The 131,492-nt window shown below is 53.3% G+C and overlaps 37 protein-coding genes across 37 annotated transcripts; 23 read left to right on the top strand and 14 right to left on the bottom strand.

Annotated features, from left to right (window-relative positions):
• The first annotated feature begins 3,720 nt into the window (after window positions 1-3,720).
• BDP55DRAFT_258895 (uncharacterized protein) lies at window positions 3,721-4,565 on the top strand. The gene has a single exon (XM_060566321.1). The coding sequence runs from the start codon at window positions 3,798-3,800 to the stop codon at window positions 4,422-4,424; it is 627 nt and encodes a 208-aa protein (XP_060434941.1). The 5' UTR covers window positions 3,721-3,797; the 3' UTR covers window positions 4,425-4,565.
• A 525-nt stretch (window positions 4,566-5,090) lies between these two features.
• BDP55DRAFT_723866 (leucine rich repeat domain-containing protein) lies at window positions 5,091-7,757 on the top strand (the record flags this gene model as incomplete). The annotated part of the gene is made up of 2 exons (XM_060578808.1): window positions 5,091-5,123; window positions 5,223-7,757. 2 exons carry the CDS (start codon window positions 5,091-5,093, stop codon window positions 7,755-7,757), a joined length of 2,568 nt encoding a protein of 855 aa, XP_060434940.1.
• A 7,083-nt stretch (window positions 7,758-14,840) lies between these two features.
• Window positions 14,841-15,436, top strand: BDP55DRAFT_646412 (uncharacterized protein). Its single transcript, XM_060573705.1, has one exon. It carries the CDS (start codon window positions 15,048-15,050, stop codon window positions 15,354-15,356), a length of 309 nt encoding a protein of 102 aa, XP_060434939.1. The 5' UTR covers window positions 14,841-15,047; the 3' UTR covers window positions 15,357-15,436.
• Window positions 15,437-18,364: 2,928 nt separating this feature from the next.
• BDP55DRAFT_541690 (fungal-specific transcription factor) lies at window positions 18,365-20,768 on the top strand (the record flags this gene model as incomplete). Its single annotated transcript, XM_060568244.1, has 5 exons — window positions 18,365-18,485; window positions 18,545-18,753; window positions 18,819-19,170; window positions 19,234-19,915; window positions 19,970-20,768. 5 exons carry the CDS (start codon window positions 18,365-18,367, stop codon window positions 20,766-20,768), a joined length of 2,163 nt encoding a protein of 720 aa, XP_060434938.1.
• A 4,631-nt stretch (window positions 20,769-25,399) lies between these two features.
• Window positions 25,400-28,623, bottom strand: BDP55DRAFT_646398 (OPT family small oligopeptide transporter). The gene is made up of 6 exons (XM_060573704.1): window positions 27,631-28,623; window positions 26,823-27,577; window positions 26,567-26,772; window positions 26,265-26,506; window positions 25,723-26,206; window positions 25,400-25,642 (listed from the first exon to the last, which is right to left on the bottom strand). The coding sequence occupies exons 1-6, from the start codon at window positions 28,457-28,459 to the stop codon at window positions 25,633-25,635; spliced, it is 2,526 nt and encodes an 841-aa protein (XP_060434937.1). The 5' UTR covers window positions 28,460-28,623; the 3' UTR covers window positions 25,400-25,632.
• Window positions 28,624-32,345: 3,722 nt separating this feature from the next.
• BDP55DRAFT_690217 (3-oxoacyl-synthase 2) lies at window positions 32,346-34,241 on the top strand (the record flags this gene model as incomplete). The annotated part of the gene is made up of 4 exons (XM_060576837.1): window positions 32,346-32,425; window positions 32,745-33,195; window positions 33,253-33,975; window positions 34,080-34,241. 4 exons carry the CDS (start codon window positions 32,346-32,348, stop codon window positions 34,239-34,241), a joined length of 1,416 nt encoding a protein of 471 aa, XP_060434936.1.
• A 586-nt stretch (window positions 34,242-34,827) lies between these two features.
• On the top strand, window positions 34,828-36,407 carry BDP55DRAFT_646392 (ubiquinol-cytochrome C chaperone). The gene is made up of 2 exons (XM_060573703.1): window positions 34,828-35,503; window positions 35,606-36,407. Exons 1-2 carry the CDS (start codon window positions 35,059-35,061, stop codon window positions 36,154-36,156), a joined length of 996 nt encoding a protein of 331 aa, XP_060434935.1. The 5' UTR covers window positions 34,828-35,058; the 3' UTR covers window positions 36,157-36,407.
• BDP55DRAFT_646390 (dihydrofolate reductase) lies at window positions 36,408-37,709 on the bottom strand. The gene is made up of 2 exons (XM_060573702.1): window positions 37,230-37,709; window positions 36,408-37,028 (listed from the first exon to the last, which is right to left on the bottom strand). Exons 1-2 carry the CDS (start codon window positions 37,362-37,364, stop codon window positions 36,507-36,509), a joined length of 657 nt encoding a protein of 218 aa, XP_060434934.1. The 5' UTR covers window positions 37,365-37,709; the 3' UTR covers window positions 36,408-36,506.
• A 378-nt stretch (window positions 37,710-38,087) lies between these two features.
• Window positions 38,088-39,849, bottom strand: BDP55DRAFT_690206 (uncharacterized protein; the record flags this gene model as incomplete). Its single annotated transcript, XM_060576836.1, has 2 exons — window positions 38,088-38,832; window positions 38,891-39,849. The coding sequence occupies 2 exons, from the start codon at window positions 39,847-39,849 to the stop codon at window positions 38,088-38,090; spliced, it is 1,704 nt and encodes a 567-aa protein (XP_060434933.1).
• A 1,061-nt stretch (window positions 39,850-40,910) lies between these two features.
• On the top strand, window positions 40,911-43,154 carry BDP55DRAFT_646387 (ThiF family protein). The gene is made up of 2 exons (XM_060573701.1): window positions 40,911-41,700; window positions 41,760-43,154. Exons 1-2 carry the CDS (start codon window positions 41,325-41,327, stop codon window positions 42,938-42,940), a joined length of 1,557 nt encoding a protein of 518 aa, XP_060434932.1. The 5' UTR covers window positions 40,911-41,324; the 3' UTR covers window positions 42,941-43,154.
• Window positions 43,155-44,078: 924 nt separating this feature from the next.
• Window positions 44,079-47,720, bottom strand: BDP55DRAFT_258653 (uncharacterized protein). The gene is made up of 3 exons (XM_060566320.1): window positions 47,088-47,720; window positions 46,916-47,011; window positions 44,079-46,850 (listed from the first exon to the last, which is right to left on the bottom strand). Exons 1-3 carry the CDS (start codon window positions 47,556-47,558, stop codon window positions 44,148-44,150), a joined length of 3,270 nt encoding a protein of 1,089 aa, XP_060434931.1. The 5' UTR covers window positions 47,559-47,720; the 3' UTR covers window positions 44,079-44,147.
• Window positions 47,721-48,815: 1,095 nt separating this feature from the next.
• BDP55DRAFT_646380 (uncharacterized protein) lies at window positions 48,816-49,387 on the top strand. Its single transcript, XM_060573700.1, has one exon. It carries the CDS (start codon window positions 48,890-48,892, stop codon window positions 49,250-49,252), a length of 363 nt encoding a protein of 120 aa, XP_060434930.1. The 5' UTR covers window positions 48,816-48,889; the 3' UTR covers window positions 49,253-49,387.
• Window positions 49,388-50,389: 1,002 nt separating this feature from the next.
• Window positions 50,390-51,574, top strand: BDP55DRAFT_626916 (uncharacterized protein; the record flags this gene model as incomplete). The annotated part of the gene is made up of 1 exon (XM_060571688.1): window positions 50,390-51,574. One exon carries the CDS (start codon window positions 50,390-50,392, stop codon window positions 51,572-51,574), a length of 1,185 nt encoding a protein of 394 aa, XP_060434929.1.
• Window positions 51,575-51,692: 118 nt separating this feature from the next.
• BDP55DRAFT_258639 (uncharacterized protein) lies at window positions 51,693-52,701 on the top strand. The gene has a single exon (XM_060566319.1). The coding sequence runs from the start codon at window positions 51,947-51,949 to the stop codon at window positions 52,559-52,561; it is 615 nt and encodes a 204-aa protein (XP_060434928.1). The 5' UTR covers window positions 51,693-51,946; the 3' UTR covers window positions 52,562-52,701.
• A 25-nt stretch (window positions 52,702-52,726) lies between these two features.
• BDP55DRAFT_541915 (SET domain-containing protein) lies at window positions 52,727-55,609 on the bottom strand (the record flags this gene model as incomplete). Its single annotated transcript, XM_060568262.1, has 3 exons — window positions 52,727-53,482; window positions 53,532-55,138; window positions 55,216-55,609. 3 exons carry the CDS (start codon window positions 55,607-55,609, stop codon window positions 52,727-52,729), a joined length of 2,757 nt encoding a protein of 918 aa, XP_060434927.1.
• A 5,366-nt stretch (window positions 55,610-60,975) lies between these two features.
• On the top strand, window positions 60,976-61,730 carry BDP55DRAFT_690201 (uncharacterized protein; the record flags this gene model as incomplete). The annotated part of the gene is made up of 4 exons (XM_060576835.1): window positions 60,976-61,005; window positions 61,067-61,181; window positions 61,238-61,454; window positions 61,694-61,730. The coding sequence occupies 4 exons, from the start codon at window positions 60,976-60,978 to the stop codon at window positions 61,728-61,730; spliced, it is 399 nt and encodes a 132-aa protein (XP_060434926.1).
• A 983-nt stretch (window positions 61,731-62,713) lies between these two features.
• BDP55DRAFT_541992 (4-aminobutyrate aminotransferase) lies at window positions 62,714-64,191 on the bottom strand (the record flags this gene model as incomplete). The annotated part of the gene is made up of 2 exons (XM_060568270.1): window positions 62,714-63,923; window positions 63,992-64,191. 2 exons carry the CDS (start codon window positions 64,189-64,191, stop codon window positions 62,714-62,716), a joined length of 1,410 nt encoding a protein of 469 aa, XP_060434925.1.
• A 2,213-nt stretch (window positions 64,192-66,404) lies between these two features.
• Window positions 66,405-69,807, bottom strand: BDP55DRAFT_258488 (voltage gated chloride channel). The gene is made up of 7 exons (XM_060566318.1): window positions 69,354-69,807; window positions 68,887-69,266; window positions 67,698-68,834; window positions 67,316-67,648; window positions 66,887-67,267; window positions 66,723-66,833; window positions 66,405-66,670 (listed from the first exon to the last, which is right to left on the bottom strand). The coding sequence occupies exons 1-7, from the start codon at window positions 69,574-69,576 to the stop codon at window positions 66,611-66,613; spliced, it is 2,625 nt and encodes an 874-aa protein (XP_060434924.1). The 5' UTR covers window positions 69,577-69,807; the 3' UTR covers window positions 66,405-66,610.
• Window positions 69,808-71,832: 2,025 nt separating this feature from the next.
• Window positions 71,833-75,199, top strand: BDP55DRAFT_542463 (NRDE-2, necessary for RNA interference-domain-containing protein; the record flags this gene model as incomplete). Its single annotated transcript, XM_060568314.1, has 3 exons — window positions 71,833-74,118; window positions 74,181-74,620; window positions 74,671-75,199. 3 exons carry the CDS (start codon window positions 71,833-71,835, stop codon window positions 75,197-75,199), a joined length of 3,255 nt encoding a protein of 1,084 aa, XP_060434923.1.
• An 842-nt stretch (window positions 75,200-76,041) lies between these two features.
• On the top strand, window positions 76,042-77,015 carry BDP55DRAFT_626910 (eIF-6 family protein; the record flags this gene model as incomplete). The annotated part of the gene is made up of 3 exons (XM_060571687.1): window positions 76,042-76,076; window positions 76,208-76,366; window positions 76,469-77,015. 3 exons carry the CDS (start codon window positions 76,042-76,044, stop codon window positions 77,013-77,015), a joined length of 741 nt encoding a protein of 246 aa, XP_060434922.1.
• Window positions 77,016-78,198: 1,183 nt separating this feature from the next.
• Window positions 78,199-79,784, top strand: BDP55DRAFT_626909 (uncharacterized protein; the record flags this gene model as incomplete). The annotated part of the gene is made up of 5 exons (XM_060571686.1): window positions 78,199-78,581; window positions 78,629-78,823; window positions 78,997-79,191; window positions 79,487-79,631; window positions 79,761-79,784. 5 exons carry the CDS (start codon window positions 78,199-78,201, stop codon window positions 79,782-79,784), a joined length of 942 nt encoding a protein of 313 aa, XP_060434921.1.
• A 777-nt stretch (window positions 79,785-80,561) lies between these two features.
• On the top strand, window positions 80,562-81,989 carry BDP55DRAFT_690196 (uncharacterized protein; the record flags this gene model as incomplete). Its single annotated transcript, XM_060576834.1, has 1 exon — window positions 80,562-81,989. The coding sequence occupies one exon, from the start codon at window positions 80,562-80,564 to the stop codon at window positions 81,987-81,989; it is 1,428 nt and encodes a 475-aa protein (XP_060434920.1).
• A 1,270-nt stretch (window positions 81,990-83,259) lies between these two features.
• Window positions 83,260-83,946, bottom strand: BDP55DRAFT_258399 (uncharacterized protein). The gene is made up of 3 exons (XM_060566316.1): window positions 83,892-83,946; window positions 83,711-83,818; window positions 83,260-83,645 (listed from the first exon to the last, which is right to left on the bottom strand). Exons 1-3 carry the CDS (start codon window positions 83,903-83,905, stop codon window positions 83,477-83,479), a joined length of 291 nt encoding a protein of 96 aa, XP_060434919.1. The 5' UTR covers window positions 83,906-83,946; the 3' UTR covers window positions 83,260-83,476.
• Window positions 83,947-84,458: 512 nt separating this feature from the next.
• Window positions 84,459-86,026, top strand: BDP55DRAFT_626906 (CAF1 family ribonuclease; the record flags this gene model as incomplete). Its single annotated transcript, XM_060571685.1, has 2 exons — window positions 84,459-84,914; window positions 84,974-86,026. The coding sequence occupies 2 exons, from the start codon at window positions 84,459-84,461 to the stop codon at window positions 86,024-86,026; spliced, it is 1,509 nt and encodes a 502-aa protein (XP_060434918.1).
• Window positions 86,027-88,115: 2,089 nt separating this feature from the next.
• BDP55DRAFT_542011 (LMBR1 domain-containing protein) lies at window positions 88,116-90,273 on the top strand (the record flags this gene model as incomplete). The annotated part of the gene is made up of 2 exons (XM_060568275.1): window positions 88,116-88,426; window positions 88,485-90,273. The coding sequence occupies 2 exons, from the start codon at window positions 88,116-88,118 to the stop codon at window positions 90,271-90,273; spliced, it is 2,100 nt and encodes a 699-aa protein (XP_060434917.1).
• A 555-nt stretch (window positions 90,274-90,828) lies between these two features.
• BDP55DRAFT_723846 (coiled-coil domain-containing protein 55) lies at window positions 90,829-92,064 on the top strand (the record flags this gene model as incomplete). Its single annotated transcript, XM_060578807.1, has 1 exon — window positions 90,829-92,064. One exon carries the CDS (start codon window positions 90,829-90,831, stop codon window positions 92,062-92,064), a length of 1,236 nt encoding a protein of 411 aa, XP_060434916.1.
• On the bottom strand, window positions 92,053-92,999 carry BDP55DRAFT_646344 (mitochondrial import inner membrane translocase subunit TIM13). Its single transcript, XM_060573699.1, has 2 exons — window positions 92,667-92,999; window positions 92,053-92,597 (listed from the first exon to the last, which is right to left on the bottom strand). The coding sequence occupies exons 1-2, from the start codon at window positions 92,748-92,750 to the stop codon at window positions 92,424-92,426; spliced, it is 258 nt and encodes an 85-aa protein (XP_060434915.1). The 5' UTR covers window positions 92,751-92,999; the 3' UTR covers window positions 92,053-92,423.
• A 486-nt stretch (window positions 93,000-93,485) lies between these two features.
• On the top strand, window positions 93,486-94,746 carry BDP55DRAFT_541656 (legume-like lectin family protein; the record flags this gene model as incomplete). Its single annotated transcript, XM_060568237.1, has 4 exons — window positions 93,486-93,578; window positions 93,685-93,708; window positions 93,781-93,851; window positions 93,963-94,746. The coding sequence occupies 4 exons, from the start codon at window positions 93,486-93,488 to the stop codon at window positions 94,744-94,746; spliced, it is 972 nt and encodes a 323-aa protein (XP_060434914.1).
• A 4,641-nt stretch (window positions 94,747-99,387) lies between these two features.
• On the top strand, window positions 99,388-101,127 carry BDP55DRAFT_723843 (camp-dependent protein kinase catalytic subunit; the record flags this gene model as incomplete). The annotated part of the gene is made up of 4 exons (XM_060578806.1): window positions 99,388-100,290; window positions 100,358-100,611; window positions 100,672-101,046; window positions 101,100-101,127. The coding sequence occupies 4 exons, from the start codon at window positions 99,388-99,390 to the stop codon at window positions 101,125-101,127; spliced, it is 1,560 nt and encodes a 519-aa protein (XP_060434913.1).
• Window positions 101,128-102,501: 1,374 nt separating this feature from the next.
• BDP55DRAFT_542266 (uncharacterized protein) lies at window positions 102,502-104,425 on the top strand (the record flags this gene model as incomplete). Its single annotated transcript, XM_060568298.1, has 7 exons — window positions 102,502-102,588; window positions 102,693-102,764; window positions 102,849-102,910; window positions 102,968-103,149; window positions 103,215-103,819; window positions 103,889-104,078; window positions 104,181-104,425. The coding sequence occupies 7 exons, from the start codon at window positions 102,502-102,504 to the stop codon at window positions 104,423-104,425; spliced, it is 1,443 nt and encodes a 480-aa protein (XP_060434912.1).
• Window positions 104,426-105,907: 1,482 nt separating this feature from the next.
• On the top strand, window positions 105,908-108,263 carry BDP55DRAFT_542218 (phosphatidylinositol-specific phospholipase C; the record flags this gene model as incomplete). The annotated part of the gene is made up of 3 exons (XM_060568291.1): window positions 105,908-106,771; window positions 106,859-107,636; window positions 107,746-108,263. 3 exons carry the CDS (start codon window positions 105,908-105,910, stop codon window positions 108,261-108,263), a joined length of 2,160 nt encoding a protein of 719 aa, XP_060434911.1.
• Window positions 108,264-108,586: 323 nt separating this feature from the next.
• On the bottom strand, window positions 108,587-109,835 carry BDP55DRAFT_646323 (uncharacterized protein). The gene is made up of 2 exons (XM_060573698.1): window positions 109,743-109,835; window positions 108,587-109,685 (listed from the first exon to the last, which is right to left on the bottom strand). Exons 1-2 carry the CDS (start codon window positions 109,764-109,766, stop codon window positions 108,753-108,755), a joined length of 957 nt encoding a protein of 318 aa, XP_060434910.1. The 5' UTR covers window positions 109,767-109,835; the 3' UTR covers window positions 108,587-108,752.
• A 2,905-nt stretch (window positions 109,836-112,740) lies between these two features.
• BDP55DRAFT_723839 (histidine acid phosphatase) lies at window positions 112,741-114,322 on the bottom strand (the record flags this gene model as incomplete). The annotated part of the gene is made up of 2 exons (XM_060578805.1): window positions 112,741-112,854; window positions 112,910-114,322. 2 exons carry the CDS (start codon window positions 114,320-114,322, stop codon window positions 112,741-112,743), a joined length of 1,527 nt encoding a protein of 508 aa, XP_060434909.1.
• A 2,402-nt stretch (window positions 114,323-116,724) lies between these two features.
• On the top strand, window positions 116,725-119,709 carry BDP55DRAFT_257900 (uncharacterized protein). The gene is made up of 2 exons (XM_060566314.1): window positions 116,725-116,830; window positions 116,903-119,709. The coding sequence occupies exon 2, from the start codon at window positions 117,067-117,069 to the stop codon at window positions 119,569-119,571; it is 2,505 nt and encodes an 834-aa protein (XP_060434908.1). The 5' UTR covers window positions 116,725-116,830; window positions 116,903-117,066; the 3' UTR covers window positions 119,572-119,709.
• A 434-nt stretch (window positions 119,710-120,143) lies between these two features.
• BDP55DRAFT_646311 (DNA ligase I) lies at window positions 120,144-123,624 on the bottom strand. The gene is made up of 5 exons (XM_060573697.1): window positions 123,332-123,624; window positions 123,060-123,196; window positions 121,830-122,982; window positions 121,009-121,777; window positions 120,144-120,938 (listed from the first exon to the last, which is right to left on the bottom strand). Exons 1-5 carry the CDS (start codon window positions 123,598-123,600, stop codon window positions 120,402-120,404), a joined length of 2,865 nt encoding a protein of 954 aa, XP_060434907.1. The 5' UTR covers window positions 123,601-123,624; the 3' UTR covers window positions 120,144-120,401.
• Window positions 123,625-123,764: 140 nt separating this feature from the next.
• Window positions 123,765-125,480, bottom strand: BDP55DRAFT_646308 (pyruvate dehydrogenase E1 component). The gene is made up of 4 exons (XM_060573696.1): window positions 125,269-125,480; window positions 125,019-125,152; window positions 124,500-124,954; window positions 123,765-124,441 (listed from the first exon to the last, which is right to left on the bottom strand). The coding sequence occupies exons 1-4, from the start codon at window positions 125,398-125,400 to the stop codon at window positions 123,933-123,935; spliced, it is 1,230 nt and encodes a 409-aa protein (XP_060434906.1). The 5' UTR covers window positions 125,401-125,480; the 3' UTR covers window positions 123,765-123,932.
• Window positions 125,481-126,542: 1,062 nt separating this feature from the next.
• Window positions 126,543-128,782, bottom strand: BDP55DRAFT_723835 (WD domain-containing protein; the record flags this gene model as incomplete). The annotated part of the gene is made up of 5 exons (XM_060578804.1): window positions 126,543-126,788; window positions 126,846-127,194; window positions 127,254-127,616; window positions 127,667-128,262; window positions 128,315-128,782. 5 exons carry the CDS (start codon window positions 128,780-128,782, stop codon window positions 126,543-126,545), a joined length of 2,022 nt encoding a protein of 673 aa, XP_060434905.1.
• Between the last annotated feature and the right edge of the window lie 2,710 nt (window positions 128,783-131,492).

Genomic DNA, 131,492 nt, shown 5'->3' with positions numbered 1-131,492 from the left:
GGCCCGATATTCCATGGCTTCCCTGTCGGCCTTTCTACCACGAGCAAGTACGTACCTCCGCACAGCATCTCGTGAGGTGGAGTTACCTAAAGGTAGTGAGGTGGAGGTACCGGTACCAAGGCAGGCAAGTCCATAGTCCAAGACGCTAAGTCTGACGAGCGCAGTGCACGGACATGGTGACAATCCTGGCCAGTGAGATTTGTTTGCGCATGAAAATGAGATGCAGCTTTTGTCCATGGCCAGGCGCCACCTTGTCGTGCTTGTATCCGTACCCTTCAAAGTACCCTCGACCACCAAAAACCTTCAGTCTCTCAAAAAGACGATGGAGGGTCCTCGAGTGGGGTGGCTTGCAGGGTGCCATATTGCCCGGGATCCCTTAGCGCACGACATGGGATGACCGTGCTGGGGGCTTCCAGTGGACCGCCAGGCGAAACAGGCGATGAAAAGACGAGATTGACCTCTCCGCCACGATCCAGTGTCGCCGTGACCATCCATGCGCTTCATTGGATCTCTTGAGCCGCTGCAATCTTACTATGCTTTTCTTTTGCAGTCGCCGACCCGAGCTATTGAATTGCCCTTTATGTCAATATCAACCACCATATGCCTTAACGTTGCTGGTGCCGATGTCGTCTCCAGGACTCCAGACTAAAACTACCGAGTACGAAGTATTCCATGTTGGCATTGGTATAGACACCCCGCGACGTTACCTTATGCATTCGCCAAAAGTAATGCCGCACCGCAACTTCGCAACCCTTGCGCCGCGTCTTGTCGCGTCAAACAAAGACAACGACAACACCTCAAAGGCAGATATATTGGAACGGCATCACCATGCAGCATATCGCATTGTCAGCGTGGAGCTTATCCGTCCGACAGCAATGGCGTAATCAGACCATTTGCAACGGGCAGCGGCATTGTAGTTAATGTCCTTCGCATGACGAGGCGCCCATGTGCGCTGGAATGCGTTATCGACGGCCCGTGGTCTTGCTGGGCTTGGCTTCTCCTGCCAGATGGCAACTGCCTTCAGACGACCCGCGGAGACAAGAGCCTGATAAGAAGCGCAGACGATGGCGACTACGGCACAATTGACAAGTTGGACGGGGAACCCGTCAACAAAAACAACCACCTTCCATGGTGTAAACAAAAGAATACCATGGCAATTGGCGGTTGGACCGATTTTGGAGATCCTTGATGCTAGCTCGCATGAACAAAATGAGGTGGAAATGCGCACCAGCCGGACCCGAGGCCGGCAAGTTGGGGAAGCGAATTGGCTCCTGCTCTAGAGGTTGGAGGCGCAATGCTCACACTCGCCCGGCCATCCCAATGCGCTGGATCCGGATGGGGTCGCGATGATGTGATTGTCTCGTGTGCTAGGAATGCGACTGCTAGAAAGTCCGGATACTCCAGGTGCTTGTTGATCGTAATGGACTCTTTGACGAATTCCAGAGGTGCAGACATATGGAGTGAGACTTGCCGGTTGGTGGTGGAGACATGGTCGACGATTTGATATTGGGTAGGTATTCGGAGCAGAGACATCCAATGCCTTTTCCTTTTCTTCGTGCTACCTCCAATTATTAGCCAGCGTACGGGTACCGTACTGGCTACTTCACAAAGTGCTGCTCATCGCTTGTCACACGTTTGGGGCCAAGCGCAAGCCCCAGCCGCAAGCCAGGATCACTCGTCGGTGGACCCCTCCTTACACACCCCCCAGACGAGCTCCGAATTCTCGGCGACAAACGGGCGAGAGGTCTGGAGTGGGCTTGTACAGAGTACGGAGTATCATTGGACGGTTTCTTTGCCTCGCGCCCGTCAGCCGTCAGTCTCACTGTGGCCGGTGACCGACAGACTGCAGCGAACAATCGTGTGTATTCGCAGGTGTTCCATTCCGGCTGAGGGCGACGGGTGTCATCTGACCGTCGCTGCCACACGCCCGCCCGCTCGTCGCTCGGTAACCGATGGCGAGACAGGCAACGGACAAGATGGTGCCGGAGGCGCAAGACGATGGATGTTTTGACTGCTTTGATGTGCTGCCACGGAGAATTAAAAGAAGGGAAAAGCGAACGAAGGCTGACAGAAAAAAAAAACCAAGGGTACCTACTACTGTGTACTCCGTACACTACTCAGGGCCAGGCAGAGGTGGGAGATGATGGAGCGACCGTGCGCCGGAGAGCTCGACGGATTGGATGCTTAATGTAGCTATCTGTCTGGAGCCGGGCAGTATCTGTGATACTAGATACGGGACACACGTGCATGTCATCTTAGGTTGTCGTAAGTCGTGGGACACGATCGCGTACGGATAGTATGTGAGAAATAGGGGACAAGGAGGAGAACGGGGCTCGTCGGGGGTCGGGCGGCGTGGAGACGGCGGTATTTGGTGACCGAGTCGCAACAGAAGAGATGGCCGGTTCGAGTCGTAGCCGTGGTCGAGGAGTGTGTATACGATGAAGGTCCGGGATGGGGGGGGGGGGGGGGGGATGGGTTGAACTGGGAGAAGCACCGGCAAGGTGCCAAAGGCACGGAGGCCGGAGGACTCGAGGACGAAAGAAGAGAGAAAGGACAAGGGCCAGAGTTCCAAACGAAATCAGCCTGTCGAGTGTCGACTGCGACTGCACCCTGTCGCCGCATGCTGCGCTTGCGATGCACGTCTTAAAACTGAAGGTGCAAGTCAAACAGACGTGCAGCGCAGCAGGCAGTCGCGGCGGCAGGGAAAGAATGTGATGAGCAGAGTTTAGAGACAAACAGAAACACACGGAGGCATCGACTTGCAGGCCGGGCTGCACGTCTCTGCAAATCTGCTCTGCAAGATGCAATGACCGGGAGAGAGAGAGAGAGAGAATGAAAGAAGAGAGCCAGTACAGAATATCGAGTAAATTGTATTAGCTAAGCCAAGTCCCAAGCATTACTGTGTAGGTAGGCAGCTGTGAGGCAGGCGTGATGTGATGGACAGACAGGAGGAGGCAGGTGCAGGCATCGTGAGTTCCTCTTGTTTCCTGCCTCACCTGCCACGCCAACGGTTGAGACGAGGAAGGAGAAGGGATTGAAAAAAAAAAAAAAAAAAAAAAAAAAAAAAGGCAGTTGCAGTTGCAGTCAAAACGGAAAGGGCGCTCCAGCTTGTACCGGGTACTTTGGTCTGCTTCTGCTTTGAGTGAATGACCCCGCCGCCACAAAACAGGGATGACCCCAGCTTCCAACTCCTCCCACCTTGTCTTCCTTCTCACCCAGTCTCTGCCTCTGGCGAGCGTTTCTCTCCCATCGTCCACCACCATCCACAACCAACCGTCGTCCTCTTGGCCCGGCTCTCTCACTTCAGGTTGCTCGTTGGTGCCGCTGGCGAACCCTCCTTGGCGCCTCCTGTGGCAGGGTGCGGACTGCAGGGTCGACTAAGAGCGAGTGAGAGGTGCTAGGGTAAACATGGGCGTTCTCGGGTGCTGGGGGGATGGGATGCTAAGGTAAAAGGTCACAGTAGTCTTCGATGATCAGGGTGTCCTTGGAGTCTGTGGGTTTTTCTTTCTCTTGCATGTTCAGATACTTCCATTGCTATGGCATGTTGCTGTATCCATATGCTCCAGTCTCCAGTCTCCAGTATCTCTGTATCCACCCTCGAAAAGTGGGTGACTGAGATGGGGCCTCACGTCCCTTGTCGATATTCAAACCAGCATGTCCTGGTCAAGGGTCACCCGTCAGGGAAGGCTGGCCGCTGGTGCTCTCTGTTCGCTGCATCTGGTGGATTGGGGGTGTGGGTGCGGGTGGGTTGATTCGAGGGTGGGCTGTCTGAGTACGTACCGACTCTCTGGACATCCATGTACCTATCCTGGATCCAAGGCCAGAGGGAAGGAGACAGAGAGAGAGAAAAGCGTAGGTGCGTGCCTCCCCTCGTACCGCCTACCGCTCTAACCCGCGCACCACACCTTTCGCTTCTCTCTCTCTCTCTCCCTCTCCCACCGATACCTAGCACCGCTACCACCACCACCATCAGCAGCCTGGTTGGCGACCATTTGTTATTATTAAACCCGGACCCCGTCCGACCACCCCCCTTCCATCTAAGAAAGACCCTTCTCGGTTTCTCTCACACTCCTTTCTTTGTGTCGTGCAGAGTTGTCGTGAGGAGTTTGGAAATAGCTTCCTCGACCTCGAATCACCATTGCGAATACCCTCAACCTCCTCCTTATCCTCCCGGACCGACCCCGATATCCCCTCTGTCTTTGTACGAGGACTCCCTCCGAAATCTACAACTCGAGAAAAGAGAGCCACTGTCCGCGGTGAGCTATCTCTATCTCGCTTCCCGCCAGAAACACCAAGGAAAAAAAAACTGTGAGTATTCTCTGTTTGGCCACCCTTCAGGAGAACAACAACACCAGGAAACCAGTGCCATGGTTTTTGACCGCTGCCTTTTGCCTCTTGCCCAGCTTGTTGCCTCGTTTTTGTGACTCCTCACTACCCTGCCTGCTTATCTTGTCGCCTCGTTGGAGGAGAGGAAACGAGAAGGGAAATCTCTGCCTCGCACACTGCACTTCGCATCTTGCACCGCTCACTTGCTGTTGGTTGTCATATTTACTGTCTGCCTGTGTTTGCCTTTGCCTGTATCATCTGTCACTCACCACCGTCGGCCGCCCCGTGTTTTCAAGAGTTGGCAACACCACTTCACATTCCCCTCGTTGTCCTCGGCGTCTTGTACTTCCCCCCTCGAAATTCCAGCGTTGTGAGACAAGATGGCTCCTGCAGCATCTGCAACGGGGGTACATCACTCGTGGTCCCTCTCACGAGCTCTTCACTCCTTCCGACTGTGCTGTCTGGGCAGAGTCTCGCAACGGCGCTTCTGGCTCTCCTCGACTTATCACTCCGACTTTCCCACTCTCGCCTGCTTTAAAACCACTTAGCAACGCATCGACGACATACTAACCCTCCTCGTACAGCTTGCGGTGTTACCGGTCACGACTGGCCTCCGTCGTCCGACTTACCAGCAACATCTGGTGCTATAGACGAACGACACCTCCTACGACCATATTAGGCGCCGATACTCGCCGTTTCTCTCCTTTCCAACCCCCCAGATACCCATACCCTGTACTCCGTCTGCCCCTGATGCGTCCTTGATCATGGATTCGGAAGACGGGGAGTTGTTCATAAAGGTACGCTACTATGGAAAAGCCATATTGCCATGTCTTTGCTGCTGCTGGGCTGCGCTGCCTGGTTTGGTGCGCTGGTTGTGCTAACATCTTCGTCTACAGCAACTGGCCAGCTTTGTGCGCACGCACGAAAAGGCTCTCGCCAACGCCTTGCAATTCAGAAGACAGGCTGCCTCTCGCCATGGCTCCTCTCAGAGTGTCAGCTCTATTCCCACGCCTCAATCACCAGTCGTTCCGGAGAGACCCTCGACTTCGGCCTCAACTTCCAGTGGACTCGCATCCGCTCTTTCTCTAGGTTCTCTGAACTTCACCTCGCATACTGTCAAGTCGGCGAAGCTGGCCTTGACGCCGCACCATCTGTTTTACCTACTATCTCGATTCGAAGAACTCGCCATTCCCGTTGGCCCCATGAAGATTCGTCTCGAGAACCTACACGATAGCTCAACATCCGCCAACTATGTATCCTTTTTGAGCAATACCCAACGATCCCGCAGCCGCGGCTCCGATGTTGGTTCTATCCACTCCGTATCTAGCGTTCGAAGCGTCATGTCAGGCATGTCGGCTCTCTGGACAAGTTTCGGTATCGGCGCGAGCATTTCGGCTGCACGAACCGAGCGGCAGAAGGCTGCCACACAGGCCGACCTGAAATACCTCTACTCCGCCTTCACTAAGATTCCTTGCCTTCGCCTCGCACCCGACTGGCGCGCCCGACTGATCCGCGGCTACGAAGAGTTCCCATTCGACTCAGCAGTGCCGCTCTATGTCTTCAAGAATGTTCAAGCTCTCGAAGTGAACAGCATCGACTTTCGCCAGTTCTTCGGGTGGGACCGCATGGCCGAGCAGTTGAGATCGCTGACGCTTAAGCGCGCCGGCGTCGAGGATCCTGCGGATATCCTGATCGACATCGTGCTTGATGACATGGACAAGCGGCGGAGAAGGACATCGAAGCAACAATCATCCCCGACTACCCCTTGGCCCGCAAGTTCCAGCCCTCGCAGGAGTCCCACCATTCCTCACGCTGAACTTCACAAGTCACCCTCGATGCCGGGTTCACCAGACCCGCGCAACTCGATCGGTGACCTGGGCATTGGCTCCCTGAGCACACAAGATCATGCTGTGGACGATGTACATGGTGAAGGCAGACGGCCATCTCTGGCTCGAGCGGAAACGTTCGAGGCCATGTCGCCCCCTAAAGGATCCCGACCACGCAGCAACTCACCCACTCGTCCCGTCAGCTCCCGCAACCCCTCTCATATGAGAGGAGGTCACAAGGTTCGTCGCTCCGGCTCTGGCAGCTCGCACTCGAGTCTTTCGGACTCGTGGCACCACAGCCGCGCTGGTAGCTCTTCGAATCTCTTGAGCATGGGTGTTCTGCCAGCATCAAAGTGGCGGTTCTTGAAGCACCTCAGTCTAGCCGACAACTCCATGACCTCCATCCCTGCCACCAGCTTGGTTCCCCTCGCAAACACCCTTCACTCTCTTGACTTGTCATCCAATCTGTTCACTCAGATCCCCGACAGTCTGGCTACCCTTACCGCACTTCGCGCACTTAACCTCTCACACTGCATGATCGATGGGCTCCACTCCTTGACGCGCAATCCCCTCCCGGCCATCTCGGCTCTCAACCTCCGCGCCAACCGCTTGCAATCAATCGCCGGCATTGAGAAGCTCTACCCTCTCGAGCGATTGGACCTTCGAGACAACCGCCTATCAGACCCCATGGAGCTGGCCAGACTCACTGGAATCCCTGACATCCGGGAGATCTGGGTTGAGGGCAATCCCTTCACCCGCACCCACAAGGATTACCGCATCACAATTTTCAACCTCTTCCGCAAGACCCCGGGCTACACCGAGGACGTTGTCATTGACAATTGCGGTCCCACGTATTCGGAGAGGAGATACCTGGTGGAGCGTACACCGGTGCCCGCCGCCGTGCCGGTCGTGAAGCCTGCTCCCGCTGAAATCCCGGCCGTTGACGTCAGCAAGCCAGCCATCATCTACGATATTCCCAAGGAGCCTTCCGTTCTCCGCAAGGAGCGGCCAGTCCCCAAGGCCGTTACTAGCGAGGTGAACACCAGCTCTACCCGCCGCCGCAAGACACCAAAGCGACGGATAGTAGACCTTTCTACCACGGACGCATCTGTGACAGTGACCCCTGGTATTGCACCGGCACCCCCTACGGACATCAAGATGCTCGCTTCCGATGCCACGGCGACCGCAGTCGGTTCGGACACCAACAACTATCGCATCTCGCAGGCTCCTGAGATTCCTCCACTTCCCTCCGCCGTTCTGGCCGACAATCGAAAGGCCAACTCCCAACCTGAGGTACCCCGCATAGACACTAGCGTGGTTCCCGAACTTCCCCCCATTTACACAACCCGCGATACTCCCCCAGACTCCCAGGACTGGGATGTTAGCGGGGAAATGTACCGCCGGAAGATTGAAGCGTTGCGGGACAAGGTCGGAAATGGTTACCTCAGTGTGCTCAGTGAGGAGGGCTGGGATCCCTCTCGCCCGCCAACATACTCGGTGCCAGACTTCAGCCCAGCCTCGACTGTTCGGCCCAGTCCTACTACCCCCCGGACTAATTCCCATCACCACCCCGCGGCCATTCACAGTGGTCGCACCCTTGGCTAAAGAAAAAGATTCGCCCTTTCTACATGATACCCTTCATGATACCCCCACCCCCCTCTTGAGGTTCGATTCTACCGTTGGGCTGCTTTTTTGAACTCTTCTTCTGCAGCATTGCACATGGCATTGCCACGAGCATGGACATTGGGTTCACCTCCAACCATTGTGTTATTCGTCAAATATTTTTCAGCATGGTAGAGCATAACGTACAAGGCGTTTTGGCTTGGCGGTTAACTGGTTTCAGTCTCCGCATTTTTCTTTTGATACTGATTGCACCGCCTGAGGTGGTAGAAGGCCACAGTAGATCTTGTCGCTTTCCCGTCTGTTTGGTTTCTTGGCGCGACCTCGACACAGAGGTCTCTCTCGGGCATCATAGGGATGGGAGGGATGAAAAGCGAGTGACATTGGGCGCGAAGGTATCTTCTTTCTCTTCTCAAGACTTGTTTTCTTTTCATATTGCAGGCTTCAACCTTGTGGCGTTGGCGGGGAACACATCTCGAGTGGCTTTAGTCATTTCTGGTATCACGGGGCACGAAAAAAAATCCCGCATGAGTTGCATTGTGTGTTTGGTTATGGTAGATGAATACTTGTCCATAAGACAAGCTGGTGGATGGCTTCTAATACATGATGAAACGCATACTTCATTGACGATGCTCTACCCGTTGTGCCTTGCAATGTGATGTATCCATGCCACGTCTTCCAGTTGTGGTGGATGACGTAATTTATTAAGTATAATAAGAGAGAGATTCTCCTTTCACAACTGAAGCACCGCACTCTGCTACCTCGGATGTTGTCTTGGTCCATGATTTGACTGAAGAGACTAGCCAGGGTTCCCATAAAGTCGGCCAAATGACATTCGAAGAGTTGGCCGCTCAAAAATAGGTCACCAGATAAACGTGGGTTGTTCCTGCGCATGGAGTACCGTTCAGCCGCAACCCCCCACAGGGGTGAAGATAGTGAAATATAGTGAGTTTGGTAGGCCACCTCTAACGAGAATAGATCCTCGAGTAGATTGGATGTTGTTACGCACCCCGAGGTAGGTGCTTGATAGTCAGGCTGGCTCGCGCATATCCGACTCTGATGTTCCATCTAGTTTTCGACGCCGGAGCCGCTCAGGCGAGTGGTTAGTGGCTTCGAACTTTCCAGGTCATCTCTCCGGGGAGAGGTTCTGGTTTTCAGATGCAGAGACTCCTGTGTTTGAATATTCAGACATTGGAAGTTTCTTGAGATAGTCTGTGAAAAGAACCTGATAGGTATGCAAGGTGGTTTTCAGCGGTCAAGGTTTTTTTTTTTTTTCTTTCGCTTTATTTCTGGAGAATGGTGGAAATCTCGACTGAGATCTAAAGATCGAATGTTCAGCGATCATGTAGGTGAGGGCCCGGCTTTGGGACTACATGTTCTTCAAGAGATGGGTATACTGCGTTGGTGTCGCAACGTGGCCGAGCCACGGAGGACGATGTGCTGATATGGAAATGACTTAAAGTTAGAAATGGATGCTTGGTCAACTGAATCTTGAGCTTTGCGGGAATTCTCAACAAACTAACTATGAAGTTACCAGAGCCCTCTTGTAGTATTCTCGTGGATTTCTTATCTTTAAGTCGGTCCCTTCTTAGATGCGTTCCATCTTGTGTACGTAGCCTTACGACATATTGTAGGACTGCCTAAGGCTAAGTTTTCTTTCATTCTTCTCAAGGTGTCTAATAAAGCATTGCTATATAACGACAACCATCACACCAGGACACTCTTATGCCAGACACGCAACTTGATCACGGGGCTGGGACTCGTCTCAGATAAACTTTGGTTGAGGTAGGTGTTTAGCATGCCTACACTTGTTTACTCGCGCAGTCATGATCCCAAACTTGATTCTGAAGGCAAGACCGATTTTACTCTCGCTTTCTCCAAGTACCTGCCTGACTAGTTGACGAGTGTGAACATGATGGCAGGAAGGATTGATGGGCTAAAATAAGGCGCGATCTGACCTGTATATATGCTAGAGTATAAAGTAGCTAATGATGAGACGGCGTGTGGCCTTGCAAATTCATTTGCGAGATCGCTCTGCCGACGCTATGATGATGTGTTTTGCATTACGACGATCAAGTATCCTCCGGTGGTTGTCGCATCTGAATGCCATAACCGGCAAGACTTCGTTTCTAAGACGCCCGTTGAAATGACTTACTTCAACAATAACCACCGCTTCCAATAGTAATTCAGACAGACTGGAAGAAAAGACCAATATTTGTGACGAGCCCTCTTGCATCAGCCCGGTGCGCCCGCCAACTTCACAGAGAGCTTATATTACTAACTAGACCAAGAGCGAGAAGCCTTGCTATATACATGTACTGAGAGGTGCTGCTTATAGGAGCGTGGATCTATGGCTGTTACCCAGTCTATGTGGCAATCTCTCCCCCGTGGAAAGAAAACGTAATGACGCCTTCGTCGTTCACGTTGCTCTAAGTTTTGAAATCGGTTTGCGAAGTAAAACATCTCCCATATAGACTACGGGAACCCACGACTAAGTCCTGCACCTAAAGGTTCGCTTTCGCTAAAAGGTGTCTTCCGCGTCCTACTCGAGTGGAATATTGTAAGAATGGTTGGCATGGAAGCGTGACGTCCGCGTGAGATAGAGCGATCTGTAAAACGTGCTGGTTAATGCTGTGAACTCGCACCCCTCGCTATCGAGTGGCAAGCCCGGTAGCACTCGTCTCGTGCGGCGTTCGATTGTACCAGTTTGCTCACAAAGACAGGAACCCACGAATAGATGAAAGCTGAGGGAACCAAAGCGTTGAGTGTTGGTTCAGAGTTTGTATGGGAGCTTTGAGATATCTACCGGTTCTGCCAAATTATGTCAACAAGGCAATGGGGCCGACTTAGATGTACCTAGCAGTCAGAACCACCAGCTTCAGCCTTGCTGTTCAGAACACGATCAATTCTCTCCTCTGGAGGAGCTCTGTACTTTTATTCTTCCATCAGAACCGACGATCAAGATAACACCAAGGTCTTTGGGGAGATGCTCATTGATGAGAGCTGTCAGGTCAATGATAATATTTCTGCGGTAGTTGGGTGAAATAACCGTCTGGCAAGCCTACATAGCAGAGTTATGGCTTAAGCTTTGATGTCAAGTACTGGAGTGAACAGCTTGCAAGGACATGCTGAGATTGTTGCAGTGTGAGTAAGGTAATCTGCGCTTCTTCGTATGTTCTTCTCGAGCGCAATTGCTTCAGGTGTGTACGTTGCCGTGGCTGGGATCACCAAGATGAAGGAGAGACTCTTGGAATTTTGTTTGGACCTTTTTGTAAGTCACTAAATGGTTGGTACTGTTTACTGCATGTAATTGATTTGCCGGTACTAGACAACTCCGGCTTTCTGCCACATTGTAAGGCGCGCAGTCTTTGCACTATCTCGCGGGTCTGATTACATGAACTGCAAGACACGCATACCTTTATCTCTGGGGTGTTTGCATATCTGAACTGCCTATAATCCAAACAACATGCTCCGAGTGTGGGAACTTCTGGCACCTCATCATGAGCGAGCGATTCGACGATGTCATGTTTCACTACAGGACAGCGTCTTATGACCTGCTGTAAGTCTGCGGTAGTCTAAATATCTAAATTAAGCGAGTGCTTGACTACTTCTATCCTCAGTCCTCATATCTCTCAAGATTGCGTTTCCCTTGCAGTGAGTTTGCATTACCACACGATGGTAACCCTGCTTACCTGAGTACCTCCCTGATGGCATGTCCAAGAAGCCTAACATCCCAGAGACAGTTTGGAATTAAAGATGGAGATCTGATTCAAAAACCTCGAGGTTTCTACCAGCGCATCGAAATTAAGATGATTATCAGATAGATATCGCCGAGAAAAAAAACACGATTGAAAGAAGCATTATTTGAATCATCCGACCGCCAAACGTACCGTCAGATCCATTTACACTAATGTGATGCCCACAAGCTGCGGTCGCTGATCAACGCACCAGCGACACCTGAAGGGAGTGAAATTGGTTGATGCTTCTAGTATCATACAATACAAGTAAGAACTTAGGTAGAATATGATCTGCGTCTGCAAATTGCAAGCCAAGGCCACTGTGTGGTGAACTACGGGACATGGAGAGCGCTGTGTTATCATCGATCATGGAAATTATGCCGTTGGGGGCCACAGTGACTTCTATACCTCCCTCCTTTCAGGCCTCATTTCTTAAGGACGCAAAGAGGTTGGCAAGCAGAAGGCATTTGATATACTCAAGAAAGCCATCTTTTCCCTGCGAAGTCAAAGGCAGTTAAAGTGTTGTTACAACATCCGTTCATGGCCAATTTCGCGTCAATCTAAACATCATTCTCAACCAAGACCAGCATCTGGAGACTAAGTTTGCAATACGTGATAGATTCGGGAGTCAATACGGGAAGCAGTTAATGGCAGCTACAATCTACATACCTGAAAAGCGCGGGTGTAGGAAGACTTACACATCGGGACTAGGTAAAGGAAGTGAATACAACCCGGTCAGTTCGCTTCACTTTGAACAAATGCGAAACGGCATGGACACAATCTGGAGCGAGTCTTGTTCAGATTTGCCATACTGAGAATCAGGAGCGAATGCAGAAAGAACTTGACGCCAGAGAGTCGTCTACTTGTTCCGTAATAGCGGCTTTCGTAATTTGACGCGATTCGTCTCCAGGTCGCACACGTAGCGAGTATATATGACACTATCTTGTAGATGGTATCCAATTTGAGAGAGAGGAGACCACTGCGAGAGCACTAAACGTAGGGAGGTGAATTCCTGGTGGGTCAGATTTTGGCCCATGACCCCTTCATGAAAAGATTTAGCTACCCATTCGCTGCTTGTGACTTCTATCGCTGTAGTAATACTTTCCCTAATGAAGACTATGCCGATCTGATAAGAAAGGGACCAGTTGCGAGGGAGGGAAGGAAGGGCTCTGCGGCAGTGAAGATGTTAGTAAGCACTGAAGGAGAAGGTAAAGCGCAGATTGCATGCACTACTGTAGTCGACTGGATCCCACCCTAACTGCCATTGACGAAATGGGAGATATCAATTTATATCAAGCGGGTCTTAGAGGTTGAACATAGAGGGGGGCGCGATGGACTACAAGCAAGGAACTTGAGGATCAGAGTGGGAGAGCAGTGTGGACGAAGTTCACTCCATCGAGTCGAGTGGAAATATTTGCATATGTTTTGCCGAGTTGAAATGACCGAAAGTCACCAATTTCGTGAACCACGCATGAATTTTCGTGCAGCTTCCATGACCAGCATTGATAGGAAGGATTTGAAGGGTTGAGAACCGAAGACGTCACGCTACACAGTGGGTAGAGGGGATGCTCCCAGACGGTGGAATGTGAGTTGGGCAAAGTATACCGAAAACGGCAATTTCATGACGATGAGTGTCTGCGAGTGCACCATCCGACCATGGCTGTTTGCGGTAAAGAGCTCGCGTACAGCTACAACTAGGTATGTCCAGGGTGCGAAAACTGCAGCATCTGCAAGACCATGTGCTGTGCTGTGATAGGCAAATCTGTGTTGTGGCAACTTGCCCAGAGTGAATATGGATCGGCCTTCTGCCTCCTTACGAATGCTCACGAGATAGAAATCCATAGGTATGCCAAGCTGGGAGTAGGGGCAGCTGCAGGAGATTAAGATACGTCGAGTAAGCCACCTGGGTGTGTATAAGGTAGACAGTAAGAATTTGTGATTATAGAGTTCAAAGTGCTCAAGCGCGTGAAGAAATGGTTCTGCGATTCATTTTTGATTTTGGGCAGTGCATCATCCGATGATGCGACGATCTGGGTGTGGATTCTCAACGAGATAAGCAAATAAGGTAAGGTGAAAATACAATGAAGTGCGCGGGGAAAACGAGAAACCGTTCTGTCCGCCCAGACGGGCATTTTGCGGGGGCCAATTGCGACTGCATCGGAACGGGGTTTTGTACATTGCAGCAGTGCCAGGCCGGGCGCCGACGCAGTTCTTTCCGACCCGGATTTGCTTCCAGAAGGCAGGAAGGGCGGCGCCGGTGGGGGAAGGTTGCAACCACGCTCCGGTTGTAGAAGGGGCATCGTTGAACAAAAGAAGACTTTGGAAGGAAGGAAGGATGGCATCGCACATGTACCTCTGCTCATGGCAGTTGCTCCTCCCTTGGGAGCCTGCATACCTTACCTAGAATCAACCCTCTTCTTCTCTGCACCTCCCAAGGCAATCGCGATACTTCGTTGTGGCACTTTCCACCCGTTGCATCGTCCAAGTCACCTATGCCGTATGGTTGGCAGTATATCCATCATTCGTGCGTCAATACATGATGCACCTCCACACCTTCGATCTCAATGTCATTCATGCAGACTAACTACCGTCTCCGATACCTCAATCAATATCAGCGCCTCAGTGAGCCCTTACCCATGGAAATCGCAAAGTGTATCCGGAGCTAACGTTGGTATAGACCAAAATATTCGAGAACGCCGCGGAGAATGACACCAAGGTGCTTAGCCGATTCAGCCCCAAAGAACGATCCTTTGGGAAGCACGCACGGCACGTTAGTCGATGCGAGGGAGATGGTTCCTTACCACGCTGTCGGAACCATTCCAATCGAAGCACGTTGTCTTAATTGAGAAATCGCCTACGCCGATGAGAGATGGAAATCTCCGGAGATATCGCCCCAGAGCCCAGGAAAGAGGGAGAAGAATGATGGTTTCACATCTTGGACACGCTTCTGCAAGCCTCGCCCGTCTCGTGTGCTCACACTGCAAGGTAGCCATGGGCCCAGCAGATTCCAGCCCAGCCCAGCCCAGCCCAAAGACGTTCGGCCGAGCCGTGGCCTCTCAAGGTCCAGCCACACCTCCGGCACTCGCCCTACGGTGAGCTTGTGCATCTTATGCGTGGCAGACAGCCACCAACCCAGGGTCATAGTGACAGTGACAGGGCAGGCAGCAAACGCCGCCGCTAAATCGCAAAAGCATGTCTCGGGGCCTCTTGCTTTTCTGATCCAACGGACCCACGCTAGCGAGCGGTGGCGCCACTGGCTTTGGAGGCTTGCAAAACATTGATCCAGCTCCAGGATGAATGCCATGCTTCTTCTCTGCATGAAGCTCTGCAAGAAAGATCTGCGAGACGACTGCTTGACTGCGAGGTGTCTGTGCCACGCACATGGGGCCATCTATTCGTACGTCTGAACTCTGAACCTCATCAAACGAGCGTTGAATAGCGTTGCACACCAGCGCTTCGTCACATCGCACACACACAGAGTCTTGAGCGCTTTCCCCTCTGACCATGACACTGACATTCTCTGGCTGCGTCCAGTCGAATGCTGTGCTCGCCTGCCTCAAACACTCACTGGCTTCTCCTAAGATTACGAGCCGCAGCTCTGACAGCTCCCTACCGTCAGTGCGCTGCTGTCACCCCAAACTCCTCAACTAATAGACCAGATAAATCCTTTCTATCGGACATTTGTAGCAGGAAAAGGTCAAGCGCAACGGACAGCGATATGTCCCGCGAGAGAGGGTTCATCATTATCGAAGCACCATTTGCCATGCACGTCAATTCATGGCGCAGGACAGACGAGTCCCTACAATGCAATAGGGAAACAGGCTACTCTGCTGTTGTCTTCTTTTGACCCGCCCACGTACTTCCCTCGGAATTTTGGGTTGAGCTTGCAATAGATTCGGCCGGCATGAACTATTATTTCCGTCTCTCTCTCGCGTGCTGCACCAGGGTGTTATATAAGCCGGCGGCGCCGTTCTGGTTGCCTTTAGACGCATGCCTCGCACATGGTCATATTGACCCCCGTGCTGTCCCATCAAAGACGTTTTGGGCCTGGGCCTGGTCCTGTCTGATCTGCTGGAACGGGACATTAGGGTCTCGCCTTCTTCAGAGGATCAGGAACAAAGGTGAGTCAATCTTGGTTCGCCCACCCCCTTGAACACGACTTTGGGCCCCTCTCGAATTCTCCCAATCCGACCTGATCCAGATGACATGACGGGGGCCCGGATTTCCCATGGCTCCCGTCTTGAAGGAAACCCCCCCTTGCCCTACAATGCGGTCCTGGCTTTAAGCTGAATCCTACGTGGCCCACTCCCCCCCCCCCTCCTCTCAGAGTCCCCCTGGTCTGCATCCTCGACCCTCTCTTAGTCCCCGCTTCGCATCGCATCTTCGTTGCGCGACTCGACTCGCCTCGAGCTTGTTGACCACCTTGACCTTGCCTTTGCCTCCAGCTCCAGCTCGACTTTGACTCCACGACCCTGTTTCCCTGAAGGGCTCCAGTCCAAGTCGCTCGCTCACCCCAGTCCCCCGACTCTCCCCCGTCCCCTTCACCTGGCCTGACTTACGTTGGGCGTAACAAGCGCGCGTCCTTCGTACTTTGCCCATTTTTTGATGAGTCTCTTGGACTGGTCGCCTGTCCCATATCCGATCAAAGTCTCGCCCTTCCCTCCCTCGCCCGCCCAGGCTTCTCTCTATCCTTTTCCTCATCTTCGTCCGGCCTTGCTCTACTTGTCTCTCGCCTCCACGTCCAAGTTCGTCCGTCCACCCGTCCCCCCGCCATCGCCGATATCCGTCTACCGCAACGGCGGTCCCCTCCATCTCCTTCCCATACTATCCCACCGGTCTTGTCCTGCCCAGCCGTCCAGTCTTGTCCAGCCCTATCCTTTCCTGCTCACCCGCAGCGAGCCCACCCGGCACGACATAACACAAGTTGAGATCTACTGCTTCCCAGGTCACATCTCATTATCACGTACCTCGAGGTGTTGCCCTTTAAAGTAACCACCCCCCATACCCGACAGCCCAAGCTTCCCCACTTGCGGTTATCCTCGCCGCCCACCACCGCCCAGCGAGCTTGCTTGTCTGTCGTCGGAACATGTCAGAAAAGCTTGCTTGAAGAACCGACCCTTACTAGCTTCCCGCCCCCCGGGGCAGAGCACGGAACCGTCTCTGCGGCAGTGGCTTCCGCACCCTCATCTCCTACCCGCTGCCCTCGTCCGTCACTCCCGTCAACTTACTGCAGCGAGAAGGGAAGCATGAGCATGCCTATGCCTATGCCTATGCCTATTCGTACTTGCTGTCTGCTGCTATCCGCCTCCCTACAGTTCACCTTCCGGAACAGCTTGTACACTTAAGGCTACCTGTAGAGTGTAGACCCTCGAAAACAGCTCCCGCCCAATTCCGCCCTCCTCCGCCATCCCCGCCGCTGCGACATTTTTGGTCTTGGTGCGGCCGCTGCTGCTCCGATCTCCAACTCCACATCCTTTTCTCGTCGGGTAACGGGCATCATCCAGGGTCCATGGACTGTCGGCTGATGCATCACCATCCTCGACAATGACCCGACCCAAGGTCCCAGAGGACAAGCGCCAACGGACTGCACAGGCCTGTGACACGTGTAAGCGTCGGAAGCAGAAGGTAAGCATCCTGTTCTCCCCATCCCCCACGTACCTTGTGTGCCCTACTCTTGTTTCTTTCTCGTGGCAGAGCCCAACTCCAAGCCTAGCCGTTCAGTGCTATCGTCAATGTTCGTTGTCGGTTCTTCCCATCTTGTCCTGCTCGTCCGTCACATTTTACCCCAGCTGGCATCCTATCAGTGCTGTCTGTACCGGCATACAGCCCCCCCTCTGTGGCGTTGCCAAAACGTCTTGCCAGGCTCCCCACCATTTCCTTGCGCCGGTCTTGGCTAGTTGCCAGAAAGGCCAAGTAAATTCCCATCCCAATTACCATGAATGGGAGTTCAGTCTGCCCATCATTCAATACCTAACTCATGTATCGGGAACTATCTCTTGTTGGGTAATTCCCCGATCCGATATGGCGACGAGTCTTCTAGCCGCGTTGATCGTGGCCTCACAATTCGACCAAAAATACACTTTAATCGTGCTTACCCATGGAAGCTCCTCTGTCTGCCTTGATTGTCAATGTTACGTTGCCAACCAAGTCCGGTCCATCCAAGTGGGTGGTGGGCATGCATGCGGATACATCATTCTCCAGCTGTTTTCCGAGGTGCTTCTCGCAGCACATTTCGCATTTATTGCTGAATTTGTTGGACCCTTAAACGGGGCATCTCCTCGAGCACCCAGGGTGCCCCTCGTCAGAGCATGTCTTTGTGGGCAACCCGACGATCTGGTCACAGACTTCCCAGGATCATTGGTTCATCCCATGAAGCGCCCCAGTATCGATCTACAACGGGTTACCGCCTTGCCGGTCTCGTGTACACCGCATCCCGGCCTATCTGAATGACCTCAAGCTCGGCAAGTGCTAGCTCTTTTGCAATTTTCCGAGACCTTGTCCCGTCCCCGTCCCGCATCACGTTAGTCGCCAAGTCACCTCCAGTCGCTGACCGATACTTGACAGTGCAACGGTGCTCGCCCTTGCGGCACTTGTACCAAGAGGAGCCTTCAGTGTACATACACGACAAGCAATGGCTCCGAGCAGACCACCCCGGACCAATTAGCTTCTCCTTCTAAGCGTCGCAATATTGAAGAACTACCGACGGTGAAGCCAAACGCCCCAGATGGCTCACTCACATCTGAGAGCCCCGCGGCGGCCACGACCCCATGGGACTCAAGACCGCACCAACCAGTCACCGATGCGAAACCAGCAGCCGGGTTTGATATAAAGCCATCCATCGAACAGGACCATGAAATGCTGGGGGTAGACCGCGAGTTCGATATCCGCTCCAGACACAGCACCGTCTCAGGACCTGATGAAGAGACCTCGCTCATGCAATCTACCAGAATGTTGCAGGATCCTACAGGCAGACTCCGTACGTACACAATGCCAGAGCGTTCATTGCCTTTTTCTTATGGCTAACCACACAAACAGTCTACGTTGGCGACTCAGCCTCATTGGCTTATCTACAGCTCATACGAATGATTGTAGAGGCGAGCGTTGGGCCCAGCGACTTTACCATGGATCCTAGCCGCCATAAGATAATGGAGGCCACCAGTGCTATTCCGAATAACATTCGGCCTCCACATATTCTACCCGACAGGGATACAGCTAACGCACTGCTGGACTCCTTCTTTACGAATGTACGTGATCCCCCCTTGACTACTTGGTCCGATGCTCATAATGTGTGATCGCTAATTTGCTAAAGACCCACGGCTTGATCGAGGTCTTCAACAGAGCAGCGTTTGAAAAGTCCGTGGAAGCTTGCTACACAGACCCATTGGCAACACAGTCTTCTTTCCTCTGCTTGTTGCATTTAACCTTTGCTATCGGCACCGTCTTGGGCACGCCACTTCCCGGCAGTAAGGAAGACGTGATCTTCAAAAAGCTTCGAGCAAGTCAATATGACCGCGCGGAGCTATTCTTCAGGAGTGCCAAAGCTCTTGGTGACCCTGTTTCCGGATTTGAAGACGCGGACTTTTGGTCTGTGCAGGCATTATCATTGATGGCTGTCTATATGCTAGCGATATCAAAACGTAACGCAGCATACGCTTACTTTGGTGAGTCCACAAGTGGTCTATTCTATGCAGGATACCTATGATAGCTAACGCTTTGGTGTTTAGGAATGGCGGTCCGTTCTGGCTTTGCGCTTGGCTTACACAGGGTCCACGAGAACCACTTTATTTTCAATGGCGAGGAGATTCGGCTCCGCCGCAACCTCTGGAGAAGTCTGTTCGTTCTCGATCGATTTCTTGCAGCTTCATTAGGCCGGCCGGTCGCGATTGACGAAGAGGAGTGCTCCGTAGACGCACTTTTGGTATTCGAAAAGAACGATCAAGGGGAATTGATTCGCGTTACAGATCCCAATGATGGGCTCGACGCCGCCGTGCGATCCTGTCGAATCGTTGGGCAGATTCTCAAAAAGATTTACGCCCGCCGGCGAATTTCAGTCCGCCTCGCTCAAGAGATCTGGGAGCAGTGCAACGCCTGGTACACTACTCTAAGCCCCGAATTGGCGGGTGGCCGGGTGGCCGCCGATCCCAACAGCCCCGCGCAGGGCATCGCGGCTCTTCATGTCAACCTCTTATACTGCCACTCCATTCTCTTACTGACTCGTCCATTTTTCCTCTGCCTTTTGAGCAAAGTTCACGGCGAGCGAAGTGGTCTCGCTCTCCCGGTCCCCCGCTGGATCAACCGCATGTCCAAGTACTGTGAAGCATGCTTGCACGCTTCTAACCAGACCATCATCTACGTGCAGAAGGCATTTGAGAGCAACTACCTCCCTCAACGAAACCCTTTTGTCCTGTATGTAAATATTGCATCGATCTACTGGAAGCTTTGTGCTAACATTTCGCGCAGCTACTTTCTCTTCGCCGCCTCGCTCGTTATCTTGAGCAACGAATTCGCATCTATATACCCAAACCCGACTTACGCCGCCTCAATATCCAATACCATCGCTATTATGCGCTATTGTGCCACCAGCGATCCGCAGGCTACCCGACTTCTCTTCATCCTCACGTCTTTCCGCAACGTCGTCTACGAGTTGCAACAGAAGAAGACCGAGCAGCCAGCCATGCCCGCGCCTCAGACGCTATCCCCAACATCCCTTAACGATCCCATAGGCACCATATTCAAGTCTTCACGCAAGAATTCACTGGCTGCTACAGTGTCAGGCATGGCAGGAAACAAAGCCAAGCCAATGGCACCGCCGCCGCTTTCCATGAAGACGGACCATACGTTTCCCACGTCTACAGGCCCGTCAGCCGGCGCCTCGCCGGCGGGTAGTACCCCCAGCATGTCACAGGGTGACCAAAGTGCGCGCATGGGCGGCGACTCGGACACAGGTGACGGAGAGCTCGAGTTCGATCAGCTTTGGGGCTGGTCGGCTGTGCCCAACACAGGGTCTAGAGGGCCTCTTGCTTCGGGGGCAGCGGTACCAGCTGCCGCCGGGGTGCCTCCAGTCGTGGTAGCCGCGGTTGCAGCTCCGAACGTGAACGCACCCGCCTTCTCTGCGCAAGGCTCCGGCCAGCAGCAATTTCAAGGCTTTGCGAACTATGTTGTATCTGGCGGTCCTAACGGTGCTGCGCTGCCAGCGGCTGGGCCTCCGGGGTACACGGCTCCTAGTGTACCAATGTACGCTCCGGCAGAATACTCTTAGTATGAGTAGTTCTGGAAGCATTTTGGGGCACCTAGTCTGCAATGGACATGGCAGCCAGCAGCATATCTGTCGAGCCGAGCCTGGGGCATAGAAAAGTGATTTTGGGAGGAAGCAAAGATACCCAGAGGATGACGAGGAAGGCAACCGTTCCACTTTTTTGACAAAACTTAGATGGGGGACGGGGAACGAAGGGGTGCTGAACGTCGGTGAGTTGGCTTCTGATTCGGTTGGAAGTCACCAGTTTGACGGATACTGTATTGTACTGCTACGAAGGCTGGACTATCGGCCACGATGATAGAAGTTGGAGCCGAGGGGAAAAGGACGAATAATGCCAAGCAACAAAGTTAGGGGGAATACCAAAGGAAAAGCTCTACATTGGGCTAGAGAATACCAAAAACTTCATGTTATTTGCTCATTTCGTGCGTGTCTGACCGAATACTTTTTGCCTTTGTAGTTACGGTGGATGCCAAAGATACTCTCCTTTGTCAATTTGCTAATGTCTAGGGAGTTCGGTTCAACAGCGAGACAGCTTGCAACCGATATGATGTACTGATAGAAATGGACGGCAAGCTGTTGCTGCCCAAAATTCGGACTGCAAGTGACCTTCAAGGTGCTTTTACCGGCAGGCATCCCCGTTCCTCCACGGCAAGGGGGGATGCTCCATTTCGTCCCGGGTCTTGAGGCAGCGTACAGGATGAAGCCACACTTGGGGGTGTGCCTCATCTTGCTATTATTGCTTATACTCGATGTGAAGTAGCCCATAGGTTAGGTTCTGAGTTATTTTTGCCATCGTCATCGCCATCGTCGTCGTGGTTATCGTCGAGGTACTCGTCGCCATTGAGGAGATGTATCGTGACGTTTTAGAAAGGGGCCAAGATCAGCGGACGAGGTATAGTGGGACCGAGTCGGAGAGCTGGAGGTATTCGTTGTAGGGGGGGGCACAGATCCTTTCGAGATTGTCTTGTTGAAGAGGGCCAAGGGCATCGAAGAGTAGTCGGATTTCGTTTCGTTTCGGTTCGGTTTCGTTGCGGGAGGAGGGGAAGCAATTCGCGCCTAGTTGAGTCTTCTAGTTGGGTTAGAATCCCTCACTGACAGCTACTCCAGCTGTCGAATTTCGTCGAGAGAACAACGTATGCGGCAAGCGTATACGGAAATGGGTCCTGGAACGAGATGTGGGTTGGACCACTGGACGACATGAGAGAAAACAGGTCACCAGTTCCCCTCGTTAGGGAACTACAACCCGAGATGGCCAAATTTTGGACGTAGACATTATGTTCTAATGTCTATGGGACAGAAGTACGAAGACGAATAAATCGGCAGGCTAGATGCGGTCAACCTCCTCTCGTTTTCGGAACCCAATCTAGTGGCTAGGTTGACTATGGGAAACTCAGTATTCGTACGATTAGGTCGTGGTGCTCTTGACCCCGACGTCCACAACTCCGAACCTACCGGCCCGGATCCCCCTCTTTCCCCCCTTTTTTTCCCCGTACCGACGGCCAAACATATGCACAATTTCTATGATACCTGCGAATAGTGTGGACTTGAGCCGCGCTCTAGGAACCGCCGGCCTGGGAACAAACGCTCCGGCACTTATTTGCAACGGTCACCAGTGAAGCGCGTGGCCGCCACAGCATCCTGTCCCAGCAGGGTCTGGACTTTCGTTGGGAACTTGATGCGTGGCGTGGATCGCGGTCCTCGGTGGCGACGAGGAAGGCCAACGCTTACCTAGCGCCAGGAGCCTCAGCCCTAGCTATTGAGAGACACTAATGCAGTCGGGGATGAGGCGGACAGCTGAATTGCGCTTGTGGTATCGTTTCCGCAGCCCGCGGCTGCTATTACTAATTTACTACTGATTCTTAGGTAGTTTCTTTTGACTAAGTTGATGTCGGGGAGTTCAGTTGGGGCCCCCGAGGACCCGCGGAAGGTCCGCCCCTTATTTGCGCGGGATCACGATGAATCACCACTTGTCTAGCCTTCTCCTCCTCTCGAGTTCTCAGCCTCTCTCAATTTGTTTGTCGTCTGCTTCTTCCTCTCGGGTCCCTCCTTAACTATGAGACATTTGGGAAGACAACAAGGAAGACATAGCAGGGGGAGGCTCTTCTCGAACCATTGCGGGATCCGCGAAGGTTAGCAGCAGATTCGGTTTGGAATGTCATTCCCATTTATGGGGTATCCGTAGGGCAAATTAGCTCACCTCTCTCTATCCAGTGACAGCGACTAGTGAGCCGCGCGCGACGACTGACAAGCTTCGGAAAAGCCCGTTCTGGGCGTGTTGGAACTGGGGAGGGCGGTGTGAGACTGTGGTGTTCCAACGGCGAACCCGTAAGGTTACAGCCAATCCGCCTTCACTGATCACTGATCACTGATCACTGATGTTCCAAATTGAAAAAAGGTCTCGGCCCTATATTTCTTCGTACGATCTGTGCATACCGGCGTGGAGTCGGCGGGCAGAAAGAACGGGAAATGTAGAAGAGAAAAAGCAAGCTTTGCATTCCAGGCATGGTTCTGGAAGAGGGAGAACCGGAGATGGCCCAGATGGGTGAATCGGTAATGCAAGGGAGGGTTTATTAGCACCGATCCTGATCTTACACATGCAGACATGGTTGAGAAGCACGACAAAGTACAAACAATGCAGCAGTAATACTCCGTACTCCAACTCTGTAGACCGGATGTCAAAATAAAGTGGGAAAAAGTGGCTGGACCGAAGTTGCATCGCATCAGGCTGCATCATCACGGCCGTTGTTGCCTGCCCCCGGGAACACTCGGTCAAGAAAAGGTACGTAGCGCATGCATCGACGACTTGCAGCTTACATCATGAGCTTCAAGTGAGGCCGCCGGTGTTACTTTGCGCGGGGCTCCCACAGGTACGCACGGGAGAGGACCAGCCAATGCTGCAGTACCTGGTTCACTGGGCCGGCCTGTAATGGCGTTCACCAACACGCTGTTGGAACTCGGCGAAATAAAATGCAACATTGGCAGCCAACAGGAAAATCAAAAAAAGATTGGAGACCTGCGGCTCTTGGATCCCCGAAGAAGCTACTGTTACCGAAGCCCACATCGAGAAGCTTGAACTTTGAAAGCAATGGGAAATCTCCTTCCCCCCCCACTCCACTCCGGCATCTCTCAACCTGCAGGCGATTCGTAATGAGAATCCGAAAAGACGATGTACGTTATAGCGGCTCCACCCATTCGGCCGGTATTTCGTATCGCGGCATTGGACTTTGGAAGGTCATGCAGTTCCATCGCTTTCTTGGCAATATATCAGACTTTTGATATCTCGAAGACGCAACTCGACGGAGCCGAGGCGGCGTGGCCAACCGCGGACTCTCCGCTAACAGAAAGAGCGTCTTCCTGACTCGGCTGAATTTCTGCGGTGTCCGCACCCGAGTTCTGTATGTCCGTAGTTCTTCTGCCCTTACGGATACCTCATCGATTATGGATAGAGTGAGGTGCTGAGCCTCGACACAAGGTCCAACGTGGCGGCTCACTCAGGCATAAGACGTCCTTTGTGCGCAATTTGTTCGCACTCTTTCTGAAATCCGTTCCGGACTTAAACATGATCTGCCGTGTCTGCTTACAGGAAACAACGCTCGAAACAGAGATCAACTCCACTCCAAGGCGACTCCATTTCTCACTGGCACTTTTCGCCCCCGACAAGCCAGTGCCCACCGGTGCCACTGAATGGAACGGCAAACAAAAAAGGATTGGCCCCTCCACTCATACTACAACGTCCAGGTCGGTCCCTGCGAGGGTGCGTTTTTGCCCGCCCCGCCCCGCCCGAACCGCGGCCGCCCCCGTAGAAGATCCACCTGACGGCCCCGGCGGCTCATGGCCCCCGAGTCGTTAGCGCCAATCAATAATCCGCCGCGCGCGGTGCCCGAGTCCCACCCGTCAAAATCGTCATGTTTTTTTGTGCTTCCATCCATGATCCCCATGCCAAGTGGAGGAGAAGGAGGAGGAGGAGGAGCGTGCGGTAAACACATTATCTGCCCACTACCGTTGCGACGTCGTTGGTTTCGGGCCTCCGAGATCCTAGATGTGAGATCTGCGTGTTTCTCTGTCCCTCTCTCATTCTCTCGGGCTTGGAATGCCGAGCTTGCATTAGGGACCGAGTGAAATGTCTACGGATACTCCATATTGCGGACTACTGTAGTTATGCGATAGTCCATGGCGCCGCCGATTGAACGTCGGCCGAGTTGTGGCGGCCCTTATGCTTGTCTGGTGGCGTCGAGGTAGCCCGCTTGCTGGGGAAGTTGGCTGCTGTGGTGTCGAGGCGTGGGTTCAGGGTGTGTGCCACGGGTGTATCGCGATTCTCTAAAGCTCTAGCCAGTTTTGGTGACATGGCTTGCCGGCGTCAAATGTCAAATAGATAACCTCGCTGTTATTAAGGCACCAAACGGGGGTGTTCTGGGCTGGAAGTCACATGGTAAGTGTGGAAAGAATATTTTTACTCATTTCTGTTGTCGGGCGATGGAGTCTTGGATTGATGTCTGTCGTAGAAAGACGCCGTTACTCTCGAAAAACGTGCTCACATGAAGTACTGCCATGATGAAGTGCTTCCCCCTGTTGTGTGCCTGCACAAGAAGAAATTCACCCACAGGTCTGAAAACATGCTGTCCTCTCAGAAATCACATGTCTGAATGTTTGTTTTCTCCAAGTCTTATTGTAAAGCGGAAAGTAGAAATTAGACACAACTCGCGTGAAATAGAGAGTATACACAGTAGATAATCCATCCTTATATCGTGGTAACCAGCCCTTCTACCCATTTAAATATCCTTATCCAATATCCATCGGTTCTTTCCAAGTAATCCCCTTACAAAAATGGGGGAAATAAGAGGAAGAGACGGACGTATCCACGTCTCTCCTAGTGTTCCCTGTGTTTTGCGGCTCTTTAGTGATACAAAGTCCCATTTTAAACCCTATTTTGACGCCGATAGCTATTGTCGATACTCACCAGCTTGCCGGACCAAACTTTGTTCCAGGCGCGGGCGTGGACTGGATAGCCGTACCCTGCGCATCCATGGTTGCAGTCACGATATCGTTACCCCACCATTTAGGCGGCTCAATCTTGTTAAGCGTGAAGGCCAAGAAGATGACGAGCGTGGCGAGCGCCAGGCCGAGGTCGAGACCCGACGAGGTGAGGTAGTTGAGGCGCGACCACCAGCCAAAGTGCTTCTTGCGGATGTAGTGCTGGAAGACGTAGCCGACGATGCCCCAGGAGAGGTAGTTGAGGGGCGTGGCGGGGGGGATAGCGCCCGCACCGCCAAAAATGAGGGGCGCCATGAGGTACTTGACGGGGGACTTGGGCCACTTGAGGGCGGCGAAGTAGAAGATGACGGGAAGGATTGCGCCGAGGCCGAAGAAGATGAAGAGGCCGGAGTAGACCTGGCCCGGGGAGAACATGCGGGCGGGACCGATGAGACCCCAGATGACGGACGCTGGACGAGGAGTTAGTATTGTGACACGACGGAAGCAGTGTGAGTGAGGACGACATACCGGCAAAGAAGACGCGGCCACCTGGGCAAGAGAACTTGTTCTCCTGGTGCGGCGTGCAGACGTCGGGAATGTTCTTCAACGCGGCGTTGAGCACGGCGATCTGGATGAAGCAAGAGAATGTCGTTGCGACAACTTGGCACATGAACATGGTTCTTGGCGGGATCTTCATGTAGTGGCCAAACTTCAGGTCAGAGACAAAGCTGAGTGACTGAGACATGGTGATGTAGCCAAAGGTCTTGAAGCTGTGCAACTTGTCAGCATGTACGAATCAGTGGGATCGAGCAGGATACAGTGTCACTCACATCATGAGCGCGAGAGGACGTCCAGGCTGAATGTAACCGTAGATAAACTCCGTTAAGACATTCAGACCAATCTGGTTGTTCGTGACAGCCTGGATGATACCAATGGGCAGCGAAAAGCCGAAGGAGATGGCTACCGCCAAAAGGAAGGCCCACCAGGTGAGGTTGGTAGGGTAGTACAGAACGGTTACGAAACCAAGACCAAGCATCTAGCCGCGAGTTAGTTTACGGTGATCATGCAACCTGGGGGAGTACTCACGATCACGAAAAGACCCATGTACCACCAAGTAGGCGCTTCTTTATACTTCTTCATGAGCTTCATGTGGATATCGGGCTTCTCCTTGTTGCTGTTCCTGTACTGGGCCCAAATCTGCTTTCCGTTATGCAGGTAGGTGTACACGATCAGGGAAGCGATCGCAGCGAACGACAGACCGTAGGACATGGCGAACGTCGTGCTGATGAACAGCGGAGAGTAATTCTTGTACGCCTCCTCATTCAGTGTAAGCTGAGGAGTCAGAATACGAGACGTGTTGTACGGGTTGCCAGTGTTGTCGTACGTGCCCGAGTCGCTCATGGGCAGGAACTGAGCGTACCACACACCGCTGTAGTGGAAAGCGGAGGCGCCAATGATGAAGAAGGTGACAACACCGATGAGGGTGTTGGCAATAGCGTGCCATGGGGGAATGAGCGGGGAACCGACGAATCCGGAAATCTGAGTCCAGTCGAGGGTCAATGGCAGAATGGACAGACCACTCGTTCCACCAAACAGCTGGTTGATGATGACATTGTTCGGAGCAATCCAGGTAGCAAATGCCATGATACTGAGAAACTGGGCGAGGAAGCCGGGAATCCAGTAGTAGCAGAATGAGCCCAAAACGATGATACCGAACCACTTGTATCGGGGCATGCTGCCACCGATGAAGGTGGGATCGGGCCTGTCATTCGTCTCGTACATGGCATTCATCAGGGTGACGGAGACCAAGTTTCCGGGCCAGATCATAGCAGCCGGATAGACTAGTAATAAAAGTTAGCAAACCTAAATGATAGTTCTCTGATGAGTGACGCACCGAGGAACTTTCGCATGATGCCGGCAATTCCGTAGCCCAAGGACTGAGTGGAAATGGTGAGAAGCAGTTGGAAGACGATGCCAAAATCCTGCTTGTAGAACACCAGTTGAGCGAGAATAATGTCGGTAGCGTACGCAACCGAGAAAGACACACCAGCCATCACGACAATGATGGAGTGCTCCTTGATGTTGAATGGTCCCGGGTTCAAACTCCACTTGATGCCGAAGGTCTTGAACTGCTTCGTAGGCATCACCTTGGCCCAGCCCTGACCGATAGGCCATGCAATAATCTGTGCAATTAGAGGACCAAGACCAATGGATGGCTGTCGTAGTGAGAACAACGTGTTCATTGAAGCACCAACAGTGACTAGCATGAGACCGATAGTCCAGGCTCGGATGGTGTTGCAGGGCATATCTTCGTCGTAGTTGCGAACGGCTGCGCGCACTTCTGCGTACGGTGAGTCCTCTTCCTCCTCCCTCTTCATGGCCAGCTCATCGTCGACCTCTTCGGTGGGTGTCGTTGCCGCGTTGCGAATCCTCGTTTCGTACTCTTCGGGCAGGTTCGGATCTAAGAGAAGTTCATGTTCGGACCCTTGCTCATCTTCATCATCATAGCCGTGATAGACACTTGACTCACCCCATTGCGAGAGCCTCTCTTTCAAGTCCTCGACCGGGTCACGGTCTGAGAATCTTGAGGTGGTAGAGTCGGCGGGATTGATCTCGCGCCCACTGACCTCCACCTCCGCTTTGGTATCGAGCCCGCGATCGTTGTCCGCCATCATGGGTCCTGAAGCCGTACCAGACGACTTGCCATTAGATGGTTGGGGCATGTTGAAAGTATTCCCAGGAGTGTGGGAGCACAATCATCAACGACAGGGTCAAAACGTCCAAAAGCAGGAGGAGGCAGTGGGTTTCTATATAGGGGGGGAGAGTCTAAAGTGTCTAGGCGAATGGCTTTGGGGGGGGGGGGAGAGAGAGGCGGGAGATGGGAACCCGCAGAGAGGTACGAGCTACGAATGCCGATCCCAGACCAACATGAAGCAAAGGCTAAAGTTGAGCCTCTGGTTGTACTCGATAAGCCTCTGGTGTGTACAGAGTCTCTCTCGAGGCCTACAGCACGTGTGGCGTGATTGGACGTGGGACTCGAATGAATCAACCTCGCAGGTGCTTAGTAGCGCGTGCTACGCAGGAGGGCCGACCCCGTGCTCTTAGAAACAGGGTGATGCTCGACAGGAAAGGACGGGCGATCCGCAGACCGGGATCAGACTGAAGGATGGCGAGGGCGATGATTGGAGCGAAAGATGGTGGAGGGTGTGATGTGGTGGGATGATCGGACGGCCAGAGAAGTCGAGGAAAGACGAGGGCAAAGGCATGAATGGGGGCTAGTCTCAAGGAAGGCGAGTTTCCCGACTGGTGACACTGCTCGGACAAGAAGATTGGACTCGAAGTGGTTGCAGAGTTCTCATAGGACGAGTGGTCATTGATGATAAGAAGGGAAACAAATGCGACGCTGAAACCAAGCTGCGGCACAACTCAGCACAGATGCAGTGTGGTGTGGCGACTCGAGGCCCGGATACAGAGCCGCAAGTTTGCGGGGATGGAGTCGATGGAGGCGGACGTTGAGTTTTGCAGATGCCGAGATGCGATGGGAGACCCTGCAAGGCGGGATGGCCAAGCTTCCGAGTTTGCCTTCTGTTCCTGTGTTCCTGGCGGGCTCGTTTGTTTCTCTTGGCTTCTCAACCTGGCGATGATAACGATTTGGAATGCCGGGAAGACTTCGATGTCTGAAACGTGGCTCAATGGAACGGTTGGTGAGATGAGATGTCGTCCTCCAGGGATTGATGATCTGTGAATGGCTGGACTAGTTCACCTCCTGGAGTGAAGTTGAGCAGGTTGATCCGATGGTGCGGTAGAGGATGTCACCTCCTAGTCTCATGAGGCTGCAATAGAGAAGCAAGTTAAGAAAAGCTTATTCTACATGAAAGAAGCGTCGGCTTGTGGGAGACCAAGGTACCTTGGAGACAGGAAGAGGGGAAGTGAGTGAATGAGTGTGAGAGTGAGTGAGTGTGAGAATGAGAGATAGAGTGAGAGCGCATGCGCCAGCCGCAACGTGTGTCGTTGCGCAGCGTTGCGTTGCGTTTCCGACGCAGAGACCAAGCTCCCCAGTTCCAGCCAATCATTTGACACCTAAGAGGCTGAATCCAGAATTCCAGACTCCAAAACCCCCATTGAGGCGACGTTAGTGTCCCCCGCTTCCCGCTGCAGTTGCCCGCCTTTTAGGCCCAATCGCCAGAAAGGGTCAATGGAACTCAAGATAAAGTACCGTAGAAACTCGAGCAACTCGAACTTGCGCTAGCCCGTGCCAGCCCTGCTAGCGCTCTAGCAGAATCGTAATACTGCCTAAAGTAGTTAAATACGGCCGCCACCTATTTTTGGTATAGGTTAATATTTTAATTAATCTAATTAATAAAAGCTCGCCGTCGAGGCCGGACCTATAATTAATATAATTTAATAATTATTTTAGCTTTCTCGTCGGTTTTAAGCTTTTTTTGTCGAATTAGTAAAAAGGGTAAAAATATTAATTAGAAATAGTTATATGTAAATAACCGAGCCCCTAACTGTCCTTTAGCCTATTACCTCTAATAGGCCCCTATTTATATAGTAGTTAGATTATTAGGTCGATAAACTACCTATTAATATCATTACGGACTTCCTTTATTATAAAAATGTATTTTAACCCGTTATTTAAAATAGCAAAGTTTAGAATTTCTTTTTATAACGTTTTTTGTTTAATATAGGTTTTTATATTAAAGAGCTCCTATCTAATATAATCGATGGCCTTAGCGGGTACGTCTTTAATCTAGATCTTATTAACCTAGCTACTATCGGGCCGAATAGATATTCCGTACTATAGGAAGGCCTAGCTAATTATTAAGCCTTTCTTATGGGCTAATTTAATAGCTACCGTCTTAATTATTTTGGTAACTATTATTTTTTTTATATCCGTCTTTTATTTAAGCTCCTTCTATTTATTTAGCGCTTTTTTTTCCTTATTAAGTATATAAACGTTAGTTATTTTTAAAAGCTATTGCTTAAAGGGTTTATTAATTACGGTATTAAAAGGTTAGAAGAGGGAAGTAGTCCTTAGCGGTATAAGGTAGGGTATGATATAGTGTTGACGTAATAGTATAAGGATAGAATCTATTTTATAAAAGGAAGTAATATTTATTATTAATAAGTACTCGTCTCCTTTAGTTAGCGTTATTAATTCCTTTTTAATTTATCTTTTAAATAAGTATTTATTATTATAGGTAGTTTTGTTAAACTTAACTGTTATTCTTTCTGCGTATAATAGGCCCTCTTTTTTTTATAATTAACCCCTTTTTTTTATAGGCTTGCTGTAGAATATTATTTTTGGTTTAATTTGTTATATATCGTTAGTGAAGATATAGAGTATTAATATGGTTTACTGCTTATTTTAACTATTATAGTTACTCTTGCTAGTTACGGTTTTAGTTCCGACGTCGTTATATATATAACCGTTTAGGTATTTGAAAGGAATTAGGGTCTCGTCAAGGTTAAGAATTTGTAAATTAGAAAATTAATAGGCTGGACTTTTAAGTAAATCTCTAACGTTAAACCGTTTTATTTTAGCTAGGGCTATTTAATTAACTTATCGGATAAAGGAAAGAAAGTTATTAATAACTTTAAAGTACTTAGTAGGTAACTTCGTTGCCTGTTTAATAAGTCGACGTTAGGTAATTCTTATATAATTCTAAAAGCTACAAAACTAACTAGGGGAAAAAATAAAAAGATGTTTATTATTTGGGTTCTGTTAAGCGAAAATTTATTTAGCGGTCTTTTTAAATTAATTAGTATTAACGAGCTTTTTTTTATTTCGTTATTAGCGGAAGGTGCTATATAGTATTATTTTAAACTCTAGTTATTAAGGGTAGTAAGCGTAGTTAGAGGACCGATTAATAATTGATTTGCGGTTCTAATATTAGGAGATAATCGTGTTTTGAGGGACTTTAAATTAATCTACGGCTTTTTGGTATGTGGGACGTTTATATATCCCTAGGAGCTCGGTCTTGCCCTGGCGTAGCCTCGGGGGGTAAATTGATTCTTTATTAAGCTTCTTTATACGGTAATGCTTTAAAAATATTAAGATATTAATTTTGGTATTATGGGTATAGTGGTGCTAGCGGTACTTAATTAGGCTATTTTGCGGTATATATTTCCGGTCTTTAATAGGGGTAGGAATAGGCCCGCGGTATTTAGTTGTTAGAGGTGTAATTAGTACTTTTGTTATATTCGAATCCTTCTTAGTAAGGGCCTGTCGTGAGGGTATTGTGGGTACGTTGATAAAGCCTGTGGTGGAGGTATAATTGGAGGTATAATTGATAGTATAATTAGTAGTTAAATTAGTGATATAATCGGTAGAAGTAGGTAGTTAGGTAGGAGTAAAAAATGGAAAATAATTACTTACCGCCTTCCGTATACGGTTTAATCGATTATATAATTGGATAAAACTGATCCCTCGAAAGGGCTTAGTGTGGGCCGCTAGCAGGGCTGGCACGGGCTAGCGCAAGTTCGAGTTGCTCGAGTTTCTACGGTACGCTACTGAGATCCCGACACTGTGGCCTCAGCACCGCAAACCCCCCTTTTTAGCTGTCCATTCTTCGCTTTGACAGCCCCTGACAGCACAGTGTTTGCATGCAGCCCCTGCAGCGACAGGTCGACAATCTGCATTTATCGATATCGACCCTTCATCGGTACCGAGTACTTCGTGCAGAGTACGTACTCTCCCGTCGAGAACGCGCTAAACTGCATCTGTGCGGCGCAGCAGAAGCGACCAGACCGCGGTTTTTCCACATCTCTAACATTGTTCCGACTTCAACTGTCCTAACTTACCTTACAGACCACTCAACCATCCCTTCACCATCGCTGCCGGCGTAGCCATTGACACGGAGGACCCTACCGCATCGACTTTTCATCATCCCTACCTGCCATAGACACATCGCCCCAGCGCAGCCTCTCCCCTTTCCATCCCCGCCCTTTCCACATTGTTGTTTGCTACCTTATTCCACCATTTACATGTCGGTGCGTCTGTAGTACAACACAACAAACAGAGACTGGCCCTGGCTATGGCACAAGAATCATGCGACGAGTTGTCGTGACAGGGCTCGGCGCCATTTCGCCCTTTGGCGTTGGCGTGCGCTCCACGTGGAAACGTCTGTTGGCTGGAGAATCAGCCATCACCAGTGTGGCTGACTTTGAGCCGCAGAACCGCTGGAAAGATCTGACGAGCACAGTTGCTGGTGTAGTCCCCAGCCATGGCTCAGGTCCCGATCAGTGGCGGCCGGGCGACTGGCTGGATGCCACGGAACAACGTCGCATGTCCAAGTTTGCCCAGTACGCCGTAGCCTGCGCTGACATGGCAATGAAAGATGCCGGGTGGAATCCGGAGAGCCAGGAGGACAAGGAGGCCACTGGCGTATGTCTTGGCAGCGGTATAGGAAATCTGGAGGAGATTTACGAGACGAGCTTGGCGTTCAACCAACAAGTGAGATCTCGCTGCAATGATCGACAAGCGAAGCCAAGCTAAAGTCTGTTCTGGTAGGGCTACAAGAAGGTTTCACCATTGTTCGTCCCCAAGATTCTCATCAACTTGGCCGCCGGTCATATCTCCATGAAGTACGGATTGCAGGGCCCGAACCATTCTGTCACTACCGCCTGCACAACCGGTGCCCATTCCATTGGAGATGCGATGCGATTCATTGCTTTTGGAGATGCCGACGTCATGGTTGCTGGCGGAACGGAATCCTGCATCCATCCCCTGACCTTTGCTGGTTTCGGGAGGGCAAGGTCCCTCTCCACAGCCTACAACCACAACCCCCACGCCAGCTGTCGTCCCTTCGACCGCGACCGCAATGGTTTCGTCGTTTCGGAGGGGTCGGCAGTCCTGGTCCTAGAGGAACTCGAGCACGCCAAGGCCCGCGGAGCCAACATCTACGCGGAGGTGAGGGGCTACGGCTGTAGCGGCGATGCGCATCACATGACGGCCCCGCGGGAAGATGGACACGGAGCCTTCCGCGCCATGAAGCTTGCTCTGAAGAACGCGCAAGTCCGGCCGGCCGAGGTGAGTTACATCAACGCGCACGCAACTGGGACGCAGGTTGGCGATGCGGCAGAAGCTTCCGCGATACGAAGCATCATGTCGGGAGAGGAGGGTTACGCGGACGAGTCGCAGGTGACTGTGAGCAGCACCAAAGGCGCCGTTGGCCATCTGCTAGGGGCGGCTGGCGCCATCGAGGCCCTGTTCGCCGTGCTATCGGTTGCAGAGGTGAGTCGCGGCTATTGGGTTTCTGAAACCAGAACCTTATCTTCCCCAGACTTTTTTCGTCTTTTCTGCCCAACCGAATGTTTTCTCTGACTCTCACCCAAAAGGATATCGTACCGCCTACACTGAACCTCGAGAATCCAAATGTCGGGGGATCCATGAATATGGTACCCCTCGAGGCACAGGCGAAACAGGTCAACGTTGCTATTTCCAATAGCTTTGGCTTTGGCGGTACGAATGCCTCGCTCGTTTTTTCCAAGCTACGTTGAGTAAGGGCAGCCGTGCCGATGGGAGCAGAAGAACTATGCGATGACGGCTGCGCCCGTAGAATGTCTAAAATGGCTCCGGCTTAGACTCAAACTTTAGACAGACTGGGAGAGAAGCTTGATGGAAAGCTTCTCACTGTAAGACTCGATGTATGATTGGGTATGGAAAATTTGTAAGAGACAGAATTGCCGACACATGTACGCGGCCACTATGGGTTTAATCTCTGCTTCAACATCGGATACGGGCCTTTCCAGGGCTTTGAGTAGGTTAGGGTGTAAAGTAACGAGCCTTGTGTGAGGCTTATCGTGAGAAGTTCCGCTTCACACAACGGCAATGAAATATCGTGATGTGGAAGAGGAAGTCAGTCGCCGAGGCTTCTCTTTGAACTGCATGATGTCAAACGCCAAGCCTGAACATAAGGTAATTGAGCATCGCGACATCGTCAACCAAAGGGATTACGTTGAGGAGACTCTACAGTGTGTGGTCACACGCATAAGCACGGTACAGAAGAGCGGCGGTCATGGCCCGAAGTTCCGCCGGCCTACCTTAGCATGTGCTAGCTCGAAATTTCCAATTCGATGTGTTCATGAACTTTTTTTTTGGATGACGTCCAGACTTTTTTGAGCTCCGCGTTTCTGGGGCCCAAGCTGCTGGTCACCCTCCAATACCCCGATTCCCCGGCTCACCTCGACTGACAGCATACACTTTCGGATAACGCGACGACCCTATTACACCCATCACCCACGCGAACATTCCAAGATAAGACGCAGAACGCGGTTCCCTTTCCCTGACATCCCGAATCAGCAACAAACCTTCAAGATGACCTGCCAAAGCTGCCGCTACCAGGCAAGGCTCCTGGCCCGAAGCCTGCGCGCCACCGCCGACCTCGCGTCCGCATCATCGCCATCCCAGCAAACCTCCACCGCCGCGACAGCGCGCCGGGCGGCATTGACGACATCCAAGACCGGCCCGGCGGCGCCGGCGGCGACTACCATGGGGAGGAGGTACTTCAGCCAGACGGCGACGCGGCGGGACGCGGCACCGTCGTCCGGCGGGCTCAAGCAGGCCATTGCGTCGGGCATGATGGCCGCCGCGCCAAAGACCATGGCCGCGACCCTGACCACCTCCCGCCTCGAGGCGCTGTATAAGATTTGCTCCTCGCCGGCGCTTTACAAGATCTCGGAGCAGGAGCGCGCCAAAGATATGGTGCGCATGACGGCTGAGGGTGAGGAGGTTGGAGACCCCATCGGGCCGTGGTTGCAATGTGCGTATTACCATTTCCTTTATACTCCATACTCTCGGATGGCAAAAGAGCCCCATGACTACTACTACAGTGTACTAAACATCCCATTGGAAAAAAAAACAGTCCTCGACCTCCAACCCGGCTTCAGCTCCTGGTCCCAAGCCACGATGCTGCACATGTACCTCGTACTCGCCCGCCTACGCTGCCTCGACCGCGACAGCTCCCGCAACCTGCAGCACCAGTTCATCGACCAGTTCTTCTTCGACTGCGAGCGCATGATGCACCTCAACCACGGCATGACCTCGTCCGCTCTCCGCCAGCGCTACCTAAAGGAGATTTTCGTCCAGTGGCGCGGCCTCATCGCCGCCTACGACGAGGGCGTCGTCAAGGATGACAAGGTCCTCGGCGCCGCCGTGTGGCGGAACCTGTTCAAGAGCCGCGAGGATGCCGATCTGCGACAGGTCGCTGCCGTGGTCGCGTGGATGCGCGCTACGCTTCAGGATCTGGAGGCGGCGCCTGTGGAGGATATTCTTGTCGCGCCGGCAAAGGTGTTCAAGAGGGATGTGAGAGAGATGTTTGCTCTTGTTGATGCTGTTGGATCGCAGGTTAAGGAGGATGTTGCTAAGCTTGGTGGTGGTCAGGAGGCGGCGGCGAAGGCGAAGGCGAAGGCGTAAGGGGGGATCCGAGAAAGAGAAAGAGAGGGGGGAGAGAGTTGTTCGGCGGCCGTGCAGACGGTTAGAAGGGATTCCGTGGGTCGCCGCAGTGTATTAAACTTGTGAAGATGATGAGAATCATGTACAGCCTTGACGAGACGTCGCAGACTGTAGAGCCTGGCTTGGAGAAGGGAGACGCCGCAGGCCTTGTAATTTTGTACAATCACCAACGCATATTAGAGGTATCGAGATGGAAATGAGGAACATGGATACGGTTCCATGAAGCCCAAGTCCTTTTTTGTTCTTTTGTTAGTGTCCACATCCCCCTTAATGTTCCTTGAGAAGGGTTGGAAGAGTTATCTACAAACGTTTCAACTCTTCTCCCACATCTGGAACTCATACCGCGTCCCATTCTCCTCAATCTCACCCCCCTCGACTTCCTCCCCAACCCACTCATCAAGCCCCGTCTTCCCAACCTGGCTCCATTGTCCACTCGCCTCGATGTCTTCGCCGCCAAGCTTCAGCGGGAAAAACGCATCACACTCAAACTCCCCCAACACCCTCGTCAGCAGCACCCTCTTGGCCTCGGGAATCTCGAGCGCCGCGCCGTAAATCTGCGCACCGCCAATGACAAAGACCCTGCCCAGCTTGGTGCCGGCCGCGGCACCGTCACCAATAAAGGCGTCGGAGCGGAGGAAGGCGAGGGCATGGTCCAGGGAAGAGACCTTGACCGCGTCTTTGTCGAAGTCCGTGGCCACAGCAGAGTCCAACGAAGCAGGGTGAGAGCGGCTGATGACGATGTTGAGGCGGCCTTTGAGGGGCCTGAAGCGGGACGGGATGCTGTCCCACGTCTTGCGGCCCATGATGACTGCGTTGCGGGCGTCTGAGGGTGCCTATTTCTCATTGTATCATTAGCTGTTGAACGGTATATTTACATGGTGACAACAATCGATATGATATGTCGTGATGACCCGCTGGTAAGGCGTTTGGCATGCAACAGGCCAGACCAGACCAGACCAGACCAGACGCAAGACCTCGCCACAGATGAAGCGAGTTTGAGCGGAGAGGAAGGAGAGGTATAAAACTTGACGTACCTGGGGAGGAAGCCTCTTCGTCACGCGCGCAAAGTACGCCATCTCCTTCTTCAATCCTGTCCACGGCAGACCGCCCTTGGCGCCGATGCCCATGTTGCGCGTCGCCGCGACGATGAGTGTGAGTTCGTGGCTCATGGTTGCTCTTTGGTGGAAGGGGAAGGGTTTCTTCTTTTTTTTTTTGAACGTTCTTCTGCCTTTCAAAGAATAAGTCGTTCCTTGAGTCAGGGAGATTCGCCAAAGAATGAGGGTAAAAAGTAGCCTGGCTTGCAGGGTGGTGTAGTGTATTCTGCCTTGGCTGTTCCCTTGGACTGGGAGTGTAAGTGTAAGCCTGAAGGTGTGTGGTTCACTCTGAGTTTTGCGCTACCTGGGTGACAATTGGTGCCGGCCGATTGGTGGGCTGGTGTGGAATGTCGAATCAGTGGTGACATTGAAATCGATTCACGACTGACAACCACAATCACCCTGACTTGCGTCCGTCCCATAAGTCTTTGGGTTTTGATAGTATGTTCCCATATTCAAGTTTCTTTTTTCAATATGTGGAAATGGGTCAACCCAAGTAAAGAGACAGAGGATACATCACAATGATGAGAAGAATAATCGCTGGACTAGACCCGCAGGGTCTCTACGTCACACATCACGCACTATTGAAATCTCTCAATCATTTGCCAATCCTGGTATTTTCGCACTTGGTATAATGTAGGTGACTTCCGCGTCACATTTGACTAGCCTAGCCGTTGCTGGCCATAGAACCGGAACGCCGTCGACCTGTTGGTCGAGAAAACCACCCTGAGAACCATCCTCTCGTCATTAAGAATTCATAAACTCCCTTCTTCTCATTCACTGGCCCATCACACGCCTTTATCTCAACTCCACTGAAGGAAAGTACCGCGGTCCAGCGAACCCTTTGGCGAGGACCGCTTGTATATCGATATTACTGCCAGCCGCACGACTGCTACTCCACATCTTCAGGAGGATAAATCTCCCAGCAACCGGGGGATCGAACCGTATTGTGCATTTGCTCTTGTCCTTCTCAATGAAGAACTTGGCATGTGGAGCCATGAGCTCGCCACCGACAGCCCGAACAGCCTCTTGCGTTGCCATTTGATTCGCCTCAACAGCCTCAGCCAGTGACATATCATGAGGGTCACGGCGCCTATTGTTGAAGGAGTAATCGTCAAAGTCTGATGCAAATGGATTGCCGTCGTCACTGCTGTCACTTTCAAACGGTAGGGATCCAATTCTATTGGGAGCTGTCCGATTCGCAGTGATTCTAGGCGTATCCTCGTCGTCAGTCTCTTCGTAGCTGCATTCGGTGGTGATATTGAAGGGCGGCAAGTGTGTGGTGAACTCCGCCGGAATCTGCGCCGTCCGATTCTCATTCTCATCGTCGTCGTGTCCCAGGCTGTACAGCCGTCTCTGCCGAGTGTGCGTTCTAGTCACAGTCGTTCCGTCTTCATGATGCCGTATCGAGATGATTGGTGCGAGTGCCCGTGTAGCCGTTGTGCGACCTGATCTCTGAGGAGCATACTGTATTTCATATTGTGCAGTTCGCCTCAAGAGCTCATCTTGATTCATTGAGACGAAGATCATGCCCTCTCGTACGCTGCATAAATCTGTGAGAAACGGCTTTCAAGAAATAGGGGATAGTTCAAGAAACTCACGGTGAGGAGTAATTCGATGCCGGCGCCTTGATGACGAGCTCCTTCAAGCTGAATGCAGTTCCGCCCTGGTGCCGAAGAATGATGTTGCAGCGATTAGACTGTGTGCAGTACACGGTCTTGTCGTCCTTGAGGATATTTTCATGGGCGTGGAGAGTAGTATTCTCGTAAAGTCCTCCATCACAGCTCATGATTTCCATCTTAAGTTGACCCGACTCAACCTGGCCATACCGTCCATATCGAAATCCCTTGAAGCTCTGGGCAATGCGCTCAGAGTCTAGCTTTCTCCTCTTTACTCTCCGGTTCTCCTCCGGATACTCTTCCGACGGAGGCAGAGGCGAAAGATTTGGCGGGGATTGATTGGGAGGCATCCTGGGCGGCGAAAAGGGCGAAGAGCTGTACTGGGCTCTCCGATTCCACAGAGCTCTAACTGCTTCCAAGTCGTCTTCTGTGCCGTCGGTTCGTTGACGTCCGCTGATTGTCCTGACTGTTCTGTACCCAAAGACTGGGGGCAACTGAAGGGGTTGGCGCCGGGTGTTATCGTCGTCGTCGCGCTGGTCGTTCTGGTCGTTCTGCAGGATATCTAGTAAATTCGAGTTTTGGCTCCAGCCAAGATTGTTGTTTCGAGAGAAACCAAAGTCGTCTTGTGCTTGAGACATAAATGCCGTGAAGCCACTCAAACTGTTGCCAACGAGCTCGTCGTACTCGGCCTGGAAATTCCGATCTGCCATGTGCCGCGTGAGCTGATAGTAGGTCTCGGCCTGGTCTTGCGTAGTGTAAGGCTCAGGCTCCCAGGGGTGTCGTCTTGAGGCGCTCGGGGAGAAGGTGAGGCGGCTCGTATCTCTAGAAATCGGCGGCAGTGGGGGAAGCCTGCGATGTGGTGGCAAGGGTGGGTAGTCGTTGTCTTCTTCGTCGTCGTGCCTCTGGGTACGTTGGCTCGGGTCTGGCCGTTGCGACGACATGCTTGGTGGGCGAAGGTTTCAAAAGCTCAGCGACGCACGCGCCAGGAGACAAATCAGTCTGTGAAAGTCTCCTGGTGCTGCGCTCGTTACTATCGACGTATTATAGACGGCGGTGAGAGCAAGAGCGCCGGTTCGAGGGGAGAGAATTATGGGCTTTGGTGGGATTGGGGCTGAAGGCGGGCGAGCAATAGAGATTCGTGGTCCAGCTACCTGGAGGGCTATCGATCGGGGGCGACTGGAAGAGGGCAGAAGCGTTAGACACCAGTAGATAAGGCGAGATAGTAGCACAGAAGAGCATGCAAGACGTAGCAGCCCGTAGCAGTATAGCTTGGTCGTACGGGCTGAACCTCCTCCACCGGGATCGTACTCACAACGGTGGTGAATACGAAGGGCGGTCGCTGGCCCAGGTGTCGACCCTCGTCGCAAATAGTGAACCGGAGAGTGATGGGAATCTAGAGCTTGGTTCTCGTGCTGTAGGTGGCAGAAGCGGGCAGAGTGTGAGTGCAGACAAGAGGGCCTGACGGAGCTGGCGCGAACGGCCGTCGTTGCAGCTCGGATTGTGTCGTCAGCAGGTCGGCGGAAAAGCAAAGATGGTTGGTCGATGATACAAGTTGGAGTTGGACTGAAGTGCCGCTGACCGCTGGTGCTTGTGCTGGTGCCGGTGCTGGTGCTTGGATTTCCGTTCCTAGTCCCCTCTCGACAGGAGGCGAGCAAATGGACAGGCAGCCAGTGACAGCGGTGGGATCGCCCTGCTGCACCCGCTAAAGAGAGGCGCCCCTGGCCCTGCCCACCGCGGGGTTTCGTACCTGCAAGAACCAGTGAGGCAATGGAAGAGAGGGGCGTCAGCAGCACGATGCTACGAGATACATCATGTCGGTATGTAACGCTCTGCTAGGCAAAGGTACCACTTTAGCGTGACTTTAGCGCATTATCCGTGTTAGGGACGCCGAGGCCTGCGTTCCATGCGAGCGTAACGTACCGGGGCCGTCGCGTTAACAATTTCTCAGTCGAAGCTGCCTGCCTTCCTTGTTCAAGCTTGCCCTGTCTATTACCTGTAACCTGCCTAGGTACCTTAGCCTCGACCTCAAAGTGAACCCATCCCGTCCTCAGCCTTGCTTTCTAAAGTGAGAAGGCGTACTCATATATCGCCATCACTTCTTTCTGTTTGGGATTTTTCATTCTGGAGAATCCATCAACTTTCTTGCTATTTCCGTCATTGGATGAGCGAAAACTGCGATAACCCCCCTCACATCTCTTACGACGCACCCAAACACGATCTCACTTGTTGACGCGGTCTCACCTCTCAACTCTCGCTTCATTGCGCCAACTCATCTCACGAGCCAAATCACGACGCGCATGACTTACTGAGCTGCCCTAACGATTTGCGACTCAATTACGTAGGAAACGAGGACCACATTCTTTCGCAATTCAAATCCTGTCATCAACCAACGCCAGTCTCATCTCACGACCTCATCATGGAGGAGCAAACGCAACCCAAGGAGACACCGGCGCAAGAGACGCCGGCGCAGCAGCCCACACAGCAACCCGCACAAGAGACCGCAGCCCCGAGTAGCAACGCGCCAGCTCAGGAAACCGCCCTACCTCACATGCCTCCCCCCAATCCCTCAAACGGATTCGATCCCAGCATGCAAGCCGCGCCAATGGACCAGGTGCTCCCGGAAGCGTTGCAGGAGGTCATCCCCGGAGCCATGCCTGGCATCCTGCCTGGCATGTTGCCCACCGGTGAGATGTTCATGCCTCAGCTTCTCCAGCAGAATGGACAGCAGCAAATCTTCATGGGCAACGACATGCTCCCAAATATTCCAGCTCCGGCACCGGGCATGAGCGCAGGTATGCCTGAGCCACCCACCTACATGAGACCTCGCAGACAGACTGAAACTTTCTACCAGATGAGATTGCGCTCTACGACCGTCAAATCCGCCTCTGGGGCATGAAAGCCCAGGAAAAGATCCGCAACGCCAACATCCTCCTCATCACAATGAAGGCCCTCGCCAACGAAATCGCGAAGAACCTCGTCCTCGCCGGCATCGGCTCCCTCACCATCCTCGACGGCGCCGCCGTCTCGGAATCAGATCTGGGCTCCCAATTCTTCCTCTCCGAAGAGGAGCATCACGTCGGCCAGAACCGCGCCCAGGCCGCTGCCGCCGCCATCCAGAAGCTCAACCCGCGCGTCCGCGTCCACGTCGACGCCGAAGGCATCAAGTCCAAGGGCACGAGCTACTTCTCCGCCTTTGACATCGTCATCGCCACCGACCTCGACCCGGACTCCCTCAACATCATCAACACCGCCACCCGCCTGCACCAGCGCGCCTTTTACGCCGCCGGCACCCAGGGGCTCTACGGCTTCGTCTTCTCCGACCTCATCGAGCACGACTACGTTATCGAGCGCGACCTCGGCAACCTCGCGACCAAGCTCGCGCCCGAGACGCGGACCCGCAGCGTCGTCGCCGTCAACACCAAAAAGGAGGGCGGCAAGACCATTGAGATGGTGACCAAGCGCGAGCTCTACTCGACCTGGTACCTCGCCAGCGACGGCGCCACCCTGCCCGACGAGTACGCCAAGAGCGCGCGCAGGAAAAAGGCCGTCAGCCCCGTCATCTCGTGCCTGCGCGCCCTCTGGGACTTCCAGGTCCTCAACAGCGGCCGCCTCCCCAGCCACACAAAGGAGGACCTCGGTCTCTTCACCAAGCTCGCCACGGCCAAGCACGCCCAGCTCGGCCTGCCCTCGGAGACGCTGCGCTCCGAGGTCCTGCGCGGCTTCCTGCAGAATATCGGCAGCGAGATAGCCCCCGTCACCGCCATCCTCGGCGGCCAGCTCGCGCAGGACGTCATTAACGTCCTCGGCCAGACCCAGCAGCCCATCCAGAACATGGTCATTTTCGACGGCAACACCATGGAGGCGTCGGTCCTCCCGCTCCACCCCGTCGGCGAGCTGGGCCGCGGCCTCCTCTCGCTTGCTGCGCCCGCCGGTCTCATGCCGAATGGCGGCGGCCTGATGCCTGCTGATCCCAGCATGATGATGAGCATGGACGGTGCGGTAGACTTCAACCACCAGATCCTCACGCAGTAGACACTTTTGCCTGGGGTAGCTTGGAGCTTGCGGTTGTAAGTGTGTGTATAACAGTTTCCTGCGAGGAGTCAGAGATGATAAGCAGAGGAAATCATCCCGAACATCCCTTTTCGCCGGTGCGGAAAAAACAAAAATGGCTCGGACACATGTAATATCAGATACACTGTAATGAAAACACAATAGTTGAAGTGGCTCACGCTCCATTTACGTCATGTGCTACCCATAAAACTAGGTGGAATGCTCTGAGAATTTGAGATCATGTTTCGCTCAGTGACCTCGCGAGCTCCAAGCAATGCTGCGATGTCCTCACATGCAGGGCTGCCATAATTATGCGAAATCTTATCCGTGGTTCAGAAAAGCTATGGGTACTACCTTTCATACGAAGGCACAAGCAACCGTACTGCTCTCGTCATATATATGAACAAGAGAAACTTGCACTATAAAGCCACGCCTCGACTTCGTCTTCAAGGTACATGTAATTATCTTGAAGACAGAATTGTGAACCAGCCAAATATAAAGAGGTGGGAACGAACACAGGCTCATAGTTATGATGGCTCTTCAATTACAGCTCTAGGAATCAACAAGCTCGCCCTCAGTTAATTACCAAAGCGGTTATATCAGTCTACTGCTTGACGAATATCAATCGTACATTAGGCAACGTCACTTGTCGGTCCGTACGACACAAGGTAGTGTGGAACATAGATAGATAAAGACTTCACTTTACAAGCCACACTCAGAAGCGCATTTCTCAAAACCAATTCTTCTTTTCGTATTCATTATCATTCCAAATATGCTGGGGCACTATTGACCCCGGCCTCTCGGCCCTAGCTCTCATTCCATTCAAGGAGCTTCTCCACCTGGCCTTTCAGCCTAGCCCTCTCTCTTTCTCTCAGTCTTTCACCTGCATACGAATGATGCGGACAAAAGATCTTCAGATGCGTGAGATCAATGTCCAAGGTGATGTGATAATAATACATGCTCTTTTCGCTTGTCCTGATTCGTCTGCAACCCGATTCTCGGATCCCATTCAGATCTTCTTGGAACCTTCCTTCTTGGCAGTCGTCTTCTAAGCGACTGTCTTCTTCGTAGTCGTCTTTTTAGCAGCTGTTTTCTTAGCGGCTGGCTTTTTGACAGCCGGCTTCTTCACTCTCGCGCCTGTTGGGCCTTGCTTCTTTGGCTTGGGCTCTGGCGACTTGCGATCCTGCTCCTAGCGGGACCCGCGTCGCTCGTCGCCGTTCTCATCTGTTTTCTGGCGCTGGATCCTATTGTTGTTGATGTTCCAGCCCCGAATTTGGACAGGGCCGCGACGCGGAGGGGGTTCCGTAGGCGCATAATCTTTGATATTTTCCTTGTAGTCATACTGAACGGTCCGCAGCTCAGGACCTTGAGGCCAGCCTACTCTGTGAGCAGGCAGGGGCGCGGGGGCCAGCTTGGGGTATTTGCTGTTTCCCTGTGCACTTGGAGTTGATGAACCACTTCCGGCCCGGCTTCTAGACGGTTCGTTGGGCTGCTGCGGAACGAACTGAAGATTGGGAGGGCTTTGTACCGGGGCAATGGATGAGTAAGTGGGGGACATCCCCGGGTGCCCATAAGGTGGCGGTTGCTGCTGTTGTTGCTGCTGCTGCAGAGGTGGCGGCGGAGGTTGCGAGCCTGGGTAGGGAGGGTACTGGTTCATCATGGGCGGCAAACCAGGCTGCTCTTGTGTGTATCCATTGTGGTATGGCCTAGGTGGACCAGGGGGGTAGAACGAGCCACTGTTGGTGTTCATGTAGGGTGGCGGCGGGGGCTGTTGCTGTTGCTGTTGCTGCTGTTGCTGGATTTGGTGTTGTTCAAGCTGAACACTCTGCTCTGGTGCAGCAGGAGCACTCTTGCGGCCACGAGACGGTCGCAAGGGCGGAAGCGGCGAGCTCCTGTCCTGTGAAGGGTTTGTGAATGGCATACGTGATGTAGAGCCAGCTTGTTGTAGTTGAGGGGAGGCCTGAGCCATTGATCCTCCTTGCATTGGCATGCTCGGCAATTGGTAGCCCTGTTGGGCCTGGCTGTAAGCCTGCTGTTGATATTCATGGTGGGCGGCTGATGCGTCCATCGGGGCAGAGTAAAGACGCGGGTCGATCATGGGGTCTGCTTGCGGGAGGTGTTGCTGATTATGAGGGTGAGGCAAGTGCTGCTCATTGTAGGCTGACGAAGCGTTGTGTTCGTGGTACATAGAGTGCCGGCGGGTATCATTGGTGGCATCGATCGAGGACCTCATTTGAGACATCTCAACCGGGCGAGCGGGGGGTAACTGATTCGAGTACGGATCTCTCATCGACGGAGTCTCTATGGAGGGGTGAATGCGGCCGTCTGCACCTGGTGAAGCGATGCGGGGTTCAATCCAGCCGACGCTGTCGTTTGAAGGCGCGGTCTGGATGCGGAATTCAGCGGGAATGGGCTGAACTACGTAGCCGGAGTCGATGTGGTGATGATGAGGAGGGGGAGGGGGACCGTCGACTGGAATGGGTTGGCTGATGGGAGCTTCGGCCATGACAAGGTCGACGGGCTGAGAAGGATACGTAGAAGTAGACGCATCGGCAAGGATTGCGAGCGCAGTGGTGTCGATGGGTTCCGGCAACAGGACAGGAGCTGGAGGCTCAACGGCAGCGGAATCAGACCCTCCGAATATGTCGCGAATAGCGTCATAAGCACGGGTAGTAGATCTGACGGGGGTCGGAGCGGGCAGGATCACCGGCTTCTCTTCGACAGATTCCACGATCTTGGCCTCCGCCTCAACGGCCTCAGCAGCCACGACCAGCTCCTCCAGACCAGCAATGTTAAGGGCAGAGTCGTTCATGGGGAGGGGCGAAGTGGCAGGCGTGTCCTCCAGACTCGCGGGCTCTGATTCCTTGATTGACTCGGCGATGAGTCGTTGCTCGGCGTATTCTTCTTGGATTTCCTTCAGAGCCTTGAGCTCAGGCCCCTCGATGTCCTCGGGGGAGATGTCTTCCTTTTCACAGATGGAAGAGAGAACTGCACCCATTCTTTCCGAGTGTGGCTTATCGGCTAGAGCAATCTCAACCTTTGCAACGGGCACGACACGAGATGTGTGGATGGTCTTGCCAGAGGGAGTGAGGAAAACAGTAGGATGCATCGGCTCTGCTTCCTCCTTTGGAGGCTCGGCGTCGTTTCTGCTTGTGGGCAGAAAGCAACCCAGTCGGGGGTGCGTGCCGTGCTTCTGTACAAGTTCCAGGTCGTAGTCCTCCTCGTCAAGGTCCCTAGCATCCCAACGAGCAAGGAGAGGATCAAAGTGCCATGTGTTCGAGTTCGGCTTTCCGAGATACTTCCCACGCTTAGCAAGTGTGGCTCCATGCCTAGGGGAGTTGGTCGAATCACGGAATCCAATCTCATCGTCGTCGAATTGGAATGATGGAGGGACAATGAGGCGATTCGCGATACTCGCGCCATTCTTGGCTGTCGGCCGGTTGACTTGCCTGCAACCGTATTCATCTGGCTCTGAAGCCTTTGCCGGCAAGGCTGGCTCTCTCTGGTCAGCGGTCAACGGACCCTCAGGTACCGGTGTGCTCTCATTTGATTCGTCTTCGATGGGGGCATGCTGAGCCGACATGATACCGGCAATATGACGGACGGGCGCGACATCGGCAGCAGACCTCTTGGAAGCCGGTTGGCCATCGGGTTGTTGATTGGCTTTACGCTTGCTAGTTCGTCCTCCAGTCGCCGCCGCGGAAGGTGGTGCCAGGGTCTCCTTGGCCGTCTGAGGTTCCGCCCAAGCAGCCTGTCTAAGGGCATGGGCTTCTGTGCCTTCAACGATTTGAGGATAGGGAACGAGTGCTCCTTCAACGTAGACTTCGTAGAGGCCGAATTCTTGGGCTTCCTTGTCTGAAATTTGCTTATAATTCCAGCCGGCGTCGACGAGCTGAGGCCAGTGTGAATAACCGAGACACGCCGAAAAAATAAAATTGGAAAACAGAATGAACTTACGTCAACAGGAAGACCATGGTCGTGAAGATATTCGAGAAGGTTGAGGCGATGAAGCTGGGCATCTAAAAATCTGTCTTCCATATCTTCAACTCCGTTCTAATGCCGCGGGTCACGTTAGCAAAGGACCAGGGGAGGGAAAAAAACATGACATATCAGTCGGGGCCTCACGAACCTTGAAAATATCGCGAACGGCGCCGAGTTTGGCATGTTTAGACTTGAAGACAGTTCTCGCGGCAGTCGCCAGCTTGTTCTCCAAGTAAAGGAGGGATCTCTCGAAGCGAGCGTCGAGATTATCCTCGATGACTTTGAATTCCGGCACTGTTGTGTGGTAGTCCTTGTCATTCGTGAGTGTATCGATGGAGCGCGAAGCCAGATCTTGTAGCGCAGGCTTCACGGCATTGGCGAGAGCTGCGTACTGTGCCTTGAGCTCGCGTTGACGCTCATAATTTGCCTGGACTTTGTCGTCTGAGAACTGCTTGAAGCGGCCGCGTCGACCAGTGCCGGCTGTGGCTGCGGGTTTGGGTGGCTCCTTCTTTGGCGCGACAGCTTTTCTGCCCCGGCCTCTACCGCGGCCCTTGGCCTTGGGAGTGAGCTGAGGCGTCGGAGTCGAGAAAGACTGCTCCGGTGTCTCAACGTCTGACATGATGGCGGTGGCCGTTCATGAAAGAGACGTGAAGACGGGGGAAATGGGGGTATGTGGAGGCAAAAGTGAGAGCGGGTATGGTGTAATGAGATGGGGGCGTCTGTGAGATGGGTAGAGTGAGGTACAGGGCGCGGTACGGATGGAAAATTGAGATGTGGTGCGGCCGAAGATTTCTCGGTCAATCTCAGAAAAGACGTGAGCAGGCGCGATTGCTCGGGGCCAGGAAAGTGCTTTGGCTTGAAGATGCCCGTAGGTTGTTGGCTGTTCGGAGAACAGGACGAAGGTGAAGGTGTGTGGGTTGGACGGGGATGGTAGTGGTGTGGGCTAAGAAAATGACAGCCGGCTGGCCTCTCTCTGCAACGACCGGAATTTCTCAATGAGAGACCAGCTTGGGAGGTGAATAAAAGGAATCAGGGTGAAGACGAGAGTCGTGCGCAGAGACGGCTGTAAGAGTGAATCAGGGCGAATGAGATGTTGAATTGGGAGCGTGGAACGAAGATTGCTTCGCTTTTTTCCCCTTCCTGCCTTTTGCAAATAATACCAGGCGGAGCGCAGCAGAGGCAGGAACAGACGTGACCACCCTGCTACAGCGAGGCGGAAGGCAAGGCCCAGCCCAGCACTGTGCTGCACACACTTACACCGATCTGGTAGGAGTAGGCACGATTTACCACGTTTTGATTCGTCCGGAGGCCAAGAAAATCCGACGACCGGAAATAGCCTTCTACCCCTGTCGGCAAAAAGAGGCAAGAGGTACCCGGTACATGACGATTCTGCCATCTGGCCGTCTACAGTGCTGTCACGTATCTTACTCCGTACCTTACACCACCTACCTTTCTTTACCTTCAGGTATCTGAGTGTAAGCCCTTTTTTCTGAGCTGGCTCGCTCGGGTCTTTGCAACGGGCATTTGCGACTTGGCAGGCCAACAAGCGAGCATGCCTGAATTGCATCCCGGGGCAATGATGAAAATGACTGTGGCTTCACTGTTCTATAGAACCTTGGACCTGTCATCATCGCTGCCTGCTCTTGCACTTGTTATCCCGTTGTCTACTATCTCTGTTGAACGCGTATAACCACGTACCTACCTAATTCTACATAGACTAAGGCGTTCCTTCTTTGCCGCTTCTCTGCGTCGTCCAACTCACAACAACCACAAAGCGCGTCCGCCATCATGACGATGACCTAAAGCTACTAGCAACGAGGGCCCTGTCCCGGTTCTCGTCTATGGCGCCTGTTTCCTTCCTGTTCATCCAAGAAATCCCAGCTGCTCTTCATATTCTGGAAGGACAAAGTCACTAAGCAAATACCCCCGCCGTTGATGGATGTGCAATAAATGGCAATCAGTCTTTTGACACTCTCCCCTTGCTTACTCACGTATCTTCCATCGATATCCGCGGTGCTGTTTTTCATTATCGTTCTCGTCCAACCAGACCGTGATGAGGCAGACATTTTCTTCTCAATCCCAAGTACCTCAGGCTGTTCGGACGAGTCGGACAGCCTGTCGGACGGGGCGACTCTTACAGGTGCTGGTCCCGTCCGGGTGGGCCTGTTGTTGAACCAGATCCCGAGCTCCAGCCGGACGGGTGCAAGTTCTTTCTCAGGACCCAGTGAGGTGCAGCGTGGTGTTGTTCCGTGGCTGGTACAGCTGGCTCACCGACGAGTATCTTGGGCTCGGAACAACAATGTACGGAATTAAATTAATAGGGGTTGAAGCATATAGTTCTATTATACACGCTCTGTTACTTACGACATCATGGCAACTAGCAGATGATGGCACCTCTTGCTGGAGGCTTGCACACAGTCACACTCCTGGCATGCTCGCCTCCCTTGCGTCTGTGATTCCTGCTTCGTACTCCGTACACAGTAACAAGTCGCCAGTTGCTCAAGGTTCGGGAGTGCCAGGTAAGCCTCATTCGCCCATGTACCGGCCCACTTAGCTAATAAGAGCCACGCTAAGAAGAAGGGACGAACAACAACCACCTCACACCAATATGCATTCAAAAGCAATGGATGGGTTCAATAGATCACGTTGAGGTTGGTCTGGGCCAGGCCTCAGTACTATCAAGAGCACCCGACAAATTAACGGCGAGACTCATGAGAGTGGCCTCCCAAGTTCAATAGATCCGATGTAGTCAGTTCCTCACCCTCCCTGCAGCGCCTGTAGACTTGAAGGTCCCGTCCATCTCACGACGCACGCCCGGGGGGGCGGATGCCCACGAGTCCCCTGGCGCCTAGGTGGACAGCACACTTCCTCCCGCACACCAAATGTACCGGATACCTCCCAGGTCCCGTCTCCCGCCGCCCTCTTCCTCATCCACCCCCTGTGGTTATCCATAATCCGGTGTCGCCCAATCCACTCCCCCGTACCAGGGGTCGGTTTCTAAGGAGGCCACTGACACTTGACGAGCTTGAAATGAAAAAAAAAAAAAAAAAAGGGCGAGGGTTCCACGGCTGAACCTCGTCTATTCCCGAGGCGCCGGAGCGCGCTCATGCCTGCTCACCGCCGTAGCGTCGCAAAAGTCAAAAGGTACGGCAGAAAGCGCCCCAGAAAGGGAAGAAGCAAAAAAAAAAAAAAGTTTCTCAGTCGCGGTACAACAGAGCGTGGGGTACACACCTTACACACCCTTCCCACCCCCCCGGCGCCGACACGGGTAGCAACAGCACCACCGCCGACCACCGCATCCCACTTTGCACCGCGATACACGCCGTACGCCGGACGTCACCTCAAAACCTAACCTGACCTCCACGAAACGGCCCGGACCGCGATACCTACCCATTGCGCCGCATACCCCCCCTCGCCGAGCCACCAGCATCCTTAATACAGTCGCCCGCCATGGCCAAGAAGCGCAAGCTCGGGGCGATCGACCACAAGAGCCACTTCGTGGACACCGTGAAGAAGAAGACTGGCGGCGGTGCGCCGCAGAACAACAAGAACGGCAAGAACAACAAGAAGAAGAAGAACTCGCAGAGCGCACACGCTATCGAGAGCGACGCCAAGAAGAAGAAGGCGCAAAAGCAGTACCACCAAAACCAGCAGCCCGTGATCCCCTTCTCCAAGGAAGACGCCATCCTGCTGATCGGCGAGGGCGACCTCAGCTTCGCAGCGAGTCTTGCGACACATCATGGCTGCCGTAACCTGACAGCGACGGTCCTCGAGAAGAACGAGAGGGAGCTGCTGGAAAAGTACCCCCACGCCTCGGAGAACATTGCGCAGATCAACGGGACCGCCACTACCACAAAACCCACCAAGTCAAAAGCAGCAAAGAGCGAGGGCGATGGCGATGTGGAGGACGATGAAAACGAGTCACCAGAGGCAGAAGAGGAGGCGGAGGAGGACGAGGAGGAAATCGACGAGGATGAGGACGAAGACGAGAAGTACAACCCTCCCGTCCAGAACAACAACAAGATCCTCTACAACATCGACGCCCGCACCATGAAACCCTTCACCCGCAAATCCGCCCCGAACCACCGCGGCTATCACATGGCAGCCCCGACAAAGACCGGCATCTTCAACCGCATCCTCTTCAACTTCCCCCACGTCGGCGGCAAATCCACCGACCGCAACCGCCAAGTCCGCTACAACCAAGAGCTCCTCGTCGCCTTCTTCAACTCGGCCCTCCCCAGCCTGGCGCCCAAAGGCTCCATCGTCGTCACCTTGTTCGAAGGCGACCCGTACACCCTCTGGAACGTCAAGGACCTCGGCCGCCACGCGGGGCTACAGGCGCTGGAGAGCTTCAGGTTCTATTCGCACGCGTACCCAGGGTACAAGCACGCCCGGACGGCGGGCGTGATACGGGAGAAGAAGACGGGGGAGGCGAGCGGAGCGGCGTGGAAGGGCGAGGAGAGGGCGGCGCGGAGTTTTGTGTTTATGCGCAAGGATGAGGCGCCTGAAGAGGCGCCTGCTTCCAAGAAGAAGAGGAAGCGTGGCGGGGAGGAGAGTGATAGTGAGGAGGAGGTTGAGGTTTCCGAGGTGGAGGACTTTGATCCTAACGAAGCAGCGGGGTGGGTTGGGGAGTAACCAGCCAATAATGGAATATGAGACGGGAGGGATTGACTGCTCACGTATATCCGGCAGTGACCAGACGGATGGCTTACATCCCCTCAGGGGCTACGGAAGTGCAGAAGAAAGGCATGAGCAGCGCCTGAAGTGTGTATGGCCTAGCGGAGGAAGGTGATGCCTGGGATCGGCAGAGAACGCGAGTTCGAATTTGGTGGCCCTATATAAAGTCATGGCAGCTCATTTTTCGGTCTCCCTTTTCTTTCTCACCCACCTCAACCCCCCTTAGACTCCCAGGTCGTTGAGAAGAGGTTATGTGGTATTGGATTTGCCATTATTTTCCGTACATGTATTTCGCATCTAGGCAATAGGCAGCACGGCGTTCTTCATGGAATGGTCAAGTCGGTCCTCGGAACATCAAAAAGTTTTCTGGTTTTAGAAAAGCACAATGGAAAGCCCCAAGGCACTTTAAAGGGCTCACAAGAAAGAGAAAGACGAAAAAGGATAAGAAGTAGTGCTAATACTCGATCCCTTTCTCAAACTCTTCCAACCTCTTTTTATAAAGTGAACAGGTATCACACACTGGCAAAGTATAGAATAAAATTGTTCCTCTTCTTTCACATCCATTACTGCTACCATGATTCAATACTACCTTGGCTCAACCTATGTCTGTTATCTGCCTTTCTTTTGTTTGTACAAAACGCCATTGCCTGCTGTGTGACTTTTATGTCATGGTGCCCAAATGTTATTGAAAGAACCCAATGCCTGTCCGTTGGGAATGCCATGCCGCCGCCCTCCTATTCCCCTAGAAAGAAAAAAGAAAGAAAAAAGATGACACATTGGCCTAGGTACAGCTTTCACTTGACCACAACCAGTTTTCTTTTCCATGACCGAAAATATCCACATTATAATCATAACAAAACACCTAAACAAAACCAAAGTATCCGAGAGAGAGATACTTTGCTTGCTATGGGTGGGGGGGCTGCTGATTCCCTTCCAGAACGTTGAAAAATGCAATGTGCCTGCTTATACATACAAAGTCGGGTGCCTCTTCACTCCGACTTGTTCGCTCGGTCGACGCCTGCCCTCCATCAGATGTCGCACACTCTGGGTATCCCTTGCTCTCAAATACCACGTCTCAAGCCTGAGTTGAGCGTTGTGTCGTGACCGTGTCTAGTGGCCCAGAACCTCTTGCTGCCGAGCCACTTCATTGCCGGTATTAGCAACGGCGGACTCATCCACAGCTTCTCCCCCCTTAACCGGAGAATGACCGTGCAGGGCGCTTCCAATGTCCATAGCCTTGGTGAGCTCTTCCTCTTCTAGCCGTTCTGACTCCTCGTTCTCTCGCATTAAAGCCTCCTCCTGCTCCTTCAGAGCCCGCTGCTCCTCTGATAGCGGCTCCTCAGGGGTAGCAATAGGTGCCGGGTCAGCGGGAGGGGGCGGGGGTGGAGGCGGGGGTGTTGCACCATCCACATCAAACTCTCTTAAGCGCTTCACAGATGGCTCGTCCGAGGGAGTCAGGCTTTGTGACTCAACTGCCTCCTCCTCACGCTTGCGTTTGCGCTCAGGGCTACCCATCAACCCGCCTTCCTCATTGTCGGACAGTACAACGTCGTCAGCTGGTGAATCAATCTCCTTATTGGTCGGGGTGGCAGAGTCCTTTGACTTGTCCAAGTCGCCTTCGGGAGTCGCCTTCTCCTTTTCGATATGTCTGAACTTCACAATGGCCTTGTCCAAGAAATCCTTCACGTAGATCTTGACCTTCCTGGCTGACTTCTGATCAAGTGGAGTCGTGGGGTCTTGGATTCGATTGCGCTTGTAGTCTGATGAGACAAGTTTCTTGCAGACATCCTTGCCGAGTCGCTTGAGATCGTCCTTGGGAAGCTTGTGTCTGTACTTATCGACGACATACTTGACGTGGGGGAAGAGCTGCAGAATGGATTAGCAGATGGCCAGGAACTTGAATGAGGTTACATACCGTATTCTCATAGATCTTCATCTGTTTGTCGATGCTAAGAGAGCGCCACTTTTCCTGCTTGTTCTCCTGAACGGGAGTCTCTGCGCGTTGAGGTGTCTGTGATGCCGAGGGTCTGGGGGTGTGCTCCTTCGTGACTTGATCAATGATATTCTTGAGCAGCTGCTGCTCTTGCAACGCCTTGGGTGTCGACTTTTGAGCGTCAGCGGGTTTGGTGGGACGTTGCCAAGTTGTAGCACCGTTCTTGCTATAAAAATACGTGTTTCCGCGCTGATCCGTTGCTGTGAACCACCCGAGTGGTAATGCTCCATGGCCATTGAAGTTCTGGGGTCTTCTTTGGCGAGGAGGACCATTGAAGAAATGTGTGTTCCGTTGCGGAATGTTGCTTCGAGGTCCTTTGGGGATTTCGACATTCTGAAGGGGGTCGGGAGTCGATTTCGCAGTCACGTCCTCTTCGCGGTCCATGTTGCGCCTCTCTTGGAAGGAATTTGTGGCAGATGTGTTGGGGTCAAACTTTCGCTTCCCAATGCGGTAACCGAGCTCCAATTTGGACCATTCGTCCAACAGCTTCTTCGACTTCGCGCTGACCTCTTCATGTTCTGACTGACTGAGTACACCAATCGTGGCTTCAATCTTGGAGCCCTCAATCTTGTTTCGGGTCAGTCGCGGGAATTTGTCGAGAATATCGAGAGCCTGCAGAACGACGTTGTGGTCGTCGATAAAGGTGTTGAGCGCTGTCTTGAGAATCTGATAGGCGTGCATGCGCATGACGGAGTGGATCACCCGCTCGTCCTCACACCGTTGAATGCGCTGCAACAGCTTGACAGCAATCCATTTCTCCTTGCACTGCATCAGAGTCGCCATAACCTTGCGCGCATCATCGTCGTCGAGGCTTCTAGCCTGCACGCTGTTAACGTACTCTTCGTCATCTTCCTCGGGCTTCTTTTTGCGCGGCTTCTTGGCCACCGCTGTGTCCCAGGCGTCACCGTCGTCAATGCCGAGCGCCTCCACTGTAGTAAGGGGCAACTTGGTTGCCCGCTCGGTCTGGGTCTTGCCGCCAATGAATCCAGTGCAATTCGACTCGCCACAGTAGCAGGGTTGGGGGTCGGCTCCATAGCGGTCAACATTGTAGTTGAATACCAACTCCTCACCGGCTTTGATTTTGCGGGAGGAGAAAATGCCCATGCGCAGCTTTTCTCCAACGACCCATTTGTCGACGTAGCAGTTCGGGTTGCAAGAGTGGTTGCAAAAGCGCCCCAGGTTGCCCTTCTTTGTCGCATCGACGAATTCGTGCTTGGTCAGCGACATGAAGTAAAAATGCTTGATACCCTCATCATCGTACTGCACCATCCGACGTCGGAATGTTGGCTCGTTAATGACCTCGCCAATGTATTCGAAAATGAAGTCGTTAGCCTGCATATCGACGTTGGCGCGGAGGCCGAAGCCCTTCTTCTCTGTCTTGATGACTGAAACGTCGGCGAACTGCTTCCGCTGAAATCTCTGATTCTGGCAGCCGTCACCGCAGTTGCCGGCGCCAGCGAGGCACTCCATCTTCGTCGCCCTGTTGATGCAGTCGGAGTCTTCGCCACAGGATAAATTTTTTCCTTCCTCTGTAGACACGCAATGTTTAGTCAGGGGCTGCTCGCGACGGTTTCGCACAGCAGCGAGAGAGGACGGGGGAACTTACGCCACTCGGAACGGCAGTCGCAGTCGAGAGCATCGTTGTCGGTTGAGCCCATGTGCTTAGAACCGTACAGACAATCGGGTATGACCTGGAAGGTGCTGCACGACTGCTCCGTGGCGTCTGGCAGGTCGTGGAAGAGAGGCGATTCGCGTTTTACGGGCTTCTGCGATGCTTTGCGTGAAAGTTTCGGTCGCTGTGCGCCTCCTGGCGTCGAGATGCCTTCGCCATTGACCATGCCCTCACTGGGCGACATGCTAGCGGTGCGGGACCCCTGGTTGCTCTTCTTCTGCGAGGACGTCCTGCTTGGGTCTCGCTCCATGTTGACGCCGTTGGGCGCGACGCCATCCTCAATTTTTACCTCCTCCATCTTCACCGTCGCCAGCGCTTCATCCTCCATCAAGCCAGTGCGGGAACCCTCGGTAGGGCGAGTGCGCGAGACGAGGGATGTGTAACGGTATTCGCGATTCGTGTCGTCCAAAGCCTCGAGCTGCGGCGGTTGCTCAGAGAAAATCGAGAGGTTAAAAAGGAGGAATTTGCGATTCAGCCAGGTCGGTGCGCATGTAGGGGCAAGAGCTGTTGTGTTGGGTGGGGAAGGAAAGAAGGAACGGGAATGCGAGAGAGAGAAAACGGGGGGACGAGTTGAGGCAACGGCGCGTTGGGTGGTGAAGCGATTACTAGTTGGAGCCAGAGATTCTCGGCATTGCAGACAGTCGCTCGACGTGCCGGAGATACAATTGGGGCTATGGAGGGCCTGCGTGAAATAGGGTATACCAGAGAAGAATTGTTGGTTCGGCTGGCAGAGCGCCAGGAGAAGGAGGGGAAAAAAGTGAGGTGAATCCAGAACGCAGTCGCAAAGGACGGCGGACACTGGCGAAGATTATCTCACAGCAGTTTCCGAAGGTGCGCAGCCACTAAGCTCGTCGCGCTTTGGGCTTGGGGTCTAAGAGCCTAGCCACTTCCCTGTGGTTGAGCCTGGGAGCGCCGCCGACAGCTGTAAGCCAATTTGTCAATCACGGCCAGCACCCCGATCCGACCGGCGGTGTCAATTGTTCGGATCATATCTACCGCCGGGCCCCGAGGTCTGGCCTTTTGAAATCCGATCGCAACTTCCCCAGGAATAGCATGCGGGAGATCTGCCCAATGGCTGTGTCTAAATGAACCCCACCATCGAACCCTGGCCGGTACAAAGGTACTCATTTTTGTTGCTGAATCTCACGTCACTGAAGCCACAGCAAATGGATTGCTCAATTACCCAATACTATGTGTGTTCTGGAAGAGCATACCTAGCTTCATTTTCGAACCCAAAAACCAAATAACATTGGTGATATTTGTTGTGTTCTTTCCTGTAAAGCATTCTCTAGTGGATATTTTCCATACTAAGCCTTGGAGATTATACAAGTTGCATGCATTCATGCTGACTTGTTTCTCGCACCGGGAAGCATAATTCCCTGCATGTAGACAAGCTAGAGTATCTTGGAAAACCGTGAATAACAACTTTGATATTTTTTTCAAAGTACGGCCCAGGGAGTGCAAGAGCCATGCCAACATCAACATTACAAACATGGGATACCAGGCCGAAAGGGGAGCACCAATCGGTAAATTTATGTGTAAGCTGGGGTTCATCGCAATCAGGAAACTCAGTTTTGGGTTGTCCCTCACCGACACTTTGCATCCACCTGGTCTGTATTATATCCCACATAAGAAACACCCTTGAGCATTGAGAGTGCTATTTTACATCGGAGGCTTATCTGGGCCAGGTGGTATGCGGAGACGGTGAGTCTTTGAAAATCTATACACCTTACTTAGTACAACTACATGGCATCAAGTATCGGCCAATGCCCAGTCAAAATGCATCAGATTTGACAACTTGACCTAGAGTCGAGCCACCCAGTCGCCCTCTCCATGGTAGAGCATTGTCACTGTACCATGTTCATCCGATGGTCAACTAGTCGAGTGCAACCTGCGCAGCCCGACGGGGTTGCTAGTGTCCAGAAGATTGGCTACCGAGAAGATGTAAGCAGGAGCCCAAGGGTAAGGGTAGTTTGAAGCAACATGATGCACGAAACCTAGCGATGTGATGCAGACCTCACAATGTGGCAACGATGCCGTCGCATGGGAGAACCAGCATGTAGTAGCCGTACCCAGCCTTGGATATGCTCGACTACTAGTTACGGCCGGCCTGGGTAGTTTGCTGTCATCTGGAAACGGCGGAGCCATTTACATGGACGCGTTGTACATGGGTGGGGCCTTCCAGTGGGAGGGTGCCAGCTCATTGTGCAGCAAAGACGTCGCTGAAGCTGGATGAAGTGGCCAAGGTGGGCAGTGAGTATAAAGAGGCGGTGGACGAACGCAGCGACCCATTAAAGTCAGAGTCAATCCGTCGACTCATCCAATCCGACTCTCATTTGACTTGGTCTCATCGTTGTTGTCGTTGTCGTTACCGAGCGAAAGTGCTGATGCGTCTTGAGATTTTTGCTGCTTCAGCCCCACTACAGATACATCGACATCCTTTGCCTTTCATTGGGGTCACAGATTGGGCCGCCGCCCCGCGCGCAGGATTCCGCGGGTGGGAGATTCAGCCTTCAATCCATTGCCCACTGAGATGCGGCGCTGCCTTTGCTGCGGCTCTCTCTGACAAGCGGAAACAATGTGACGAACCCGTGCCCTGTGCTGGCTCGGATGCCGGTTTGGGTCTTTGATTGGCGCAGAAGGAATCCAGTGGTTTCCTGCCAGAGTCGGCAGAGGACTGGGTTTGGAAATGCTGCGGCCAATGAGGGCTACGAGCTGCGAATTTGTCGCGGGCACTAGGATGCCCAGATATCCTTATTCGGTCGTACGTCGATCATTTTTTCCTTTGCTGTCTTTTTCGTCCAAAAAAAAAAGGACGTCCGATGTTCCAATTTTGAGGCAAACGGCGCGCATTCTCTGAGGGGAGAGTGGCATGACGCACTGTCAATCTTCACGACGGAGACGGGGAAGGCGGGGAGGAGTAGGAAACTTGAGGAAGGAAGGACAAGAAGCGGCCCGGGCGCCTGCTGACGGAACACTCGCCGAAGTTGGTGGGGGAAGGGAAGGAGGGGCCGGCGCATCCCAATTCAAGCACACCTTCCTTGGGCTGCCGATTGTACGCTGGACTGAAGTTGGTCACTGGCGATGGCGGCAACATTTTCCACGGTACTTATTTCTCTACCTCGACCTCAATACTCGCAGGCACAATCACAACTGTTGGCTAGTGCTGACGAATACCCTCACGGTTGTCTTTATTTCTCATTCAAGCTTACGTCTCTTATTGTGACCAAGCAGGGAGTATCATGCTTTCAGCCTACACCACGACAATGACGTCCTGCAAGTAGCAGCGACCCAGAGTCAGGCGCTCCATGTCGAGCCACCGGATTGGCCACCGGATGCAACCTCCAGGGAGAGCCTTGAATCGCACTGCATCTACTTGTGCATCTGCACGCCGCTCTCCCATTCCGCAGAGAACCGCTGCTGCATCTGGCTCATCTCAGCCCAGTTCTGGGCCACTAGCACCATGACAGAGGGACCGTGCTGCAGCGAAGCATGTGTGCAGGACGGGCGGGAGACAAGGGTGGATGCTCTGTCGATTGCATATTGAAGACCAGAGGGAGAATGTGCAACGCAGCGCACCGCAGCGCACCGCAGACCTTCCTACCTACTGTACAGCGTATGCAGTCATATGCGATATGATGGGTGGCTACGAATACCTCCAGTGAGAGTCAACCTGCTAGCTATTACGAGAGACGGCCCCCATTCTCGAACTCGAATGCGATCGAAAGAGGCCCAGTTGAGGCCCTCTTGGTGTGCTTGTTGGCCAACCAAATGGAACCTCTTCCACTTTGGGGGACTGGTGAGACATGCGCAGGGAAAATGGCCAAGAAGGATGCGGTTGGTTGCCGACGAAAAAGCAAGAAAGCAGCGACGGAATGGGAGGCGCGAGAGGCGCGTGGGACAAAGCCACTGCCGGGGAAGACGAAAGAAGCCAGCCGCAAGAGACAGCCCAACCCAGGGACGGGAACTCTGGCGAGATAGGGTAGTATGGGATTTCAAGAGGCATCAGCGGCAGCGACGGCGACAACGACAAAAGCAGAGCTTCTCAACGACATCCTGACAAGGTCAAAGCCGCGCCCAAATAACAGCCGATGCGGATGATGACTACGACGCCAGTCAAGCACACTCATCACTTCCACACCACACCACCACACTTCGTCGTTGCGCTCTCAACCTGATTCTATTAGCCTCTGGGTTCTCGACTGTTCATATGCGCCTACAAGCAGCTTGCGCCAACTTTCGGCATCCATACCACCCACCAACTCAACCCACCTCTTTCTCTCTGCACTGCCTAGCATCAACTTGCGACTAGATTGGCGGTGCAGTAATAGTCCATCATTAACGGCTGGCGAGCGAAAAAGAGCTGATTTGCCGTCCAAGACGAAGCGGTCTTGACAATCCTCCCGGAAACGCTAAGTCGGCTGGTGTTCCTATTCGATCTTCTGCACTCCATTTTGGCTTCGACTTCGATTTCGTCACCTAAGCAGAAATTCCTCCCCGCCGGTCTAGGCGTTGCTCATTCCAGACGGGGCCCTAGTCAATGAGCCGCAGCCTGCCGTCTTTTGACAGTCATCGCCATCAGTCGATAGATCTGCGGGCATTCCCCAGCCACCTTCGCTCGGATACTGCAACTCTACACTAGAGTCATCCAACAAGGCAAAGGCACTTTTGGAGATGCGACTGATTTATCCATTTTGCGCATGATATTGTTACCTTGAGAGGTTTCCCAGAACTCACGACTGATCGGATTCCCCTCCCCTCTCGTCATCACGGATCTTAAGACAAACAGTGTCCGCCTCGCCCGTCGATCGAGTCCGAGGCTAACTAGAACGAACACCTTCCAACTCTCCGACCTCTTACCCTTGCTGCGAGCAGCCGTACCAACTTATCGTACGGATACTATACTTCAACTGAACCACTACCCTGGAAGATCTCCCAGACAGGCCTAACGCGTAACTGACTTTTCGGCAAACCTGTCTCGCTTGTTTCCCCCCAGAGTCCCTCACGCGCAAAACACGCCTCATAAATGTGACCCCGACCCTAGTCGCACCAGCAAGTCCCCGAGTGCGCGCCGTGCAGGCCCTCGTCGCAAAGTGGTCCAGGTCCCAGAAGCAAACGAAACAATCGAAGCCTCCACTTCCTCCTACACGGCCTGTCTAGGCTGTGTTACCCCCCCTCATTGCGCCTCGTCCAACATCCTGTCAACTTCGTTGTGGTGCGAGGCCTTCTTCACGGTGGCTTCAGGTCGAGAACGCGCGCTTGCGCCGGCCTGATCGCTTCCCCTCTTCACCACCCGTTTTTGCCTTCTTACTCCGTCTCGTCTTTACAGACGCAGCTATCGACATTCTCTTCTAACGGCGCCAACGGAAGGCCTACTGGCGCCGCTTCTTCTCCGTCTTTGCCGCGAGCTTTTGTTCTCTGCCGCCGCGCTTGCCCGTCATAAAGGGTGATTGCTTGGTCACAGGACTCTTCTAGTCGACGGTACCGGCTCCGTCGACACCGGTCGCGCGCTCTGCGTCCTGCCTCTCACCATTACTATACCCTCAGTAGCTCTTCGCTCGTCACCACGGCTAGTACAGCCGATCCGCTCGTTTGCTTGAACCCCACGTCGCAGATGCCTATCCCGTCTCCTCTCCGGATTAAGATCTCTCTCTTTTATGAAATCCGTACGGGTAGTAACCAGCCCTTGTCGCGATGGCTTACTCCTTTACAGAGGAGGAAAAGGTAAGCAGTAGGCCCCCATCCGGTCACGGACCATCGACACTGACGCGCATCTCAACGGCAGAGGTTCATCCTCGCGGAAGCCATCAAAAATAGCAGCCTAGATGTTGGCCTCTTAGTAGGATTTTTGAAAACGCACAATGTTGAGCCAGACTGGCTCAAGATGCAGTTGCCTAGCGGTAGAGATCGCCAGCTTTGACAAACCCGAGATTTCGTGCTGATAGTCACGACATAGGCCGCACTATGGAGCAATGTCTTGCAGTCACCGGGCAGATGTTCCAAGGTCCCATGCGGGTCCCAGACCTCAAGCGGAAGTCCATGAACGACCTTCTCGAGCAACCACCAAAGCGTTTGGCTGTCGCGTCTCCTATGGAACCACCAGCGCAACTACCACCCTTGGCCTCAGCGACGCAAGGCCTCGCAACCTACTCAAGCTCGATGCCCTTATCCTCGTTGTTGCCAGCGCCTTCGCAGCTACATAATCAGCAGCTCGCCAACATACAGCCGCGGCCCGCCGGTATGGAAATTGTCGGAGTGGCCAACGGCTCTCGAAGCCCTGGCCAACAACAGCAAGCATCGCTCCCACGGAAACGAGGTCGACCATCACGGGCGGACAAGGCGAGACAACTACGACCTTTGCTCCCCCAACACCTTACACCTCTAGCCCCGGCGCCCCGGCCTTTAGCTAGAGAAAGCCCAACAACGCCAGGAGAGTTCGCCGTGTATAGATTATCACCCGGTCCATCTTCGGAGGCCGCCCACGAGCCGCCAAGGCGAGGGCGAGGTCGGCCAAAGTTATTTGGTAGGACACAGTTGGTAAGTGGACATGATTTTGCGAGTCGATTTAGATTCTGATCCGGATCCTAGGGTACTTCTACAGGCGAACAAACGAAGACAGAGTCTGGGCGATCAACACCTAGCGAATCATCGCGCCAGCAATCTGATGAAATACCCCGAAACGCCTACAACGAGGAAGAAAGTGTATCGGATTCGCAAAAGGAAAAGGCTATTCCGAATATTGGCCACTTACAACAACAAGAAGGGCTAGCGAGTTAGCAGTGCGTAAAGAAGTTGGGCCGACGATGATGATCCGACCTTTCATTTATCCATTGCTACGTCTTCGAAACTATAAGGCCTGGACGAGCAAAGTCTTGCCACGGTCGTCTTCGACAAAGTCAGGGTTAACACGGCTGGATGTCTGGTACAATGGAAGTGTATTTCTAGAGCTCATGGCGTTGTCGGACTGTTTGATTTTGCATATACCGGCCATGGACAGAACAGGGCGGTTAGAGTTGGCTTTTTTGTTTTTCTCATTTGGTCCAAGGAGTTTAGGGAGGACAGGCGTGTGACCTCGGGACGAGTTACATGGACTGGGATGACGAGCACGACATGTACGATATGATGGGACCTGGATGTAGCAATGCCAAACACATGGCTTCCTTTCTGCATAACATGGACATACACATTTTTACGGGAGTTGAATTTCGGATCGCCGAGTGCTAAACGTCAAGGTCATATGACGGCATTGTTTCAGAAGTCGTTATTTTTGAACGTTTTTTTTTTTTTTTTCAGAAATCAGTCCCATACGCTAAATAATGATGTTGGCTAGACAAAGTCCCAACCGCAGATAATGCTTCCAAAACAAAACACCCAAGATACATAAAGCAAATGTTCATTTTCCATGCTTTCTCATCTTATTTCTTCATTTCTTTTACCAAGACTTGACGATCTTCTCCAGGGCCTCAATGAGAATATCGGCATGGTGCTCCTGGAAGATGAGCATGGGCCGCAGACGGACGGCGCTCTCGCCCGATCCGCCAATGTTGATGCCTAGACCCTTTGCCTTCTTGAGGAACTCGTCGCGGCGCGGGTTGTCAAAGGCGATGAAGGTGCCCTGGCCCTTTCCGCGGAGGTTGGCGAATTGGCCCGGGTACTTACTCGCGAGACCCTCGAGCTTGCCAAAGAGGTAGTCGCCGACGCGAGCCGTGTTGTTGACGAGGTCGAGGCGCTCAATCTCGTCGACGATGGCGCGGAAGAGGATGGCGCGCGCCGGGTCGCCCATCCAGGTGTTGAACTGACGGTAGGGTTTGTTGGGGCGCAGCTCCGGGTTGCCGAAATAGTAGCCGGCCGTCTGGGCCTTTTTGCTAAAGGTGACCATGTCGGGCGGGGAGGGGAGGTCCCAGTGGTCGTGGGCCCAGAACTTGCCCGTGGCGCCGACACCCGTCTGGACCTCGTCGACGATGAGGAGGACGTTGTGCTTCTTGGTCACCTCGCGGAGGCCGCGGAAGAAGGCCGGGGAGGCGTGGTTGTCGCCTCCTTCGGACTGGATCGGCTCGACGATAACCGCGGCAGGAGGGATGTGGTAGTTCTTGATGAGGTGCTCCACCTCGTCGAGGGCGGCCTTCTCGGCGGCGGCGTTCTCCTCGACGTGCTCCTCGAGAGGGTACTTGAGCAGGGGGAATGTCGCTTGGGGCCAGTCAAAGGCGGGGATGTCGAGCTTGTGGATGGGCTTGGAGCGGGTGGTGGAGAGGGATCCGAAGAGGCGGCCGTGGAAGCCTGTCTTGAAGGAGAGGATGGAAAGGTCGGAGGCGCCAGGGGACTGGTTGTTCATGGCGGAGGAGGTCTCCTCGGCCGTGAACTCAACGTCAGGGCCGCCGCGCTCCTGCTGGCGGCGCCACATGAAAGCGGCCTTGTAGGCCGTCTCGTTTGCGTCGGAGCCAGCCATGGCGGTGAAGACCTGGTCGAGGCCCTTGGGCGCCACCTTGAGGATGCCGGTACGGAGGATCTCGGCCCAGTCTTCGGGGGGGAAGTTGCCCAGGGCGGGGCGGTTGATGATTGCGTTGATCATCTCGGGGGTCTTGGCTACCTCAGCGAGGGCCGGGTTGTTGTAGCCCAGGGGAATTGAGGCGATTTGAGCGTAGCTGTCAACATCTCGTAAGCTTTTGGTCCTACATGTAACAACTATCTCTCTCCACACGGTTTCACTTACACATCGAGGAGAACGTTGCCGTCGGCGTCGGCAATGTAGTTGCCCGAGCTCTTCTTGTAGTCGGTGAGCATGTTCAAGCTGCGGGTGTCAAAGACCTCGTGCAGGTCCTCAGTGGCCTTCTTGGACGCGGGGCCGGGGATGGCAGTCTTGAGGGCCGGGCCGGAGGGCTCGCCGGCAAAGAGGCTCGGGGCGGCAGCCATGCGCGGAGCGGAGAGGCAGAACGCTCTGCGCGCGGTGGGTGTGCGGGCCACGCGAGCGGCGGGACGCGCCAGAGACGCAGAGGCTCTGAGGAGGGCCATTGTGTCTGGTGTTGTGTGTGTCTCTGTGTGTATGCGAGTTCTCTCTTTCAGTCAGGAAATGAAGCTCCTCTATGTCGCCGTGTCACCAAGATAATGAAACAGCTTCTCTAAGATGTGTAGAGAGACGTTGTCCAGTTGGGAGTTTTGTGCGATATCGGAGGGGGAGGGAGAGGGGTATCAATTGGTCAATCGCAAAAGAAAGATGAGCAAAGAGAAGAAGAAGAACGTCGAGCAATACTCAGCCAGGCGGGGGAGAGGGAGACCAAGTTTATAGATTACGGGTGGCAGCGGCTTATCACCTCGACAATCTAACGTAACTCAACGCCGCGTTGCCGTTGCCGGTGGTGGAGAGCAAGTACGGATGGATACCTTAGATAGTAGCAGCCGCAGTAGCGTATGTAGTACGGATGTGTCTTGTTTTGAGCTTTGGTCCCCTGGTCTGGTGTTAAGTCAAGGTACGGTACCTTTGCCCTTTCTTGACCGCAACGACAAGACCGAGCGCCACTTCCTCAGCTGTCCTATCTACACTAAGATAGGTATCTTTTTGCTGGCCGGGGGAGGGAAGCTGGCACGACCAGCTAATGCAAGCACGGCAAGGTCTCCAAACTCCCAGCGAATGCGATGACGGGGAGACCTGCCAAGATTACGTGCCAGTCGAGGGAAATGCGGGGCAGATTGAAAGCTGGGGTCCTTGGGTCTGACCTCACACACACACACACACACACACACACATAGCAGTGACACACTGCCTTGGTACGGAGAGGGACCTTAGGTACACACGGGCCTTGGTTTGGAGGGGTAATTTACGCCGTTTACGCCGCCACCGCCTTCTTTTCTCTCGCTTCCTCAAGGCACAAATTACTCGAGGCAAGCCAGCGTAAACGGCGTTAACGTGCAAAGTGTTACCTACTCTCCTCTTCAAATCAGGCATTCCGCCGGGCATGCACTTTGGTTCCGACAACAAACATTTTGTACGAATGTGTCCAGGTCACAAGTGTTGGAGGAAGCTCGGCCATGTTCATCCTGATACCATGAAACTCTGATGGAGCTTGGGTGCAGCTGCCAGCAGGTATCTTCTCGTCGACACAGGAAGCGCGCTACCGCGATGAACGTACCCCAGATTTCGCCCAATCGGTTCTCTTTGCGCGCATTCGCCTCGACCTTGGACGTTCTTCATGCCGTCTTTGCCGCATCTTCAGCCTCAAAAACATACTCATCCAACTGCTTTTCGCCACATCAACCCCTTTCCCCCGGACTTACTGATATCATCCTCTCAATACATACATCACCTAAGCACTCGGCGACACTCCGTCGCATTGCAACCACAGACATCAGGTGATAAGCACCCAATCCCATTGATACGGATACCATGATAAGAATGGAGAATAAACTCCCCTCAAAGTGGAAACAAACATATCCACCGCCAGGGGCAAACATCTGGGGACGACCTATCCTTTAGCGCTCCGCAAAAAAAAAACACACCCACACCAGCCGATGACGGGACCGGAGGACCGGAACCGGGAAATGTTGCCGGTTCTCGCGCCATGCCTAGGAGATTGAAATTCGCCCCTCCTCTCGTCTCCGTCGCATATTGCCTCTTCAATTGGATATCATGACAAAGAGCATTGAACTTGTTCAAATGGCAAGACTAGCTCTAAGCTTCCGCTCCAACGCCATTGTTCTGCCCGATGGCGACAGGCCGGGATGGGGCTCGGAGCCGGTTGGTGACACCACCCCACATCGGCGTCCGGGCGGATGCGTGCCGGATGCCGAGGGTTATCTTGAAACTTTTGATGAGTGGCCGTCACCCGACCTGGCGGAGGACTGCGGCCGGTTGATCGGAATGCACGTAAAATCATGTTCCATCACAAAAAAATCTGATCAACTTGATCAAATCGAGAAAATGTAGCAAAATGGGACTCTGTCCATTGAAATTACTTTCGTGCGTTCGTTGCAACGATGCTCTTTATGTGCACAATAATCAATCTAGCCTTTCCCAAGTATTCTGCACTTCTTTCCTAGCCAAAGAGAACATGCTATACATCCAGGTTCGAATACAGTCGACCACCCAGGAATGCTCTAGGAAACAGGATTTGAAAGAAAAAACAATATGTGAACGCCAGACCCAGATACGCTAAGCCGCAAGTATCGCAATGTGGGTGGTATGCAAAAGCTAAAATAGACTTCCTCCTTCTCCGACAATATATCCAAGTGTGTCGGAGGTGAAAATGCTGGCAAGGTGCAGTAAATATGATGCAAAGGTGATTTGAGCCCAAAGCTCAGAAGACGAACGCTCGTTGCTCCAGAGGTAGGCACTTCATCAGTGTCCCTCCTTCTCCTCAAGCTCCCGCATGTATCTCACGAAACTCTTCTTATGTACCTGAAACACAGTTAGTCACCAGGCCTCATCAAAACATCTGAATTCTCCGTACCATTCCTGCGTAACGTCCATTCTTCAGGACACACACGAAGCGCAGACCAAGCTTGACGAAACACTCGTAAACGAGATCCATGGGTGATCGCATGTCCAAAGCCACGGGTGCCTGTTGACGAGATTTAGCCTTGATATCACTAGCCAGATCGAGTGGATACTTACAGGGTCGATGTACGGTGTGAAGTCAGTCTTGTCCATCTCCCCATCATCGTCAGAGTCCTCAATGGTTGTAACTTGGGCCATCAAGCACATGCTGGATGCTTCATCATCCAAGTTATCGAGGGCAAATTCCAGGTCAGGGGCGGGGATCAGGCCAACAAGGATTCCATCTCTGATGATGGGCAGACCTCCGTCAATCTCTCCAGCTCTGTGGAGGGTCTGCAACTTGCTGCGAAGGCTGACTGCAGAAACCATTGGAGAGGCACTGATGTCGATGACACGCTCACGTCGGACACGAGGAACGATGTCGGCAAGATCCGAAGTGAAAATGGGCTTGTGCTTGTTGTCCAAGAAAGGGTATGAGTTCATGCTTGTTAGGAGATCCTATCGAAGTCAGTAGCCGCCCAAACTCAGCGTATATCTGTAACTTACGTAGATGCTGTTTGGCTCAATGGCGTCCGCAGTCCACTTGGCCACGAGAATGGCCAAAGAGAATGGCAGAACATAGTCCAAGCTACCGGTAAGCTCGAACAGAATGACTGCAAGTGTCACTGAGAGTCGGGTTACACCGCACATGGTTGATCCAGCAGCAATTAGACCGTATACTCCTGGCTGAATGCAGGATCCCGCCTCCTTCGCGGCACATGCACCCCACAGTCCAAAGTCGGGCCAGAGCAGAACCATGTACTGCACCACATGGCCGACGAGTCTGCCCATGAGACCGCCGACCACCATGGATGGAACGTAGATACCCGCAGGAACTTTCTGTGAGTGTGTTAGAAGGGTGATGAAATTGGGGGTTGGAAGTACCCACAATGCCAAATGTGATGATCGTCAAGAAACCCTTGATAAGGAATGCTGTAAAAAGGCTGAGGAGCACAGGTGGGATGTCGTCCATAGCGGTCGGACAGAGGCCATAGTCTTCGCGGTCGGAGCCATCGTGGCATGGAGCTGCAAGGTTGAGCATGAGTTTGGCAACAGGCTGTTTCGTGTGGACGTTCCAGTAACTCATGATGCCGGTAACAACAGCAACGAGAAGTACCTCGAGCATTGGATACGTCTTGATGAAAGTGATTCTCCTGAATGATTTGGCCCAGTGCTTAGAGGCTTTGATAAAGAGAGCGCCAGCGGCACCACCCAAGATGCCGATGACGATGTAGAAGACAATCTCAAAGTAGTGCCAGTCTGCCACATATTTGACTTGGAACATTACGATCTTGTGTGTGCCGTAGGGGTTGAGGAACTTGAGCGATAGTGCAGCCACGATACAGCAGAAAAAGGTGCGGAAGAGCGTCTTCGCTGGGAAGAAGTATGAGACCTCCTCGAGGCCGAAGAGAACACCTCCCAGAGGGGCGCCAAAAGCGACGGCCACACCTGCAGCTGCAGCTGCGGACAACACTTCGCGCCTCTTGGCATCATTCTTGTCATACTTGGAAAAGAGACGGCAAGCAATATTGCCAATGCAGGTAGCAATGTGAACGTAAGGGCCTTCTTTGCCCAGACTGAGGCCAGACGCCACACTGAGAATGAGCGCGGCAGACTTAATAACCAAGGTTTTCACGCCTAGGAAACCGTGCAAGACGAAACCACTGAGAATGACACGAACTTCGGCCACTCCACTTCCGGCAGCAGAGTAATACACCATTGGAGGAGGCACAGCGGCCTCAATCGCCTCGACGACTTCTGGGGGAGTCGGGCTTTCGTCGCTAGTCGGTTCGTCTGCGTACGGCGCAAGCTCTGCCGCGAGGTTCTCGTCGAAAGTTGTCATCCGATATGCCGAAGGTACCACGGTTTTTGTGGTTAGAGTCATGGCACAGGCGATGCCTGCCAAGACAACGCATCCGACCAAGTAGATGGTGAATTCGGTGCCTACATCTCCAAATGGCCAAAACCTCAGGACCTCGGACCAGGTCCGCCAATCTTCGCAAGGGCCTTGCTTCGGACAGCAATTCTAAACACGGCGTTAGCTTCTTTTGAAAGTCTTTGGTTGTAGCAGAACATACTCTCTCGCTGATGTACCAGCCCCGCGCGCAATATCCGTACTTATAATCGAAGACAGTGGCTTCCGATAAGTTGACAACGTAGGCGACAAGGGCGACGACGAAGCCGCATAGCGCACTCAGAATCCATCCTTGTGAGGCGTCGAAGATGGCATATAACCTTCCCCGAAAGTCCTTGCGCATCTTCAGAGCCTTGACTCGATGGGCATCGATGATATTATCATGGACCCAGTCGGTGGATGTAAACTGATCGTACCATACACGCTCGTTGGGTTGTATTGATCGTTTCGACTCGCTCATCGGATCGGGAAAGTCGGAGAGGGCATGTGAGAGACGTTGACCCAAGGACGGGTTGCGACTGTGGTGTAAACTTCTGATGCTTCCTGGGATAGCGAGGGTACAGGTTAGCCTTTTTGGTTTCTCGGTTTCCTGATACAGACGCAGCATGTGAAAATACCGGGACATCATACCAGCAGTGCTATGATTTCTCGACAGGCCCGGAGTTAGATACTTTGGACTCTCCGGACCGGATTGTTGAAGGCGCCTTCTTGACCTCGCACCACCTAGAAGCAGCGGGGAGCGCTCATCCGGCTCTCCTCCGACCGAGCTTCTCCGAGAATCGAATCTCGGTCGTCGCGTACTCATGGGCGAGGGAGGGCCCGAAGGCGCGTTGTCGTCCGGTAAATCCGCCATAATTGAGCTGACTACGCAGTAGGTGTGTGTGAAGACGGCTCGAACCGTTTGAGTTCTCGAGTTTGTTTCGAATCTTGGATGTTTCGACTCAACCAGCAACTTTTGGCGGGTAGGCAGGCAAGGTTGCTGTTAGTTGGGAAAAGAGCGGAAGCTTGCAGCTTTCAGCAAGATGGGACAGCACTCGACGCAGTCAAGTAGTCTAGACTCTGAGCTTTGAAAAAGCGATGATCAGGGGTGGCAGCGGAAGCCTCAAAGTGAAGGCTGTTCTGACAAGCAAGCTGGGTGGTTTTAGGTTGAAGCAAGCTGAAGTTTTAGCACGTGAACCTAGTAAACTTGTAAGGAATTCCAGGTTCCAAGGCTGCAGACCACCTTGAGCACAGCAAGCGCAAGGTTCGGGGAGGCGGGAGACAGGATCACGACGTGGGGTTCGGTGTCAGATGCGACGAAACGTGTAGGCGGATGACTATCGCGGGCGAGACATGTTCCTTGGCGTGTATACTGCGTCGCCGGCGAAGGATGTGAGTGTGTGTACACGGCGGGGCCGGGGGAGAACGGTGGAGGGTGGGAGAAAGAAAAAAGAAGGAGGAAGAGGATGATGGCTAGGGGAAAAGAAGAAAAGTAGCCATCTACTTGAAAAGAAGCTGGAGAGAGAGCCGCAAGGCAAGGAATGGTGCCCTGATGGGTTGGTAGTCCTACTCCGTGCTCCGTACGAAATACTCAGACGGGTGCTAGAAGGTGCGGCAGGCCTCGAGATGAATGGAGCTGTCCATCGCCCGTCCACTTTCCCGAATGCCCCCCCCCCCCCCCCCAGAGGACCCAAGGGACACCAAGGTTGGCCAGGTTGGGCTGTGCACCGTATTTGCGCCGGGGGCACGCGCGGTAAGTCGCAAGAGCGTGATCCACCCTGAACAGTTTGGCATTGCCGCAAAGTGTGTAAATAATTCGTAGCGGTGGGAGGGCGTTCTTGGCTGTGAGGTCATTTGCACCGGGTGACCCTTAGGGTGGATGCTTCTGTAAGACATTTAGACGCAGCAATTGGCTGACGCCTAGCGCATTTCCCGCCGAAACGGTCAGATCGACCGAGGACCCTGAGATTGCACCATTGCGGCCGTCCCTCTTTCTTGTTCCAGTGTCCCCTCCATTGCCAGAAATTGCTTGTGTATTCACCCATTGTTGCCCGCTCCCTCCCACCGCCTTCTCACATTCTTCAACCTAGAAAGCATTCATTATGAAAATACTGAGGAAGTGTGCTGTGCTGACCAAGTTGCGGATGCCTATCCATACCGCCTTCCTCCATCATTCCGCCTGCAATCCGTATCCAATCCCACGTCTGCAAGGTGCGTGAGTCAAGCAACAGTCAATCCCGAATCCCACCCTTGTTCCGTTCCAGCGCCTCAAGTCTTCAGTCACGGGTCGCTCTCCACGTCCCCATCCTGGAATGTTCCGAACTCTGCCCATCCTTCATCCAACCATCCAACCCTCCAACTTGGTGTGGTGCTTCGATTGCTTTGGCGTTAATCCAATGTTGACTGACACTATACTAGTCCCAAGAGCAGTCAGCCAGTGTCGGTCAAATTAAGACATGACACCCTCATCAACAAACGACATCAAAGCCATCGCTATCGCCGTTCCTGCCGGCCATCTATTTTCGAGCAAACAGGTCGATCCGTTTAGTCCTCGTTTCGAATAATTGGCTTCAGAAACAGAGCCGAGGCCCATTAGAACCAAGATCCTGGGCCTGGTCATGTTTTCTTTGCAGACACGGAGTGAACCCCAGGTGCCTTACATAAGACGGGCAAACCAATCACATGCCAGGGGGGTTAGTACCCAATTTTCTGTACCGTTGAAGGCGCTCATAGCTCCGTAAACCACACGTGCTCGAGTTTCTCTAACGGTGAGGTGCGACGCTGCGTGGCTGCTACCGTTCGAATAAGGTTGTACTCTGTATTCTAATTTCTACCTTATGCGTAAGGTCGATCACTGCCAAACCCCCACGTTTCCTTCTCAGCGCCGACGATTGCCCGTTTCCGCCACCGTCAAGCCAACGACGCGACACGCGCCACGGTATCCTTGACGTCGTTCTAGTTCATCACCGTAGTCAAGGACGGACACTACCAATCAAGGCACACCACGCACATCAATCTTGCTGTCAGGGCGTGCTTTCAGCCAGCCGCTTACATTAGCAGGCAGCCACGGCGCCGAGCTCAACCTCGGTGCTAATAATGAATCGGTGAGCTGCGGACTGGCGTCGTCGATATGTCGGAGCCTGGGGATAAAAAGTTGACGGTACCGAAGTTCTCGTCGTTCAAGCCCAAAGCCCCGGCTGCAGCACCCTCTGCCACCAGTGATCGTTCCCGCGACCGGAAGAGAGATAGAGATGAGAGGCCTAAGGAGGAACGAGCTCTTCATGAGTCTCGGCGTCAAAACGACCGTCTGAAGCACGAGCCTGAGCATCGCCGGCAGCATCGCAAACGAAGTCGGAGTCGCAGTCCCAGCCAAGAACGAGCTCTTGTCAAGAGAGTCGAGGTGGCAACCATTCCGAAAGGCAACCACGGCGATGGCGTGTTCTTCATTGACAAAAAGGGCGACCCCTTAATCAGAAGATACGGCGGCAATGATCGTTCTCGCGTGCCGCTGTATCGCCGCAGCGGTCGTGGACGAGTCCTTGGCTCCGGCGGATATCTGTACATCCATCGAGACGGCCCGCAGGAACGCTTCAGTATTCGACAGCCGGGAGAAGGAGCCTTAACACTGCGAGATCGAGCGCTTTTCCAATCCAAGACTCACCGTGCTAAGCCGTTTCGTATACGTGTACGCAGCAATCCCGGTGGCACCGATGCACACGTGGAGGAGGACTTTGTTCCCCTGAGTAAATCCTCGAAGCGACAGCGTGCTGAAGAGCCAGGATCAGAGGACGAGAAGACAGCGTACAGATCGATCAAAGGCAAGGCCAAGGCTCATGAGTTTTCCGACAGCGATATCGACTTCGACTCGGATGCCGAAGATGGCGAGTTCGACGTCGGATCCGATGATCCACTGAGGCAACGGTCGATCCAACTATCCCGTCAAGTCAAGGAGCACCCCGGAGACATTAAAGCCTGGTTCGAGCTGATCAGTCACCAAGACGTGCTGCTGAGTGCAGGCGGGAGCCTGGATGGAGTGGCCACCAAAGCTGAGGTTCACAGCTTTGCAGAAATCAAGATATCAATGTTTGAGTCTGCCCTATCTCGCGCAAAGAAGCCCGAAGACGAAGAACGGCTCCTGCTTGGCTTGATGCTGGAAGCTGCACAAGTTTGGCCTTCCTCAAAGCTCGAGAGCCGCTGGACAGATTTAGCGAAGAAGTACGATGATAGCTTTTGTCTGTGGAAGGCCAGAATTGACTACAAACTCACGAATTTGGTTGCGTTCCAGTACAACGACATGAAAGCTCTGATGGTCGACCGGTTACAGACCGTCTATAAGCAAGCCGTGGTGTCAATATCGCCCGGACCAAGCCGCCTGGCAAGTAACGCAGAGACCCAGCGCTATGAGCAACTGGTTTACGTCTTTCTCAAGACAACCAGGTTCATGTACGATGCTGGCTTCCGCGAGCTTGCAGTCGCAGCCTGGCAAGCGCTTCTGGAACTCAACTTGCAACGGCCAGCGGTCTGCGATGCTATGGCAGAACTACAGATAGTCAGTTCGTTCAAAGAATTCTGGGAAGACGAGTCACCCAGAATAGGAGAAGACGGTGCCCTTGGCTGGAGCCACTTCGTTCAGATGGGCGGCGTTGTCGATCCTCCCGACTCACAAACAGATGACGACACCGTTCCCAAGTCGCGAGACGTGTACAAGTCTTGGGGCGCAACGGAAAGGCTTAGAGCAACGAACTCAAGGAACCCAGCGCGGGCTACGGACGATGTCCTTGAGGACGATCCTTACCGTGTCGTCATGTTCTCTGACATTGAGGAGTTACTGTTTGTAATTCCGTCGGAGGTTATACCCTCACTTTGGAACTCCTTAGTTGATGCTTTCCTGCTCTTTTGCGGTTTACCAACGGCGTTCCGTACAAGCGACTGGACAGAAGCTGCAGAAAACGATACTGTGATTATGAGCAATATGAGGCTCTTTGAGAAGGACGTGCTTCAGATGCCCAACGAAACCGATGTCCTGGATGAGACCAAGAGGGTTCCGGTGTTCAAGCAAGATGCATCTCGGTACGCGCTATCGGCTGATTTGCTGTTTGCTGGCCCCGATTGGTTTTCGCCGTTTTCTGGATGGACCAGTACGTCCAAAGAATCTGACGGACCCGTCCCTCTAACTGCAGTCTCCAACACTCTTCGGTTGATGCTGAAGTCGAAAGGCTGTCAGGAGATGGCCGAATACTCACTGGCCATTGATGTCGTCAATTATCCCAACAACACTAAGAAACGCGCAAAGGCTCTCATCAAGCAAGATCCCACGAATCTCAAGCTATACAATGCTTATGCTCTCGCCGAGTTCTCCAACGGCAACGCGGGAATTGGTCTCCAGGTCATTGGTACAGCGGCCGCCTTGATTACTGTAAGTGCTCACATTCATTCAGCGTACATTACTTTGGTTAGTCTCTAATGCTCATCTACCAGACCTCCAGTCGCACTGGTGGATCAACGTTATGGAACACTTGGGCTTGGCTGGAACTCCACGAAGGGAATAATGCACAGGCTTTGGTGCGTATCTGTGCTACAACAGATGAATCCTGGAGAAATGCGTCCGCAACCACGCCCTCTCCTTCACAACTTCTCAAGGCATATCAATCACTATCGGCTACTCTGGGGCATCAAATTTCTGCGAAGCAGCTCGACGAAGCTATAGCTACTGCGGAAAGCTTGGCAATGTTGGCCTATCTCACAGCCCAGGAAGGATCTGAGCCAACATCGGAGGCACAAGGAAGTATCTCGGCTGCGATGGAGAGAATCTGGACCGTGTCTTCGGAACTATGTGCTCAAGGTCAGGCCAAGTCCTCGACGCACGAGAGACTTCTACAAGTCGCTGCGAGGCTTCTTTACTACCATGCAAGCCGAGGGTAAGCAAGTCCCAATTCTTCCAGCCATCTCGAGGCTAACATTACCACAGACCATTCCGACGTGCGTATTTGAGGGATCAGCTCAGCCAGTGCATTGAGTTGTTTCCACGCAATACTATCTTCTTGAGTCTGTTCTCATGGGCATCGACGACGTTCGGCATTGACGACCCTGTGCGCGACATCCTTCGAAAAGTCGCCCTTACTAACGCCAACGACAGCATCAGCAATCGCGTCTTCGCGATTCGATACGAGTTGCAGAGAGGCAACGTGTATTCAACGCAAGCAGCCTTTGAGCGGGCACTAGATAGCCCAACGTGCAGGTCCAACCCCGATGTATGGAGGTGTTACATCAAGTTCAGCTATGCGAGGCAACAGCTTAGGTCCAAAGCAAAGGATGTGTTTTTCCGAGGTCTTCGCCATTGTCCTTGGTCAAAGGAGCTGGCGCTCGAGGCATACACGACCCTTGTCAGCGTGATGGACGAGTTTGAGCTGCGGTCCGTCTTCAATACGATGTCGTCCAAGGGACTACGGATACACGTTGATTTAGACGAGTTTTTGGCCCAGCATAATAAGACATGAGAAGGGGCCAATTGAAGTAGGCCAGCAGATGGCGAGGTATCCCAAAGCCCGCCTAGCATAACAGTAATACGATGAATTAAAGAATGCTATGACTGTGACTGATGGGGTGATTCAAACGGTGAGCGATGATGAACTTGCTATCGATCTATTGTATATGCTGCGACAGGGTCTCCATGGTCCAATGGCTGACATAGTCAGCCTGCCCCAGCAGAGACTATTTCGGCTCTAAATGCAGATTGCAGGAATAGGACAAAGAGTCACAGTGGCAATGCAGCCGCAGGGAAAAGGCTCTTGCAAGGGCAGGTTCTTGGCCTGGTTTGTAATAGGAACCGGAGAGATGTGAGGTAGGGTGGTTCTGATGCGGAGTGACTCATCAGCCACATAGCGACAATTGACTCTTTTTGTGCAGCCCGGGCGGTTTGAGGCGAATCAGGGTCCACACAGCTCGCTCGGTGTGCCCCGCACTGCCCGCCCCTCCCCTCGAAGGCTCGAAAGCAAACCTGAAAGCCCAGAACGGCAGAGAGCAGAGCCCAGGGAGTGAAGAACTGGACTGGCAGCGGGCGAGAGCAGCTAAGGTAATTGCCCCACCTTGGTTCTCTATCGATTGTCGCTTTTTATTAATTGCGACTTCCGCCACTGCAAAAATTCCATCATCAACACCACCCTCACGACAGGATCCTTGACGAACGACATTTTTTTCCACACGACCGCGGCAAAGGGTTTTCTTTCTCTCTTCCCACAAACGAAGCATCTTTTACGAGCATCAGCAGCCGTAAAAGTCCCATCACATTTTACACCTTCGACAGTTAGTAATCGAGTATCCCCCGAAACAAACCACAATCATGGCGGTGCGCGCGCAATTCGAGAATTCCAACGAGTAAGAGAACCCCGCCGGATCGACCCCGCCATTATTGCTGCACGCTTTTGCTCCAACAACCCGCATACTCCGCGATGCTCTTTTTCCGCAGGACCAGACGTGCTGACGCGGGACACTTTTGCTCTAATTAGAATTGGTTGCTTTGCAACTCTCACCAACTCTTACGCCCTCGTCGCCCCGGGTGCCAGCGAGAACTTCTACAGTGTATTCGAGGCCGAGTTGCAGGGTGTTATCCCCATCTGCAGAGCAAGCATCGCTGGTGTTCGCATCATTGGCCGGTTAACAGCTGGGTAAGCAATACGTGATGGACCCTCGAATGGGTCGTATGTGTTTTGGCATAACGGCCTCGTACCCACGTGAGCACAAGTTTGCTGACAGGCCTCAACTTCTAGTAACCGCAAGGGTCTTTTGGTTCCCAACACAACGTCAGATCAGGAGCTCCAACATCTCCGGAACAGCTTGCCAGATGAAGTTCGCATTCAAAGAATAGAGGAGCGCCTGTCCGCCCTCGGCAACGTCATTGTTGCCAACGACCACATCGCCCTCATTCACCCGGACCTAGAGCGCGAGACGGAGGAGATTATCGCCGACGTTCTCGGCGTCGAAGTGTTCCGCCAGACCATTGCCGACAACGTGCTCGTCGGCTCGTACATGTCGCTCACGAACCAGGGCGGCCTCGTGCACCCCAAGACGTCGATTCAAGACCAGGACGAGCTTTCGAGTTTGCTGCAGGTGCCCCTCGTGGCCGGCAGTGTCAACCGTGGTAGCAACGTTGTCGGTTCGGGTATGGTCGTCAACGACTGGATGGCCGTGACCGGTCTGGACACCACGGCGACGGAACTCAGTGTTATCGAGAGTGTATTCAGACTGGGCGAGGGCCTGGGCCCGGACAACGTCAACACGAAGCTCAAAGACACCATGGTCGAGTCTTTCTATTAAAGAAAGAATTTGTCTGTGGGGGAAGGGAGCTGCAAGTTGAGCGGTTGGCTGCAGGAGTACTTTCTGGGTCGGGTTTTTCGTTGGTTTGGGATACCACTTATTGGGTTGAGCATGGTTTGGTAGGCTCTTCTCGTGAGCCGGGTTTGGGTTCACTCAGCAGTACATTACAGATGTATCTGTATGGCCGGCATGAATAAAAGCCCACGTGGGCACTTGGAACCCAATCTTGTTGTGCCAGCTGGCTTCCCAACGCATTGAGGCTGTGATTGCCAAAGTTATCCAATATCACGGTCAACCAATGTCAACGCCAAATCCAACAGATGCCTTGATAGTGATGGTGGACCGGATTTGAAGTAGCTCAGATGAGATCCATCCCCCAAGGAGGAAGTAAATAAAGCTAACCACAAACCTTGATATCCAAGGTTGAAAAAACCCAAACAGCGAATGCGATTCCATGTAGGTGTTATTTGCCGAGTAAGGGGGTTCCTAAGTCATGACGATTGTTACCTGTGAGGGAGCGAATTACATCCCAGCTTTGCCTATTGTTTTGCCTTTTCGGCTGAAGTTGACTGAACCAACGCCCTCTTCACGAGCAGCCTATCAATATCATTCGCGGTGTCCATTTCACCTCGTCGGTAAGGTTCGAGACTCCCCGCCGAAGCATCTCTTCCCAATCTGGAAAGCACAGGCTTCGGCCGACTGAGAAGAAGGAAGGATTTGGTGCGTGCGAGGGGCCGAGAGGGAGAGGGAGGATTTGGCTTTTGAATCACTACCTAGGCACTAGAGGGAGAACGTATGTGCAGTGATTATCTTCCAGAGGAATTCTGGCCTCGACTATGAAGTCCAGTGTTTACAATGCCGCCCAGCCAGCCACCGGGTGAAATGGAATGGGGGCGTGGAAAAAGGGGTTTCCTTCTAGTGCAAGTATCGCGCTCTTTTCGTTTTGAGTTCCTGGGATGTTCCGTCGGTGTGTCGACGCTTGATGTGTGTTTTTCTTTGTATAATTAGACGAGACAAGGGATTTCCACGAGAGGCGTAGAAATTAGGCTGCGCCGATATTGCCTAGGCAAGGCAGGGAGCATGAGAAGCGCGTGAGCGCCAGCAGTTGTCTACAAAACCATGGCGGTTGAGGCGTCTTTCGCGTGGAATGTGGAATGCTGTGTGGTGGTCTTTTTTGATATGCATGTCTGAGCGTGGCAGGATGGAGAAGGGAAGGGCGGGCTTAAGCCGTCGATATTTTTTGTTCTTTGTCTCTTACTCTTCTCTGGGCTTCATGCTTCTGGCGGGGACTACCTACTTCAAACCCCTTTGGAGGTTCGTAGTTGGACGTACCTGTACAATAACGATTTCCAAGCTTGGGATTTATGCCGACGTTGGAATTCGGGAGCTCGGGACGGTTGGAAGTTTCGCTGGTTTTGGGGTTGCATTCCAGGTCGGTGTTGAAGATCTGCGAGGACGGACTATAGGCGCCGATCTTCCGGTAGATGAAGGCACCTCACTGAGCCGTAGTTGGAATGCCGTCTACCTTATTGTGTACGGTACTTCATACGGATACACTACGAGTGAGTGAGCAGGAGAGAGTGCTATGTTTGTGCCTATCTACATCTCATCAGGACTTTCAGATGTCAAGCCTCTCTCGGGGCACGGGCATGGGCACGGTTGAAGCACAAGCCAGAGACACGACAAAGTGGTGAGGAATCATCTGGTGGTTTGGGTTCAAGGAAACGTTGCGATGCGATTTCCAGGGTCCAAGAAAAAGGTACCTTGGATTTGCACGGACCATGGGGACGTGGTACCTACTGCCACCGGTACGTGCTCCATAAAAAGAAGAGGGAGGGAAAAGGCCATCAATTGGGGAAGAGCGCTCGGCGGTGCGTTGGTTGCTTTGAGAAACGGCGGAAGGCGAGAGAGTGTTGTCCGTTGGCATGGTCAAGTGACGGCGGACTGGATGGCAGTTGCAGGGTCACCTCACTGCTAACAGCCTGGAGCTGGGACTGGCCAGCCTATGGGACTATGGGTGCTGCATCGCTGCTGGTCCGCTTTTCACTGCCCAAATGGTGATCGGGTCGACGGGTCCCACGGCCAAGTTACTGGAGACGGGATGGACACCGCCCAACCACCGCCAATTGCTGGATGTTGACGTCGCCCGCGTCGTCGCCTCCTGCCCGGTCCTACGGTTTGTTTATCAGGGACCTCCCGGCGGTTTTTTTTGGTTTCTCTCCTTCGATCTTGGTGGCTGTCGACCTGAACCTTCTATTTTCTTTCCCTCAGTTCTGTGCACATCGAAAGGGGGGGAAATCAAGGCTTTTTGCTTTTTCTTCTCCGTCACTCACCGTCATAACGTCGACGCCCCCTGCAGCGCCGGCCTCGTGGGAACAGACACACCTTTTTCTCTGTGTCTGCGTCAAACCTGGGGTCTTCCCCGTTTCTCTCGACATCTGCACCACGGATACATTGTACCGCCTATGCAGCCTCACGACTCTTGGGCCGCACTCTTTGTCACCTCCCTCGCATACCTGGCTCAACACTGACGGATACCTGCTGTCTGATATCCATACGTACGGAGTACGCAACTACCTCACGCACAAATTGAAACGAAACGAAGTTTGCCTGTCTGTACGCCCATGCTGACTCGGAGGCTCGTCCATCCACTCTTATTATCACATTTCCTTTGACCGATATCCAACACTGGACCGGGCACCGCAATATCTCCGCTTTTTTATGCCTGTGCTATACTTCGTACAGAGCATCCCCGACGCTTTTGCATAGTCACAACATTGTCCGAATATCAACAAGCCTTGGATCGGAATAATCGCGACTAGCCCTCAGCCACAAGCGTAGTCGTGTACTCACCTGCGACTTTGACAGCTTCGACGGCTTATAGCATCCCGCGCCGCCGACGCCTTCCAAGCCGAACGCTCTCGTCACTTTGCTCACGATCTGCGGCTGCTTGCGCACCTTTACTTTCTGTGCTACCATCCTGTGCGACCATCCTGTGCAACCTCACTATAGGTACTGCAAGCCTGCAAGGACCGGGCACCCAAGGAGCCGTCTTCATCGATTCCAACAAGAGGTTCATGCGAGTTGTGCTTGACCGTCCGTCGCCTGTCAACTTTCCCTAGTCCGACCGACGCTCTTCATTCTCGCTTACAGGGGGACCTGGCATCTCATCACGCCAAAAGTCTCGCAGTCCCCTTTGTCCCCGCTCGATCCATCCCTACCGAGCGGGCGACCCCCAGCAGCCTCCCACCCTAAAGTTCCAACGCTCTTCCCTCGAAAAAAGGCCGTCTTGACTCTAGGTTGCTCCTAGCTCACGAGATCCGCCACTCCCCTTCCGCTGTTTGTAGCCCGAGTCGATCCATTTACGTTCCTGGTCTGGCTGCTATCCAAGGCCGCGATACCCCCGGCCGTACAGCTAGACTCAAGCTGGGAGACACATATTGCCCGTCCCACACGAAACATTAACTTATCATGCTAAGCCGTCACGCCGCCGCCTCCACACCCGACTCCCCGATGTCTTTCCCACGCCCAACTAAGTCCTCTGGAATGGACAAGACTCAAACTCTACGCCGTGCACATGGGCCTGAGAGCGTTGATCCAGAAGACGATCCTGCTTCCCCGAGCGCTACCCCCGGTGCTGCCTTAAACACCAACCCGCCTGTCCAGCCCGAGCCGTGTCGCATTAGCTCGTCTGGAGCCGATCGAAGCTTTCCTCGACTACACTCTGGTCACCAGAGACAGCAATCAGTTCCAAACTTCCCTTCTTCCAGCAAATCTGTCCCACAAGTCACCTTCTCACCATCCCTTGAGCGAGGGTCTGGCCGCCCCTTGTCGGTCAATATGCCTCTCACGGGAGACAGCAGGAAGCCTTCAGATGCCACTCGAGGAGGCATACTGAGCGGCTGGTTAGGTGGATCACCCAACAATACAGAGGAAGCCAAGACGAACGACGATACGATAGAAGGGACGCCTACAAACAGACTACGCAGAAGACAAACCGGTTCAACGGAGGCGACACCGAAAGGAGTTTCGCCGAGTACATCACGGTTCGCCTTCTTTAGCTCACCCTTCTCCAAGAACACTCCGGCACAAGTCGTCAACCCACAACAGGATGAAGAGTTGTTGTCTATAAACATCCAGGAGGCGCTGTTTCCTCCTACATCCCCGACTCACAGGGACGCCTTCTCGCCTGCAGCCTTCAAGAACCTCGAGGCTACAGCCGTTGGCCTATTAACAAAGTTCCAAACCGCCTATCAAAGACAAAATGCCGCCTTGATAGAAATGCGAGTCGAAAAAGACGCCCAGAACGACGAAAACGATGAGGCGGACACACGGATCCAGCACCTCAAGGTTCAACTAGAAAACATGGCAACCAAGGTCGCCGAGCAGGAACAGTCGATGCAGCAGCTCATGACTGAACTGAACGCGGAGAAGAAGGCCAGGCAAGAGGAGAGGGCAATGCGTGAACGGAACCGCCCGATTTCCGAGGGGTCTTCAATATCCGAAGATCTCGGCGCCGAAGAGGACCAGGTCAGAAGGAAGTGGAGAAAGAGCGCGGGATTCGACACGGACGAAGAGAGCGTTGAAGACGCCAGCGTTTTCTCGAGGTCACGGAGTCCTACCACCGCCGCACCCAGCGTATTCGAGGGCAGCATATCGGAAGCATCAGCAACCCCATCAAAGTCCAATTCGCTCGGTCCCCCGAAAACCTCACGACCGACACCCACGTCGAAACCGTCACCACAGCAGGCGAGCGTTTTCCAGAAACTCATGAGAGGGGTTACAGGTGACGCTGCGAAAGAGGAGGGAGGCGCGGCATCGTGCTCGAACTGCCGAGGGCAGGACCAGCGGGCCGCTTGGGATACGGTCAGTCTGTTGAGAGATGAGAACCGTGGACTAAAGCATCGTGTTGAAGAGCTGGAGACGTGTGTTGATAGTGCGTTGGATGTGGTCAACGGGCTTAGACTTGACTGACTGCGTCGTCATGCGTAACAAACATACCCCCCAAAACCGTGCGAGCTTATTCTCCGCGGCATGACTGGCGTTCTCTGAGCTACCTTTTTTTTCTCAAGTTTGGAGTTTTTGGTACATTGATGGGACAACGCGATACCAATGAGCTGGCATTGTTGAAATCTTTGAGCGGCTATAAGAGCATATACCTCGTCACTGGTAGATGATTTGGTAGAGAATGAATGAAATCTGTCTGGCTACTGCATTACCTCCCTTCATAATGGCATCCACGCAATACGTAGTAACGTTCTGAGATGAGATTGAACCATTGGTGGTAACAGGGTCGTGTTGAGACGGAAAGGAATTGTAAGCACGTAATCTTGGATCGGGAAAGCTGACGTTGAAAAGGAAGAAGCGAAGGAAGCTTGGACGGGGGAGGAAGGGAGGGAGGTGAGAATTATGGGATGATGTGTTGAAACTGGTGTCTGTGCCACGAGGAGGTGTTCTTGGGTGAGCAGAATGGTTGTTCTCGGGAGTTTTTCGACTGTGCTGTGGTTGTTGGGGTTGTTTGGTTTGGTTTATAATCTGGATTAACTGTGTGTTCGCGTTTGTTGCCTTTTGAGTCTGCTATCATTTGGTAGATGACGAGAGGTCGCACAGCTGGACCAAGGGAACGAAGGCAGATGGAGATCACCGGAAGGAAATGATATTATCTGCGTATGAGGGTGATACTTGGATTTTGCGGGAGGTAGGTAGAGTACAATTTGATCTGAGGCGAGGGGGTTGTAATGAGAACTGGCTATTCTTTCAGAATGGAGGTTACAGCTTACTCTGCACCTCTGTACATCAATGGCCTATTCGCATTGTATCAAGAAGCTGATATTTGTGGTTCTAGTCTTCTTTAGTGATCTATGTTTTGATCTCATGCTGCATTTACCCTATAATGTTACTATAGCTCGTGACATGGTTCCTGGCCTCGAGTTAGCCAGACTAGGCTCTCGTTTCTAAGTCTGAAGCTTGCTTAATTGCAGATGACTTGATGGCTGATAAAACATACTTCGAAGCTGCCATTGCTGGACACATCTTGGTGGTAGAACGCTTTTGTGTGCCGATATGTCTTCTCGATCGAAGTAGGAGGAGCAAGTGGCCGATTAGGTAAACGGTAAGGAGAGGGATCTCGCAAAGGCTTTGAGCCCCGTCATTACTCTTTAACTCGGATTTGGGGTGTTGCCGGCCTTTCCCTTTCTCGTGATCTGACAAGTGGCGCCCAGCAGGGTTTGAGGGGTCAATGATGTAGGGAACGCTCTGCAAACACATTCACACACAACCTCTGACACCAGGGCCATGGCACTTCTTACGGCACGTCAAAGGGCCACAGCACCTTGATAGCGGAAAACCAATTTCGTCCTCATCTAAATCCTTCCAGCGAGCCGGTCTGCCGGTTCGAGAGGTACATGTACAGCGGAGTATTCCCCCTCTCCGTCTCCCCACAGCCAATCCGTTCCAGTACTCTAGTGGTGATCCTTTCCGTGGGCGTCGCCGTGGTGGTGGTCGTCGGTCAAGAAGAAGTACTCGTACGCGCAGTAGCCGGCAAAGGCGACGGTCGCGATGCCGAGGCCGGGGAAGGATCCCTTGAACCGGTTGAATCGCGTGAAGGGGCCTTTGTATCTCCAGGACTCTCTGTAGTCTCCATCGTCAGCGGATGTCGCGGCGTCGTCGTATTATCATAGCCAGGTGCCACTCACGCTCTCTCCCAGGGGTCGTATCTGGGCTGGCCAGCCGCCTCCTTGAAGGCTCTCATGTCGAAGCCGGTGACGTTGGGCTTCTGGCCGCGGGCGGCCGCCATCGCTAACCTGGTGTCACATGGTCGTTAGCCGTCTGCTCCCTATTCCACCATATCAATTGAGCTCTTTGCAGCGTAATTACCTCGTTGGTTGCATAATTGCTGTGTGTATGTCGTCTTGCCGTGCAACAATGGACTCTTCGGTGGTGGTCAGTCGAGTTGGGGCGAAGCTGATTGGAGATCTTTGAGATGTTGTCAGCGGAAAGTACCGTGGTACGTACCTGGCTGGTTCTGGTCTCGCACAGACCACTTTCGTCCTCCACGGTCGGTCAACCAGAGCAAGCCTTCAGGCCTCATCCACACATTCTGTCCAAATCCGAGATAACCAGACGTTCTCGCCAGCGCTTTAGCTCCGCACGAACCCAGGACGACGATCAGCATCACTCAACAAGCATCACTCGACGCGACGACTTATCCCACTTCGAAAACCTGGCCCTTCTTGCACACTCGTAACGAGCCAATCCGACCACCGGCGGGGAAGAACAAAGGTGCTTCTGTACTGCCAACCCCCCGTCCCTCACTCGCATCTCCAGACGCAAATGCAGGGCCGTGGACCGTCCACAACCCCTCAGAACCCAACACGACCTTGCCCGACGACGCGGTGAACTTCCGATTTTACTGTACGAACCTCTCAAGAGGCATAGTCTGTTATGCCGCCACAGCTACCTAGGTTCCCTGGCGGGCCCAATACCATATCGCCATACCACCAGCAGTTCCCCTCGCACGCCCAAGGCCACGGCCCGAATCATGGACCCCCTCTAGGAGGAAACCCTTCCTACCTCAACGCGAACGCCGCTCAGATTAGCCCCTTCTCCACGAATGGAAACGTCCTCGGCGGTACTCCCGGCCTGAATGGCGGTTTCCCCCTCGGCGCCGACACCGGGCTCGGAAGCCATGCTGCGCGGATGGGCTTTGCGCACGCAGCCAGCTTGCAGCAACAGCAGCAGCATGGGCAGCCGCAACACAACTTTGGGCTCGATCACGGCGCGGCGCCGGCACGGACGACGCAGAACAAGGGAAGGATAAGGGAGGTGTGGAAGCATAACCTCCACGAGGAGATGGCGGTACTACGGGAGCTTGTCGACAAGTACCCGTACATTGCTATGGTTAGCAGGCTCGCAAGGTATTCGAGATGAAGAACTGGGGCTGACAGGACAAATCACAGGACACGGAATTTCCGGGCGTCGTATCACGGCCAATGGGCTCTTTCAGAGGAAAGAGCGATTACCACTACCAGTGTCTGCGCACCAACGTCGACATGCTGAAGGTCATCCAAATCGGACTGACGCTCTTCAATGAGGATGGCGAGACACCGCCAGCAAGACCAAACTCGCAGCAAGACATCGAGCTGAGTGCTGCTCAACGGAGAGCGGCGTCTCAAGGACCATTCCCTTACGCATGGCAGTTCAACTTCAAGTTCTCTGTCAAGGACGACATGTACAACGAGAAGTCGATCGAGTCATTATCGAGTGCCGGAATCGACTTTGCATCTCTCGAGAGAGACGGCATCGACCCTCACGAATTCGCCTCCCTCCTCATCCCATCCGGTCTCGTATGCTTCGACAACGTGAAGTGGATCTCCTTCCACGGAGGCTACGACTTTGGCTACCTTACCAAGTTGCTAACCTGCAACGACCTCCCCAACGACGAATCGGATTTCGACCAAGTCATGAAGCTGTATTTTCCGTCGGCTTATGACGTGAAGCACCTCATGAAGCACGCCATCCGACTTCACAACTCTGGGCTCCTTACCCCCAGCGATCCTAGCAGCGCCGACATCCTCCAGAAGTTTGAACACAAGTCTGGCCTCGAGAACATTGCCGATTCTCTCAAGATCAAGCGCGTGGGCAATGCGCACCAGGCCGGTTCGGACTCCCTGCTTACGGGCAAGGTCTTTTTCCAGATGCGCGACAAGATTTTCAATGGAGAGATTCCTGAAGAGCACGTGGGCAAGGTCTGGGGCTTGGGCATTCCGGAGCTCCTGGTGCTGGAGAGATTGCCATTCGGTAACAACGGTGGTAACCAAGATTCAGCGCAAAACCAGGGCCCCAATGGCCAGCACAATGGCGGGCCGAGTACGCCCAATACCGGTAGTGTCGGTCTCGCGAGCACGCCTGCCGCGCAAGCACACAACACCAATGGCATCTCCATGGGACCAATGACACCAGGCGGTGGAGGCGGGGTCTTTGGCAACTTTGCCTTTGGAGGCGCCAGATAAGCTTCCACGTGTCTTCGACTCCTGACCGGGGTTTCGTGGGTAAGAAGCCACAGGCTCACATTAGGATCTTCGGTGGCTGGCCATGGTGACTTGCTTCCTGAGGTGGCCCAATGTGACGCCGGCTTTGGTTTTGCATACTTTGTCTATACAACGGTGGGAACTCAGAAGAGAGCTCCTTTGCTCCCCTTCCTATCCTTTCAGTGGAAAAGCTCATAGTCGCTGGGAGTAAAGTTCGTTTTTCACGACAAAAAAGACTTCATTTTCTTAATGTTTTCTCTCTCCGGTCTGTTTATGCGGTGATTGCGTTCTGGAGTTGGGATTCGTTGGTTCCAGCATCCCATCCCGTAAGCTAGGACGGCGGCGGCGGTAACGGGTCGGGTTTGGGCTTATTCATCTGGATGACGGTTGGAGTCTAAGGGACCGGGATGGACGACGATGCAAATGCAACTTGCGCATGTCATCAGTTGGAGGTCGACGGAGTTGCGAGAAGGAGCAGAGAAAAAAAAAAAGGGACTGGTGAGAGAGCGTGTGAGACAGGAGGGGGTTGTCAAAGTAAGAGAGAGTACGAGAGCATGAAATCCTTCCTCCTTACGCATGTATTGTTATTGTGAATATCCTGGATTAGGGAGGCCACCGGGGGAACGACTGGAATTCAAATGCAAAGATTGTTGATTTTTTACAAGGGGTTGAAGGTGATTGTTCGAGCCTATGTGAGTTGGCTGTGACACTGAGGTTCGAACTACTGAGAACTTATTCTAGTCGAGGTGAGTTTTGGCCAGGCGGGTTGAGGATGGGATGGAGACTTGATGGCTATCTCGCAAACCTACGAAAGACGATAGCCCGAAGGGGTGGTAATCAAGCTTCCTTTTGTCGACAACCCACCTTCCTGAAGATATCACCCCATGTTCGAGATGCTGGCTGCTTGCGTTGCTTCCAACAACGTGAGAGTATTGACGTGACTCTTTGGGTACTAGCTTGCTAGCTCAGGAAGTCTCGCCGCACCCTAATGGCGTTGCTTCATTCAGGTGTCTTTTACAAGCTACTCAGAGCAGCCGAATGGTGAGCCTTTACTGCTTTGCGCAGATGGATGTGGAAACAAATGCCGAGCCTTTTGTTATTGCCTCTGGAGAGGTGAAGAAAAGTGGCCGAGATATTTAGGCAAGTCTCAAATATTGCCAAATCAGTATATCTGCCATTCTACGTTTGTCGGTATAGATCATGCTGCTTGGAAAGTGGGATGTCAGACTAGGCGCCGTCTGTAGAGGCAATGCATCCCTAGTTCGACTGTTATCAAGATGCGTTGTCTTGACATGGCGGAGCAACTTGGTTTCAAAGTAACTTGTTCCTGAAAAGCGAGAGCAAGTGTAATACTGAGAGTCTTTGCTGTCCTTGAGATACAACGCCGACCAGCTGCAGGCTTTTGGGAATAGTATAACCCGTGGAGCGGTTTGATCACAGTTCCCGCTGCCAAGATGGAGCACAGGATTACGGATAAGACAAAACCCATGTTCTATTTGCGCATACTATTGAAATGCATGGAATGTAACTCAGGAGAACAGTGGTTTCCAAACCGTCCCTTCCACCTCCCATCTGTCGATAACAGGGAACGGAGCTTGATCTGAAGTACAATCCCGCGCCCAGAACGGCCGCTTCAGGAGAAAAAGCGGATCTGCCGGGAACGAACATTGGGGCCCGGAAGGTCTTCATCAATTAAACTGGAGCGAAGAACACAAGGTGGACACCCGTGAGTGCAGTGCAGATGACGTAAACCCGCTTGTTTGCGGACCTTACAACACCCCGGGTCCGTGCACATGACCTGGTCGTCGTAGATTGTAGTCCGATCCCCTGTGTCAAAACATTCCCGAGAGGGTGCGCATGCGCTTTCTTGGAGAGCCTCCCGGAAGCCTACAGATCTTCCCCCGTCTTCCGGCGCGCATTACGAAGCCTTTCCAATTACGCCCCGCGAACTTCTTCTTTTTTTTCTTCAACACAACGAAATCGATACATCATCTGCGACGACAACTTTCCCAAAGACCGATTCAAGTTTGGAAACGCAGCGCCTCATGGACGCTGTCCCGACAACGACACAATGTTCCACGTCGTGAGCGCCTCGTCGCCGGTGCCATCAGAAATCTTTGCGCTTCTTGCGCTCCTCGTTATTTCCGTCATCGTCCTCCTGATTCTGCGCCATTTCTTACCGCTACGAACGACCCCCGCTTTCTACCTGGTTCCGATCTTCTTCGCATTATGGCTGCCTGCGTGCATGGTACTGCTCGTACCGATCGATTTGGCTTCCAGCGCTAGGACCGACGATGAGGCCACGCGCGGAATCTGGCTCCCTCAGCGATTGCTGCTGGTGTCGTGGAGGATAACATACTGGCTTACTTTTGCCTTGACATGGTGCGTGGCTCGTCGGAGTTGTGTTCCCCTTGGTCATTTTGCTAAACGTTCGTTATAGGTTCATTCTTCCGATCCTTGGCGAATACTCCGACTCCGGCTACCGCGAACCGCAAGATAGTCTCAAGTATTCGCTCCGTCAAAATGCTCAATACCATGCGATGGTGTTTGGAAGTGCTGCTATCGGCCTCACGTACCTTTTCGCCAGATACGGTGTCGGCGCCTTCGAATTCAAAGCCTCTTTTATGGCACTCGCATATTTCTACGGCTTGGTATTTGCGATTTACCTCATGGGACACGGGTTGGTCTCTGTGCCCCGGCGACTGCTTCGGTACGCATCTATTAGCGGGAGACTGCGCAGACAACAGACCCGTGCACCGAAGTTATACGAGAAGATGGAGGATTCGCTGCTGAACCTCGAGGATGTGGAATTGCAAGTATCCGAGCTCGGCCGTCGGAAGACTGGCAGCGCAGTCAAATTCAGCGAGTGGATCGATGAGCTTGTCGAAAGCGCCAACATGCCCGAGTCCCAGCCGCGGACCGTGGTTGGCGACACCCGCGCCCTTCCGACCGTTATTACGGAAAAGTTCATGGCAGACTTGTCTAGGAAACTGATGCGAGCCCGGCACACGCGGTCCCGTTATGTGAACGAGTGGAACGACTTGTTGAAGGATGCCTCTGACACGCAGGCAATTCTCGATTCCGCCGCCTCCAAGAAGCTGACATTTGCCGCCCCTTCGCCCCACGCCGGATTCTGGGACCGATTCACCGTCCACACGCCCTACACCAGATACGTTTACTACTATCATTTCGAGCCCTACGCCTGCATCGCCCTGGGTGTATTTCTGGCAGCCGCTTCAGTTCTTATCATCTGGTCCGAACTGGTCAAGGCCGCGTTCCCTCAGCTGTCCGTCATCCGTCTGACCGTTGTCCATCACTGGGTTGGAGAGAAGGGCCAAGTCGGTTTCGCTGGTCAACTCATCTCGGTTCTTTGGCTACTCTACATGTGTGCGGCCACCTTTATCACCATGACGGAGGTGAAGACTTGGCGCGGGCGTGCGCTCGTGAAGCGCAATACGGCATACGAATCGGCATTCTGGTACTCTGGACAAGTTGCGAAGCTCAGTGTTCCTCTGTCATACAACTTTATGACCTTCCTGTCTGGCGAAATCTATAAGAAGACGCGATTCTATGGCTTCCTCGGAACGCTGGTCAACTTCACACCCCTGGGCCGCTGGTTTGACTACCTTTTCCCTGTTTTTGTCCTGCTCCCAGTGGCGGCCACTCTATTTGGCTTGTATGGGAAGGTCAAGCGCATGTTTGGCTTCGGCGGCGAATTCATCGACGACGACGATGAGAATGGCGATGGACGGGTCTTTGGCACAGGATCATGGAGGGAGGGTCGCGATCTCATTGAGCGCGAACTAGGCGGCAACTCTGCCTTGCGTCGTCGTGAAGAGGCTTTCGCAAGGCTGGAGTCGGGTGGGAGGTCCGCTCCTGTCTTGACTATCCCTGGCGCACGCAACGGCCTCGCATCCTCTCCAGCAAGGTCACCTGTGCGGGCTACCACCAACCGCCAACCGGGTCAACCATCCCGAACCAGGCCGTATCGTGATGAGCCAGAAGAGGACCAGAACTTTTTCGAGTCCCTTGGTCATCGGATGAAGAACACAATGGACACCTTTGAGCCCCCGCAGTGGTTCCAAGACATCAAGAAACCCAAGTGGATGGGTGGCGATGATGACGAGCCAGGGAACGGTAGCGGCAGTGGTGATGGTGGTGGTGTCGAGTCTGACATTCGACGCTGGTTTGGTGGTGGTGGCAGCAGCGAAGGACGAGTCCGGCTGTGATTTCTACTCTGGAAGACAGATGGATGACCTTTTTTCCCTTTGTTGCTTTGAGTATAACCACGTTGCACGAAATTTGGAGTCTCTACCAAGAGCTGGGGAGAACGCATCGTTAGGAGTTTTGGCTTGATGTTCCTGCGCCTGGGGTTTTGGAACGCAGTTGTCACCAAAAGCACCCATTTGGTAGGGGTAAATAGAATGGTTTAACAGCGGTGCGAGACCCAGCACCTGTCCATGAGATAGAACTACGTTCCATAGATTCCCCATACGAATTCATTATAATAGTCAAGTCATGCCATGTGGCCTGCCAGAATCAATCTAGACAAAGTAACACGATTTTTAATCAGGAGGATATGACGACGCCCAAGTTGACTCTCACCATGTTGTGACATCTGAGCTAGGCAATCGGCCCCACTGCGGCTTCGGATGGAGGCCGGGGTGCAGCTACCGGTTGCATTAGTGGAGGTGCCGATGGACCGTGCACGTTCTGGCATGAACTGCGCGACGCATCTTTCGCCTCGGCTTCAACCCTTCAACCACACATCACCATACTACACAATGAGCAAACCAGGCTTGTCATTCGGCCTCAACTTAGGCAAAAAGCCCGGCGCATCGAAGCCGGCCCCCGGAAAACGGAAGCCATTCGGCGCCAAAGCATTCGGCGGCGACGATGACTCCGATAACGATGCGCCCAACTCGGGAACCAAGATCGAGTCGCTGGACGAGCTAGGCGGTTTTGAAGTCAAGTCCTCGTCCGGCAGACAACAAGACAGCGGAGGGAGGACGAGCAAGACCAGGACCAAGAATGCGCTGCCGACACAGCCGCCCACGAGCAGGGCCAAAAAGCAGGAGAGCGCCATGTTCGGCGACCTCTCGGGCTCGCTCACGTCCAAGAAGCACGCCGAGGCGGCGGAGGAGCTCGATCCGAGCGTGTACGACTACGACGGCGTGTACGAATCGTTCAAGCCGCAGAAGAAGACGACCAAGGAGGACGTGGAGAGGAAGCCCAAGTACATGAAGAGCCTGCTCGCTGCGGCTGACGTACGGAAGCGAGATGCGCTGATTGCGGAGGAGAAGAAGATTGCGAGGGAGCGGGAGGCTGAGGGGGAAGAGTATGCGGATAAGGAAAAGTTCGTCACGGAGGCGTATAAGAAGCAGCAGGAGGAGAACCGACGAATCGAGGAAGAGGAGAGGAGACGGGAGGAAGAGGAGGCTAAGAAGAACAAGACGGGTGGCATGAGCGCTTTTTACAAGAATTTGTTGAATAAGGGCGAAGAGAGGCATGCTGAGGTTGTGAAGGCGGCGGAGGACAAGGCCAAGACCGGTCCGACGGTACAGGACGAAGGCGACGATGCGTCAAAGGAGAAGTCCGAGGCCGATGTGGCGCGGGAGATCAACCAAAAAGGCGGTGCCATCGCCGTCAACGAAGACGGGCAAGTGGTGGACAAGCGACAATTGCTCCGGGGCGGTCTCAACGTTGGGGCCAAGAAGGAAGCACAGGTCAGGGAGGAGGCTGCAAGACCAAAGGAGAGCAGGCCGGAGCGCGGCGCCGGCACCGGCTTCGTCGGGTCCGGCGGCAAAGGCGCGATGCGGGAGCGGCAGACGAGGATGCTTGAGGCGCAGCTGGAGGCGGCCCTCAAGCGGTCCCGCGAGGAGGAGGACGCGGAGCGCGAAAAGGTTGAGCGGGTTACGAAGACGAGGAAGACGGATGGGGAGATTTCGAGCGCCAAGCAGCGGTACCTGGCTAGAAAGCGCGAGGCGGAGGAGGCGAAGAAGAAGGGCCTGGCGGAGTAAAGATTTCTACCTCTACAAGATACCCTGAGAACCATGAAACGGCTCTTTTTCTCTATATGCGTCTCTGTCCCTCTTTGCGGCGCAGCAACGTGTCTCAAGCGTAGGCCCCTTTCCATTCGTTATGCTCTTTGATGCGAATCTTGTGTACATTTCGTTGATGTGCGATTCCCTGACGCAGTATGCTGCATCACTCCGCCATCAGGAGGGGTTTCCCCATTTCAGAAAATTCCTCCTTGGCCTGATTCTCTCCATTGGACTTGACAAAGTTCCCCTTTTCGGTATTGTTGTACAGTAATCGTACACGAATGCACACCCTCCTATATCCTCTATTGCGGTATTCTCATTATTTCTGAGCCGATTTACAAGCTGGGGTTGCTGGACTCCTGCTTTATCCGGGCAATATAGGCTTGGTTAACCTGGTTCCATGCCGACATGTACTTCTCCATGCACGAGGTCATGCAGGTCGTCTCGCCGCTGGACAGGGAGCTGCCGGGCTTGGGCACGCACTTCTCGAAGCAGTTCTCTTGGAGTTTCTGATCGTAATTGCACAATTAGTTCCATGGTCTTGCGTAGAGGGCTCCTCGAAAGGCTGGGTGACCTACCTCAATTAGGACGCGGGCGTTGGCCAGGTTTGCCTCCTGGAGGACCTGCTTCATGACGGCATTCTTGACAGTTGTGGACTCCATGATTTCGTATGGTATTCTCAGGTCAATAGTTTTGACTGGATAAGAATTGTTCTTGTGAAATGAAGAAAGCTTGCAGTGAATTGACCAGGAATCGTGACGTTCTTGACTTGCGATTGTTGCGCCGAGATTGACCCCCAGAGGCCCGGCTAGCTTCGCATTGGAGCCGACTCTCGAAGAAAAAAAGTTGGAGTGGCTGGTGCTGCAAGGCTGCTGTGGCGCACACGCAAAAGCCTGAGGCAGGGTTTTGATGTTCTGGCCTTCCTCTGGGAGTGACGCACCTCAGAAGGGGAGCCCGGGGCTCACCCAATAGCGGTCGGAGGTGCGCTGTATACAGCCTGTAGTTGGTGAAGAGGCAGGGTGCCTGGCCTGAAGCACACCTAGGCTCTAGCGTACAGCAGGGGTAGGAGCTCCAAAACGTGCTGACCCCAGGAATCAGGATCCATCAGCCAAAAAAAAGAGGACAGCTAACGGCCTGGGAAGGGGACACACGAGCAAGCCAGCAAAACCCACCCGACCACTACCACCACCACCACAAACCCCCTTCGACACTTTTTGCCGAAACGACGACGACGCCATCTCCGTCGCTGGACATTGCGGCTCTCTACCTATTTTGCACCACCTGGCGGCCCCTTTCCCTCCTTCCCCCTCCCCTTTCTTTGCGACGCGTACCAACCGTCTAGTTCCTTTCTCTCTGGGGTTTCCTCTCTTCGTTTCGAGCTTTAAGCAACCTCAACCATGTGGTTCAAACAGTCCCTTTCGGCCCTGTGGCTGGCCGCAACCGCCCTGGGCACCGCCAAGGCAGACGATGGAGAAGTCAAGAGCATCGCGGTTCGTCTACACCTCTTGTTCATCCCCCCAGCCATGAAATGCTTGTGCGCGCGCACAATGGAAATAGACTGATGAAAGCTGACTTCTCTTGGTGTATGTTGTCTAGCTCCGAACGCACTCTCTGAACCAGGTTCGCGACTCCCGCGCTTTTATGCGCCACCACAGCCCCTGAGTGCACTTTTACTGAGACTATTCGCGATAGCCCTACCTCGATTCCGATATGGCAAGTCGGTGGTACGACTTTGGCGGAGACACAATCATCAGGACGGACTCGTATGTTTTAACACCTACTCTTTTCCTATCGAATCGACCGAGGAGATGTCATATGGCAGGAGAGAAAAGAGGGAAGAACCGTAAAGCTAAAGCATAGGGACACGATTGCAGCTACATCCGATTGACATCCGACCGCCCGTCGCAGACCGGCTGGCTCTTCTCGAGAGTGCCCCTGACGGCAACCAACTGGGAAATTGAGGTCGAGTTCAAGATCCACGGCAAGAACCAGCTCTACGGCGACGGCTTCGCCATGTGGATTACCAAGAACCGCGGCCAGGCGGGTCCTGTCTTTGGCAGTCCCGACAACTTTGACGGCCTCGGCATCTTCTTCGACACGTACAAGAACAACCGCCCCGGCACCGTCTTCCCCTACGTCATGGCCATGTTTGGCGATGGCAAGACCTCTTACGACAAGGACAACGACGGCAAGAACACGGAGCTCGCGGGCTGCTCCGCGCGCGGCATCCGCCACGCCAGCGTGCCCACCAAGGCTAAAGTCACGTACTTCCAGGACAAGCTTCTCAAGCTGGAACTGCAGTACAAGACCGAGGGCGACTGGACTCTCTGCTTCGAGACCAACGAGCCCCCCGCCATCCCCCAGATCGCCTACCTTGGCTTCAGCGCCGAGACGGGCGAGCTCAGCGACAACCACGATATCATCTCGGTGCAGGCCAAGAACCTCTACACGACGCAGACCGGCAAGGGTACCAGTAAGACGACCCCCGGCAGCGGCAAGGGCAAGAAGGGATCTTCCTCGATCAAGAAGGACAGCAGCGGCGGCGGCAGCTGGACGTGGACTTTCTTCAAGGTCTTCCTCTTCTTTGGCGTCCTCGGCGGCGGCTACGTCGGTTACACTGCCTGGAGAGCAAAGAACGACAAGAGACATCGCTTCTAAAGAAGTATTTGATGATGAAGAAGAAGAATGAAGGGGACTAAGCCCCGGAAGATGAATGGGAAATATTTTATTATTTTGGGGGAGAGAATGACAAAAAGGGGGCAAAGCAGCTGTTGATTTGACCGGGAAAGATGACTGACACCGTACATACCAACAACGCAACACAAGGTCATGACTTTTGCATGGGACAAGTCGAAGGCGGTGGGGGAAAGAAAAAAAACCAAGTTTCCATGGTTACTATTTTCCCTCTCTGCCTTTCTCTGTCTCAATCATGATTTTAGTTACGAATAACTCAGTCTGAGATGAATTCAAGTGTATTATATGATGGTTGGCCGATTGATGAGGTGGTTCACATGTGAGGCCGGAGGAATGCGTGACTATTATTCCGATAACCCGAAGAAGACGCCTGGCAATGAGTTGGTAGATCGGTCCGACCGGAATTCTTACCTTGCAGGCCTGGATTGATGGTATGTATGGATAGTTGTCCATTGCCAAAAAACTAAGCTAGATATAATTCGGCAAAAGCTACGGGAGTAATTCAATTGGCCCGGTCGCCGAGGAGCTTAGAGATCATATAAAGTCTAGACGACAAGGTCGGAATTCTACCGAGCTCTAATATGGAGTGCAAGGTGGGGGTGGGGACGCGTTATGATGGCGCCAATATGTAAGACTGCAGTGCCTCATCCGGAGGATTACTTCGGAGATGTAAGTTATGGTAACAAAGTGGGTGGAGGTGGTTGGGGGGATTTGCTGATTTTCAGTTTCTCGAGAGTTGCATCCGAGAATGATTGCTTGAGACCTGCCTCGGAAGCGACTGATATATCGGCTTGAACGGTAGATTTGACCGCACGCTAAGGAATATATGTGACTTAGTATGAGAAGTGGCCAAGAGCAGATTGTGCGTTTGTGTATATGTGTCTAGGAGACGTGGGGACTAAACCGCTCGGAATTTGATACTTGGCATCAGTGAGGCAGTGAGGATGACAGAGTTGGGTGGCGCGTGTTTGATCTGCCTCCAGCATCACGGCCGTTCCCGGCGAAAGCTATCCGTAGTTGGAGAGGTTTCCATTGGAATGGGCATTGACCCAGGATCCGGAAAGGGGAATCAATTAATAGGTCCGGGCTCGGATGGAAAGTTGGAACCGTACGAGAGAGATAATCCCGCTCTACCTTAGCTCATACATATACGAATAAGTTCCTGCCTCCCGCCCCAACGAGGCGTGAACGTTCCTCAATCTTGTTTCATTTGAGGGACAGTGGTGGTAGTGGTGACTAGGGAGACGGGACAAGGAAAGCAAAAAAAGGCGATGGAGAGGCTAATGAGTTCCAGATCCAAGATCCGCCGAGTTCCAGATTCGAATGTTGCGCATGTTGACTTTGGGTGGGATAAGGAGTTATAAACTTCCTGGTTTGGTGGCTTGGGTGGTGGTACCGGTATGTAAGCGGGCAGGCTTTACTTGATGTGGACAAGAGAGAATCTGTGTGTGATTTTGGAATCCTTGGACTGGGGGGTTCGAGTTGGTTAAGGTTTGGAAAAGACAGGTGCCTGGGGAAGGGGGGGTGTTTGAAAGGTTGAGTAACGGTAGCGGCGGGCAGTCGGGTTGTCCAGTGTGTCAGTTCGGCGCGAATCGCGGAATTCGACCTGAGAGGAATGCGAATGTGATTACCTGTGGACGTGGGGGGGTTGTCTATGGGATCGATCGATGTCGAGGAAGGATTGGTAGTTGGTGAGGGAAGATGATGGGAACATAAGGAGTGGAGACGAATTGGAAGCAAATGTCCAGAGTTCATCTGTCGAGACTCGAAGCTCACAGTCTGATAGCAGTTGGGGCAGGAGACTCGAGGTAGGCATGAAAGGTACCCTGCGTCTGGCCCTTTCCACTATTTCAGGTGAGGTCGTCGGCAACGGCACGTCACTGGTCCTTCAATTCGCCTTGAGTGCCTCGAGTGAGGGGTCATCCGCTCTAGCTACATACCTGGCAGCTGCCCTGGCCGGATGGAGGTAAATGGCACCAAAGGCAGGAAGGTAGCTCCAGGGCAAAATATCACCCCGCCTTCCTTTGACATGTACCTTCCTGCGGTACCTAGGGGCCTTAGCTTAGGTAAAGCATGTACGTATATCACCTTGTGAGATACCTAGGTACCTCAGGTACGGGCGCCGGCACTTACACTTCCGCACACATCCAAGGCAGAGATACTGATGAGAGAGAGCGAGACTGGGGAGAGGTATCCGGTGTTGCTGAATACGGAGTAGAGTTACTCGCTTGATTCAAGCTGGAATCCAATCCAATGTCGAGCGTGCTGGCGAGCCCCGGCAGCTTGTCTCCGTTTGCTGCCACTACGACCCCGTCGAGATTCAGGTCGGGTTGCTTGGCCTGCCCCTACCCCACCTCTGCTGGGCTTGTTGTTCGATTGCTGCGGTGCGCCTTGCTCGATCTTGGTGGGGGAGAGGCGAGACTCAGCAGACACACTTTGTACTCAGGTCATTCGCGGCATCAAAATAATAGGTTGGACAGTCGTATAGTCAAGTGTCAGGTAGCGAAGTTTACCTATCATACCTCTTGACCCAGTTGACGCAAGATGTGACAATCCTCGAATATATGGATACAGAGACGGAGAATGAAGCATAGTTCAGACAGACATACCTACTACCATGATGCCCCGCGTTCAACCAAGTCCAAGATCAGCTCTTGTGCATGCACGCTGTCTCCCGCTTGTCTCTCCCAGTGTCTCTCTTCCCTTCCTATTGTAACCCAGCCAGGCCTTTTGCAAAATGTACCTATGGGCTGAACTGGGAACAGGATCGGCCGCACTTTCCAACTTGTTCTCGACCCTCACTGGGCTCATAGAGTGCTGCCCTCGGCTGTCCCATCTCGATACCGATTGGATGGTGCCGTACTCGGCCTACCAATTACGATGCCCTTCCCTGCCTACGCCGTTCCCGTCTAAACGCGGGCGTCAACCAGACTGAACCACTTCCGCCTCCGCCCACCCACGTAGTACGTACTCTCACGCCCACCTTCACGGCTGCAGCCAGAGCAGAAGAAGCTCTACCTTACCTTACCTTCCCACTTATGTATTCGTAGTGAGGTATGTAGCATACTCCCCCTCCAACATCCATACGCAGCAGCTTGCAGTAGCTCTTTGCCCTTCCCAATTAACCCTTTTGCTACTACATCATCATCGACCTCAGCTTCCACTGGCGGCCCTTCTCCTCTCTCTCGTTCTCTCTTTTTCTTCTCTTCCCTTCCTTGCCCTCCTCTTCCTCTTCCTCTACCTACCTTATCCTCTCCCTGTCTTCTCCTCACCCCTCAATCCTAGCTTCTCTCGAGACGCCCGAAAACACCATCACTCAATCGAGCTCCTTGGTGACCCCAATACAACCCAATTGATCACTACGATCCGTCGTTTAATCTTTTGGTTCCATCTGGTCTCCATTTATCGGTGTGCGCAACGACTCAGTCACCACGTACTCCGCCCATCCATTCGCCCAGACGAAGCAAGAGATCCCGCACCTTGCTCACTCATCCAGCGGGCCCTTGTCCCCAAAACCCTCAGACGCGGACGCAGACGCAGCCGCCGCCGCTATCATTCGAGCCCATTCATCAGTCCATCAGTCGCTTCCGACCAGTGAAAAAAGCAACAACGAACGACCAGACCAGCATCTATTAGCTAGTAGCTGGTAGCACCAAGACCAGATCCCACATCAGACCAGGCCGGATACATCCTACATTGCCAGGCCCTGCCTTGCCTTCCACGCCTTTTGAGTCTTGTCACCTTTCCACAAGTTACAATACATCAAGACCCCTGGAAGAGGCAGTGTCCCAGCTTGAATCATCCATCTGTTCGTCTCCCCGCCCTTCCCCCTCCATTCCAGCTGTCTCCAACAATTCCTCAACTCTGCCCTCTTTCATCCCTCCTTTGTTGTTGTGGCTACACACTTCTCTCACAACCTCTGTCATTGGATCTGTGCCGCCTTGTCCCGCCCTTTGACCCTGCACTCTGTTGCTTATTGGTTGAACTTCCCATCTGCGGCGTAAACTTACACACTACTTTTTCTGGTGCAGCGTCCCAAGAGAATAGAAAGCTCCCGATTTTCCCGCTTTTAAGTCGGCCAAATACCAACTGCGATTGCGATTTCGCTGTCAACTAAACCGGAACGGATTTGCTTTGCCTGCGTGCTTACTCCCTGCTCGTAGTACCTGACTTGAAGGACTCTCGGATTTGTACGTCTTTTCCCCTTGAATCGGATGCTGTTAGAGCTTCCCGACCTTCCCTTCCATCCCGGTTTACTTTTCCCCTTGATCAAAAGTATGCGCCAAACCTGGCCCCATTGTTCCTAACGACAATAGACGCGGCTTTCCCAATTGCACTTGAAAGCGTACTTTAGTAAGAGCACGAAAGAAGCACAGCTCTCAGCTTTCCCCGCGCTCCTCTTTCGGCCAATTCACGGCTCACCTCACACCCCAAAAAAGGACACCACCAGCGCAACCGGGCTGTCCCTTGAAGCGACGAATCACTTTGCGACCGTTCCTCCCCCATCATCCAACTGCAAACGTCGTGGGCCCTTGACCTGCGCTTCTACGCCATTTCCTCCTCCTCCCGGGGCACGCAGCCCTTCTTTCCTACCCCGACTTTCATATGCCTACCCTCGGGTTCCTCAAGAAAAAACGGACGAGGGAGGGTAATCAAGACTCTCAAGGCTCCAGTCTACCCACCAGCCCGGTAACGCCTACCTCCTCCAAGCCTTTCGACAGTTCCATCTCGACTACCTTGTCTTCCCTCTCCTCGAACTCCCAGCCGCCTTCCCTGCCCGCACTGAAGCAGCAGGACGATTTGGATTTGACCTCGTCTTCCGACGGGGCCAAACAGCAGCAGATGTATCCTGTCACTGTCCACCCGCCCAACCAGTCGGGCTCTCACCAGCCGCACTACAATCAACAAGGTGGTTCGCAACAGAACCTTCCAAGCATCAACAACCTAATCAATCCGACTCAGCATGACGGTTCGAACAACGGCCATACCTCCGACAATAATTACCTAGCTCAGCCGACCCAACCCTCCCAGCCGCACCCGAGCCCCGGAACCGATCCCGTGCGACTTCAACAGCAGCAAGCTCAGTCGATGCTACACCCGCCCCAGCCACCACAACATCAGCAACAACAACAGCAGCAGCAGCAAAGCCCGCAGCAGCACGGCATGTCGCAACAGGCTGTGGACCAGCAGGTCCGTCAGACCAAGGGGAAATATACATTGACCGACTTCGATATTCTGCGAACATTGGGAACTGGTAGTTTCGGAAGAGTGCACTTGGTGCAGTCCAAGCACAACCAGCGGTTCTATGCCGTCAAGGTGCTGAAGAAGGCGCAGGTCGTCAAGATGAAGCAGGTCGAGCACACCAACGACGAGAGGAAGATGTTGGGCGAGGTCAAACACCCGTTCCTGATCACGCTCTGGGGCACATTCCAGGACTCCAGAAACCTGTACATGGTGATGGACTTTGTTGAAGGTGGTGAGCTGTTTTCGCTGCTGCGGAAATCCGGGGTAAGTGCAATTTTAAGTGATTTCATTCCCACTGGCCCGAGCTAACCTGGCTGGCTTCCTTTTGCAGCGCTTCCCCAACCCTGTCGCGAAATTTTACGCCGCCGAAGTCACGTTAGCGCTCGAGTATATGCACTCGAGAAACATCATCTACAGAGATCTCAAGCCAGAGAACCTGCTGCTCGACCGACATGGACACCTTAAAATAACAGATTTTGGTTTCGCCAAGCGAGTGCCGGACAAGACATGGACGCTTTGTGGTACTCCAGATTATCTGGCTCCCGAGGTAGTCTCGAACAAGGGCTACAACAAATCCGTCGATTGGTGAGGTGGCCTTTTCACAAGAGGTTGCAATCCTTTCACAATTGCTAACCCCGGTCTCAGGTGGTCTCTTGGAATCTTGATATACGAGATGCTTTGCGGGTACACGCCGTTTTGGGACAGCGGGTCACCAATGAAGATCTACGAAAACATCCTCAAGGGCAAGGTGAAATACCCTGCCTATATCAACCCGGATGCGCAGGATCTGTTGGAGAAGCTCATTACAGCGGATCTCACCAAGCGGTTGGGTAACCTATACGCTGGTCCAAACGATGTCAAGAACCACCCGTGGTTCACCGAGGTCACGTGGGACAGGCTGGCTCGCAAGGACATTGATGCGCCGTACACTCCCCCAGTCAAGGCCGGCGCCGGTGATGCCAGCCAGTTTGACAGATACCCCGAGGATCCCGAACGATACGGTTCAGCCGGACATGACGAGTGAGTTCTTCTTGAGATGATGGGACGGGACCTCTACTAACGCTATGCTCTAGATACGGCCATCTTTTTACCGATTTCTAATGTCTCGCCTGAGCAAAAGTTGAGCTGACAGCAAAGGTGTACTCGTGGGCTTAGTCTACGAGCAGTGTTTGAATAGTATATGGTGCCTGGCAGACGCCAGAGTCTCGATAGGGATGTCTGCAGTGCGTTGGGCGCCTGGTCGACGGTTTGGAAAACAAAAAGGTAAGGACAGCAACGAGGGGGGGCATTGGGTTAACGGCTCAAACGGTCCTGGAAAGATGGCAAAGCGCAAGAAGAGCAGACTTGTCACCGTATCACTTGGTTACATCAATACCTAACAACGATTATATTCCAAATGCCTTGGCGGCAGAGCTTCGGGCTTTAAGGTATCGCGGTACCACCCATGGAGGCTGCTGGATGCAATCCTTGGCAAATGAGATGGGCCTACTTTAGACGGAGATGTTCAGGGCGTTGAGGTGGAGATTGGCCAGAACATGTGCAACGGTGCATAAGATTTCTGGTCTTCAAAGGATGACTGTCGTGATGCCTTTCGGGTGAGCAGGAGCTTTGCTGCAGCATCATGCATACATGATCTGCGCATCTGCATTCCCGTTGAATGTGCGTGATGCTGCACTTATCGATGTCAGGTCTAGATGGACGTGTGGATGAGCAGAGCGCCCCGATCTTACGGACATTCTGTGCAGCTCTATGAAATCGCCCACCTCCCCCCACGCTTGGTTGAGCTAAGCGTCCAAACAAGCTCCAATGGGCCCCTTATCCGGGCCTATTAATGCAGAGAGAAACAGCGGTTCGTTCTGGCGGTGACAGAGTGGAGGTGCGGGGATTGTGGCAGGGGCCGCGGGACGAAGTGTCGTCGGGTCGGCTCCATCGCTCAGGGGATCTTAGTGCTAGCCCAGTCCTGATTCTGAATTTTAGAGGGGGGACAAGAGGCTTCAAGCTTTGGTAGGCGATATGAGCAAACCCGCCCGAATCCCCGAAATCCTCCCCTTGCTGACAAGCCTGACATGCGCTGTCAAGCTGTGGCAAGGTGAGCGTATCCAGTGAGCGATTTCACCGGGGGATTGAGGTTGTGGTATCCGTACGGATACTGTTAATTCGACCAATTGCAAGGTGGGTTACTTTGAAGTGCAGATTGTTGCATGGGCCGGACTGGATCTGGCCCCGAAAAGAACCACCGCTCCTACTGCTTTCTCGCTGCAGACATGGTGCAAAGTCACGGGGCTGGGCGCGGCTTATGAAAGGAGCCCGGTCTGGAGCCATGAACTCGACCTACATGAGCCTCCAAACCTCTTTTTTTTTTTTCCTCTTTTCGTCTCCTAGGAGTAGCCTTGCTATTACTTTGCCTTTTCCTCCCTTATCCCGTGGATTAATCGTAACGAAGCTGTGCCCGGGTAACGGCTCAATTGGTTCAAGATGGACGACTACATGTTCCGCGAACATGTCAGCAAGTGCCGCCAAGTCTCGGAAGCAACGCACTATGTCGAGGTTCTCAACTACTCGGTGAGTTTGCTAGTCACGCGCCCAACCAACGATCAGAGAAGAACAGGATGGAGAGCCTCTGGCACGGCTATGTGGTTAATGAGCTAGACTGATACAATTGACAGGATCCTTTCTATAATTCGTGCGAGGAGCACCCTTTGACCATGGATGAGTTTGACAACTTCCTCTATCGCCGGGTAAGGACTGGGACCTTGTAATTATTGCTCACGCTCAGTGAGATTGATGAGAACTGCCATCGACTGATATTGTAACTCTGACAGGGCGCTTTTGAGCCACCGAAGCTAAAAGAGGGTGTCAAATTGCTCAATGGCATTCGGTTGGTGTTCGTAATTCCCCATCTTTCATGCCCAGAGTACAGCTTCGAACTGACCCATCCCAGGCTGCAAAAGAATGCCAAGCACAAGGACACATTTACGCCTCACACCATCTCCTTCACTGCAGATGCATACGAGTCCATGGTCCGGGCTATGCGACTTCCCTTTAGAGCCATCGAGGGCACCAGTGTCGTTGGCCCCTTTTTCTGGTGCGCCTACGACCAGGACGACGAAGATCCCACTCTGCGTTGGTGTTATCCTCTTTCCTTGAATCGAGAAAGAAGCGTCAGCAGAACTAATTCAACTGTCCAGAAATCATTTTTCGCAAGTCCGACGTCCGAAAGAAGGGCAAGACGCGCGGGTGGGAACTCATGCTCTCCCACTGCTTCAGCAACGGCATCACGTCGGGCTACGTCAAGGGCACCCCGAGCTCCGATATCGTCGCCGCCATCCAGCACCTCACCTTTTGCGCCAAGCAGGTCGGCCACCCGATGCTCCTCCCCATCATCATCCTCTCGCACGACCTGTCATCGACGACGGACCAGAAGCAGCGCGACGCGCGCGACTGGCTGCGGAAGCTGGAGCACGCCGTCAGCATGCGCAACGAGATTGAGGACGAGGAAGGGTATGTCAGCCAGGACGGGCACCTTGAGGTCGACGCCATCAGCCGTGATCTCGTCGAGTGTCATAGCCAGGTCCTCTGGAAGCGGCCGCAGGCGTATCAGGCTATTGTCAAGGAGATTGACGCTGGGCTGGTCAAGTTTAAGGAGAAGGTGCCGAAGGAGCACGATACGCCGCTCATTGATAAGCTTCACCGGAGCATGGTGGCGCGATTGCAGTTTTACAGCTTGAAGTTGACGGGCATCGAGAATTATCAAGCGACGACGTTGGAGAGGTTGCACATTCAGCGTAGTGCGGTATGTTATTTTCGACACTCTTTTCCGGTTCACTAGTTGATCGAGGCAAAATATTGACGGTTGAGACAGCTGTATAACTTGCTTTCCCAGCGAGAGTCCAAGATTCAGTTCCAAATGGCTGGTGAGCAGCGGCGACTGGCGCATGCCAGCAAGCGGGATAGCACGGCGATGAAGACTATCTCGCTACTTGGTGCCGTTTTCCTCCCCGGCACGTTTCTCGCGTCTGTCTTTAGCATGACGTTCTTCGACTTTGCCAAAGGTAGGTGGTGCAGTCTTCTTGTCATATTGACACAGCGATCTCGGCATAGGGAGCTAGGTTTTTCTATTCAATAAGGATTTTGTTTGCTAACTTTTAGAGCAGACGCGGACCCTGTTATCTCCAAGGAGCTGTGGGTGTACTTTGCAATCACCGTGCCCCTGACAATCTTCATCGTCGGCGGGTGGATCGTGTTTGACAGGCGGCGCGAGGGCCAGTTCGCTGTCGAAGACGCCGATCTGGAAAGGAACATTGAGCACATGGAGGCGGATATCATGGCCATGATGAGAAAGCGGACGATGAGCAAGGCGAATACATGGACGTCAGTCACGTCGCCCATACGGCCATGATGGGCGATGGGGTTGCAGCAGCCTTGTGAGAATGACTCACCATTGATGAAAAAGGAAACCGAGAGAAAACGATTTAACATTCTGAAGAGGTGGGTATATAGATGGTGGGTGGGATGGTGGATGGATTTTGTGTAAACTATCGCTATCACGCCTTATGACCTGACGACATTTATGAGCGAGTCATATTATATGAAAATTGAAGATATACATATATAACCTTGGTATATGCGGGCTGAGCATTGAGTGACCAGATTATATGTATCCGTACCTTCACACCAGATGAATCTGAAAGATGAGGTGAGCCAGGATGAACGCGAGTGCGAGCATTAGTTTGGCCCACGCGAGCCGGTGCGGCCCGTCCCAGATAATTATGCTCGTAGGGTGTTAGACACGGACACAGGGACACGATGAAAGAACTGGAGATTCCGAGTAATTTCAATTGGTATCGTGGATACAAACAAACTATGACTAGTTACCACTATATTGATTTTATGAGCAGCAATTTAATAGAGATGGCGATTGAAGCTGGAGGATACAGGGATAATGTTGCAGACGAAAAGACCCGGCACTAACAAAATGAGGGGTTCGATTTTTGGCGGGGTTGACACTATCGATAAGAAGGGTCCCAGGGGTTGGGTTCGTTGCGGTCAGGTTCTGAGCTTGGGTTCTTGCCTCTGTTTCTTTACCGCTAGAAAGAACCCTGTGACGACATCCCACATCTTCCATGGGATGGGGTGAAAGGGGGGACTGTCACTGGACGCCTCAGCTCACCACTTCCCAGTCCTTTCCCCGCTACCTCACAAGCTGCTACGATTCGATGCCCAGTTCGAAGAGCTCCAGCGAGCTTTATACCGGTCCCCTGGATGGAGAGAGAGAGGGAGAAAAAGGAGAGCCACTCAGCTCCAGCCTCTGACCGTATCCCACCCTTGCCAAGCTGAAACGTAACTGGATTTTCTATTTTTTGCCCAAGCGGCGTAGCGGGTCAAAAACAAGATTGTTCCTCCTCTCATGGCGTTTGATCCCAGGTCCCTACTCCGTACCCATGGGCCATCACCACGACTGGACCTCTTTTTTGCTGGGGAAGGGAGCTTGGGGCGCGGGTTGACGTACTGCCCACATATTCACAGTAGGACGTTCGGGACAGCGAGCCGAGTAGGTAGGTAGAGTAGCTTGGCTTTTTGGATTGACTTACGTAGCTCCTGTAGCTTCTCAACTTGGAAACCTTCTTTACCTTTTTTTTTTCCCCTGCAGTATCACAAGCTCGCGCTACCTATGCCTAGTGGCTGATTGATACCGGGACACGAGACGCGGATTGTATCTCGTGGTTCAGCTTGCATCAGCCATCGTCTCACCATTCTTATTCTCTCACTCTTCTTCATCGCAAGCCTCTTCCTAAACACCCTTTTTGCGTCTTCTCTCGCCTATTCTCGCTCTCCTCCTCCTCACCGCGTCATCAAAGTCATCACCACGCAAACACAGACCATGGCGGACACAACGGCACCAACAGCACCAGCACCGGCACCGGCACCGGCAGTGCCAGCCGCAGCGGCAGCTCCCCCTCCGCCCCAGGGTACCATCGTGTCCGCAACATCGGACCCCTCCAAGCCCTCGCTGCGGTACCAGGCCGGCGGCGGCGCCAGCGAGACGGAGCGCACCGTCAAGACGCTCGGCGACTCGGTCATACCGCACCTGACAAAGATCTTCAACGTCCACGCCGGCCAGGACGACAAGAAGTGGCACAAGGAGCAGATTGCCTCGTTTGTCAAGAACGTCCAGGCCGAGGAAACGCCCGAGTGCCTGGTGGCCAACACGTCTGAAGCGTCAGCATCACCAGAGGAACTCGACTTCAACGGCTTCCTTGACTACATGACCTCGTCCGCCTCGGCCATCACCCACCCCGTCCACGAGGAGGACCTGTCGTACCCGCTCTCGAGCTACTTCATCAGCTCCAGCCACAACACTTACTTGACGGGAAACCAGCTGTACAGCGAGTCGAGCACCGACGCCTACAGAAACGTGCTGGTGAGGGGTTGCCGGTGCATCGAGATTGACGTCTGGGACGGCGATGATTCGGACAATGAGGATGGTACCTCGGTGAGTAGCAGTGATGAGGAGACCGTTGCTGCGGCTGCTACCTCGGGTCAAGCTAAGCCGAAGAAGGAGAAGAGGAGCAAGCTTGCGATGCTCAAGGATAAGATGCCCGGTTCTCTGGCGAGTAGGCTGGAGAAGACTTCGTTGGGGAAGAAGATGGATGAGAGGATTGAAAAATCTACGAGCCCGCCGACGGAGACGGCTACCGCTCGGTCAGCCGGTACTGCTGCCTCTGCCACTCCAGCTCCCGCCTCTGTCCCTGCCACCGGGAGCACTGCTGCCCCTGAGAGCACTACCGCTACCGCTGCTGCCACACCGAAGGAAACGTCAGTCGGAATGGAGCAACCGCCGCTGCAGAAGACTCCCTCGCCGAGGATGTTCCCCATCGAGCCCCAGGTCTTCCACGGCTATACCCTCACTAAAGAGGTGCCCTTCCGGCACGTCTGCGAGACGATCCGCGACTACGGCTTCCACTCGGCTGACACGCCCCTCATCGTCAGTCTCGAGGTGCACTGCAGCGCCGAGCAGCAGGAGATCATGGTGAAGATCATGGAGGACACGTGGGCCGGCCTGCTCGTCCCCACCCCCGACGTAGACGCCCCCGAGCTGCCGCGCCCCGCGGACCTGATGGGCAAGATTCTCGTGAAGGTCAAGTACGCACCGCCGCCGATTGCAGGCGCAACCGACGCACAGGAAGACGACTCGGAGGAAGACGGAAAGACCACGCCACCGGCAGCACCACCAAAAAGCAAAAAGGCCGCGAAACCCTCCAAGATCATCCAGGCGCTCAGCAGGCTGGGCGTCTACACCCGCGGCGTGTCCTTCAAGTCCCTTGCGCAGCCCGAGGCCTCGATGCCGACGCACATCTTCTCGCTGTCAGAGAAGGGCGTCATGGAGGTGCACGAGAAGCAGGGCGACGCGCTCTTCCACCACAATCGGCACTACTTGATGCGCGCGTATCCGTCGGGCCTGCGCATCGGGTCATCCAACCTCGACGCGGCCGTCTTCTGGCGGAGGGGCATCCAGATTGTCGCGCTGAACTGGCAGAACTGGGATGAGGGGATGATGCTCAACGAGGGCATGTTTGCGGGTACCAAGGGTTATGTTTTGAAGCCCGAGGGTTGGTTCTCCTTTTCTTCCAGTTGTCTCACGCTTTTGGCCTCTTCATACCTCGCTATCATGAAACACCCAAGCACGCAAAGAATATTGAAACTGACATCAATCCACAGGATACCGATGCCTCAAAACCGGCTCAACCCCAGACCCAGCATCACCCACCACCCCGCAAATCACCTACAAAACCCTCGACCTCCAAATCGACGTCCTCGCAGCCCAAAACCTGCCCCTCCCGCCCGGCGACACCCGCATCTCAGGCTTCAAGCCCTACGTAAAGGTCGAAATCCACGTCGAGTCCCCCGAAGAGCGCCTCCCAGGCGCGCACATCAAAGACGACGGCCGCGAGCGCGAGAGCGAGTTCAAGGCCAAGACGAAATCGAACCGCGGCGTCGACCCGGATTTCAAGGGCGAAGCGTTGCAGTTCTCCGGTGTGCCGGGCGTGGTGGAGGCGTTGACGTTTGTGAGGTTCACCGTTAGGGACGATGAGATTGGGCGGGATGATTTAGCTGCGTGGGCGGCGGTGAGGTTGGATCGGTTGAGGGCTGGGTATCGGTTCGTGCATCTCATGGATTGCGAGGGACGGCTGACGGATGGGGTTGTGCTTGTGAGGGTTACCAAGAAGTTGACCTGAGTGGTGTGATTCTTCTCTTGAGAGGGGATGTCGTGAATGGAACGAGGTGTTTCCATAGCATAGCATGATGAGCATTGAAATTTGGAGCATTCTTATAGGGTTGTGACTTTCACTCTCCCCCTTTGTACGGCTCACTTGTCATGGGGGTAAGTTGGTCCCTGCTGTATTTGGGATGGACTTGAAGATGGTACAGCTGGGCCCACCGTACATATCACCTGGCCCAAGTAAGCTCCGAGACCGAAGAAGATCATGTACTCAACGCGGATTACCAGGCACTCATTAAAGGTCACTACTGCTCACTTGCGGGTATTGGGATGAAATACGAGAGTAGTGTTCAAATGGTATTAATATCTCATTCAGAGCTCGCTAGTACATAATCATCATCAAAGATGAGAGAGGGCTCCTACACAGGAAGCATCCTCTTCAAGACACTAATATTTTCCACCACCAACATTCCGGTACAAACCACGAGAAAGCTACTAGAAGCACCTAGTAGTCATCGTTGTTGTTTCCGTACCCGGCGTTCTCCCGCTTCGACTGGCCCTTGGACTCGAGCTTGTCGCTGTTGAGCAAGTCGCCCGCCTTCTCGAGGAACTTGCCGACCTTGCTGTCGCCGCTCTTGTTGTTGTTGTTGTTGTTGCTGCTGCCGTACGAGTCAGAGGTATCGTTGTCCCTGCTGCTGCCGTACGAGCCTGTGTTGCCAGACGATCCGTAGCTGTTGTCGTTGTCGTTGTCCTTGCGGGAAGAGCCGTAGGAGCCCGTGTTGCCGGAAGAGCCGTAGCTGTCCGAGGTGTCGTTGTCCTTGCGGGAGGAGCCGTAGGAGCCAGTGTTGCCTGACGATCCGAAGCTGTCGTCGTTGTCACGGCGGGTGGTGGAGGAGCCGTAGCTATTGTCGTTGTCGTTATCCTTGCGGGAGGATCCGTAGGAGCCCGTGTTGCCGGAGGAGCCGTAGCTATCCGAGTTGTCGTTGTCGCGACGGCTGGAGCTGGTGTTGCCGTACGACAGAGAATCGCCGCCGGCGAGATTAGAGGAGGTGGAGTCGTCTCCGTAGGACGAGCTCTTGTTGCCGGAGCCGTAGGAGTCGTTGTCTGTCTTGCGGGACGAGCCGTAGCTATCAGAGGTGTCGTTGTCCTTGCGAGATGAGCTCAGGCCCGATGAGCCATAGCTGTCCGAAGTGTCGTTATCACGACGGGTAGATGAGCCGTAGGTGGAGTCATTGCCGCTGCGGCCAGTGTTGGAGGAGCCGTACGAGTCGTCATTATCGCGGCGGGTGGAGGAGCCGAAGCTGTTGTCGTTGTCGTTGTCACGGCGCGAGGAGCCGTACGAGTCCTCGTTGTCGCGGGTGGAGGAGCCGAAGCCGCCGGTGGTTCCAGAGGTGCCGTAGCTGTCCTCGTTGTCCCTGCGGGAGGAACCGTAGTTTGACTAGGGACGTTGTTAGTGAGGGAGGCTCGAGTATTGTGTATTAGGTGTATCACTTACGTCGTCGTTGCCGCCGTAAGACATGATTGCTGTGTGAAGATTGGGAGGTGGTTTTTGGTTGTAAGATGAGTTGGAATGGGGATGATGATAAGATGGTTCTATAAATTATAATGGCACTCGATCAGATTGAGGGGTCGAAGCGTATTTAAGAATCCAGATCAACTTCAGGCTGTGCCATGATGCCAATTACACTCTCACATGCGTTGGACCCTGTTATTCCAACCATCCCCGTAGGCCTCTCCGGGACCCTCCTCGATCGACAAGGCAGTGGTCGATCGAGCGAGGGTCGCACGCTAGGAAGACGCACGTTTACGCCATACCTGGCACCCCGTCATCCGCCTGTTGGGACTCGGGAGTTGGGGGCCAGGAAAGAAGGAACGAGAAGTGTAGTAGGAAGCTTGTTTGGTCACTCAGAGAAACCGGTCTTTGCCTTGTCTAGCTGAAGGGGATGGGGACCATGGGGTGGTAATTTGGGAGACGTTGGACCATGTCGCGCCACTTGGCACGTCAATTGGAGAAGCGCTTGCGGTATGCGTGTCCTAGGACCAAGGCGGACTAGGCCAAGATGTTGTCCCTTCAGCTTTGGAGGGGTATGTCTTAGATGGCTAAGCGGGCAGAGCAGGACCAGGCTGCGGGATAGAACTGTATGAAAGTGGACTATATCCGACGAGATCCTTGGTTTTCCCCTCCTGTGCGGGCGAAGGAGAAGAAAGGGTTCACGGTCAGCCCGGCAAGTATCGTCATGAGCGAGAGTAAATGCCGTCTCTTGCGTCTTGTCGTGGGTGAAGAATTGATAGCAACCAAGGCGTTAGCTATCATCTCGAAGTCTGGTACAGAGTTGCTTGCACGGGTAAATGGCACCTGGTCCACCGTTATGTCGTCATTCCGGAGACACATCTACGCATCCCTCGAACAGAAAGGTGGGATCGAGAAGTACCATCCAAACGGGCGTACTGGAACTTGCAGTTGACGTGTCGGCAGCGCCAACGTGCCAGCGGTGATGTGCGAGCGAGCAAGGCACGCAATAGTCTCATCCGCAGGAAAGCCGGTGACACTCCTCTTGATGTCTCTGGTCGTCGTCGTACGGGTACCCCACCACAGCCAAGGTAGGTAGGTACTCAAGGTGTCGAGCTCATAGAGCTTTGGCGGCACTAGCTCTGCCAAGAAACCTGATTTGAGCAAACATGGGACGGTACCAAGAGAGAGCTGGCGTCTTTTTCCTGCTGTAGTTGCACATTAGGTAGACCTGCCCGGTTTTTTCGGCATGGCATCACATTGGTCTGGAGCTGGAGACTGGAAGCAGGCACGTCGGGAACCGGTGCTTTGGTGTGAATTGAGACGAATCGGGCTCCCTCCCCCCCGTCCCTTTTCGCCATGTTCCCGTCCATTTCCTTCCCCAAAGTAGCGGAAGAATGGGACAGATGGGACTTCCTACCATGGATTCGGCGCTGCCGGCGACGTCAACTGGAGCCCCACCCGTGCATCCAATGGTTGGATGGAGACGGTGGATCGGCCTGGACTCCGGTACAGCGGTACCCCACCCGCCAGCTTGACAGGGGTAACTGCGCGCTCTCAAGGTGCAGAACTCGCTCCCAACCAGTGCCAACAACAATTACAACACCATCACCAGCTGAGGTTTGCGATATTACCTGCAGCTGGGCTAACTGCGTAGCTAGTCCAACTGTGAGTCCACGTGCGCCCGGCGATTCGACGGACCCCGGTCAGAGAGGAGAGCTCCCGGCGCGACGGCGTCTTTGATTTGGCTGGAGACGATATCGACCTGTCTTTGTTGTAGACTGTCGATGAATGTCGTCTTGGAGCTTGGCTATTTCGAGACAGCCTACTACCCCGCGATGTCTGGAGCTATGACTTGTCGTTGGCGCGTTTTGCGCTCCTGGCGGCCTCCCGCAACGCCGACACAGGCCTCTCATTTTCCGTCCTTAATTGAATGTCTCTCCTTGAGTACTTGAAGAAAATCATTGCAGACGCTATTTGACGGAGTAAAAGATCGAGTCTTGGATACTCTGCATTGAAGATCATGGCTTCATTGTCCAATGAACTTGAACGTGTCCGAGAGAGGTGATTTCTGACGACTTGTCGTTAATCTCATACAAGCTCCAAAAGCGTTATCATCATTATCATCATCTCCTAAACTATCACACCTCCGCCATATCTAAACATTGAGAACATTTTTACCTGTTGAAGAACAACCCACATATATTGCCGCCCCATTCCACACTATACTTATATTCAACAACTCGACGCGAAGATGCACCACCACATTTCATCCCCTGAAGATAGCGAAGCAAGGGACAATAAACTCATATTCCCTAGCCCTACAGGCTGCAACGATCGCAATGCTCATCATCTAGCGCAATCCGGGCATAGCTCAAGGGCACTAACCTACGTAAGGCGTGCAGATGTCACTCGCCCAATGTCCGAGCATGCATGTTAAGGCTGGCATTCACACCTCTGGGAAGCATCTCAGCCCTAGTAGCTTTTTGGGATATATCGGATGCCGAGATGGCCCCCTCCAGCTCTTGGCACGTACAAAATCCGATCATGGCAAGCGCGAAACTGCGCAAGATGACGGAAGACGACGTTTCATTCGACACGAACAACCTGCGATTATATTGGGCGTTATTACAAGAGTCTCTATACTCTTTGATTAAAACATAAGCTTCTAGATTAATGGACCCTGTATTAGGATCCTGGCCATAAATGTCAAAAGATCTCTACTTCTAAACAGACATGTAACACGAGTACATAACAGCGCCCATGAAAGGATGGTCTCCGACACACTCGACACAAACATCAACGAAGAAGGAGAAATTTAACGGAAAAGCTATGGCTCTATGTAGAGCGTGGCACTACTCGGGGTCCGGTGACCTGCCACTTGTCTATGGACAAAACACTTTCTCTTCTATCCTGTGAAGCAATTATCACTACTTTCTCTCTCGACAATAAACTTAGTAACACTTAGCGGTTATGGCAATCATTAATATCCTGCCGGCTCCGGCTTGACCGGGAAGGCGGACGCATCAATGTTCCCACGGCACTCGTTCTTCCAGTCAATAGGTGTGTACCTGTCGACAATAGACTTGAAAGCGGCCTGGGCTCAGGTCAGCTACGCGCAATCATCTCACAAGCGGGGTCTGGAAACTTACCAGAGTACAAAAGGACTCATCGCCTTCAAGATGGTTGCCGGCAGCCTTGCAGCCGGGGATAGTCACCGGTTCGTCATTGTACCGAACCCTCACATAGTAACCATCTAGCTGCTTCCTCTCGGCATCTGTCAATGCGGGGGTCGGCTTACGACCAATGCCTGGCGGAGCCGCACCAAGCGCCGTTGTGCTAGCACGGCCGGCGGAGAACCATGAGCCGAACCATCTCCCATTCTTGGGTGTTTGCGTTTGACTCGGCGGGACCTTGGAATCGCGGAACATCTCAACAGCGACATGGCTTGTGAAAGGAGGCCATTTGTCTGGACCAAAGGCACCCAGGCTGGCTAGTATACCCGCGAGGGTAGTATCGTGGCAGCCACTCATGCCAAATCTGATAGGCTTGGGAGCTTCAGCACTGGCTTGCTTGATCTCGTATGCTCCGTCTGCCGGACTGCGTTCGACGCTTCCGACCATACGAGCAACAATATCGCCCATTAAGCCACCTATGCCAAGCGTGCGATACTCCTGGCTCTCGCCGTACCCGCTATACCATTCTTCTACGCCAATTCTCTCGATGATGGAAAGTACCTTGGGATCGTAAAACTCCGAGGGTAGCTTCGTCTTCGGGCCGTGTGCGCGTGATGCATTGATGGTATCCATGATACCGCTCAACCTTGGCTTAGAATCGACTGCGATGGGTTGACCCTCTTCCATCCATTTCCCGAGCTTCTTATTCAAGTAAGCCATCTCTGGAGTGTTGTTCCATCGGTCGGCAGTCCGCTGAGCGAAAGCACGAGCGAGAATACGAAATCGCCGGCAGTGGGTTTCGTTGGGAAAGAGAGTCTCGTCTGGTGGTACGCGCCCTAGAATTGTGAGCGCGGGGAGATCAGGAGCCCGGTGCCTGGCTGGATATAGGCCAGAGATGGCTTGTTGGAGAGACTCCAGAGCTCGCGGGACCGGCGTAGACCTAAGGTACAGAGACTCCGCGTCGGTAAGGTCTGCAGGCAAGAAGCCGAGCCGATCGATGTAGAGATCACGAAAACGTCTTCCAAGGTGGTGCGTGGTTTCTCGGCCGCGGTCCGTAAGCATGCCATGATCACAGATATCGTCAAGCTCGCCATTGGGGCCGGTAATGATTACGGGATTGTCATGAGAAGCGAAACCCTCGAGACGCCTCTTCCAATCAAGGTATGAGTATTTACCGGTGTCCGGGTCGAGAACAGCATCTCGGAGGTGGCGAACGACACTGCAATAGGGCCAGTACTCTGGAAGGCCGGTGTTGGAGAATCGAGACGTGACGGGAGTTCGTTCGCCATGGCGGAGGAGGATCTGCACGAGCTGGAGCTTGAGCTGTGGAGGGTACAGCTGGCGCAGCTCGGCGTCGGTGTAAGGTTGGCGAGGTTCAAGGGTAGTCATAGCTTCGGAGATTACTCTACACGGCTCGGATAGATGGAGGAGATCAGGGAGCCCGGAGGAATGTTTGCGAGACGAGGCCAGCCGGGGGGAGCACAAAGAGTAAGCTCAACAAACAGGGCAATGCATGGGACGACGACAGTAGTGACGGAAGGTGGGAAACGAAGCTCGAGAACTGTTTTGTTTGTGTTTGTGACAAGACGTTGGGGAATCTGTTTGGCGAGGCGGTTTGGTCTAAGCCTCCTTGAGCTACCCTGTCCTTACCTGGATGCTGGATAATAGGTAGGTACTTTGCCTCACGTACTGCATGCTCCGTACGAAGTCCTTGCAAATCGCAGACGATGCACTGGATTTCGCGGGGCAGGGGGGGCGCCATTGAAGCCCGGCCAACATTCGGTAGCAGACGCGGCCGCGGGCGGGTGAGGCTTCCATTTCCATTGGGTTGGCAACTTGGCCTAGCAATGACGTCCCTCATAGGTACAAAGATACCTCGGGAGACGCAGGTGCAGCGCGGGTAAGGTCTCTAGCTGCACCTGCAGATGTGTCTGGCAATTAGTGGGGCGATAAGAATTCTTATCTGATAGAAAGGCCAAAGTCCAAAGTCCAAAGTCCAAACAGCACTGAGGCTCCAGTTCCGTCCGTGGGTGAAATTAAAAGCCACGAAGCGCAAGGTAGAAACGTGCTTTGTGCTGGCTGGCTCGGGAGAGATTGCTGCGTCGGGCGCACCGCATATCAGCCCAAGCAAAGAATCTGGAATCTGGAATCATCATGGAACGTCCAAGCAGGCCAATCTGGATCCTCGATCCTCGAAGTTTGCAAGTTTGAGGTTACCATCAGGCCATTCGACCGAGCTTACTTTTGCTAAGAACACCTTATATCCGCATGTTCTCAGATGCCCGAGGGTATGCTTTTCAAGCACCGTACTCAAGTATCAAGGCGGGAAGGCATCTTAGGCGAAGAGACATAGATACCCATCTACTTGGATCACAGTTATGCATTCATGGTGAATCGACGATGGATGTTTATGTCGACACATGTGACATTAGTGTCCTCCCTGTCGTCCTACACTCCTGTTACCCGTTGGTGCTGATAGCATTTCTCCATATCCCCTCCACAATTATAGGCATCAGAGTCAACCAGCCAAATCGACAAGACGAGCAAGCCTGACAGGCTGGCTTAGGTTGGGCCGATCGACATGGCAATGCCGGATCATCGGGTGCCGCAGGGTCCGTTGCTGCCGGCCGACCAAGTGGGTCATGGACATTGGCCAATGACGCAGGTTCCAATTGGTGGCTAAGACATGGTGGGGCAGAAGCTAACACTCAGACGGCGCATGTGATTATGTCAGTGGCATTACTCTGTAAGGTACCTTAGGGGCAGAAGAAATAGGTGGGCAAGAAAGAACCTTGGGAAAGAAGATACGCCCGCTGACTACTACACCTAAAAACAAGCATCACTCGCTCAGTCAATGAATCGCAGCCTCAACCTGGACGCGGGACGGGGTACACCCATGCGATTGGATCGGCCAGAGCGCCCCTGATTCAAAACAGCAACGGCGGAGAAGAAGACGAGAGCGAAGACGAAGAAGGAAAAGAGAATGTCCATGGCTTCTTCCACGTCCCACACACTGGCCTTGACAGAGCAAAAGCACAGCTGTCCGCGCAACGACCTTTCATTAACTGCCCTTACCCGTGCCTCTCTGACAGAAAGGACGGTCCGGTATGGCGAAGCAAATGTCGGTCGAGCGCGGAAGAAACAGCAGTGAGATGAACACACAGCGATCTCTAGTCTAGCCGCTTTCGACATTTGGCACCGCGAGCCTGAGCCCCTTCCTGACAGCGATCTGTACGATGTACGACCGAGAAAGGATGCCCCTGGTTCCCGGGCGAGGGAGGCGCAGCTCTGTGCATATCAGACTTTTGGTCTTTAGCACCTACCGTCAACGCAACTACTACGGTACGCAGCGGGAAGAACATCAGCAAGCTTCCCTTCCGTGCTCCAGTCTTCCGGTTGTGTGTATGTGTGTGTTGGCTATTACCCACACCTCGGACTGAGGCGAGGGTGGTGCCTTGCCTTTCCTCCATCGAGTTTTCTGTCAAGGCAAGGCACGCACGCACGTCAAACGTAAGGTACATTCCTTAGTCCTTATGGATAGGTAGGACGGGAACAAGTGGACACACGTGGGTTGCCCTCCGTATAGATACGCGGTTAGGTACACTGCTTTTCTAAGTAGAAAGGTACGGCTACCTTACGCACCTTACTACCGCTAGCTTCTCTTTCTTATATCACCTACGCGGTGCTTCCCTTACCCCTGCTCCAATTATCTGGTTCGTCATTGCCGTATCTACATCTTTTCAGGTCGGAGTGTTGTACTTAATCATCGTTTCTAAATACCACCATCTCGTCACACACACAACCTAAAGGCCCTACACCTCAGCAAGGCACATTTCTATCCTTTCCCATTTACTGGGTCACACAGCCCTTGTCCCAGCTTTTCCCCAGACTTTTGAGGTCCTCTTTTACCTCGCCGTGTCGGTTTTCGCCTCTTGTTCAGGTCAATCTCCCGTACTGACCTCGGTGCAGCATCGACTGGGTGTCCACTCTCACTCTTCCCAAAAAGGCCATTGAGCATGTGCCATTGACCTAACACCCGGAACGCCCGGCTGCAAATTGCGACTTTTATAACTCTTATACACCCCGCGATTCAACAACTTGATTTCTCAGCACGTTTGACGGGAAAGTTCACGATGGTGGCCATGTCTCAAAAAGAAGGCGTTAGTGAAAGAAGGAGGTCTCCGTCTCCGACCCTAGAAAAGGTCCCGTCTGAAGATCCGGTTTACGGTGACGATGACCAGGATGGCGCCCAGTCCGTCATGCAACCTGCACTGAGTGTTGCTGCAACTCGACTCACTCTACCACAAACATCTAAAGCTGAGAAGGCTGCTGCATTGGAGAGAGAGAGGAAGTCGTCCGGGCTCTTCCTACCTGGCATTACGAGTAGTGACGATTCCGCCAGCTCGCCAGAACTAACGCCCTTCCCCGATGAGATCCCTACCAATTTCGAGACCGAGTCGGACACACCCATCTCGCCAGCGCCGCCTCGCAGACGAGAGTCTCAAAAGCTCCAAAAAGCCAGGCCAGCCCCGAAGGAAGACCTGCCTTCACCATGGCAGTCAAGTCCACGGAACATGATATTTGGTGGTGGGGACGGTGAAGCGCCCAAGAGCGCTCTCGAATCCGTCTCCTTTGGTCAAACTAGACACAAACGCTCATCATCTACGGGAGCCGATGCGCTCAAGAAGTTTTCGAATGCTTTCTCTTCATTCCCGGCTCCTTCAGCAATCTTCAACTCCTTATCTTTCTTTACTGCGGCCGCAGAGAAGGCGGAACCGAGATCGACGACGACGACTGAACAGCGGAAGTTTCCCCTGACTCAGACTAGAAGGCCTTATAACAACACAGCTGCCATTTCCAGCGGCGCTAACGGCCTTCCTCGTGCGCACACGATGGCCAATGAAGCATCCGGTAATCGCCCCTCCGTATCATCTGGGAGACCATCTACCACAAGACCACGCGTTTTGAGGCGAGTTACATCCGATGACTCGCTTCTGTACCACTCACTATCCCGCACATCTTCAATCGGGGATGATGATGGCAGGTTCGATCACGTCAGAGAGATGGCCAATGTGAGGATGAAGGCAATCAAAGACAGTCTGCCCGAAAGACCGACGTTCAAAATGCCAAGCCTACCCAAACTTGGATCGTCGCTCAAACTCAACGAGGACGCAACGGGCAAGGCCATCCCCGAAGCCCCGGCACCCAAAGTTGACAATGACGGACTCTCAACTCTAGACAGAGTGCTGGAGACGTTGACTGGGGACATAGTAATTCTCGGCGGTTACCGTGGCTCGATTCTACGGTCAGCAGAGCCTCCGCATCACCAACTATGGGCTCCGGTCAAAATCGGACTCAACATGAGGAAGGCGGACTTGGAAGTCGGCCTTGACCCCGAAGACGAAGAGTCAATGGAAGAGCGCATCATTCCATCAGGCATGCTTCAAAATATCGGCCCCATCGACATCTCCAGAAAGCTGTTCAAGAAGATTGCCGCCTGCGAAAACGTTCGGAAAGGAAAGTTACGTTTGCATGATTACGGCTACGACTGGAGACTGAGCCCTCACTTACTATCACGCAAAATGGTTGAGTTCTTGGAAAAGTTGCCATGCAACCAAGGAGATTCGAAAGAGCCCAGAGGTGCTCTTGTTTTAGCCCACAGCCTTGGTGGCCTCATCACCCGCCACGTCGTCAACCAGAGACCGGACCTTTTCTCAGGGGTGGTCTACGTCGGCACACCTCAGCGGTGCGTCAACGTCCTGGGACCCCTCAGAGACGGCGACGCAGTCCTCCTTAACGAGAAGATCTTGACTGCGCAGGTCAACTTCTCACTCAGAACATCCTTCGTGTTTCTGCCCGACGACGGCTTCTGCTTCGTCAACAAGGACACGAAAGAGGAGTATAATATCGATTTTCACGACGTAAACGAATGGATCAAATATCGCCTCACGCCATGTATTGAGCCTCCGCTGCCCCCACTAGTACCAAAGGAAAAGTCTACAACATTCAGCTCTCTGTTATCGGTCCGCAGTCGCAGCTCAAGCGAGAAGAAACAAAATCACGTGTTGCCGCAATCGATAACCGACGCGGCCCGGAGAGTAGAGCACGTCCGCGAAGGAGGAATCACCCCACAGATAGATGGCAACAAACCATCACCATTTACAAAGGGGGCGTCTGGCACACCAGCGCCCCCTAACCGCGCCAGAAACATCGCCTATCTCGAGCGTACCCTCGCCGAGGTCAAGCGGTTCCGTCAAGAAACACAATTCAACCCGGCTCTATCAGAGGCCAACGCATATCCTCCTCTCGGCATCATCTACGGCAAGGAAGTCCCCACGGTCTACGCCGTCAAGGTCAGCAGCCGTGAGGCCATCTGCCATGCACAAGCCTACGACGACCTCATCTTCCGCGCCGGGGACGGCGTGGTTCTCGCGCGTGAGGCGCAGCTGCCAGAGGGGTACGAGCTGGTGCGCGGTGGGCGTGTCAGCACCGAGCGCGGACACTTGACCATGCTCGGTGACATGCCCGCCGTCGGTAAGGCGTTGGAGGCTGTGATTCGGGGCCGAAGGAAGGGCATCGGTATGGGAAAGGTCGCAAAGGAAGGCGTTAGTAAGAAGGGGGGTGTCGCTAGAGCTTAGAGAGCTTTCGTCCGGCCCTTTCGAGTTTTGTATCCGTACAGCGGATAAGGTTAAAAGCCGAATTGTATTGGGTTCTTGAGCCTCACTTTTATAACCCGACCGGGGGCCGAGTGTTTGTATAGCTTGTCGAAATAGAGTGGGATCAAGGTACTACAAACTACAAACATCTTATGACACAAATCTTCCGACAATCATGTCAATATTGTTCTCGTCTACTGATGGGAAATCGTTTAAAGATAAAAGAAACCAACCCAACTGTCATCTGCACATTCATAAATGTCCGATGCAAGTTATTCTTGGCAATGCAAGTGGTTGTGCAAGTGGCAAGGCCATCGCAGAAGCAAAACCAGAGAGAAAAGAGTGTGCAACGGAAATTTAAGAAGGAACGCAAGGCACAGGTACAATGACGAAGAATGCACATGCATCTGCCGGCGCGGCGGCCGCATGCAAACGCAAAGTATATCTACACAAGATCTTTTCCTGGATCGACGCTTACACATATCACGCGGGATTGCGTTGTCTCTCCTCGTGAGACGGCGAGATATGCGAGATAAGAGAAGCAGAACCGAGCCAAAAAAAAAAAAAACACTGGACGAATAAGTACATATATGTCATTCGGTTGTGACAAGATATGGCATGTGTCTCCTTATTTGAACAAATTTTGCAAGTACCCATGTATGCGATTTGCAAACTAAAAGCCATGCTCCAACCTAACCCCTTTCCCGTCGTGACGGGCGGAAGCACCCGCATGCACTGCAATCCCTTCTAGAGCCATGTAAGAACGCCATAATTCGCCAATTCTCTCTCAGAAAAGAGTTAAAGTAATGTAATTAATACTCAAAGTCATCATCCGCCGCAGGACCCTTGCTCTTGGTCACGCTCTCCTGCTTGCGATACATCTCGGCTACCTGGCGACTGGACGTGGCCTCGTCGGCCTTCTTGTCGTCGCGCACTTTGATGAAGCGCGGGAAGCGCAGACTGATTCCCTTCTCACCACCAGGATCAACACCTTCTTTGCACCCGGCCTTGTAGCGCGGGCTGAGCGTCAAATCGGCCGTCTTGACCTCCCAGACGTAACGAGGCTCGAACCACACGTCGGGCTGATGTTGCCCGCCCGAGGAGTGTGCGTAAAACGGCTTTGGCCGGTCAATGACAATGTCCGAGAGCTGCTTGTGCAGTTCCTCGAGGACGGCCTCAGAGAATCCCGTGCCGATATTGCAGACGGTTTCATACGAATCAGACGACGGGTTATAGCATGCCAAGAGGAAGGCGCCGTAGACAGATGTACGCTTGCCTTTGCCATAGTATGCACCCAACACGACGAGATCAAGCGAGTCGCCGATGCCGCTTAAGTAATCCTTTTTGATCTAGAAATATGCAGTCAGCACGACAAATCATCGGCGCAATGGACATCTGTAAGGGATCCAAGCGGCTTACCTTGAGCCAGTTTCGGCTCCTCTTGCTGGGCTCATACCCGCTTTCCGAGCCGTCCAGCATCTTCACCATCAGACCCTCGCAGGACGCCTTGACACTCTCGTCGAGGAATACTTGGATTTGCTCCAATTCCTGTCCATCCATGTGTGTAGCAAGAGAAAATTCACCCTCTACCGGTGTAAAGGCATTTAGCAAGAGCTCGCGACGATCCCTGAGCGACTTCTCAACGATGGCCTCGCCGTTGAGATAGAGGAGGTCGAAAGCAAAAACGCAGACCTTGACCTTGACATCTTCGATTTTGACGTCCTTCTTCTTCCGCGTCATCAGTTGCTGGAAAGGAAGAACCTTCTTCTCGTCGACATCCCACGCAACCGTCTCGCAGTCAAGGACGAAGCTCTTGGTATCCTCCTTGACCCAAGTGTGTAGCTTGGCAAGGATATCGGGGTACTTCTTGGAAAGATCTTCCGAGTTACGGGAAAAGATGGCAGCAACACCATTTGCTGCAGCTGTCGTAGCTCCCGGCAATGATTGACTAATCTCCTCATCCGCGGACTTCGCGACATAATGGATCTGCGCTCGTTCGCCGTCGTACTTGTATTCACAGGTGAAGGTCTGGTTCTCAAAGCGGTCCAGAACTTCAGTGATAGCTTTGGTTGGTTTCGCCAACATCGGCTTCAGGGGCACGCCGGGCTTTAACTTGCAATGCTCGCGTAAGTTCATGATGCCGTGTTCCACCATGGCGGGAATGATGACATCGTAGCTCGGAAGTTCACTGTGAATGATTAGTACGAGAATACGGGCAATCGTGAGAGCGAACCACAAACCTGTAGACTGTCTTGAGAACACCCTCGGCCTGCTCCACGTCTGTTGTCTTAGGAGCCTGACCTTTGGCGTCGGCCTCATGGAAGACCATAGCTTGAGCCAAAGACACCAGAACAGACCTCTCAGCCAGTCCCAATCGAAGCTTGCCCTCGAGGAATCGGACAAGATACTTGGCCTCGCTGGGGCCGCCTTTGTCCTTAGTGATGTCCACCTTTCCAGAAGAATGTGAGTCGGCTGCTGACAGCAGCTTCTTGATGGCATCCACCTTACGGCCTTGGGCACCATTGCCGGAAACAGTAGCGATGCCCATGAGACCCTTATGAACTCCTCGTATTGTCAAAGCTTTGGGCTTGAACATGGTTGGCTGCGTCGATCTACTCTTGACGGCAACAAGACCGAGATCTCCAATCTCCTTTTGGTCCTGCTTGATGACTGCAAGACTTCGGCCTGTGGATTCGCCAATGGACTTCATGATGAGCGACTCACCAATACCCAGCTCAATGCCAGCGTAGTCAGGAGCCAGCTTATTGATCATGAGCAGAACAGTGGGAAGGAGATCGTCGGGGGTCAAACGCAGGACCTGTCGGAGGAACAGGGAGCAATGTGCCATAATTTCGAGCCGCTTGGTCGTGAGCTCGATTAGGGAGAAGGTTGTACAGAGCGCGGCATAGGGAACTGATTCGCCTGCCTTCCAGTCGGGGTATGGGTCCTTTGTTTGGGTCTTCAGTTTCATCTGCACCTTTTCCAAGGTCTTCTTCTTCGCTGCTGAAGGCTTCGCCTCCTCTTCGTCGTCTTCGACTGCGTCATCTTCTGACGCAGTTTCCGTGGCATCCTCTCCATCGTCCTCAATGACAGGTGTAGGGGACTTGGCGACTTTTTTCGATTGGGCAGTCTTGGGTGCGTTTGCAGCCTTCGCAAACTTCGCTGTGCCGTTCTTTTTGGCCTGAGAGGTCTTCGGTGAGTTTGAAGGAGACTTGCTGGGAGCTTCGCCCATCACTTCATCTTCGTCCTCGTCCTCGATGACACGCTTGCGGCCTCTTCGGGGCCTCTTTGTGGCAGGCTCATCATCCTCATCCTCTTCGACAACCTCATTCTTGACCTTCGGGCTCGATGCTTTTATGGCGGGGCTCGGGCTTCTGGTACGTTTCCGTGGCTCTGTAGTTGGTGCATTAGTCAATTGAAACATAAGACAAATAGCGTGTGAATTCAAAGCATACTACGAGGAGACTCCCCTGTCTTGACGGCGACTTTTTCCGAGTCGTCCTCCTTCTTGACCTCCTTTTTGACCTCCTTCGGAGCTGTCTTGGTGGCGAAGCTCAGCTTGCTCTGCTGAGGCTCAGGCTTAGATCCCTTCGCTCCAAAGAACTTCCTGTAGAGCTGTCAGCAGGCATTCTTGTAAGCCACATGATAGCTGGAGTTGTCAAGTCCGTTGCATCTGTGGTAGTCCTAGGGGCATCGATTGTCCTTTACACACCCCAACGTTGTCTGAGATGGCTTGACGTACCCCAGCGTCGCCTGCTTCGGCGCCATTTTGATATCTGGTCGAGTATAGACAGTGAATAGTCGAACTCTGCCTTGAAACGCTGCCCGGAACGCGTTTCTTTGACCGACTGAATTGCTCACAAGGCGGGGAAGGGCGGACATGAAGGTTGTGGAAAGACTCTGGTGAGCCTCGACGCGCTTGGAGCAGAAGCATCGCGTTAAGAGCTCCTGCCTGGTGACGCGAAAAGGACCCGTAGCTGCACGGACCCACAGAAACTTTCTAGGCAACATGGGCAGGCAGCGACCTGGACCATCGCTGTGCCGCTTCGGGCAAGTTTTCTGAACCGCCCCGATTGGGCCTAATGCTACTGGAAGAAGACTGGCCGCTGTCGGTCTATCGTAAGTGCGCCGTGCCGAGACGGGCTTTTCAATTCCACGAGCAGGCTTATTACATCACAGCGCGCCAGATTTCACAAATGGGGACCAAAAATCTTGTCGAACCAGGAGGATATCTGCAGACCCTGGCCATGTTCAGATTGTGACCACTTCACCCTCTCTAGCTAGTAGGTATTGTACAATAGGACAGAAAGGTTAGGAAACAATGATTCGTCATGCGCAGGAATTTAGTGGAAGTAGTAGGTCTCATCAGGGGTGCGGCCGCGGATGAACTGCGGCTCGGTACCGGGGACGTAGATGTCCTCGTAGAGAATCTTGGGGGTGGTGTCGGGAACGGCCATGGCCTCAGCAGCGGCAACCTCCTCGTTGACGAAGCTGCGGGCCTCCTTGTCAATGGTCTTGAGCTCGTCCTCAGTGACAACCTCCCAGTCCATGATCTTCTGCTTGAGGCCAGCAATGGGGTCGTTGGTGGAACGCATGCGCTGGATCTCCTCACGGGTACGGTAGGTGGTACCGGGGTCGGACATGGAGTGACCACCGTACCGGTAGGTGACATACTCGAGGACGAGGGGTCCGTTCTCGGCGACAGTGTAGTCCTTTCCGTACTTGACGGCGGCCTTGACGGCGAGGACGTCCATGCCGTTGACCTTGAGACCAGGGATGTACTGGCCACGCTTGTAGTAATCCGTGAGGGCCGAGGAACGGGCAGCAGCGGTACCCATACCGTACTTGTTGTCTGAAAATATTCATTAGCAAGACGGACATGATAGCCTTTCAAGGGGACTAAAACTTACTCTCGCAGCCGAACAGGGCGGGCAAATTCCAGAGCTTGGCCATGTTGAAAGCCTCGAATACCTGACCCTGGTTGCTGGCACCGTCACCGTATAGGATGACAGAGGCATTCTTGCGGCCAGTGTACTGGTGAGCGAAAGCCAGACCAGCACCGACGGGCACCTGTGCACCGACGATACCATTGCCACCGTAGAAGCCCTTGGTGAACATGTGCATGGAACCTCCCTTGCCGTACGCAATACCCTCGCGGCGGCCCAGCAGCTCGCCGATAATGGAACGAACGGTGCCGCCACGCATGTAGGCGAAGCCGTGGCAACGGTAAGCAGTGATCAAGTCATCCTCGCGGGTAAGAGCGTGCTCAATGCCGACGGCGACAGCCTCTTGACCGGTGGACAAGTGGCAGAAACCACGAATCTTCTTCTCCTTGTACAAACGATCGGCGGCCATCTCGAGTTGTCTGCGCAGACGGTAAGTAAAAAGCTGAGGCAAATGCGTTTTTGCGGAGACAGGATTGCTCGTACCTGACAACAACCATATCCTTGTACATCTGCTTCAGTTCCTTCTTCGTGACATCGAGGGTGTACGGCGGGGGGTCGAGCTGGTAGGTCTCGAAGCTCTCATCGCTCAGGGTGATCTGGAAAGGCTCATCGTCGGACTAGAATGGCGTACTAGGTTAGCAGGATGCAATTGGACATGCCTCTACATCCGAGGGCGTTTTGTTGTCGCAGCATATCCGACCAATGTGGCGACGGGAAAAGAGCGCAAACTGACCTGGGGAACTCCCTTCTCCAAAGTTGCCGATGCAGCGTTGGTGGTGACGGACCGGGATGCAGCAGCAAAAGTGGCCGGGGCGCGAGTGCGCAGAGGCACTGCTCTGTTTAACCTGATCGCGCGGGAGAACATCGTGGGGGTGGTGATGATGGAGCCTCCGGACGATGAGGATGAGAAGGGTTCGGGGGAAGGAGGGTGATAACAAATTATTTGGTCGCTGGAGCTCCGAAAAATCGCGGCGTTGGTTGGGAAGGGAGCTGCTGCTTGTTGAAAACTACTAGTCCGTATATGGTTAGCTTACATGCACGTGACTCTGCCTCAACGGGATTTGCGAGGTGTGAACTTCGAGGCGCTGTGACTTTGGCGGGCCCGGCTTCCAACGGTCGGTCATATTCTCGCACGGGGTCCCATCGAGTTCGCAATCAGAGGACAAGCGAGAGCGGCCTTCGGAGATAGCAAGGAAACAGAGCCCAGCAATGGGGCCAATCGCCGCAAAAACCCAAACCCCTACTCCGTCTGTGATAAGTGTAGAGCAGGGTAGAAAAAAATATGGTATCCGTACGGAGTCCCTTCGAATGGACATGCTTGATTACACAAATTATCAAGTCCGACGGGGCCAACACTTCTATCATCTTCATGTGCTACGTCTCTTGATTGATAGAATCGATTTAAAGGACCACAATGGAAGCGGCTTTGTACCTTGCTTATACGGATACAGAGGAAAAGTACCTTAGGTCTGTCTACCTACCTTACTCATCACAGGTCTACCCGGAGCTCCGAGCCTCAAGTCTATCACACTTGTTCTGAGGTGGTATATAATTCTATAGCACGCTACCTCGGGGTATATTAAAGTTTGGCTAGGCAAACCGCATGCTCGAAGTTGCATGAGTTCGCATCCTGAAGTCCTAATCCTTCAATTGCCGCCATTTAAACCACTGAATTGAATCCCCAATGCTGTCAAAAAAAACCATGCTGGCCATCCTTTGAAATGCACATGATGCTTCCTGACCAACTCCAAAAAAAAAAAAGAAGGCGGGACCTTTGTCTCTCTAGCCACCCAAATCTAGGCTCGGGAGCTTGTGAAAGATAACCGTTTCATGACGTGTATGGTTTCGTCAATCACCAAATAAACCGCAACGCCTCATTGATGCCTTGGTAACGCAGGTGTTCAGTGCACCTGCGACCGAATCCGTCTCGAGACGATATCTATCGCCGTTCAAAGCCAATTGCCCCGTCGTGTCGTGCAGGAGGCTTCAATGTTTGACCGACCACATCTAGTCGTCATGGAAGAAAGTCTTGTTTCCGCCCTGAAGTGGGGCTGTAGAAGGACCAGCGTCTCTCATGTCGACATCTTGACTTCCGGCAGCTTCACGACTAGACCCAGCAACAGTCGGCTGGCTTTGTCTGTAATCGAGCTGCATGGCGCTCAAGGGCCGGTTTGGCGCCTCTTGCAGGACTCGCTGCTGAAGAGAAAGTGGACGGTCGTAGAGGACATCCTCAGGAGGAGAGAAAGACCACACCTTGACAATCTTGGTTAGCAACGTGGATCACCTGGGTTCCCTAAAATGATATCTTACCTCCATTACGGTACGGTTCTGTCGCAAAGCCAGGGCGACGCACTTCTCATCCTCGAAAGCTACCCTCCAGACAGCCTCTCCTTGAGCAATAAGCTCTCTGACCAGGTGACCCGTTTTCAGATCCCAGATCTTGACCCGGCCATCACTTCCACCACTGACGACCCGAGTATCATCAAATTGCAGGCTGGTCACGCTGTTATCGTGCGCCGCAAGTCGATGAATGGGGCACATCTTCTCTAGTGACCAGACTCGCACTGAGCCATCAGAGCCGCCTGTCACGAGGGTGTCTCCGCGCATCTGCAACTGGCCCACAAGGGATGTGTGGCCCTGCAGGATAGCCAGGCATTCACTAAGATTAATTAGCACACCAAAGAAAAGACAAAGACAAATTGTATCAAGTGCACTTACGCCGTTCTGGGGTCCCAAATGCGGACATTGGTGTCCAGACTGCCAGTGACAACTCTCTTGCCATCAAAGGCAATGGCGTAGATTTGACTGAAGTGACCTTGAAGGGTCTGGATGCATCTGCCCTCAGAAATACTCCAGACCTTTGCCATGGTATCGTAGCTGCCGGACACGACAATGTCTCCCTTGATCTCGAGGCATCGAACACTGGCGCCGTGACCGACAAGAACGTTTCTGCACAACCCGGTGCGAATATCCCAGACTCGAAGCGTCGTATCGCGCGAGCCCGATATAGCGGTGTTTGCATCAGACATCTTCAGACAACGGACCGTTGATGTATGTCCACGGAGGGTGTGGAGGCAGGCGCTGGCAAAGTTAGCATACCTGAGTTGGTGCATTGTTCGAATTCAACATACCCTGTAGCCAAGTTCCACACTCGCACGTCGCGATCGCACCCACCACTGACGAGAATGTCGTCCCAAGGAACCATCGCCCAAACACCCATGACGTGGCCCTGCAGAGTGCGTTGCTGATTGCCCTTGGTATCAAAGACGTGAATCTTGGCATTATCAAGGGCCACGATAATGTACTTGGGCGTCAAGTGCAAGCTGGTAACCACACCACCCTCCTGAGTGATGTTTCTAGTGGTGCTAGTGCCACCTGATCTCCAGGCGGCCTCGACGAGATATCTCTGCTTGAAGTGCGACTTGTAAGACCTCATCTTGGGTCTTGAATTGCCAGATCCATCGAGACTGCGGGATCCAGAGGCATGAGCCGTCATGGGCAGCGCACCCGGGAAACTGCTGCTGGCGTAGTCGTCTCCCCAAAGAGGCTGGGCACCAGGTCGAGATCCGCTGCCCATCGATGAAGCAACTTCGGATAGGCGTCTGCCGTAGTCATGCTTAACACAAAGATTCTTCCACGTCATATCGTCACTCAACAAGTCTCTCCATCGCCGGGACACTTGTGAGGCACGAGCCAAGACCTTGGGGTCATCTATGAAGGAAAGAATCTGGAGATAGTGTTAGCAAAGCGAACCTACTGGGTATTGGCGGTTTTCTTACGCGTAGACACAGCTCATCTGGAAGACTCGTGAAAGGATCTTTCTTGAGAAGGGGGCTGACGAACTGGTGAACGAAGCTCAGCTGTTGACTTGTGCACATATTCAGGAGGTCGGCTAGGAGGCGAGTGCGGTGAGGACCGCCAGAGTTCTTGAAGTGATGGCGCACTTTGGCGAGAAAGAAGTCTTCATCATCAGCCGCATCGCTCCAGTCAAGTTGGTGATGCGAGGGGCCTGGGGAGGCTGCCGGTGTAGGCGGGGGAGGTGGCGAGCCCGTCAACTGCTGGTCAAAGTCTGCAGCAGGAGTGGACATGCTCGGTGTGGGCGGGCCTCTAATGTGTCCCGGCCGTTGAGGCATCTTCTCGAGTCTTGTGCTGCTTGAACTGCTTCCGGTGTTGAGTGTCATGTCGTCGCTAAGCATGCTCCCTCTTCTCTCAGAGAAACTTAGTGGTCTATTGTTGTAGCCAGCCATGATGATTTGCGTTATGATGCGATCGTACCCGAGTTATGATCGACTCAGGTATCGGGAGTGAACGAGAGGTCTCTGATAGGAGTCTCTTGATGCGATCGTCGAACGTAGGAGAATTCGGAGGCCGTTTCGTAGTACGCGAAGTCGTTACAGAAGGTTCATTTATAATCGAAAATCAGTGATGGACTCTCGGTAATGTCCTAGTCGGCGCAAATGCTCAAGTGAAAAGAAGAGAAGAAAAAGTCTGGTTAGTGTAAAGTTGACGCGATGTCTATCGAGTCCGTCGAAGCGAGAGTTGTACGGCAGCACGAAGGGGGAGTGGTGAAGGCAAATCGTTTGCACTGGACGTCGGGAATCAATGCGCAGGTCTCACGGGCTCGAGCGACTCGGATGACGGCAATGACTCGGTTCGGCGACGATATGTAATATTGAGTGCGAATGCGTTAGGGTAAGGCGACGGGATATATCCCATGGGGGAGTGTCGGCGTCGGGTGGGAAAAGTTGAAGGTAGTCGATTCCTGGATCGGAAGTCGACTTGGACTTGGACTTGGACGGAGAGAGGTTCTGTCTGGCGGTGCCGCAGCGGTAGTGAATAGCGTGCGTACTGTATGTGTATGGGGCCAGCGGGAGACGGGAAGCTTAACAATCGGAGGTGTCAAGCGGAAAGCGTGGGTCGTCTTGGGGCCTTGTGTGGAATGCTCCAGGGCGACTCAATAGAAAGTGGATTATTCGGTGGTATCGGAGGATTTCGCTTGATTGACGCCCAAATGCCTTTCGCACCTCCCTGCAATGCAATGTCTCTCGCCTTTTTTTTTTTTTTTTTTCCTTCTGGTGGTTGTTGTCGTGGTAAGGTAGGGAGCGATGGTAAAGATGGGTAGGAGGGGAGAAGAAGAGAGGAGAAGGGATGGGATTGGATTGGAGAGGAGAGATCCAGCTGCAGAGTGTTTGTAGGCCGGGATTGGGGATCTTGGGGAAGGGGGAGTGAAGGAGGGGAGAGGGACGAGATAGGCCCAGGCACTTTGAGGTAAGACAAACTGACTCTGAGCACGCCTACCTACGTCTCTGCGTGTGAGTGTGTGGTGTGGGTGTGGGTGTGGAAGGATGGGTGTGTGTTCCGGACAGGGAATAGAAGAGGAAGGAAATGGGTAAAAGGAACTAGGACCGTGACGAACGAGACCAAGGAACCGAAGGTAGAGCTGATGAAATCGAAAGGAGAGGTTGAACTGGAAAGAGTCAAGGCTCAAGACGTAGAGGCAAGTTGGAAGGCACGGTGCCTGGCTGTGGGCAGGTAATAAACCAAGCTGGAAGTAATGGAACCGTGGACGGTGGACGATGGAACGCACCTCAGAGGCGAAGGCAAAGGCAAAGGTGAAGGCGGAGGCGGTGGGTGGCCCTGGTTTTCGGGGGAAGGAAAGGATGCAGTGAGGACGGGACGGGAAGGGCAAGGGGGGCACGACGGGACCGCGCTAGGAGGAGGTGCGCCGAAGAAGGCCTGGGCTCAAGACGATGTGGGTAAAAAAAAAAAAGGCAAGTACGGAGTACCTAAGGTAAGCTGGTACCGTACCTTACGAGGTACAGCGCCTTCCACGGTTGTAGACTGCATTTTAGGAGGGAAAGAGCAGACCGTGGGTCCAGCGCAAGTGCAAGTGCCAGTGCCACCCAGGTCACGGTGCATTCGTCTTTCTTTGTCTTCTTTCACCACTTGAATCCAACCTGGAGAATCCAAAGTTACAGCCTACTCTGTATATGGAGTGACGGGTTACTGTCTTGATTTGGTAGGTGGCACATTATGGACCCGGCATACCAACCGCGAGTGAGCGAGAGAAACAGAGAGAGACACACACGTACACACACTCTGGACGGAAGAGGGAGAGAAGAAGGGGCGGCGAAGAATGAATAGAAGGCGCATTGAAGTTGATTGACCTTGGCGCAGTCAGTCCCCAAAGTAAGCCTGAAGGTACCTTTACATTGCCTTACCCTACCTTACACCGGACTAGGGAAGAAAGAGTTGTGATCTTTTGGTACGGATACAATACACGCAAGCCGGAACTCCAACAACACTTCTTCGACTCTACACTCTACCTGTATTCGAGCAAGCCAGGGAAACGTCGTCTCATGTTGAATCGCCTACACAAAGACACTGCCTACTCTTTCTCACACCGCCTCCAACCTTGCACCAACACAACCACCGTCAATATGGATTTCTTTCTATTCAGACACCGGCACAAGCTCAGGCTCGGCCTCATGATTCCCAAACAAAACAGATTTTTATTCTGGGTCTATTTCTAGCGTTGTTTCGTTCCCTACTCCATCTGGATAATACGTGGTGCCCTTCTCTGAACTGACACCAACCCTCCTTCACAGCTCTGACACTTGACACAAGAGAGCCGGCCTGGCAATCTACCCAAAGCGCGCATCGTCCAAGACACACTACCCCAGCATACCTTGTCTATGTGCTAATACGAATAAGCTACGGAGACACACAGCACTTTGAACTACCGGGGAACGACTGCCAGCCACGCACGCACACACACTCTCTCTTAGTCTCTCTCTTCTCAGGAATATCAACATCGGCCGGTCGTATTAAATGGGACATCAACATTTGTGACATTCTCATAATTTCGGGAACACCTCTATCACTGGAACGGCGGTTTTCCACTGGCTCTGAAACCGTTCTGAAAACGAAGAGGGTTCGACGGTGAGGGCATTCTCG

Source organism: Colletotrichum godetiae (genome assembly GCF_030913485.1).
Source record: "Colletotrichum godetiae strain CBS 193.32 chromosome Unknown BDP55scaffold_4, whole genome shotgun sequence".
Lineage (NCBI taxonomy): Eukaryota > Fungi > Ascomycota > Sordariomycetes > Glomerellales > Glomerellaceae > Colletotrichum > Colletotrichum godetiae.
This window is presented reverse-complemented; position numbering and strand designations above follow the sequence as displayed.

Bases quoted from the DNA above. Each gene is read 5' to 3' on its own strand.
- BDP55DRAFT_258895 (XM_060566321.1), top strand. From the start codon at position 3,798: ATGTACCTATCCTGGATCCAAGGCCAGAGGGAAGGAGACAGAGAGAGA.
- BDP55DRAFT_646412 (XM_060573705.1), top strand. From the start codon at position 15,048: ATGCTGTGCTCGCCTGCCTCAAACACTCACTGGCTTCTCCTAAGATTA.
- BDP55DRAFT_646398 (XM_060573704.1), bottom strand. From the start codon at position 28,459: ATGCCCCAACCATCTAATGGCAAGTCGTCTGGTACGGCTTCAGGACCC. The intron at 26,773-26,822 runs GTGAGTACTCCC...ACTCGCGGCTAG, and splicing joins ACATGGGTCTTTTCGTGATC to ATGCTTGGTCTTGGTTTCGT. The intron at 26,507-26,566 runs GTGAGTGACACT...CAAGTTGCACAG, and splicing joins CGTCCTCTCGCGCTCATGAT to CTTCAAGACCTTTGGCTACA.
- BDP55DRAFT_646392 (XM_060573703.1), top strand. From the start codon at position 35,059: ATGACCTGCCAAAGCTGCCGCTACCAGGCAAGGCTCCTGGCCCGAAGC. The intron at 35,504-35,605 runs GTGCGTATTACC...AAAAAAAAACAG, and splicing joins CATCGGGCCGTGGTTGCAAT to TCCTCGACCTCCAACCCGGC.
- BDP55DRAFT_646390 (XM_060573702.1), bottom strand. From the start codon at position 37,364: ATGAGCCACGAACTCACACTCATCGTCGCGGCGACGCGCAACATGGGC. The intron at 37,029-37,229 runs GTACGTCAAGTT...AATGAGAAATAG, and splicing joins CGAAGAGGCTTCCTCCCCAG to GCACCCTCAGACGCCCGCAA.
- BDP55DRAFT_646387 (XM_060573701.1), top strand. From the start codon at position 41,325: ATGGAGGAGCAAACGCAACCCAAGGAGACACCGGCGCAAGAGACGCCG. The intron at 41,701-41,759 runs GTATGCCTGAGC...ACTTTCTACCAG, and splicing joins GGCACCGGGCATGAGCGCAG to ATGAGATTGCGCTCTACGAC.
- BDP55DRAFT_258653 (XM_060566320.1), bottom strand. From the start codon at position 47,558: ATGTCAGACGTTGAGACACCGGAGCAGTCTTTCTCGACTCCGACGCCT. The intron at 47,012-47,087 runs GTTCGTGAGGCC...CCGCGGCATTAG, and splicing joins CCGTTCGCGATATTTTCAAG to AACGGAGTTGAAGATATGGA. The intron at 46,851-46,915 runs GTAAGTTCATTC...CACTGGCCTCAG, and splicing joins ACCATGGTCTTCCTGTTGAC to CTCGTCGACGCCGGCTGGAA.
- BDP55DRAFT_646380 (XM_060573700.1), top strand. From the start codon at position 48,890: ATGGCAATCAGTCTTTTGACACTCTCCCCTTGCTTACTCACGTATCTT.
- BDP55DRAFT_258639 (XM_060566319.1), top strand. From the start codon at position 51,947: ATGGTCAAGTCGGTCCTCGGAACATCAAAAAGTTTTCTGGTTTTAGAA.
- BDP55DRAFT_258488 (XM_060566318.1), bottom strand. From the start codon at position 69,576: ATGGCGGATTTACCGGACGACAACGCGCCTTCGGGCCCTCCCTCGCCC. The intron at 68,835-68,886 runs GTATGTTCTGCT...CGCCGTGTTTAG, and splicing joins GCTGGTACATCAGCGAGAGA to AATTGCTGTCCGAAGCAAGG. The intron at 66,671-66,722 runs GTACGGAGAATT...ACTGTGTTTCAG, and splicing joins ATGGACGTTACGCAGGAATG to GTACATAAGAAGAGTTTCGT.
- BDP55DRAFT_258399 (XM_060566316.1), bottom strand. The intron at 83,646-83,710 runs GTGAGTGGCACC...TGGAGACTACAG, and splicing joins TACGACCCCTGGGAGAGAGC to AGAGTCCTGGAGATACAAAG.
- BDP55DRAFT_646344 (XM_060573699.1), bottom strand. From the start codon at position 92,750: ATGGAGTCCACAACTGTCAAGAATGCCGTCATGAAGCAGGTCCTCCAG. The intron at 92,598-92,666 runs GTAGGTCACCCA...AATTACGATCAG, and splicing joins ACGCCCGCGTCCTAATTGAG to AAACTCCAAGAGAACTGCTT.
- BDP55DRAFT_646323 (XM_060573698.1), bottom strand. From the start codon at position 109,766: ATGTCTTACGGCGGCAACGACGAC. The intron at 109,686-109,742 runs GTAAGTGATACA...CAACGTCCCTAG, and splicing joins CTTACGGCGGCAACGACGAC to TCAAACTACGGTTCCTCCCG.
- BDP55DRAFT_257900 (XM_060566314.1), top strand. From the start codon at position 117,067: ATGGTGGCCATGTCTCAAAAAGAAGGCGTTAGTGAAAGAAGGAGGTCT.
- BDP55DRAFT_646311 (XM_060573697.1), bottom strand. From the start codon at position 123,600: ATGTTGCCTAGAAAGTTTCTGTGGGTCCGTGCAGCTACGGGTCCTTTT. The intron at 122,983-123,059 runs GGGAGTCTCCTC...CACCAACTACAG, and splicing joins AAAAGTCGCCGTCAAGACAG to AGCCACGGAAACGTACCAGA. The intron at 121,778-121,829 runs GTTTGTGGTTCG...AATCATTCACAG, and splicing joins GTTCTCAAGACAGTCTACAG to TGAACTTCCGAGCTACGATG.
- BDP55DRAFT_646308 (XM_060573696.1), bottom strand. From the start codon at position 125,400: ATGTTCTCCCGCGCGATCAGGTTAAACAGAGCAGTGCCTCTGCGCACT. The intron at 124,955-125,018 runs GTACGAGCAATC...CCGTCTGCGCAG, and splicing joins AAGGATATGGTTGTTGTCAG to ACAACTCGAGATGGCCGCCG. The intron at 124,442-124,499 runs GTAAGTTTTAGT...GAATATTTTCAG, and splicing joins CGCCCTGTTCGGCTGCGAGA to ACAACAAGTACGGTATGGGT.